This window comes from Melozone crissalis, unplaced genomic scaffold, assembly GCF_028551555.1.
Source record: "Melozone crissalis strain CALT ecotype California unplaced genomic scaffold, PUWL_Pcris_2 ptg000254l_1, whole genome shotgun sequence".
NCBI classification, from domain to species: domain Eukaryota; kingdom Metazoa; phylum Chordata; class Aves; order Passeriformes; family Passerellidae; genus Melozone; species Melozone crissalis.
Genome location: NW_026536012.1, coordinates 538,865 through 680,887, shown reverse-complemented (window position 1 = coordinate 680,887; position 142,023 = coordinate 538,865). Strand labels below are relative to the sequence as shown.

At 49.3% G+C, this 142,023-nt stretch overlaps 1 protein-coding gene across 8 annotated transcripts; it reads left to right on the top strand.

The window, feature by feature from the left end:
* The first annotated feature begins 37,704 nt into the window (after positions 1–37,704).
* Positions 37,705–136,446, top strand: LRRC7 (leucine rich repeat containing 7). Of its 8 annotated transcripts, XR_008484224.1 has the most exons (26): positions 37,705–37,759; positions 80,755–80,957; positions 84,546–84,663; positions 85,471–85,549; positions 86,388–86,477; positions 88,301–88,357; positions 95,967–96,030; positions 98,759–98,833; positions 99,296–99,440; positions 100,238–100,310; positions 101,848–101,977; positions 102,781–102,896; positions 108,129–108,198; positions 110,396–110,495; positions 111,734–111,858; positions 114,542–114,742; positions 120,272–120,383; positions 120,587–120,767; positions 121,646–123,326; positions 124,963–125,112; positions 128,397–128,516; positions 130,725–130,943; positions 132,778–132,870; positions 134,482–134,556; positions 135,380–136,191; positions 136,252–136,446. XR_008484224.1 is itself a non-coding variant. In XM_054294518.1 (25 exons), the coding sequence occupies exons 1-25, from the start codon at positions 37,735–37,737 to the stop codon at positions 135,485–135,487; spliced, it is 4,410 nt and encodes a 1,469-aa protein (XP_054150493.1). In that variant the 5' UTR covers positions 37,705–37,734; the 3' UTR covers positions 135,488–136,243. The 8 variants fall into 8 exon arrangements, 7 of the variants coding, with proteins under 7 accessions (XP_054150493.1, XP_054150495.1, XP_054150494.1 ...); XM_054294518.1 differs by lacking the exon at positions 136,252–136,446 and having other exon boundaries at positions 135,380–136,243; XM_054294520.1 differs by lacking the exon at positions 136,252–136,446 and having other exon boundaries at positions 134,499–134,556; positions 135,380–135,468.
* The last annotated feature ends 5,577 nt before the right edge of the window (positions 136,447–142,023 follow it).

Genomic DNA, 142,023 nt, shown 5'->3' with positions numbered 1-142,023 from the left:
GTACCACAAGGTTTAAGGAATGGCAGAGTCAGGAGATTCCATGACTGCACTTCCCTGGTTGAGGTCCCAGCTCCTCTTCACCCAAACCAGCCCAAATGTGCTTTGTTTCTGCTGCAAAAACATTATTTATCCTGCTGCCACACTTCGTTTTGCCGACTTTTTTAAAAATCAAGGACTAAAAAAATCCTCCCAGCCAGCACGGGTAGGGGAGGAGGGAGAGCTTAAAGATTCTGCTCGTTTGGAGTAATTTTTAATCCGTCCCTCTAATTATTCAATCACTGCGGGAGCGCTGAGGCTGTGGCATCAGTGGCGCTGGGTTTCCGTGCTGGCTGAGCCCCGGCTCCTTCATCTTTTATTCGGATTGATCTGCACTGCCCTTCCCCAGGAGCACCAGAGGAGCCTGGCCAGGAGCCCAAAGGCGCCTTTTGATTTTCACTCGTGCTGCCAAGAGCTGTTCCAGGCACGGGGCTCTCACCTGGCTGCCCCCACACCCTGCAGGAGCACCAGAGGGGCGATCCCTGCAGCATTCCGGGTGGAAATCGGGGATTTGGGGCTGGAATCCCAGGAGATGCGGCAGGGTTACGCCAGGGTGTAAGGTCTGAGGTGGGAATGTGTGAATGGCACGGAGGGGAAGCTGCTCCCTCATCGCACTTTGGGGCTGCCCTGCTTCTCCCCAGTGGCCCTGGAAAAGGGATGAGCCCCGGTGGTGCCAGCCCCAGGTGCGGCTGGAGAGGGAAAGGTGGAAATGGGCAGGGCTGGAGGGGCAACCCGGCCTGGCACTGCCCGATTCCCGCTGGGATCGCTGCGGGGCTTCATCCGGAGATCCCAAACCCCCCCGGGCTGCTCCCGGCTGAGGCTCGGCATGCCCGACCCGGCAGGGATGGGATCGGCTGCTCCCAAGGGAATTCTGTGAGGGGCTGAGCCCGGGGCTGTCACAGGCATTCCCAATCCCGCAGGGATGGGATCTGACTGCCCCCAGTGCATCCCAGGGAATTCTGTGAGGGGCTGAGCCCGGGGATGTCACAGCCATCAGGGATGGGATCCAGCTGCTCCCAGTACATCCCAGTTCATCCCAGTGCATCCCAGAGGATTCTGTGAGGGGCTGAGCCCAGGGCTGTCACAGCAATTAGGGATGGGATCTGGCTGCTCCCAGTGCATCCCAGTGCATCCCAGAGGATTCTGTGAGGGGCTGAGCCCGGGGGTGTCACAGCCATCAGGGATGGGATCCAGCTGCTCCCAGTACATCCCAGTTCATCCCAGTGCATCCCAGAGGATTCTGTGAGGGGCTGAGCCTGGGGATGTCACAGCATTCCCAGCCTGGCAGGGATGGGATCTGACTGCTCCCAGTGCATCCCAGTTCATCCCAGTTCATCCCAGTGCATCCCAGCTGATTCTGTGAGGGGCTGAGCCCAGGGCTGTCACAGCAATTAGGGATAGGATCCAGCTGCTCCCAGTGCATCCCAGTGCATCCCAGTGCATCCCAGAGGATTCTGTGAGGGGCTGAGCCCAGGGCTGTCACAGCAATTAGGGATGGGATCTGGCTGCTCCCAGTGCATCCCAGTGCATCCCAGAGGATTCTGTGAGGGGCTGAGCCCAGGGCTGTCACAGCAATTAGGGATGGGATCCAGCTGCTCCCAGTACATCCCAGTTCATCCCAGTGCATCCCAGAGGATTCTGTGAGGGGCTGAGCCTGGGGATGTCACAGCATTCCCAGCCTGGCAGGGATGGGATCTGACTGCTCCCAGTGCATCCCAGTTCATCCCAGTTCATCCCAGTGCATCCCAGCTGATTCTGTGAGGGGCTGAGCCCAGGGCTGTCACAGCAATTAGGGATAGGATCCAGCTGCTCCCAGTGCATCCCAGTTCATCCCAGTGCATCCCAGAGGATTCTGTGAGGGGCTGAGCCCAGGGCTGTCACAGCAATTAGGGATGGGATCTGGCTGCTCCCAGTGCATCCCAGTGCATCCCAGAGGATTCTGTGAGGGGCTGAGCCTGGGGGTGTCACAGCATTCCCAGCCTGGCAGGGATGGGATCCAGCTGCTCCAGGGGATTCTGTGAGGGGCTGAGCCTGGCCCCGTGCCTGGAGCAGGTCTGGAAGCAGCTGAGCCCCCGTTTGGGAGTTGCTCAGGGCCCGAGGGAGCAAACACCCAGGGGAAGCCCAGCAGGGCCCTGGGAGCTGCGGGGATGCTCGGGTGGGACCCGGGGGAGCCCGTGCTGTCCCATTGCTCTCACCCCAGGGCATTTCTGTGGATCACCCAGTCTGGATCTGCCTGCTGAGCCCACAGCGGCGTGATGAGAATTCCCTGAGTGGCTCCAGAGGCACTTTTGGCACACGAGGCCTGGGTTTGTCCCTGTCACACTCTGCAGGGCTGGCACGAGGCAGGCACAGAGAGCCCTGGGCAGAGATGGAGCACGTGCAGCTCCGCTGCCGGGAATTCATTCAGGAATTAATTCTTCTTGGAGCTGTTCAGGAGTGCTTTAAATCTTGCGTGAAGGGCTCAGGCACCAGTGGAATCTTCATCCAAATTTTTTCTTTGCATTCCTATGTAAGATGATGCTGAAATGGAGGTTAAAGTTTAGTATCAAATGTCATAGCTTGGAGGGGGAAAAAAAATAAAAACCTGGAGCTCTGGGGAGCACTGTCCAACATCTTGGTGAAGGATCTAGGCAAAATATTGGGATTTTGACATTGTTTTGGTTTCTGTGCAGCAGAGCTAGCTGGAAAGGGCATCCCTGAGATGCCCAGGGGTGCATGGCCCTCTCCAAGGGCAGGGTGCAGGGATGGCAGGGATGGCAGGGATGGCAGGGTGCAGGGATGGCAGAGATGACAGAGTTCAGGGTTGGCAGGATGCAGGGATGGGCAGGATGCAGGGATGGGCAGGGATGGCAGGGATGGCAGGGATGGCAGAGTTCAGGGATGTCAGGGTGCAGGGATGGGCAGGATGCAGGGATGGGCAGGGATGGCAGGGATGGCAGGGATGGCAGAGTTCAGGGTTGGCAGGATGCAGGGATGGCAGGGATGGCAGGGTGCAGGGATGGGCAGGGATGGGGAGGGATGGCAGGGATGGCAGAGTTCAGGGTTGGCAGGATGCAGGGATGGGCAGGGATGGCAGGGATGGCAGAGTTCAGGGATGTCAGGGTGCAGGGATGGCAGGATGCAGGGATGGCAGGATGCAGGGATGGGCAGGGATGGCAGGGATGGCAGAGTTCAGGGTTGGCAGGATGCAGGGATGGCAGGGATGGCAGGGTGCAGGGATGGGCAGGGATGGCAGGGATGGCAGAATTCAGGGATGTCAGGGTGCAGGGATGGGCAAGGTGCAGGGATGGCAGGGATGGGCAGGGATGGCAGAGTTCAGGGATGTCAGGGTGCAGGGATGGCAGGATGCAGGGATGGCAGGATGCAGGGATGGGCAGGGATGGCAGGGATGACAGAGTTCAGGGTTGGCAGGATGCAGGGATGGCAGGGATGGCAGGGTGCAGGGATGGGCAGGGATGGCAGGGATGGCAGGGATGGCAGAGATGACAGAGTTCAGGGATGTCAGGGTGCAGGGATGGGCAGGGATGGCAGAGATGACAGAGTTCAGGGATGTCAGGGTGCAGGGATGGGCAGGGATGGCAGGGATGACAGAGTTCAGGGTTGGCAGGATGCAGGGATGGCAGGGATGGCAGGGTGCAGGGATGGGCAGGGATGGCAGGGATGGCAGAATTCAGGGATGTCAGGGTGCAGGGATGGGCAAGGTGCAGGGATGGCAGGGATGGGCAGGGATGGCAGGGATGGCAGGGATGGCAGAGTTCAGGGATGGCAGGGATGGCAGGATGCAGGGATGGGCAGGGATGGGCAGGGATGGCAGGGATGGCAGAATTCAGGGATGTCAGGGTGCAGGGATGGGCAAGGTGCAGGGATGGCAGGGATGGGCAGGGATGGCAGGGATGGCAGGGATGGCAGAGTTCAGGGATGGCAGGGATGGCAGGATGCAGGGATGTCAGGGGTGGCAGGGTGAGGGTGCGGCTTTCCCTCCATGCCTGGCTGGCTCCAGGCTCAGGGAGGAAGCAGAGCACAATCATTTCTCTCTGGGCTGCTCTGACACCCAGGGCTCTGCTTTCCAGGAACGCAATTTAATCCACGGCAAGGCGAGTGTGATGGATGAATGGGAGAGTGCAGGGCTGGGATCCAATCTCTTTTATATCAGCCATAATTCCCCTCTCAGTGCTGCAGCCATCCCGGGTGCAGGGTTGCCATCCTGTTATCCCAGGTGCTGCTGGGCTGGGAGTTATGGCCCAGCCTGGATCTGCCTGCAGAGTCCAGGCATTCCCAGGGGAAAAGGAAGAGGCTGCTGCGAGAGGTGGGACTCTGTTGTTCTTTATTAATCATTCCTTCCTGGAAATCAATTAGCTGGCACAGGCAGCCCAGCAATCTCCTGGTAGCCATGGAGACGGCCCGGGGAGCCGGGGGAGAAAAGTACAGTTTAGTCAGGAAAAGTCCAAATTTTGTGCTCCAGCATTTTTAACCTTTCGGAGACAATTATAAACTATTTTAATTAGCAATGTTTATCACCTGCTGCAGAACAGGAGGAGCTGCACAGGCCCCCACAGACCTCACTCATCCCGCTTTGGTGCAAAACAGGCTGGGATTTATGTTTGGAATGCGCTGAGCACCTCCAGTTCCCATTAAAACAACAATTCCTCTGGAAGCCAAATGAGCAAAGCTGATGATTTAAGCATGGAGGATGATAATTAGTGCCGGGCTGGTGCTGGGCTCTCTGCATTCCCAAAGTCTGGAACCAGCCCTGGGGATCTGTGGGGCTTGCAGGAGGCTCTGCTTTTATTTCAGGCTAAAGGATCCTTCCCATTTTCCATCTGCTGGGCTGGGAATAAAATCTGCTCTGTGCCAGTGCCTCAGCCCAGGGTCAGTGGGGCTGGTTTGGTCAGGTTATCCATGAGAAAAGTGGATGTGGCATTCCTCAGGGAGGTGCTGGGACAATTCTGGAGTGGGGGCAAAGCCCCAGCTGTACCCCAAATGTGCCCCTGCTGTGGGCACAGGCCTGGGAATATTAGAGAGAGACCTGAATTTGCTTCCTGAGGTGGGACACTGGAGGGAAAACGTGGTTCCTTCCCTGGATCCAGCACTGAGGATCCACATCTGCTCTCCTGGGGGTTCTCCTGGAGCATCCTGGCCAGAAGAGACCCCACCTCTTCAGCCAGGATCTGCCCTGAACGTGGCCATTTTTTCTAGGGCTTCCCAAAAGGAAACTGGCCTAAAATCTGGGGCAGAATTTGTTCGGATGGCAAAAAAAAAAAAAAAAAAAAAAAAAAAAAAAAAAAAAATCATTGCAAAATTTTCCACACAAAAGGAATTTGAAGGGAAGAGGCTTCACTTTGAAAACTCCCCTGTGGAGAACCTCAGAATTTTGCCTTTAAAGGCCTGGATTTTATTCTCTTTGATAATTTCATTGGAGCACATCCCATGGGAGCAGGGTTTGGCAGAGCTGTGAACCTCCTCCTCAGCATCCATGAGGACAGGGGTGTGTGGGAGGCCAGGAAAAGGAGGGAAGGGGTGGTGGCCCTGGCCAAGGGGCTCAGGAGGTGGCATTTTAAGGGAGGTATCAGTTTTATCAAGAAATTTGTCTCTTGTGGGATCCTCCAAGGTTCTGGCATTGCTGGTGTTTCTAAGCTGTATTTTTTAAATGATGGGGACTATTAATGTACAAATTAAGGAATGGCAGAGCCAGGGGATCTGGGTGCACATGAGAAGGCCCTCATGGGATGAGCTGGTGCTGGAAGGTGTGTTTGGATTGCAGGGTGTGAATCCACAGGGAGGCCCTGGGAGGTTGTCCTGGCCTGTCCCCAGGCTCAGAGCCCCGCCTGCACGTCCCAAACCAGCAGCAGATCCTCAAATGAAGGTTCTGGAACGTTCCCTGTGCAATCCAGGCCCTCCGTGCTGGGGAGGGATGAAGGAGTGGGATGTCCTCCATGGCTGGGGGACACAGCAGGTGCCACAGATGCAGCTCAGGTCCGTGAATAGCAGGAAATTCCAGCTGCAGCCAGACACAGAGGTGGCATCCCAAGGTGCTGTGATTACCCCTCAGTGATTCCACACCCCATCCCAGCGCTGTGGGAGCACAGCCTGTTTTCCTGGCAGCTCCCTCTGCGTCTGAGCCCGGCGCTGAACACCCAGCATTTCTCTTCTCACTTCCACCCCTTCAGCAGCAGCAGTGGCATGGTGACAGCTTTGCTGGAAGCGCAGGAAAGCCCCGGCAGGGAGCTCAGGCTGGTCCTGCAGCTATTCCTGGCTCAGGAGCGTGTCACCCCGCAATAACAGCCAGCAGGAATAGCAGCCCCAGGCTCTGGAGCACAGCAAGCAGGGTCAGAGCCCAAACCCACATTTGTTTCTGCCAGGCTCAGAGTGGCAGGTTTGCATTGGGGAAAGAAGCAATCTGGATTGCTGGGAAGCAGGAGCACGTGTGTGTCCAAGAGAACAGGCAGAGCTGGGGTTTTATTGGGGAATTGTCCCAGTTTCCTCCTGGAAGCATTCATTGGGCTGCAATGTGTCGCCATGGGGGAAACTTCTCACTTTAATCAGAAGGAAATAAAAAAGGGGCAAAGATCCACTTGCCCCAGGGGGACTTTGGGCTGTTTGTAGGGAAATCTGTTGGGTGGCTCAGCTCCAGACATCTCCCATGGACAGGTGTTCAGAGGAAATTCTGATTTTGTTTATTTTTGAACAGATTCCTTTGCTCTTTCTGCAGTGACTGGTGCCAAACTTTGGACAAGGGCTGGAGGGACAGGACACAGGGAATGGCTCCCACTGCCAGAGGGCAGGGATGGATGGGATATTGGGAATTGGGAATTGGGAATTGTTCCCTGGCAGGGTGGGGAGGGGCTGGGATGGAATTCCCAGATTTGCTGTGGCTGCCCCTGGATCCCTGGCAGTGCCCAAGGCCAGGCTGGACACTGGGGCTGGAGCACCCTGGGGTCATGGAAGGTGTCCCTGCCATGGAACAGTGGAACAGGATGAACTCTAAGCTTCCAACCCAAAGCAATCTGTTATTCTGGGACTCCATGGTTAGGGTTAGGTGGTCCAGAAACTGATCATTCTCTTTGGGCTCTCAGAGCTGCCTGCATGGTGAAATCCCTGCAAACACCAGCCCTGGGGTGGAGAGTTTCGATTGTAGCTTTAGACCAAAGGGAAGCCTCACCTGGATTTTAGATCCCTTCCAGCTCTACCAAGGCTCTCATTTTCCCCCCAGGTTTATATAAATAAAAGTCTGTGGGCTTCTGGCTGGCTGGCTGGGATTATCCATGGCTTTTCTCACGGGAAGCATCCCTTTCCCTTCCAGGGGATTGTGCTGAGGGACGCAGAGCACGTTTGGCTGCTTTCACTTGGATGCGCAAATTCCATCACCTCTGTTTGCTGCTCAGGCTGTGAGGGGGGATAATTACCCACACAAAGGCAGGATCAGGCTCTGCTCTCCTGGAAAATGTGGCTCTTGGAGGAGCCTGAGCTGCTGTGTTTGCTGAATTCCAGGTGATCCTGCTGTCCAGCAGAGGAGTTTTGTGAGGTATGTGTGAGGTCTGTCTGTGCTGAGGGGCAGCAGAAGGCAGGGTGAGCATCCCTGACTCCATCCAGGGCTTTCCTGGGACACCACTCCCGGACTCCCAGCCCCATCCAGGCCCGGTGCTGTGCTCCCCTCTCCTCCCAGGGTATTGAGAAGCACCCTGACCCAGCAGGGTTCATCCACTCTGGTTTGGGAGCAGGGACAGGTCAGGCATCCTCCTCCAGCCTTCCAGCTGACCTGCTTTGGAATCCCATCCCATCACACATTTATAAGCAAACTGGATTTTATTCTCAGAAACTCCAAGTAGGGAGGATCTGACAGCATCACAGGAAATATCTTCCCAAATCCATGTAGTCCTGCAAAATTAATGTGGTAGGAACAGCGAGGAGAGCTCGTTGTCAGATCATGGGCAGCACTGGGAGTCACAGCCCTGTGGAACTCCTCATATGGGTTTTGCTGGCGAATTTGGGAATTTAGGGACATTTCCTTGCCTGAGCAGCCCCTGTACCATTCCCCATGCAGCAGCTGGCTGCAGAGCCACGTGTGGTCAAGTGCCACTGACAGGGACAGCATTGGGACCAGATTTTTGTCCCATGAGGTCGAGGTCTCTCCCTTCCAGCTCCTGGTTCTGCAGCTTGGTATCAGCCCTGGCCTCTCTCCTGCTTGGATTCTCCCAGCTCTAAAAAGGTGTGAGAAATGCCACTCACTTCTAAAAAAATTAAAAGGTTTATTAAAACCCTACCAAAAATAGAACAGAAGACTGAATAGAGAAAATATTATGGCACCAGGAGCAGAGGATTTTACCCACCATGTGCTCACCCACACAATGGAGGTTTCACCTTTTAACCTTTTAGCTCCTCTCAAAGTTCTGTCCATCCACTCCTTCTTTGCTGTCCAGTGATGGAGGTCACTTCCTTAAATATAAAACTTCTCTTAACATATAGACATGATATTTGCCCTTTAATTGTGAGAGTCAACCATTCCATTAGTCGTCTGTCACAAAGGCTTTCTTTGTGCAGGTTGGGGAGTGTTTTTATTCGCACTCTGTGGCTGTGGTGCTCTTTCCTTGTCCCCTTTCCCCATCCCCTTGTTCTAAGGATGGTGCTGGGCTGTCGCCCTGATTTTTTAAGATTTTCTAAGCTTTCTGATGTTCACATTCTTGTAGCAAACTTTCTCACACACTTTCTGTAAATAACTCATCGTTCTGCATTTTGTTATGGAGGAGGAGAAATCCGATGGACTGTTGGTTTGTCCAGTGTCACTGGAGAGGTGGCACTGTCACCCTCCAATCCACTGTCACTTTTGGAAATCTATAAATGTTGGAGTCAGGAAATAAGCTTCCCTTTTCTTCACCTTGAGAACATTAAGTTCTCAAGGTGAAGTTCTCAAGAGTGGTGTATGCACTCATGTTGTTTCATGTCCTACAGTGACACTGGGCTGCTCCCAGACTCGTGCAGAGCAGCTGGAGCTGGGAATGCTGCCCAGCTGGGTTTGGCCTTGGCCTGGGCTCCCAAATTCCTGGGTAGTGAATGTGGGATGGATCCCTGTGTTCCCCTGGAGCACGGCAGGACAGGAATTCCCCCAGCCCCTGTTCCCCTGACCCCAGGGCTGACACAGGGATCTGTGCAGGAGCATCCTTGCAGTTCCATGCTGGAAATCCAGTGGAAGAGTAGGGTGTTGTCTGTATCCAGGGGGTCTGTCCTTTATCCAGATGCCAATCTGCCCTTCATGGAGCCCCCAGATTTGCAGGGGGCTGCGTCTCCTTGTGCCTTAAGCCGGGCCTTTTGTGGCCTCCTCCTCCATCCCCAACAAAGAGGCCCTGAGCTACTCAGGGAGATTAAAAGGATGATTAAAAACCAAGAGCAAAGCCAGATCCCTCAGTCTTTTAAAAGGGGATTTATTTGTAATCAGGGAAAGCGGAAAATGAGGTCCCGGCCTGCCAAGCGGGAGCGAGGCCCAGTCAGGCCTCAGGCCGGGCCTGCCTCGCTCCTGCTCCTGCCCTTCTGTAATTAAATAAAAACTATGTGGGCAGCAGGGATCTGCACCCTTCCACACTGCCATGTGCTCCTGTGCTTTGTACTCCCAGTGTTTGTGGCATTCCCAACTGTGTGAGTGTCCCGGGGTCTCCAGGCACACCAGGAGCAGGCACTGAGCTCCCTGGATGAGGTCAAGCTTTGGGATAAACCTTACACAACAGCTCTAACATGAAAGACTTGTTTTTTCTTTAAAAAACAAGGTAATTCCCCATTAAAATTTTGACCTGTTTTAATAAGAAAGTTGAAAAGAACAGAAAACTTGCATTAGGAACATGGAAATGTCTTTTTCTATCTGTACCAGGCTGACTCAGGTTTGTCCTTCTTGCCGTTGTACAAGAGAAACATTTTAAAATCTATTTTTGATGTTTTGGCTGGAAAATTACTTTTAAAGGGAATAACCACGTAACACATCTCTTGTTTTCCTCACAAATCTTTGAAGCAAATGAAGGCAGAATATTTTTTTCTTCTGAATGTGGTCTGGCCCTAATTGAAGCCTGAACCTATCCCCTGTCCCTGAGGGGGGACCTTCACTTGTAATTAATTTTATATTGAATATTTATGTTAAACAGGTGGAATTACAGCACCCAACTCCATACTTTGGGCTGGAGTGCCTGAATTGTGAACAGGTTGTTGCAGGCCTTCCTGAGCCCAGATGTTTGTCCCAAATTTAAGAGGTGCTGTCAGTGGGAAGGGCCTGGGCTGGGATTTACTGGGATGCAGCCTCCGTGCATGGCTTTATCCTCAGCAGGTCACGCTCATAAATTCTGCTCAGTCTATTAAATAATTTCTCATTAGGAATAATTTATTGGTGGGTATTGGAAAACCCATCAGGCTAGAGGCAGGGACAGGGAGTTTGTGTGTGCAGGGACAGGGGATTTTAGTCCCCTCTGCAGGGACAGGGGGATTTGTGTCACCTCTGCAGGGCCATGGCTCCCTCCCTCTTGGTGCTCCCTCCCCAGCACCTCTGCTAATGCAGAGCTGGAAGAGCGGCCAAGGATGTAATTCTTAATTATTACAAATGCCAAGAATCAAATTCAGTGCATTTTCAAGGCAGTTGTAGTCTCTAATTGAAGTTTTTTGGGAAAACCACTTGGAATATTCAAGTTCAATGCCTCTGTTTGATGACGTGGCACATTCTCTTCTCTTTCTTGCTCACATTTCTGCACAAAGATGTTCAAGGGTTTTGCACAGATGGAGTTACTTTTGGGTTTGTTTGTTTTGTGTTGGGGGTGCTGGAGTTGGACTCTGGTGATCCTTGAGGATCCCTTCCCAATGTGAATATTCTGTGATTGTGTGCTGTGGAGATGGAGGGAGCAGCCTTTTCCCTGGAAAACAGCTCATTGATCCTTGAGTATCCCTTCCCAATGGGAATTTTCTGTGACTCCCCATGCTGTGGGGATGGAGGGAGCAGCCTTTTCCCTGGAAACAGCTCGCTGGGGCTGCAGGACTGAGCTGTGAGCAGCAGGCTGGATGAGAGTAAATCACTTAAGAGAGCCTTGCTAATATCCATAAATCATGTGGAGAGTCCCGGAATTTCACTGATCTCATCCATTGTAGCTTGTCACAGATGCTGTAATACATCCCTGAATAGCAGGAAAGAACTCCAGGAACCAGAGGCAGGACACATCTGGCATGTCTAGACTCAAAAATAGGTTAGGCTGGGAGATGTCAGCTCTTCCCCAGAGTCACTCACCAGCAGTTAACAGATTTCTGAAAGGATTTGATTTCATTTGCACCAGGAGCAAGGTCATGTTTAAATTGCTCTTAACTAAGCGTGGCCTATTTTCGCTCCTCCAGAAGTGGCTGCTCTGAGCTGAGCCGTCACCAGCAGGAGAGGGCACGTGGGACACGTGGAGAGGAAGGAAAAGTTAAAGGAGGATTTCTTTTCCTTATCCCCAGGATTTGGATGGGGCTTGTTTCAACTTCAGGTTCCCATAACTCATTTTTCTGAAAGCTTCCAAATCCTCTGCGTGGTGTCAGGGGTGGCCAAGGACCATCCCCTGTTAGGGAAGGGTTCCAGTACTGCTGGGAGCCCTGAGGAAGGAATTTAAGGGTGTGTTTACTGATCCCTGGTTAAACAGAGGGGTGGCTGGGGCTGCAGCAGTTTTTGGCTGGGCTGAGGAGTGAGTGAGCAGTGACAGCACCTTCTGCAGCCCTGGGACACAGCCAGTGACAGGGACAGCCCCTGGTGCTCTCAGCTCCCTGCTCCTACAGCCCCAGCTGTGCTGGGGGACATTCCACCCCCAGCAGCTGTTGGAACCCTGGTTACTGAGAATTTCAGGCTTTCTGTGCTGGCAGGCACTGACCCCCAAGAGACCACTGCATTTAACTTGAGGCCATAAAGATTTCCAAATTTAAATGATAGAATTGATGAGTGTATAGTTTAAATAGAAGTGTGTAATATCACATAGTAGAAAACTTGGAGTAATAAAATATTATATATTTATAAAATATAATATTATAAATTTATATTAATTTTAATTCTAAATATTAAATTTTTAATTTTAATTTAAATTATATATTTATATAATTTAATAAAATAAATAAAAATAATAAATATAAAATAAAAATATAATAAATATTAAAATTAATATAATTTATAATGAATATTATATGTTATGATAAAATAAATTAAAATATAATAAATTTATAATAAATAATATTTTTACAATAAAATAAATAAAGATTAAATAAATAAATAAATAAAAATATAGTAATATAGCTAAAACAAATTAGAAATTTTAGAACAAAACCTAATCCTTCTTCTTCACCTTCTCCTTCATGAATTTAAGTAGTATTGTGTAATTAGATAAAAAAAAGTCCGCACTACAAACACGAGTGGTTAGTCATTAAGTTAAAAATAAAAATAATTTAAGTATCGTTTCTTAATTAGGCAGTTTATCCTTAAAAACCCTTATAAAGAGAGAAATAAAACTCCATTCTCTAGTTTGTTAGTGTGAAGGGCTGTAAAAGTCACTGTTTGTAAGACTGTAATATAAATAAAAACTAATAAACATTTAAGGTCAGGCAAAAAATACCATCTCACACATTTAATCCCAACCTTAAAAAATTTAAAAAGAAAAAAAATCCACAAGCAGGGATCTTCTGTCCAGCCCTGCTCCACAGCCAGGGCTGACGATTGGGATCTGCTGAGTGCGCAGGGCACAGCTGCTGGCAACACCAGGGGAAGCCTTTGCTCTGGGTTTTGACACCAACATCAGCAAACCCAGCTGGAATCGATGGTCTGGGAGCCCTTTTCCGACCCCAGTGACCCTGTGGTTCCCTGGGATGTGCACCTGGAATGCTGCAGCCCCCTGGGCAGGCAGGGCACAGCCTGTGGGGATGCACCCAGTGCTCCCCAGTCTCACCTTACCTGGCTCTGCTTCTCCAGGGAAAGCAGCAAAAACACCTCTGCATGTCCAGAGTGGCGACCTTCAAGCCTTCAGAGCCCAATACTTATGGATTCCCCCCTCCTCCCTGAAATGCCACTTTCCCAGGTCCCAGGCAGTTGATTAGCTTAATTGGATTTGATTCTCTTTGCTATCGATTTGATTCCTTCAGATCAATAGGCCGAGAAGGCAAATAAATATTTTTGCAACGTGAATATGAACTCGTGAGGCAAAATGCCAGTGAAGTCATCCCCAGCTCCTTTTTTAGCTCCTTTATTCCCTGTTCCATGTTGTGACAGCGCCGTTCCTTCCTGGGCTAAGAATAGCCCCAAGTCTCCCAGGAGCAGCCTCAGCTGAGGGCTGCACGGGCACAGCCAGCTCTGCAGAGTGTGGGGAGGGAAAAGCACCTCCAGCTCCTTGGCTTTGTCCCTGAGCTGGCCAGGAGGGGGTTTTGTCCGCTGCCCTCCTTGCTGGAATAAAATTCAGCTGCAGTGAGGGGAGGAATTGAGGGTAAACCCAAAGTTTTCTGTGCCTGCTGCAGAGATGCTTCATGTCAGTCTGGATGGCTTTAATGCAGGAACAAGAGCTGTGCCCAGGGGAGCTTTCCTGGTGTTCCCTTCTCCCTGCACGCTCCTGGGAGCAGAGGGGCAGGTGGAGGGGTCCCTGTTGCTGTCCCTGGCTCAGGGGCAGGGCTGCCTGCAGGATGGAGCCCGTTTTTCCAAGGAAAAATCATGGATTTACAGCACAACCCATAGCTGGTGGCAGGGGAAGCAGTGGCATGGATGGGGACATCTGTACAGCATCCCAGTCACAGAATCCCAGGTCGCTGAGGTTGAAAAAGTCTCCAGGATCAGTGAGGCCAAGCTGTGCCTGATCCCCAGCCCAGAGCACTGAGTGCCACCTCCAGGCCTTGCTTGGACACCTCCAGGGATGGGAGCTCCATCCCCTCCTCCCTTTCCAACACCTGAGCACCCTTTCCATGGAGCAATTCTCCCTGAGACATGTCCCAGATGGAGACTGAGCCACACCTGGCCCCAGGTGGGAGCTGAGTCCCTGGTGAGGTGTCTCACCAACCAAACCATGCCAGTTCCCCCCCTCTGTGTTGGATCCCCGAGCTCATCCCAGAATTTGGGACCCACAGAGCTTCTCCTGTCCCCTTGACCCCAGATAACCCCAGGCCAGATCAGAAAACTCCTCTTTTTCTTTTATCTGCATCCAGCCCTCCCTGGGCTCCCCCTCACAGCCCCTCCTGAGGGCTTGGCCACCATCAGCAGCATCTGCACCCCAGACATTCCAGAGAGCTTGGGAAAGCAGCCGTTCCTTCCCAGGGCATCCAAGCCCTCCTTGGCACAGCCATTCTCCTGATGAGCTGCAGGAGTGTGGCGGCAGCAAACGGCACCTCACTCCAGAGAGGTTAAAATAATGGAATGGGCTCATTCCCAGCGCTTCATTTTGGATGGGATTTGCAAAGGTGCCACCCTGTGCTCACACCAGCCCTGCATTTCACCACGGAGCTCTCCAGTCGGGAATTAATTAACCCTGAGTGCCCAGCCATGGGAAACAATGGATAGCAGCAGGTCCAAACCCAGTTTTATGCCTTTGTGAGTATTTGTGAACCAAAGTGCAGAAAAGTCCCTCATACCAATTTTCTGGCAGCTTTTAGAGCTTAGAATTATCTCATTAAGCACTGAAGGAGAGATGAACTCACAGTGAGAAACCTCAGCTCTAAACTTGCAAATAATTGCTCAGAGCAAGGTGAATATGCCTGATGTTTTCCAAGGGCTTAATGTGCCCAACTTGGTTCCAAAGGCATTTTCCCCCTGAGCTGTTTTTATTGTAACTTGTCCTGGCTCAGGTTTTTGTTCTTTTCTTTTTCTTTTTCTTTTTTTTTTTTTTTTAGAATGTCAGTTTTTCTTTCAAGCCTTTACATTTTAATAATTGCTTTTGTGCCTTTGAATGCCTTTTGCTCCTGGCCGCACTCGCTGCCAGTGCTGCTCCAGCTGCCTGGCTGCACGCTGGGATGCATCCAGCTGTTCCCCACATCCCTGTGCTAACGGGCAGGAGGAACTGCAGTCCTTCCCGTTCCCCAAGTCATTCCATCAGGAGCTGGAGCTCTCCCATGAGGAGCTCGTTCTGCTGCTGCCACACTCCATGATCCCTCGTTAAATCCGGGAACACTTGACATAATTGGATCCCAGTCCAGAGCTGGAGCTTGGAGTGCCACAGCAGCACAAATAAACATCTTCACCGCAGCTGTGGGGATAGAAATGCGCTCAGCTCCTGAGAAAAGCACAAAGTCACGGAATCATGGGTTTGGAAAAGCCCTCGAAGGCCATCCAGCCATTCCCACAGCACTGCCAGCTCCTCCTGGTGGTCAGCAAGGGTTGGAGTCGGTGGTGTGGAAGATTTCCAACCTTCCATGGGTCTCTGGAATTAAAATGTCCACAGTGGGAAGGAAAACTGGGACATGCTAATGAGCTCTGGAAAGCTCAGGTTTTGGAAATGCCGCTCCCCACATTAACCCTGACACAGCTGCCTGAAGGTTATCGGGAGCAGGACATCTGTGATTTCCCTGAAATCAGGTTTTGTGGTTCATCGTTCCTTCAGTGTATTAGTGCAATTTCCATTTACCTAATGAACTCCTCCATTAAATTAGCATAAGTGGGGCCGACTTTGTGCCTTAGCATCCACCCTGCTGCAAGGAACGTTCCTCTGGAATTCACCCATCCCTGCAGAGGCCTGGGCTGGCAAGTCCTCCTGGGAATGCTCCCCAGAGCCAGGGCATGCTGCTGCACTGGCTTCTCCCTTCCCATCTCCCGTGGTTTGCTGGGACAGCAGTCCAGGCCTTGGGGTGCTCCAGCCAGTCCAGACACGGGTCCAGCCCAGCCAAGTCCAGCCCAGCCAGGTCCAGGTCTAAGCATGGTGTTGGTGTGGTCAGTGGCACTGCAGATATGGGTGAGAACAGGCCGGGAGCAGAAATATCCGTGTGGAGAGAGGCCTGGATCAGCCAAGAGCTCACACCCATCCCTGTGTGACAGGTGGGAAAGGGGCAGGATCTGATCCTGCTCGGAGTCAGTCTGGAATGCAAAAACTCTTCTTTCCATCCCTGTCCTGCCCACAGGATCCTTCCTCCATTTGGCCACTGGGGGAATTTACAAGTCATTTAGGATTTAAGCCCTTCCCAAAAGACACAGATTCATTAAGATTGGAAAATTTCTCCAAGATAATCGAGTGCAACCTTCAACCAACCCCCCTATACCCACTAAAATATATCCCAAAGTGGCCACTTACAGCTGGTTTATGGACAATTCCAGGGATGCTGACTCCAGCAGCTCCCTTCCAAGGCTGAATCACTCAGGGAAGAAATTTATCCCAATATCCCACTGATATCCACTCATAAAAATCTGGAGGGTCTGGCAAACATCCAGAGGGAGAAAGTTGCTGTGTGACAAACATCCTTTACATCTGGCGCAGGACAGCTGACAAGGATTTCCAGCTGGATTGGACAGAAAGGATGGAAGAGCTGCTGGGTGAGGGGCTGCTCAGCAGGAGCAGTGGAGGAGCAAGGTCGGGTTTTGGAGAATCCCAAGATCCCCAACTGGTTTGGGTTGGGAAGGGCTTTAAAGGCCATCTTGTTCCATGGGCAGGGATATCTTCCAGAGACCAGATCTTTTCCAGCAGGAACTTTGGATGCAAAGCTGCCTCCTTGGAGTCCTCCCAGGCACCAGAATGGATTTTTCCATGTTTTCTGCCCCCAGGTGTTTCCCCCAGCAGTACCCAGAGCTGGGGCAGCTCTGCTGGAGCAGATTCCTGGCCACAGCAATCCCATTTTAGTGGGAAAAGCTGCTCCACAGCCCAATCCTCAGGACAAAGCGCCAGTATTCCTGATTATTCCTCCTAAATGAACCTGACTTTGTTAATTCCCAGATACAGGGAATGCAGAGGAGCATATGTTCTGCCAAACAAGCTCTGTCCCCCAGGGCTCCCGTCGCTCCACGCTGCACCACGGCGCAGGAGCCCTTCTCCTTGGATAAATCCTGGCTGGGATTTGCTCCAGCAGCCACAGTTGTGCTGAGGAAACCCTTGGTTCCACGGCACTGGGTAGGGCCTGGCTGTGGAACCTGGGGGAGGTGTGGGAGAGTCAGGCCATGGTTTATTCCATGTGGGAATTGTGATGATCCATTAGCTGGGTCTGTTTGTCCGCTCCCTTCCCAGCTGAAGTGATGGCTGGAGGCTGGTTTAAAAGTGGAATTGAATTTAAAACTGGGGTTTATTGGCTGTAGCTCCACATCTTCTGTTGTTCCAGTGGGCCCTCCTGAGCTGCTTGGCCTCCCCTCAGCTCTCTGCACGAGGGGTTTGATTTATGTGAAGCAAAGCAGGGAAATGGGAGATGGCAGACTGGTCCCAGTCCTGTTCATCCAGCAGGAGGGCTGGCACCCTCACACTGCTCCACGAACAGCTGGGAATTCATCAGCCTCGTCCCTTGGGAGCCAGCACTGCAGAATTGCCTTTCCTGAAGGATTGGATGCCCAAGGGCTCGTTCTGGAATGGTTTCACTGTTCCCCCCTATCTCATTCTCACCCCGGCAGTGACAGGCTCCTGTGGGATCCATCCCCTCTCCTTGGTGACCACAGCAGCCTGGTTTTCCAGGGAAAAGAGCTCCTTCCTGCTGATCCATGTGGATTCCCCAGATTCTCCAGCATCCTGGGATGCTGCAGCTCCCGCATGGCTCAAGGCAGGAGGGAAAGCAGCTGGGAATGTCCTTGGAGCTGCAGATCTTGGTCTGCCCAGCCCCAGCCCAGGAGCTGCTGCTGCTGCTCAGCTTCCTGGGATTGAGATGTGTGGAAATAATCATGGAAGCCAGAAGAGCTGGAGTGTTGAATGTGCAGGGAGCGAGCTGCTGACAGAGCTGCAGCCCACAGGTAGCAGCCTTTGTTAGCCCAGAGCTGCTTAATCGCACAGGAAGAACATTCCAGACTTTTTTTCCAGGGTAGGTAATGTTGGATTTGCCCCCTTCACCTCCCTGGCGAGGTTTTATTTGTGTTTATGGGTATCAGAGGTGAGGGGAGGCTGCTCTGGGCGCAGCAGCAGCTCCGAGGTCGTGCCTGTGCTGGGAGAATCCCACCTCCAGTGCCTCCAGTTTCTGTGGAAACAGCACGTCTCCACGGCTCCCACTTCCACAGAAGTTATTAATAACCCTGGAATTGCTTCCCTGGGAGCTCTCACTCCAGGGATGCCAGGCTGGAGCCCGTGCCCGGGTGTGTGGCCTGCCCTGCATCCCAGCTGGATGAGGTTGGATGAGGTTGGGAGTGGGAAGCTCCTGGAGCAGCTCCCAGGCTCTGCAGCCAGGCCCTTCCCTCGCTCTGATTCCCAGTGTTGGGAATTGCAGCCATGGATCAGTGTCTCGGGCTGCCCAGCGGGTGTTTCATGGGAAGGTTGGGGAGTTTGGGGGCTCTCCTGGATTTCTGTCTCTGCCTGCAGAACCCCAGCTGTCTGTGCCAACCTCCGATCCCGCTCTCCACATCCCAACCTGGAAAGAAAAGCAATAAAATTATCCATCCCTCCCAATATCCTTAATTGTGTGGCCCGGATACAGCCAGAAAAGCGGAATTTTCCTTCTGTGATCTGATTTTTCCATGGTTGATTTTATTTCTGCCGGTCTGAATTGGTCAATGAGCAGCTTTGCTTTGCCCAGCACGTGTGGATGGAGAGTTCTGGGGGGCATTCGCTGCTCCACTCGCTCCATTTATCCCAAGTTAAGGGGAAAATCCCTCCCTTGAGCAGGGAATTCCCAAGGGCTGGGAAGGGAACAGAGCAGTCACGCTCCAGCTCCTGGTCTGGAGCATCCCCAGCTCTGCTCAGCCACCCGTTCCATGGAGATGCTTCACTGGGCTGGCAGGGAAACCCTGAGAGGCTCCACTGCCCAAGCAGGTGACGGGGATGGAATGTTGGGGACAGCAGCCTGGGAAGGAGGGGATGGAGCTGGAGCCCAGCAGGAGCTGCCACTGCTCAGGAAATGGGGTTCTCCGAGCTTAGGGGAAAGGGAAGGGGAACTTTCCCTGGAGCAATAATTCCTTCAAGATTCCTTTAGTATTTCTGGGGTGCCTGTGTCCCACGAGCAGCTGGCTCACATTCCTGGCTTTTTGTGGGTTTGCTCCTGATCTCAGGGGTGCAAACACCCTGAGCTCACCCTGAACATTCCATGTCCATCATGTGGCTTCAGGCTGGACCTGGATCCAGGCTGTCTTCTCCATGGGATGCTCAGCTTCCAGCAGGAATTTCAGATTTTCGGGATTCTGCTGGCTTTTCCCATGGGACAGCACAAGGCAGCGGGATGAGGCGTTCAGTTTAGGTCATCCTTGAGTTTGGAGAGATCCCAATACAATTTTTAGGAATGCAGACCTTTCTAGGATGGATCCATAAAAGTTTTTGCTGCAACCTCCAGTCTGTTCCAATTGATTACAAGTGAAACTCACATAATTCGGTTTATGCTTAATAAAGTTATGAAGCCTTGTTGCAAATTAGTTAAAAAACATATTTATTCTGCTTTGGAGTCTGCCAGGAAAAAGCAGCTGCAGTGGAAGGGGCAGCAGGACTGAGGGACCAAGCAGAATTTCCAGGGCATCCCAGGGAAAACACAAGAATTCTTTTGAAAGTGAAAATAACTTAGAATTTCCATTGTTGCAGCCTTGTAGCTTGGAAGACCTCCTTTAAAATGCAAGGGTTTTAGGAAATGAAATTTCCTTCTTCTTTTACTTTTTTTTTTCTTTATTTAATAAGGAAAATATGGTTAGCTCAAAGTTTGTGTTTTCTGCTGTTCAAAAATGTGTTAAAAATAAGGAGTAAACCTGCAAGTGGCCTTTAGAAGGTGCTAAATTTGCTCATGAGAGAAAGCCAGGAGTGTTTCCCACCTCCAGAGGCTTTTTGGGATACTTCCATATCCCGATTATGGGAGAGAGGCCAAAGTCTGTCTCTATAAATGTCATCCAAAGGCTGCCTAATGGAATTAGCAGGAACGAGGCAGTGGAACTCCACTGGAGTCAATTGAGTTGCTCCCACTTAATTGGTGAATTTGTCATCAAATTCTTCATTTGCTCTCGGAGGGATGGAAAGATGCCATACATTCTGGATGCTAAAACAGTCCCCACGTTGGGCTTGGTGAATAAAACCCAAACAAGGAATTGTGTGTGGCAGGAAAGAGCCAGGAGAGTTAATGAGCGTTAATTGGTGACGAAGTTTGGTTCTGAGGCAGGCTGGGGACCTGGGTGGCTCCAGGGAAACCAGGGGTCCCTCATTCCCTCTGCCTGGAGAGTTTCCTCCTTTATTTCTTTGGATTTGTGGTTTTACTCTTGGGAACAAACTGGGGCCAGTTTGACGCTGAGGTTTTATTTCCATTTCGCAGATTCCAAAGACTGGAGGGATCAGGAATGTTGAGGATGTTGAGCTGCGGGGTCAAGGTGATGTGGGCACCTTGGAGAGACCTGATTGTTGTGTGAGGAGCTCCTCCTGTTCCCACATCCAGAGAAAAGGCTGGAGGCTGAGGAGAGGGCAACATCCAAAGGAGGAGCTGGGAGATCCTGAAAGCAGAGCTGACCCCTGGACCCCCAACTCTACTGAAGCCACCCAGACACTCCCAGCAAGGAGGAAATCAGGGCACAAAACCTGAGGCATAATTAAAAATTAGGAGCTGGCCCTCCGCAAAGCAGATTAAGGAATTAGTGAGGCCAAAGCCCCAGGGACTGCAGGCCAGGCTTAATTTCCCCCCTGGGGCTGGCTGAACTCCTGGCTGGTGGCTGTTGTGGTTTGATGGCTTTGGGGAGGTTGGGTTTGCTACAAAGCTCTGCTCCCATATCCTGCCCAGCCTGGGAGCACCCCACCGTGTCCCCAGCAGACACAGTAAAGACGTGGGTTTTTTACAAACGTTGATATTTCCATGGGTTAAACTGGCAGCTCCCTTCTCCTGGAGGAAGAATGTCAATGTTTCCAAGCCTGACTCATCCCCCTTCCCCCTGAATGGGTAACAATGGAGTTTTTGATCATTCCTGAGAAAAACGGAGTGAAGGAACTGTGTCTTTCCTTTCCTTGGAAAGCTGGAATTTGAGCTGATGGGTTGTGAGGAGAAGGCTCCACTTGGGTAATGAACTTAAGGCATCCAAGGGAAGGGCTGAGTCTGTGGCTGAGGGACACAGAGCTCTCTGGGCTGGATGCTGAGGGCTCCCATCATCCATCCATCCATCCATCCATCCATCCATCATCCATCCATCATCCATCCATCCATCCATCCATCCATCCATCATCCATCCATCTATCCATCCATCATCCATCCATCCATCCATCTATCCATCCATCATCCATCCATCCGTCCATCCATCCATCCATCCATCCATCCATCCATCATCCATCCATCATCCATCCATCCATCTATCCATCCATCATCCATCCATCCATCCATCCATCCGTCCATCTATCCATCCATCATCCATCCATCCATCCATCCATCCATCCGTCCATCCATCCATCCATCCATCCATCCATTCATCATCCATCCATCCATCCATCCATCCATCCATCATCCATCCATCCATCCATCCATCCGTCCATCTATCCATCCATCATCCATCCATCCATCCATCCATCCATCCATCCATCCATCCATCCACAGCAGGTTTGCCCAGCCCCGTGTCCTCCAGCCCCAGCTGGGATGGTGGGGTTGGACGTTGGCTGATGGTGGGACCTGATGATCTTAAAGATCTTTCCCAGCCTTCACAATTCTGTGACACTCCAACCCATGAGTTCAAAGCTGTCACTTGGGCATTGGTTTTTGGTTGGTGCTGTAAAATCCCAAAGTTATAGTCAGGAATGGTGACAGCATCCAGGGGAGTGGATGTTCCTGTCCTTGGGGGAGACGAGGAGCCCTCAGAGCTCTCAGTGACCCCAAAACTTGTGGAAGTGCCAGCAGCTTGTGCTGCTTCTTCCTCTTCTTCCTGTCCCTGCTACCAACACAAAATACTTGGAGATTTTGTCTGTTGATCATGCCCTCTGTCCCGTATCCCCAGGTCCTCTGCTCAGGGGCTGTTTTCAACGTTGTTTGGAGGTTTTAGAGCCAGATCTGGTGAGCTGGGCAGGGGCTGCAGAATCCCTGAGGAGCTGGGCAGGGGCTGCAGAATCCCTGAGGAGCTGGGCAGGGGCTGCAGAATCCCTGAGGGAGCTGGGCAGGGGCTGCAGAATCCCTGAGGAGCTGGGCAGGGGCTGCAGAATCCCTGAGGAGCTGGGCAGGGGCTGCAGAATCCCTGAGGAGCTGGGCAGGGGCTCAGCCTGGAGCAAAGGAGGCTCAGGGGCCCTTGTGGCTCTGCACAGCTCCTGACAGGAGGGGACAGCCGGGGGACAGTCAGGGAACAGGGACAGGAGGAGAGGGAATGGCCCCAGGGTTTATATTTTGGAATATTCCTTTGTGGAAAGGTTCTCCAGCCCTGGCACAGCTGAGTCCCCATGCCAGGAGGGATTTCAAAGCCCTGTGGATGTGGCACTTGGGGACACGGTCATGGGCACTGCTGGGGATGGCTGCACCCTCTCCTTGAGGTGTTTCCCTCAACCCCAGCTGGTTTCTGCCAGCAGGGTTGGTCACCAAAGCTGCTAAAGGGCGCTGACAATTTGGGCTTGCAGCATCTGCTGTTTCTCACTTGCTCCAACCTCTGCTTTTCCCAAATTGGCTGTGAAGATTTCCTGACACATCTCCAGCCTGTGTGAATTGCTGCAGATCCCCTGAAGCCTGGTGAGGTTTCTGACCCGGTGGCAGCCAATAATTGGGCCCCTGGTTGTCAAAAAATACTCAAGGCTCGTGTCCACGACGGGGGAAAGTTATTAGGGAGTGAAAATTGCTTCCTTGACTTTTCCTGCTTCTCATAGTGACAGTAAACAGCGCAGGAGCCCTCTGGTAAAAGCACAGAAAGAGGCTCCAGCTGACATCAGTGTGATGAGATGGAACCCCTGGAAAGGAGCCCCGGGAATGCCTGGAAGGGCAGGGAATGTTTCCCAGCCAGGAATTTATGCAGGAATTGGGGAAATGGGGCTTCTTTCCCTGCACCAGGGAAATGGAAACGATGACTCGAGCTGGGTTCTTGCTTGGATTGGCTCAATTAAGCTGAGTGAGGCTTTGAAGCTCAGGTTTATTTGATGGAGTTATTGCGTGGAATTTGTGAATGTGATACTTTAACCCCCAGAGAGGCTCTCCTGCCCGGGTGAGGGCTGCAGGAGCTGAACCGTGCCCTGTTCCCCGGGCTCTGATGGAATGAGTGTAATTCCTGCAGGCCTTGACCCAAATCTCTTTTTCATCCCTTGCTCCTGGATTAAGCCCCTGATCGAGGAAAGGCTTGGAGAAATTCTTGTCAGAGATGCTTAAGTAGCTCAAGAACAGGATGAGACACCACGAGCTGGGAGGTTTTAGTAAACACTGAATGGTTTTTGCATCAGTTCAGAGGCACATGAGAACCCCAGAGGTAAAACAGAAATGGGGTCTGGGAGGGAGAGGAGCTTCAGGGGGTGTCCAGCCCCTCCTGGGCTCCAACATCCTTTAATTAAAGAGAGAAAAACCAGTGAGAGACAAACCTCCACAATCTGAGGGCAGCCTTGCACCTGTAGTAAAGTCTTACTAATTTTGGGTAGGCAGTGAGTAAAGGGTCTGGGTCTGCTGGGACAGCTCAGCATCCTCAAAGCAGGGCACGGGACACCCTGAGGAATGGGAGTTAGTTAAAGCAGGCCAGGAGTAATTAGAGATGGGAGACTGCAATAATTAGAGACGGGAGGCTTGAAACCACTCTGAAGAAATTATAATTATTCTTGATACATTTTAATAAATGAGTTATTTAAAAATAAAAGAGAGAAAACTCGCTTGGAGTAATAAAAAATCGCTAATTTAGGGATCAGCCTTGATGCTCAAGGGGAGGGAAGGAGCTGGGAGTGCCCGTGGTGGCGGGCAGGGGACAATTACTGCTCCAACCAGAGTGGGAAACAGCAGTTGGGATCCTCTTATCTCCAGGGAATTTCTCCCTTTGTTTGGTGTTTCAGGAGCGTGGCAGATGGAAAAAACTCCCCCTGGCACCATCTGTGTGTCCCTGAGAAGGGATTCCTGGGAAAGGGAGGGTTTCTTTGGGACATTCCCATTTTTATCCCATTTTGGCCCATCCAGGAGGGAATGAGGAGCTGATGTTTGGGGCAGCGCTGGTGCTGATCCACCCCGAATTCCTCCCAAATTCGGGAGTGCCAAATTCCAGTTGGGAACAAGGCTCAGGACACCCCGGGACTGGAACAGGAATAACTCCAATGACAAAGTGGCTCCCCGTTGTTATTTTTCCAATCCGTGTTTCTGTCTGTAAATTCAGGAGCACTTTCCAACTGGAGAAAAAAATAAATAAATAAAAGAAGGAAATATTCCTAAAGATTCCTATCAAAGGGTGTTCCCCGGTAGTTTTTTAAATGGAAATGTTTGCAGAGGGTTCAGTATTTCACAGAAATTAAAGAAAATCCGTCTTGTTCCCGGAATGCTCCGTAGCATCCTAAGGAGGGAGGCAGGGGGAAATACAGCCTGGGAAGTGCTAATATATCAAGGTTTCCGCGCTCATTATCAGCAGAAGAGACATCATATACATAAAATGTAGGTCAGAGCATCGCATTTACCGCCGGATTTATCCCTGGCGGGAGGCACCGCCGCGCTCCTGCAGAACAGCACAGGCTCCGATAAGGAATTCCGGCGGCACGGGGGCCTCCTTATTGCACAGATAAGCGAATGCGCTGGCTGTCCCCAGGGATGCTCTCACAGCTTGTCAGCTCCTCCCTGCTGCCGGCCGGGGCTGTCCCGGGGCAGAGATGTCCCGGGTGGAGATGTCCCAAGGCGGTGATGTCCCTTAGTGATGTCCCTTAGTGGTGTCCCTTAGTGATGTCCCTTAGCGATGTCCCTTAGCGATGTCCCTTAGCGATGTCCCTTAGTGGTGTCCCTTAGCGATGTCCCTTAGTGGTGTCCCTTAGCGATGTCCCTTAGTGATGTCCGTTAGCGATGTCCTTTAGCGATGTCCCTTAGTGATGTCCCTTAGCGATGTCCCAGAGCAGGGATGTCCCATTCCCTGTGTCCTGTCCCTCCATCCCTGTCCCCAGTCCCTCTCAGCTCTCCTGGAGCCCCTCCAGGCCCTGCCAGGGGCTCTGAGCTCTCCCTGGATCCTTCTCCTCTCCAGGGGAGCACCCCCAGGTGTCCCAGCCTGGCTCCAGCCCTTGGAACAACTCCGTGGATTCCTCTGGATCTCTCCTGCAGCTCCAGGTCCCTCCTGGGTTGGGATCCTGGGGCAGCTCTGCAGGTGAGGTCTCACCTGAGGGGGCACAGGGACACAATTCCCTCCCCAGCTGCCCCAGGATGCCTCCCTGCCCTCCAGGAATGGGAATCATTAACAGGACACAAATCCAAGGAAAGGCATCCCTTTACCAGCCAGCTCCAGCTCAGAGAGGCAAAAAGAGCCCAAAATACCAATTATTGAGAGGAGAGCAGCTTGGAGCTGCATTCAAACCAGGACACAAATGTGTCTATGTAGCGAATTCCCAGACAAACTCACGAAATTCCCGATCCCTGCATGGATCACATGCAGCCCGTGCAGGAAATGTTCCTGCAGAAACTCTCTGGACTGCTCACGAAATTTGAAATATCTGCTGAGTTTTACACCAGCAAAACCTCAGCCTCGTGTTTGCGCCACTCATGGCTGAATAAATATAGAAGCTGCTCTCCTCCAAATGTTTTTCCAGCTTAATTTTAAGTTTCCTTGGATGGAGTAAGGAACCAGGTTCATTCCCTGTCTGGGGGATGTGGTTCATGGAATGAGTTCAAGGGGGGCTTTCCAGATGGAAAGGGGGAAAAAAAATATATGTATATACAAAGAAACCTGTCTATAAATACATATTTATATAATCATATATAAATATAGAATTATATATTATATACCTTTATATATATATATATATAAAGAAATTTACATATGTAACAACATATATATATAGAGATATAAATATATAGGTATAGATATAAATATATAGGTATAGATATAAATATCTATATTTGTATATATAGATCTAGATATAGATCTAGATATAGATATACATATAGATATAGATATAGATATATATAAAAATTATTTTTAAATTGAGGTTGTGTGGGTTCCACAGGTTTAAAAATAAAGCCTGGCAAATCATTTAGTGTAAAAAAATAAAGGAGGGCGAAGTCAGAATGTGTCAATGAAGATGATCTCCAGGAGGAGGGACTCGAGGGTGGGATGCATTTTTGCAGTGGCTGCACCCAAGGTGCTGGGGAAGCCTGGCTGTTTCCTTGCAGCTGCTTCAGGGAAGGTTTGGCTTCTGCTCCTTTCCCAGCAGCCTGGGCTGGGCCGTGGCTCCCTCCTGCCCACCTGGGCAAGGCTTTATTTCATGTCTTGCCCTATTTTCAGAACTTCCACACATCTGAAGTTCAGCCAAAGCCCCTGAAACTTCCACGATCCCTCCTTCCCTCCCTCGCTTTGCTCTTGGAACACCCTGAACCCATCCCAGGGGGTTTGGTGACACGGTGGCCTTTGCTCTCTTCTACTCTCCTTTTGCTCTCCTTTACTCACTCCCAGTTTTTGTACTTCCCGTGCTCTATAAAGTTATTTTTTCCCTCTAAATCCTTTCCCTGCTTCTGTCCTTAACCTCACGTTTTGATCCAGGTCCCTGTTCTCATTTTACACCATTCACAGATTTTTTTTTTTAATAACTTTTCTCCTGACCTCTGCCACCACTGCTGCTCTTCCCAGGGAAGGCTTTAATTCCCTGGCTCCTCGTGCCCATGGGGCAGAAATGCAGATTTATTGGAGTGCTTGGCTTTGAGTCCCTTTTGGGATCCAGGCAATTTGATGGAGCCCAAGGGGAAGGACAGCAGTGCTTTCCCAATTTCCAGAGGGCTCAGGGGGAGGGATGGAGGCACTGGAGCAGGATGCCAGGGAAGCTGGACACTGGGAAGGTGTCCCTGCCCTCTGTGGGGCAGAGAGGAGCTGGAAGGGCCCTTCCAACCAAAGCATTCCAGGATTCCCCAGCCGTGGCCACCAGGCCCTGACTGCAGCTGCCCTGCTCTGGAGCTCCCTGTGGATGGCTTTTGGCATGGGGAGGTTGTTCCAGGATCCATTCCTCCTGCTGAAACAGCCAGGATTTTGGGCTGTTCCCATTTTCTGAGTTACATCCATCCTCATCCCCCCTGTGCCCTCCTCGTGGCGTGTCTGTCTCACTCCTGGGTGACTCAGACACACTCCAGCCTCTCCTGACCCACGGCTGCATCCCTGACATCCATCCCACAGCTCCCAATCCCGCGGGGCAGGGGAGGGCAAGCAGCACCTTCCCTCCCTGATTATTTCATCCTTCCAATGGTTTTCCCTCCTCCTCCTCCTCCTCCTCCTCCTCGCGTTCCCCAGTTTGTCATTTCTGCTGATGCTTCACCTGCAGCAATTCCCCGGGCTGGATCAGCAGCTCCTGCCCATTGCTGTGCTGCTCCTCACCCTGAGTTACTGTGGGCATCCCTGCTGCTGGCAGGGATCTCTTGTCTCTGGTTTTCCCATTGTTCTGCAGAATTCCCGAGCCGGCTCATCCCAGAAACGGGGCTGGGCACGGATTCCTCTTTGTGCTCCTGCTTGCCCTGGTTTCCATTGCCGGTCCCCATCCCCAAAATGTCCCAAAGCAGGGCTGCTCCCACAGCCGGCTGGGGATGGATTCCCAGGCTCTCATTCCAATGGGCTGGCAGGAGAGTGAACAGGGCAGGCGTGCTCACATGAGCAACCCAGTTTCGTTTTAATGCAATGTTTATTCACAGCCGGTTTAATATTAATGGTAAATTGATCTTTGGAATTTTTCCCCATCAAAAATGAATGTGGTGCACTCTTTGCTTTTGTGCATGGAAAGCATCTCCCAATTAATTGGGAGATAACCACTGGAAATCCAACACTGCCACTCAGCCAGTCCCAGGCCATTCATTTCCTTAAGTGCACAAGCACTCCATGAATAATTAATAATGATTAATAGTGGTTTTAAACTATTACTGGTGGATCAGGAGAGTGGAGCAGGTACCAAATTGTGGTTTACAGCCAGGAAGCAGTGAGGAATTTGGGAAGGGGTGGATCCCTGTGTGAGCTGGGTGCTGCTCACCCTGTGGGTGGGTGCATCACAAATGTGACTTCACACCCACGTGGCCTCACAGGTGCCACCTCTGGGGCCTGGAGCACTCCCAGACTTCTCCAGGGATTTGAACAAACTCTTCCCAACTCGGCCTCAGGTGGGAGCTGGATGCTCTGTGTCACTACAGGACACGAAATAACACGATGTGCACGCACTGCTGCTCTCAGGGTAAAAAGGGAAGTTTAATTTCTGACCCCAACATTTATAGATTCCCAAAAGTGACAGTGGATTGCAGGGTGACAGTGCCACCTCTCCAGTGACGCTGGACAAACCAACAGTCCATCAAATTTCTCTACTTTTATAAAAGAATGCAAAACAATGAGTTATTTACAGAGAGTGTGTGAGAAAGTTTGCTACAAGAATGCAAACATCAGAAGGCTTAGAAAATCTTAGAAAATCTTCAAAAAATCTTCAAAAATCAGGGCGGCACTCTGGATTCTCTGCCATGAGGGAGGGAGGAGAAGTGTCCCAGTCCTGTGTGACACAATCACTGTGGGGCAGAGCCAAGGAAGGGGAAAGGAGTTTTTCCCATGGCAGTGGGGCCGGGAGCAGCCCCACATTCTCCACCCAGGCAGGATCCACCCTTCCCTGGAGAGCAGCTCCGTGCTGGGCTGCTCTGCACCAGGCAGAACGTGCCTGGGCTGACAACATTAATATTGATTAAAGGGTTTATGACTAAGTGTGAGGAGGAAGCAGAAGCCTGTGCAGAGCTCGGAATAATTTGGAGTGGTTATTTTTGGGCCAGGATGAGATAATGGATTTACACCGAGCCAAGGGCCGGGTGCTTCATCCCATTCCCAGCCTTTATGGCTTTGGGTTCCAGAGCGTCCCTGGGCACACCACCCTGGGCCATCCTCCTTCCTCCAGGAGAAAACATCATCTTGTGCAAATTCCTGCTCCTTCCCCAGTGCTTTCTGCCTCATCAGCACCTCTTGAATCCGTAAGGAAACCAGAGAGGCTGGAAAGAAAGCAATAAATTTATTTAACCAGGAAAAACTTGTCCAAACCCTTATTTCCATATGTTTGTTTGTTAAGCCATGGGTTTTCCTTGGATGTTCTCACACAACCAGCCCACTGAGATTAAAGAATTGTTCAGCATGGAAAGCGTGAAACACCCCAGCCTTCACAATGATGGTCTTGGGAAGCACTGCTGGGATCCCAGAATGGGAAGGACTGGGAAGGACCTTAAAGCTGATCTTGTCCCAGCCCTGCCATGGCAGGGACACCTCCACTGTCCCAGGCGGCTCCAAGGTGGCCTTGGGCATTCCAGGGATGTGGAGCTGGAGCAGAGCCACACCTTTATCCCTGTGCATCCCATCCTCCCCACCATGGACCATCGCATCCATGGTCTCCTGGAGGGAATTGCTGCTCCGACTCCTTCTGTGGAGTTTGGAGCCAAACCCCTGCCCTTGGCCTGTCCCAGCAGGGATGGGAGGAATCCCATGCAGCCACTGCCTTGGTGGGGCTGGGGAGGGAAAGGGCAGGAACCCACACCTTCCCCTGCTGTGACTGTCCCTGTCCCTGCCCTGCGGCCCCAGGGGAAGGAAGGAGGGAGTCTCTCCTGCAGGAGAGCCGGGTGATTCAGCAGCGTGGAGCCCTCCCAGCCTCCCCTGGCTGCCTCGGTTGTCAGGGAGGATGGGCTGAGCTGAATTTTAACAAACCCATTCCCTGCAGCTCCTCCAGCACCAGCAGCGAGAAACAAGCAGAGGCATCCTGGGCATGGATCACATCCCACTGCAGGAGCTGTGGCCTGGGCAGATCCTGCTGGGAATCTCCTGCTCCTCAGCCCACAGGGATCCTCTGCTCTGGGCAGCTCCATGCTAAAGAAAAGGGATATGAAAGGCATTTTATGCACGTTCATGTGTTGGGAAACAAATCCTCCTCCTCCGAATGTGCCCTGGATCACTTTGCCTTGGAGTTTTTGAGATTCAGCCCCTAAAGGGGCTCCAGGAGAGCTGGGGAGGGGCTGGGGACAGGGATGGAGGGACAGGACACAGGGAATGGCTCCCACTGCCAGAGGGCAGGGATGGATGGGACATTGGGAATTGGGAATTGTTCCTGGCAGGGTTGGAATTCCCAGATTTGCTGTGGCTGCCCCTGGATCCCTGGCAGTGCCCAAGGCCAGGCTGGACACTGGGACATCCTGGGACAGTGGGAGGTGTCCCTGCCATGGCAGGGGTGGGATGGGATGTCCCACCAGAAATCCATCCAGGATTCTAGGATTCTGCCACGTGGAGGTGGAATTTTGGGACATTCCCCGCGGGAAGGCTGTGCCCTGCCCACACAGGATCCCCCTCATTCCCAGCAGGATGGAACGGGGGAGCCTCACTGGAGCCCCACGGGATTCACCCCCTAACTGAGGGATTCCCTCCCTGAGAGAGGCTGGAATGCTGTGCAAGGGCTGGATGAGCAGAACAGGAGATGGAAGTGGAGGCTCCCACTCCTGGTGCTCCCCTGCCTTGGCTCGGAGCATCCCCCGTGCCAGCTGATGAACAGGGAGCAGCTGATGCAGGCACAGCTCCTTCCACAGACACTTGCTATTTTTTCCTGCAGAAAATAAATTTTTCAGGGTTTTTTTTTTTTGCGGTGTCTGTCCTAGAGCATGGACAGGAAAGGCTGGCTATAAATTATGGAGGGCTGAGTGGAGGGGGAAAGGAAAATGCAGGGAGCGTGAGGAAGGGGAGCACAGCAGCAGCCTGGATGGAGCCCAGGGAGATGGGGGTCCCACCAAACCTTCTCCTGGCTGTGGGAAGGGCTCCTGGGGCTCTCTGGCCGGGCAGGGAGCAGCCACATTCCACAATCCAACCCCAACCCTGCCAGCAGCTCCGGAGCCCTGCCAGGGCAATGAAAAATTCAGCAAAGGCAGTCGGAGAGAAACCAGGATCAGGGAGTTCTTTGGGGTGGAAAAGACCTCCAGGATCATGGAGTTCAAGCCTTGAAGTGCAGCCTCTGAGCACAGGAACTTTAACTGGGGAGGAGGAGGAGGAGGCAGGGTGCTCCTCCCAGCTCCTCCATCAGCTCCACTGCTGGATTTGGGATGTGGAAGAAGCCTGGAGCATTGATGGAGGAAAATGTGTTTTAGTCACTTTGTGGGGGAATCAAACAGGTTTTGCTTTGGCCAAACTGGGAAAGTGTCACTACAGGACACGAAATACCATGATGGGCACACTGCTATTCTCAAGGTGAAAAAAGGGGGAAGTTTATTTTCTGACCCCAACGTTTATAGATTTCCAAAAGTTCAGAAGATTTCCAAATGGTTCAGAAGGCTGATTTATTATTTTATTATATATATTATATTAAGACTATACTAAAAGAATAGAAGAAAGGATTTCATCAGAAGGTTAGCTAAGAATAGAATAGGAAAGAACGATAACAAAAGCTTCTGTCTTGGACAGAGAGTCCGAGCCAGCTGACTGTGATTGTCCATTAATCAGAAACACCCACATGAGCCCAATCCCAGATGCACCTGTTGCATTCCACAGCAGCAGATAACCATTGCTTGCATTTTGTTCCTGAGGCCTCCCAGCTTCTCAGGAAGAAAATTCCTAAGGAAAATATTTTCCATAAAAGATGTCTGCCACAGTCCTCCTGCCATTCCCTATTCCCAAATTCTGGAGCCCTCTGGAGCAAACGGAAGGGTGAAGAACATTCACCCTCCCCTCTAAGTTGCAGCCTCCAAGTTGAACCCAGGAAAAAAGCCCTAAGCCCTGTCCCTGTGTGGCTGGCAAAAAGGAGATGGAGGAATTGGACCGGGGAATGGTTTGCTCATCCCAGTCTTCCTCACCTTTTTCCATTTAGTAATTCCAGGAGCCAGCCCAAGGCGAGCTGCTCCTGGAGCACACAAAGCCATCACTCCTCACTGGCTTCCAGTGGCTCCTCAGATTCCCTAATTCCAGCCTCAAATCCCAAATCCTCCATGTAAAGGAGGGCCAGGGATCCTGAAATCCTGCTGCTAAAAGCAAGAGGAGCCCTGGGTTCCCAAAGAACTGCTGGGATGGGCTGAGGCTCCCCATCCCACATGTGGGGAAAGCCGAGCTCTGCCTCCCCTCTGCTGCATTCCTGCTTATTTTGACACAAAAGAGCCTGGGGTAGGGACAGATCCATCATTCCTCTGGATCATTTCAATGTATGAGTGGGGTTTTTAATACCCAGGCTTCTCCAGCTGCATCTGCCCATTTTTTATGACGTTTTCCCCATTTTCTGGAGCAGGCCTATCAATTCTCCGCTGCTTTCTTCCTCTTGCTTAATTGAAAATGTCAATTCTTGTATTTAATGAGAATTTCAGCTCTATTCTAACCCTGTCAGAAGAGACTTTATTCCAAATCCACTCCTAAAAACCCACTGCAAAAATTCCTGCTGCCACAAATCCATGAGGGATTCGGGACAGCTACTGGAGCTAACAAGGATTTGAACCCCATGTAGGAAAATTACAGCTATCTTTCCAATTTCTGTCCATCTTTTTATTAATTCCATAAATTCCCCTCGTCTGCCAGTGCTGCTCTTGGCTCTGTCCAGGGATGTCGATCCTGCAGCTCTTGCCCCCATGGTTCCCCCACCCCATGAGAATATCATCCCACTTATTTTGCTTTTTTTTGGAAAGATGTGTGGAAAATCTGGAAAACTTGACCTGCAAACCAAGGCAGAGGGAAAACAAACCTCTCCTGATGTTGTTGCTGGTTTTGGGGGTGATGGGAGAGCAGCAGTGGGCATGGGAGGCAGGGAAGGCTCTGATTCACAATTCCTCATCCCACAGTGTTTACAGCGCTTGGGTGGGAAAAATACCTGTTCCCAGGAATGCTCCTCGGTAGGCTTGGCTTTCTCCCCGCTGCCATCGCTTAGTAACAGCTCTATTTTTAAATGCTAAGAGGGTAATAGCCCAAAAAACGGGAGTTTGCTCAGTTTCTGATCCTGCAGGCTCCAAACCCAGCGGGATGGGGCCCTTGGGATGGGCTGGGAGCTGTGGGATCGGGGCCAGGAGCTGCCCACACCAACCTCCAACGCTCCAGCTGGGCCAGGAAAACCCCAAATGGGAAATCTCAGCCCGTGGGGATCTCCTGGAGAGGGAAGTTTGTTCCTGGGCCCTGGAGCTGTCCTTGGTGCCGTTCCTGTGCCAGCGGCTCCTCCCCGCACACCAGAGGAGCCCCGGAGCGGTGGGGAGGGACCTTAAAGGGGTTCCGGACCCTCAAACACCCACGGAGCTGCGTCCATGGGCAGGCGCAAACCCCAGCAGAGCCAGGCACCGTCCCTGACACGGCCACAGCAGCCCACGTCTGGCACAGGGGGTTGTTCATCCCTGCTTTCCCTTTCCTGTTGGGATTCTCCATCCCTGCTTTCCCTTTGGGATTGGCAGCACTGGGAGCTGCCCAGGATCGTCCATCCCTTTTTTCCCTTTGGGACTGGCAGTGCTGTGGGGCGGGGAGCTGCCCGGGATCGTCCATCCCTGTTTTCCCTTTGGGATTGTCCATCCCCGATTTCCCTGTTTTCCCTTTGGGATTGGCAGTGCTGGGAGCTGCTGGGATTGTCCATCCCTGTTTTCCCTTTCCCTTTGGGATTGTCCATCTCTGTTTTCCCTTTCCCATTGGAATTGTCCATCCCAGTTTTCCCTTTCCCTTTGGGACTGGCAGTGCTGCCCGGGGCTGCTCCCCTCTCTCCCAGCTCACCCCCAGGGCCCAGGTTTCCCTTGGAGAGGCAGAGAAAGTTCCCGTGGTCCCTCCCAGGTGGAAGGCAGTGGGACAGGGGATGGACAGAGCCGTTCCAGCGCAGCCCAGCCAGGCTGCGCTCCTGCTGCAGCGCCTGCAGCGCGCTGTGCCACACGCTGCTGCGGAGTGCAGCCACTGCAGCGGGGAGGGAAGGGAATTGCCATGCCTGGGCTGCGAGCTGGGAGCTGGGAGCTGCGGGCAGAGGCTGTGAGAGCCCCGGCTCTGCCAGCCCGGCAGCAGCAGGAACCTCTGCAGCAGAGCAGCCCCGCCGGCAGTGACCTTCAGCTGCTCTTCACATCCCAGCCCCGGCTGCCAGAGCCCTGCCCGGCCTGGGGGAGCTGCCAGGGAGCCCTGGGGCTGGAAACTGGGATTTGGACGCTTCTTGTAGGCATGGAGAGCTCAACTGCTCCAGGAACTGGAATAGGAGGGGAGGGCTCTGTGCGCCGCCTGATCGCCAGGAACTTGAAAATAGAAATTGGATCAGGGATTCTCCTGATAACATTCCTGACCCCTGTGGCCAGCACTGGACAGCCCAGTGGCTCCCAGGACACTCATGGAATCACGGAATCCCAGGCTGGTTTGGCCAGAAGGACCCTAAAGCTCGTCCCATTCCAGCAGGGATCCCTGCCTCTGTCCCAGGGCACATCCCAGAGCAGGAGACCAGGATCATCCCAGCTCCTCTCCTGGATTCCTTTGTCCTTCTGATGAGACAGGGAACAGGCAGCAGCCTCATCTCCCTGGCTGCTGTATTTTATATCAGGTTTTTAAAGTGCTTCCAGAAGATAGAAACGGAATAATTTCAGTGTTAAAAGAAGAAATTAGTTGTTCCAGTTTTAAGAGTTACCGTTTTTGCAGGTCCAGCCTGATGATGTCATCGCTCCAGAAAAAATGAACTTTCTCCCAAATTGCCTTCAGCGCAGGGATGTAAATATCCCAAGTTATGCCAGTGTCATGCTGATGGAACAGCTCCAGCAGCTCCTCATGGACAGTGACAATTATCCATCGGTTGCACACTGGGGATGAGGGGGGAGGCAGCACCCAGCTGCTTTTTGGGTTTCCATGAAGATTTTCCTTCCTTTCCCACCCTCGTTTTTCATCTCCTGAATTCTGCCTCAATGAAAATTCCCAAACTTGTGGAGCTTCTTGGGCAGAGCCTCCAGGTCCCTCCTGCCCAGCACTGTCCCCCTCTCCCAGCTCCCATCTGGACTCTGTCACCACCCACAGAGGGTGACCTGAATGTCCCCTGTGTCTGTGGCACCAGGGCCTTGTCCCCTCCTCTCAGCCCCACAGTGAGAGGCTCCAGAAAGGGAGATCAGCCTTGTCTGGAAATACTTCAAGTAGTGAAACCAGAGGGGAAAATATATATTGGGAATTCTAAAGGGAAAATGTTCAAGGCTGTGCAGCTCCACCATTTATTGAAGAGAAAGAACTCAGTCCTTAAAACTGTTCCTTCTCGCTGTAGTCCAGACTTTTAAAAAATAAGGAATGAAAATATCTTTATTTCAGGGTTATCTATGTGCTGCTTTGATTTACCCCCCATCTTCCCAGCTGGATTTGACCAGACCCTTCTGAGCCCAAACCTGCACAAGGCTGCTAGGGAACACATCCAGCTTTCCTGGGAAATTTGCTGAAATGTTCTAAATCAATATTCTAAATCTTGCCTTAGCCAGGCCCACAGCAGGAAAGGGATTTTTTAATAGGAGCTTAGCAGGGGAAATGCATGGAAGAGCAGTGGCAAAGCCCAGCCTATGGACGTGTTCCACTGACCAGCTGGAGCTGTGCCCCAGCTGAGCTCAGGGATGTGCTGGCATCCACATTTCTCACTATTCTGGCCTGCTCTTTGCTGGCCTTGCTTTTCCTGCCTCTGCTGGAGCCGGTGGAACACTGTGGAACTGCTGTGAACTGATGGGAACTGAGGATTTCAGTTCCACAGCTCCAGCCTTGGGGGGTTTGGTTCCCACCTCCCCCTGGCACATCCCTGTGCTCCTCCCTCTCCACACTTTCCTTTTCAGGGAAGAAAAGTCTCTATTTTCTCATTAAGGACTCAGCCCTTCCAGGGGTTTTCCAGCTCCTTCGTGCCCTTCAGGACCTTGTTGCTTTTCAGGAACATCAGGAAAGGAAAGAACTCTCAGCTGTAAGAAAAGATCCCTATCTTGTGCTACTGTGGATCTCCTGGAGACAAATTTCCATCACCTGTCACAAACTGTCCCTGTCCCAGCTGACAATGGACACCCCCCATGTCACCCCTGAGATCAGAATCACTGGGTTGGGTGGGAAGGGACCTTAAATCCCACCCAGTGCCACCCCTGCCATGGCAGGGACACCTCCCACTGTCCCAGGCTGCTCCAGCCCCAATGTCCAGCCTGGCCTCGGGCACTGCCAGGGATCCAGGGGCAGCCACAGCTGCTCTGGGCAGCATCAAACCAGGGTATGTGAGCTTTGAGCACTGCAAAACATGCTGGTGGAAATTTTCCAGGCCTAATTTGACTTCCCACTCAGAGATGGAGAGAGTGGGAGAAACTGGGAGCATCCCCAGAGCAGGAATTCCTCCACCAGCAAAACAGGCAGAGGAGAGGCCATCAGTGCCAGGGCTGGGGCGTTCACTGCTCGATAAACCCTCCTGTGACCCTCCTCCAGCTCCCTGCTGCCAGGCAGATTGCACGGAGCAGGAAGAGCGAGGTGCTGACCTCCCTCAGCACAGAGCTGCGGAGCCACAGTGTCACCATGGCCATCCCTTGTCACTGCCAGGCCTGCCAGCGCCCCTGGGTGGCAGTGGCTGCCCCAGAGCCCCAGAATGGGACACGGCAGGAGCAGGGCTGGCTTCGCTGCCTTTGGGAACCGGCTGAGCAGCTCCACGAGTTGCTGCTGCCACAGCCGCTCTGGGGAGCACCGGAGCGGCTGCAGGAGCCCAGCCCGGGGCGGTGATGTGGCCAGAGGTGTCCCTGCCCTGGCAGGGGTGGAACGAGCTGAGCTTTAGGGTCCCTCCCAACCCAAGGCGTTCTGTGTTTCCATGAGCCCCGGAGGGATCCCGGGATCGCTCCAGGTCACACGCAGGGACAGGGTGGGACAGGCCCGGCTGTGTCCTGCTCCGTGCTGTGGCGGGTGATGCTCCTGGGGATGGAGGGCACCCAGGGCAGCCTCACCCCGGGCACGATGCCCCCGCCGGGTGTTCCCCGTGACTCCCGCGGTTGTAGCCCGTGGCCTGCGACACCGCAGCCCGCAGGGGACACCGAGCTGTCCCCAGCACTGCCCGCGCAGCGCCCGGGAGGCTGCGAGCCCCTTCCCGCACCTCGGCCCGGGCGCGGAAAGGCTCCTGCGGGGCAAAGGGGCCATGCGGCGGCCGGGGGCTGTCCGGGGCCGTGCCTGGGGCTGGGGGATGCCCCGGGGCCGTGCCTGGGGCTTGGGGATGCTCCTCTCGCGGGACGCCCCGTCGGGACGGGGACGGGCGGCACCGCCTGCGCGCACCGCACCGCACCGCACCGCTCCGCGCCGCACCTGCCCGCAGCGCATCCCCCGCGCATCCCACACGGCATCCCCCGCCCCGCATCCTCCGCGCCGCTCCGCACCGCCCCGGGGGGGGGCGCGGCCGCGTCCCGCCCCCCCGCACCGCCCCTGCGCCGCCGCGGAGCGCAGCGCGGGCGCGCAGCGGGACCGGACCCGCCCCGCCGCCGCCGCCACCGCCGCCGCCGCTTTGTGTCTGGGCGCCGCCCGCGGAGGCGGAGCGGGCCCGGCCCTGGGCTCCGCGGCGCGGCGGGGCGGGCGGCGGGACAGCCGCGGGCAGCCCCCGGCGGCGCCCGCGCAGCCCCCGCACCGCGGCTCGGCCGCGCATGGACGCGCGCTCCCGCCTGCACCGTGAGTACGCGGGAACGGGGCCGGGCGGGCGCGCAGCCCCGGGGATGCCCGGGCCGCCCCCGCCCCCGGGCGCGGGAGGGAGCGCGGGGCGGCTCCGCCGAGGACAAAGGAGCGCGGGGCGCGCTCGGTGCGCGCAGCCGGGCCCGCTCCGCGCCGCCGCCCCCGCGCAGCCCCCGCGGCGCCGTGACGGCCCGGGCTGTGCCAGCACCTGCCTGCGCGGGGGTCGGGCTCGGCGCGGCTCCTGGAAAATTCTGCGCCCTTCGCAGCGCCGGTGGAGGCGCGGGGAGGTGCGGAGGAGGCTCCTTCCCTCCCTCCTTCCCTCCCTCCCTCCTTCCCTCCCTGCGCGCAGGGACATCGCCGCCTCCCGCGGTCCCGCGTGGCGCTGCCGCTGCATCCCCGGCCGGCACCGGCCCCGCTTTGTGTCCGGCCCGGTTGGTGTCCAGCCCGTTTGCCCGGCCCGTTTGCCCTGCTGCACCAGCTGCGGGCCCGGGCTCTGAGGGCACCGGCTCACCCCGCGCTGGGGTCTGGGGAAGGCTGGGCAGGGGCAGGGCCCGTGGTGCCCCGAGCCCGCATCCCCCGTGCCCGTGCCCGTGTCGCTGCCGAGGGACAGCGAGTACCCAGGGCACCGAGCTGCCATTGCTCGCGTTCTCTGGGCCAGGGAGGGTCACGGACAGGAGAGCCCCGCTGGAAGTTCCTTGGGGTTTGGGAAATAGAAACGGTCCGATGGGTGTTTGTGCCGTGCCCCTCACTCCATCTACATCCCTTCCCTTCGCTCCTGTCCATCCGTGATTCCCGGCTAAAAACGCCGGCCACGTGCCGTAGGCCGGTGCCTCTAACCTCAGGTGCTCGAGCGGCAATAATCCTTAGGAACAGCCGAAATCCAGAGCGGTTCCCCCAGCGCTCCACGAGCAGAGCAGTGACTTAATCCGGTGGGTTCTGCTGTTCCGCATCTGCTCGCTCAGCTCCTGGCGGAGGAGGAGGAGGGAGGAAGGAGGGAAGGAGGGATGCTCGCCATGGCAACCTCGCGGCGCAGATCGCGGCCGCTCCGGGGAAGCAGCGGGACTCGGGGAAGGAGCGGGAGCAGCCGGGCTCGGAACCGGCGCTCCCGGGCCGAGCGGTGCCTCTCGGAAAGCCTGGGCTGTGTGTGGGAGCGCTGCCGGCGCCAAGGTGCGGGTGTGCAGGGGGAAGGGGCCCTCGGGGAGGTCACGGAGCATCCTCTGCTGCAGCCGCAGTGAGAGGAGGGCTCCTCATCCTCCCAACGCCGTTCATTGCTGTGGTTATCCCGAAATTCCGGGATTTTGTCATCCAGCGCCTTGCTGTGCCGCGCAACCTTGGTGTCCCTGTGAACTTTAACCTTGGCCTGTGCTCCACCTGTAAAACTTTTCCTTGGGTAAAGCAGCAGCAGTTTTTATTTTTTTAATTACCTCACGGAGGAGGAGCTTTGCTCCGTGCTTCTGTTACAGAGCTGATGTGAAATCCCTAAAAAGGGGGGGTTAGATTGCACTGATTTTAGCAGTTGCTGGAGTAACAAAACCATTCCTGGGTGCCTGGTGGATGTGAGGAGCTGCAGCTCGGGAGCCAACGCTGCAGAGAGCTGGGCTGGAATGCCTGGGAAGGTGCTGCCTGCCCAGCAGCAAATTCCCCTCTCCCTGCACCTGCAGGGATTCCTCAGTGCTTCCCACAATGCATTAAAAATGGTTAAAGTTTAAAATCCCACAAAAAGCATTTTAAAAGGAAGCTTGGCCGCTGTCCCTGGAATATTTCGAGGCGGCAGCAGCGCCACTAGAGCCCCCAAAATTCAGATGAATCACCTCTGAGGGGTTTGCGTCTGGACGAGGCTTTGCTGGGAGCGCTGATCCTAGAGCAGAGACTCCAGGGATCCCAAACGCAGCAGGACATGGCAATGCATGGCTGGGGCTGGGTGGTGGTGGCCTCAGAATCCCCCCAGAGCCCCGTGGCCACTGAGCCACCCCCAGCTCTGTGCTGTCCCCAGGGCCTGGGCAAACCTGGGAGAGGCCTGGCATCAGGGATGGGAGACTGAGGGGCAGCAGGGCTAAAAAATGGTGAATTTTATCCTCCTGGGCATTCAGGGAATGTTATCCTCCTGGAATCCAGCTGACACCCCTTCCCCTGCCCATGGTGGGGAACAGAGACTCCATCCCTGGGGCTGCTCCATCCCTGGGCTGCTCCATCCCCAGGGCTGCTCCATCCCTGGGGCTGCTCCATCCCCAGGGCTGCTCCATCCCCTGGGCTGCTCCATCCCTGGGAATGCTCCATCCCTGGGGCTGCTCCATCCCTGTGCTGCTCCATCCCCGGGGCTGCTCCATCCCTGGGAATGCTCCATCCCCGGGGCTGCTCCATCCCCTGGGCTGCTCCATCCCCAAGGCTGCTCCATCCATCCCCAGCCGTGCTCCAGGGCTGCCCATCCCGGCTGTCCCCGCCTGGGAAGGGGCTGGGGACGCTCTGTGAGCAGGTACAGCGGGAGCTGCTCCCCTGCAGGGTGTGAATCCACCGGGCTGATCACCAGCACGGGAAGACCCGCTGGGACACGGCTGGGTGCGGGAACGCAGCCCCGGCCCCCGAGAGGTGTCCCAGGAACATCCGGGGCCACTCGAGAATCCCACTTAGGGATTTCGGTGGATGCGAGCCCAGCGCAGCCCGAGCTCCTCGAGGTGGTACCAAGCCCTATTTAAAGATTTCCAAGAGCCACGATGTGTCCTTGGTTTTCATCTCAGCTCCCTCTAATTTTAGCGTGGTTTCCGTAGGCTCTCATTTGCAGATTGCATCAAATCCTAGGACGAGGCTTGCAGAACTCGGGGCTGGGTGGGTTTTTTTTGGTTGGGATTTTTTTTTTTTTTCCCTGGGAATGCAGCAATTTGTCGAGAGCAGAGAAATCCTCCGTGTTTGGCTGGGCAGAGCCGCCCCTCCTGGTGCGAGCTGCGGAGAAGTTGGGGAAGGGAGGAAGGTGGAGGGATGAGCAGGGATGGTGGAGGCAGCTGGGGATGAGCCTGGAGAGCCCCGGGGAGAGGCTGCTGCCGGCAGGGCTGGAGCCAAGCGCAAAATTAGGGGAGGAAAGGAGCCCTAAATCCCCGCGCTCTGCGAAGGGGGAGCGAATGCCGTGTTAATGGATCAGGTTCTGGTGAATAAAGAAGAAAAGAAGCTGTAAGCTCAGGAAGGCTCTTTTTCATCAGAAGGAGGAGAACATTGCTCATCCTTTAGTTCCCTTGGATCCGGAGTGAATGACTTTAGAGCCACAGGAGTTTAAGCTCATCGGAGGAAAACGGTGCTTCTTTTTCATTTTTTTTCTTTTTTTTTTTTTTTTTTTTTTCCTTCCCGAATATTTTTCTGGGAGAAAGATTTGGAAATGAGACTTGGAGCCAAGAGAACCTGCGGAGAGCGAATGTAGCCTTCTCTAGGCTAGGAAGCAGTCAGAAACAGCCCGAATTTGGCTGAGGCGGGCGAAGGGGAGCGCGGAGCGGATCCGGCCGGGATGTAGGGAGCGGCGGTGGGACTGGGAGTGCCGAGCACATTCCCATGGCCGGGAATCCAGCGCTGGGCTCCGCATCGCCAGGCATCGCATCGCATCACGCTCCCGCCGCGTGAAGACGTCCTTGGCGGATCTCGGATTGAAATAAAGCGCTCGGCCGAGGGACCCGCCGGCGGTCACACCCGGCACCGAGGAGCCCTCGGACAGCGGCGGCGGCTCGGGCATCGTGCGGCGGGGCGGCGAGAGCGTCCCTCGGTGCTGCCGGCGCCCGGAGCTGCCCCGGCGCTGGATCCGGCGGGACTCCGACCCCGGCTCCCCGCGACCGCCTCGGCCCTGGATTGTGGGGCAGCCCCGCTGCGGCAGGGCCCGGGCAGCGATGGCATGGCACGGGCACGGGCACGGGCACGGCGGCGTGCCCGAGTTCCCCCCGCGGGGAACGCGCCGGGGCAGCGGCTTCAGCCCCAACGCGAGCCACGGCCGGAGCCGCGAGCGGGGCCGGCGCCGGCGCTGGGCGTCCCTGCTGCAGAACCCAGCCCTGCTCTGCAGAGGTGCCGGGGCCGCGCGGGGGCACGGCGGGGGCACGGCTGGGGGTTCGGGGGGCACAGATGGGGGATTCGGGGGGCACAGATGGGGGATTCGAGGAGGAAAACCTGCGGGATTCGGGGGGACAGATCCTGGTGGCCTTATGGAGACAGACCCTGGTGGTTTTATGGGGACACACCTGGGGGGCTTTATGGGGACAGACCCTGGTGGCTTTACGGGGACAGACCTGGGGCGTTTTGGGGAGACAGACCCTGGTGGCTTTACGGGGACACATCCTGGTGGCTTTATGGGAACAGACCCTGCAGGGCTCGGAGCTGCTGTCATGAGGAGACACAGCTGGGGACACCTGGGGGGGCTTTATGGGGACGGATTCTGGTGGCTTTATGGGGACGGATTCTGGTGGCTTTGGGGGGACAGACCCTGCAGGACTCAGAGCTGCTGCCATGAGGGGACACGGCTCGGGGAGGGGGACAGACCTTGGTGGCTTTAGGGGGACAGACCCTGCGCTGCTGCCACGAGGGGACACGGCTCTGTGGGGACAGACCTTGGTGGCTTTAGGAGTGACAACAATGGCTTTGGTGAGGGACAAACCCCACTGGGGGTTGAGGAGATGCTGGCAGGAGGTGATACAGCTCTGTGGGGACACAGCTTGGTGGCTTTGGGAGGGACAAACCCCACTGGGGGTTGAGGAGATGGTGCCAGAAGGGGACAGAGCTCTGGGCAGAGGGACTTTGGTGGCATTGAGGGCCAAGGAGCTGAGCTGTGGCTGCCAGGAGCTCTGGCTCCAGCTCTTCCCAGGTCAAACCCCAGCAATCTCTGCTTCTCCTGCTTTTTTTCCAAATGTATAAAAAATCAGCTCTATCCAGACACCCCCACAAGTTCTGTTTCCAGCACCACCTTCCATCTTCCCTTCGCTGCTGCCCTTCCCCAGTGTCTTTGGGGCAGGGGTTCCTCAGCCCTGGGATGTGTTTGGGAGGTGGTTTTGGCCCTGCCAGAAGGGCACTTGGACAGAGGGACAGGTTGGGATGGTGCTGAAACCAGGCTGGGAATGGAGGGCTGAGCCTGGGAAGGGGGCACTCCCTTCATAACCAGCCCTGAAACCAGGAGCTGGGCTTTGATGGCCCTCCCAGCTGGGGAGATCCTGCTTCCCTCCCCTGGAATCTCGCTGCACTTTGATTTCTCCCCAGGTATTTGCTGTGTGTGCGGCGTGGAGGCAGCTCTGCCTGTTGTTCCAAGAAATATTCCTACATTTTCCAGCCTGAGCCCTAAATTGGTGGCTTTCAGCAGTTCCCTAATTATGTGAGACATTTTTTGTACTTAACAAATGGCTCTGATTCCTGCCAGCACTTCAGCCTGGTGTTCCAGGCCCGTGGGTGTCGGGGAACAGAACATATTTCTGTGTCTGTGAATATGATCCCACACGTTGTCTTAAGTGGGAAAATGTTCACAGCCCTTATATGGAGAGGGAATTTTTTCCCCCCCCCCTCTAAATCCATCAGTGCCTTCTCCTGCAGTACTAATGCAGTTTGATCTCGCTGGTGCTCTCCAGGCTGGATTGGGAAGCTGAAATGTGCAATGGGCTTTCTGCTTTTGCTGGCAGGAGCCTGGTGTGCCCTGCTCTGCCCTGAGAGTGTTCAGGAATTGGGGATGGAAGTGGGGGATGCTTTCCCCACCTGCAGAGCTGCCAGGTGAAGGTACCTGGGAGCAGCAGGGGCTGTTCCTGCTGGAACTGTGCCCCTGGCTGGGAGCTCCCTCCCTCAGCCCTGTCAATGGCATTGCTGCAGCCAGGAATGGTGGAAAAAGATGGGAATTGAGGAAAAATAAGCTGGGAATTGAGGAAAAAGAAGCTGGGAATTTTGGGAAAAGCTGGGAATTTTTGGAAAAGCTGGGAATTTTGGGAAAAGCTGGGATGTGTCCCAGCACAGTGACAGGGCCCTGCTCCCCACTGCTGTGCCAGGGGGATCGTGCCATGTCACTCAGGGAGCACTTGGTGCTGGCCTGAGGGAATGCTCAGGGTGCAGATTCATGGGACAGAGCCCTGGGAGCAGCTCCTTGGGCTGATGGAGGGGCGGAATTGCCTCCCAATGGATTTTGTACAGGAATATCCATGGCTGCAGGAGGTGTTCCTGCTCGGTGGCATCACTCCCAAATCCTCTGGGGGTTTGTGATGCCCATGGAGGAGCAGCACTGGGGTGAGGCCACCCTGTTCCTGGGAAGGCTGAGGGGAACAAGGGCAGCATGGCCAGGCTGGAGGGGCCAGGGTCACCCAGGGCATGGATGGGGCCGTGGTCACTCAGAGCTGAGCACAGGGGCAGGATCACCCTGATCTGCTGGGAATGCTCTTCCCAAAGCACCCCAGGATCCCACTGGGCTCTGCTGGCCAGGCACAGCTCAGTGTCCCCAGCTCCTTCTCCAGGGATCCTGCGGGATGTTCTGCATAAGGTTCTGCACGAGCCTCGAGCACCAGCTCAGGGAATGGGCCTGCATTTGTAGGAATTTTCCTTGGGATCACAGATCAGGGTTTTCTGTATTTGTTGAGCCATGGCTGCAGATGCTGCAGTGTTCTTCTCAGGATTTTTTTTTTTTTTTTTTCCCAGCAAAGCCACTTGTCAGGATTCCTGCAGAAATACCTGGGAAAGAGGCCACACTGGAAATTGGGAGCACCATCAGCTCTCCAGCCCGGGCACAGAAAACCCTGCAAACAAGGAATTCTGTGCATTTTCCAGGGCTGTCCTTGTCCCCCCTGCCAGGAAAAGGCACTCCTTTAACAGGATGTCATTCTCACTCTGCTGGATGAACATTTCCAGTTGTGATGACAGCCATGTGGGAACCTGGGCAAGTGGCAGAGGGAGCTCCAGGAGCTGCCAGGCACAGGCCTTCCTTCCATCAGAGCTGCTGTTTTGGGGGGACAGATCCAGCATCAGTAGGTGTGAGGCAAGGTGTCAGCCTGGATTTAATCCCTGCCCAAGACATCTTGGCTTTGCAGTGGTGACTTTGGATAAATCTCATCCCCAAGGTCACTCTGTACCCATGGGGAGGGCTGGGAAAATCCACCCACAGAGCAGCTGCCTGATTTGTTCCCTTCTTCAGTTTTCCTTTGATCCAGCTGGTTTTGGGGCAGGCACAAGCCAGGGTGAGCAAGGAGGCAGGAGAGTGGCATTGCAGGGAATTTTGGAGTCCCCTTCCCTGGAGGTGACACTCAGTGCTCTGGGCTGGGGACAGGGTGGGGATTGGGACTTGGTGACCTTGGAGGGCTTTTCCTCAGGAATTCTGGGATTCTGTTTCTCAGGATTTGCTGAAGCCTCATCCATAGGGCTGGTGAAGGCAGGAGAACCTCATTGGTGAGGCCTCAGATTAACCTGGGGTTGGGTAAATGTGAATTCCCTTGGATTTGATCCTGCCTGGCCACCTGAACTCACCATCCCAGAGAGGGGCCAACATCTGCTGGCTCCAGCCAGGCACAAAAAGTGCCTGAATTGTGGGGTGGGAAAAGCTCTTAGTGCTGGGGCACTTGTTTTCAGCTGTGAACTGTGATTTCCAGTGGTGATTTGCTTCCCAGGAAATCCTGGGCAGCTCGTCCCCCCCATCCAAACACATCTGCTTTTTACTCAGCCCAATTTAATTCCTCTCTGCCCAGGGTTTCTGAGCTGTCCCACAGCTTTCTCTTGCTCTCTGGAATACCCACAAGGTCAAATCCCATCCTCTGTGTCCTCATAATTTGACTGGAGCCAGGAGAGCTCCACAGAGGGCATTCCCTGAGTCCCAGGGCAGGGCAGGACCTGTGGGAGCTCCTGAGTGAATCAGCTCCTCTGTTGGGAGTCTCATCCATGTTTATCCTAAAAAAGCTTCCCAGATTTCCTCTGGAGCTGCCACAACCCAGCTAATTGCAGCAGGGATCAAAACGGGAGTTTGAAATGGAAGCGGAAATGAAATTAAAGAGAAAATAAAGCAAATAAATATTGAAATAGAAATAAACCACAGAGTGGAGGCTGCTGCCACCATTTAACTGCAGATACAACACGAACACTTCTTCTTAATTAAGGAGTGGAAAAAGCTAATTAGCAAACTGCATCATGGCATTGTTGTGGAGATGAGGGCTTTGTGATTAAAGTTGCTTTGAGGAAGCAGGCCAGGAAAGAAATCCAGGTTTCCTGGAAGATCTGTAATGATTTCGTAATTGATTTCCTGGAGCAGGATTCTTAATTTTATCGGATTTCAGCTGCTTGTGCGTTTGTGATTTATTTGTCAACAAGAGGAGCAAAAGCCAGGTTTGTCTGGAGCAGCTCTGAGAGCCCTGGGACAAGGTTTAGTGGGTGAAGGGCAGTGGATAGAAAGGAACTTGAGCTGTGGTTTATTCTGCAACTTGAGCTATGGTTTATTCTGCACAGGTGAATTGGGAATTTGGGGTGGAATTAGAGGAGCTTTGGGGGGTGAAATTAAATGTTCTTTCACAGAAACCCAGGACATGCTGGGACCCTCAGCATCATTGAGCCCAACTCCTGTTTCCCACAAAACCCAAGTGGGAACCCCAAAAAGGGGGAAAACACCCCAAAAATCTGTGGAACCACACCCAGACCATTCCACAATCCTGTGATTCAGAACAAACATCCTGCAACTCACATAGAAGTTTAAAAAACCTTAATTTTAAACAGGTTCAGGCAATTCCAGGGTACATAGAGAAGCTGAAAAGGGCAGTGGAAAGAAAGGAGCTTGAGCTGTGGTTTATTCTGCACAGGTGAATCGGGAATTCAGGATGGAATTAGAGGAGCTTTGGAGGTTGGCATTAAATGTTCTTTCACAGAATCCCAGAATATGCTGAGTTGGAAGGGACCCTCAGCATTATTGAGCCCATCTCATGTTTCCCACAAAACCCAAGTGGGAACCCCAAAAAGGGGGAAAACACCCCAAAAATCTCTGGAACCCAATCCAGACCATCCCACAGTCCTTTGATTCAGAACAAATAAGTCTTGCAACTTACGCAAAAGTTAAACAACCTTAATTTTAAACAGGTTCAGGCAATTCCAGGGCTTGTGGAGAAGCTGAAAAGGGCAGTGGATAGAAAGGAGCTTGAGCTGTGATTTATCCTGCACAGGTGAATTGGGAATTTGGGATGGAATTAGAGGAGCTTTGGGGGTTGGCGTTAAACGATCTTTCACAGAACCCCAGAATATGCTGAGTTGGGAGGGACCCTCAGCATTATTGAGCCCAACTCCTGTTTCCCACAATACCCAAGTGGGAACCCCAAATATCTCTGGAACCCAACCCAAACCACCCCACAGTCTGGTGACTCAGAACAAAAGTCCTGCAACTGATGGAAAAGTTTTAAAAACCTCAATTTTAAACAGGTTCAGGCAATTCCAGGGCGTGTGGAGAAGCTGAAAAGGAAAAGCATCCTTTCATCCTTTTCCACAGGAGCCCTTGGAGCAGGCAGGGTCCATAGGAACCAGGAGCGAGCTGGATCTGCCCTGGTTTGGAGCAGCCCCTGGCAGGAGCCCACCCCTCAGAGTGACCCTGCTGGTCCCTGGGGCGAGGTGGGCGATGCTTGGTGGCCTCGGGGCTGGCGTGTCCCTGTGCCCAGTGCCTGGCCAGCAGATTGTTCCCTGTGCCCCGAGCCAGGCTCCCGCTGCTCGCATTTGCAGCCTCATTTCACCTGGGACAGTGCCTGGAGCAGCCCCGTGGGATGCTGGAGCAGCAGAGCTTTATGGATGAGATAATCAGCAGCTCCTGAAAGTGATTAAATAAAGGTGGCATCTCCAGCCAGCGTCCTGGCGTGGTTTTGCCAGGTTTTGATGGATCGTTTGAGTGTTTTCAGAAGGCTTTCCATACTGGGAGCAGCAGGCAGAGCATTAAATCCAGGAATCCCAGGGCCTGCTGAAGGTCAGCATTCCCCGTGGCAGGTACAGGGCTGTGCATCCAGCATAAATGTTGCAGTTTTCACATCCAGGGGTGATTTTTGTGCCTTTTCCTCCTGTTTCCTCAGTTTGATTGATGCAGTGTTGTATGAAATAAATGGGGGAGAAGTTATGGGAGAGACAAATGTTGGGGTTTCTCTGCCTTGTGTTCCCTGAATCCTGTGGAGCCAAGGCCTCACAGGTGCATTGCTTCCTTTGGTAGAGCAGCTTTTCATGGAATCCCAGAGTGGTTTGGGTTGGAAGGGACCTTAAAGCCCATCCCATGCCATGGCAGGGACACCTCCCAAATCCCAGGGTGTCCCAGCCTGGCCTGGGATGTGCCAGTGGGACATCTTAAAATCCAGATTTTAGACTTAACATCATCAGCAAAGATATCCAAAGGCTCCTCTGAACATTTGCCCTCAGCTTGGTGGTTCCTGGGAGGACAAAAATTTGACATTCTTTAGAAACGCTGAGCTCTTAAAAATCCCATTCCTTTAGATGGTAATTAGGAGGGTTAATTAACCAGGGTTTCCTGGTGGGCTGGGGTAGCACAGGAAGGTGAACCAGGTCCCAGCCTGATCTGAGCTGCATGGAAGGACCCTCAGCAGAGCTGAGGCAGCGTCGCTGTCCCTGCCACGGGTGGGGTGGCCGGAGGTGACAGTGCCACCCTGCCCACGGTGACAGTGCAGCTCCTGTCCCCTCCCTGAGCTCCTCCTGCAGCACCAGCAGCCTGGCATCTGTGGAGTCCAAATCCTGGAGGGTCTGCCAGGGAGCGGTTCGGGGTTTAAAGGCTGTGGTGGAGCAGCAGCTCAGTAGCTCTGTAGGCTTGATCCAGCTCAGTTCCACACCAGCCTGGGCTGGAATTCCCACCCATCCCATCCCTGATCCAGCTCAATCCCACACCAGCCTGGGCTGGAATTCCTGCCCATCCCATCCCTGATCCAGCTCAATCCCACACCAGCCTGGACTGGAATTCCTGCCCATCCCATCCCTGATCCCAGCTCAGTTCCACACCAGCCTGGGCTGGAATTCCTGCCCATCCCATCCCTGATCCCAGCTCAGTTCCACACCAGCCTAGGCAGGAATTTCTGCCTTTCTCATCCTTGATCCCAGCTCAGTTCCACACCAGCCTGGGCTGGAATTCCCACCCATCCCATCCCTGATCCAGCTCAATCCCACACCAGCCTAGGCTGGAATTTTTGCCCATCCTATCCTTGATCCCAGCTCAGTTCCACACCAGCCTGGACTGCCATTCCTGCCCATCCCAGCCTTGATCCCAGCTCAGTTCCACACCAGCCTAGGCAGGAATTTCTGCCTTTCTCATCCTTGATCCCAGCTCAGTTCCACACCAGCCTAGGCAGGAATTTCTGCCTTTCTCATCCTTGATCCCAGCTCAGTTCCACACCAGCCTAAGCAGGAATTTCTGCCTTTCTCATCCTTGATCCCAGCTCAATCCCACACCAGCCTGGACTGCCATTCCTGCCCATCCCAGCCTTGATCCCAGCTCAATCCCACACCAGCCTGGACTGCCATTCCTGCCCATCCCAGCCTTGATCCCAGCTCAATCCCACACCAGCCTGGACTGCCATTCCTGCCCATCCCATCCCTGATCCCAGCTCAATCCCACACCAGCCTGGACTGCCATTCCTGCCCATCCCAGCCTTGATCCCAGCTCAATTCCACACCAGCCCGGGCTGCCATTCCTGCTGGCCCCAGGCTGTGTGGGGATAGAATGTAAGAAAATAAAGATAGTGCAGAAGGTAATCTCACCCCTGAAGGGTTTCAGCTGCACTAATTACCAAAGATCAGGAACAGGCCTGCCCTTAACAGGCCACAGCTGTGCCCTGTGAGGTTGAGTGCTATAAAAGAGTGGGTTAGCTGGGTGAGAGGGGAGTTGGAGTTTGTTGGCTGCGCTGTGAGGAGGAAGGAGACAGTGCTGTAAGGAGCTGCCTATGAGAAATCGCTGAGAAGGTACGGGAGCTTTGCAATAAGATAACAATAGCCTTGATCCCAGCTCAATTCCACACCAGCTTAAGTTGGCATTCCTGCCAGCCCAGCCTCAGCAGCAGCACTCACCACCATTCCAAGGCTCATCTGAAGCCCTCCTGTAAATCAGAGCTTATTTCAAATCTGGGAGTGCCAGCACGGAATATTTTAGATGTTTTAGGAATTGGTGGCTGTGTGCTTTGGCAGCTTGGGTTTGGGTTTGGAGTTTGGTGGGGATTGGTTTGGGGATTTTTTATTTTTTTGGCATGTCCATTAGCATGGCCAGGTGCTTTCTTTTCAGTTTTTTGGGGTTTTTTGCGTTTTCAGTTTGGTCAGAATGACCTTTGTTTGTTGGGAGCTGAACAAGTGTCTGTTCAGCTCGATGGTTGGGTGAGGGTTTTGTTACCCTGTGAAGGGGATGATGCTGCAGGGGGAGGATTAAGTCTAAGCCTTATTTTACATATTTTAATATTTTACATATTTTAATGTACCAAGGTTTAATTTACGTATTATATGAGCGTTATTTTACGTTTCCTGAGACTTTTCACCCTAAAATGGAGGTTGTACTTCCCACTTTTAGCCTGGAGAAAAGGAGGAATTTCTCCATGGAAAAGGTGGTCAGGCCTTGGGGAAGTGGTGGAGTCCCCATTGCTGGGGGGATTTCACAGCACCAATGGAATAAATGCCCCTGTCCATTCTCCACGCTGGATTTGGGGCGCACTCCAACATTCGGTGATGTAAGAATGCCAACAATTGCAGAAGGAGCTCTCAGGCACTCTGACTGTCCCTGAAAGGCTTTGTTCCTTGTGATGGTTTCCAGCACTGCTTCCAGTTTCACAGGTTTTAAAAATATCCCTCCCGGTTTTGGTAGGAGGAAGTTTTCCCGCAGGAAAAGCGAAATCGCCATAAAAGGCTTGTTATTAAATCTTACGAGCTCAGTGTTTTTAATTTAACTTGTTACATCACAGGAGTGTGAATTCATTAAACTTCCTATTCTTATATGTGGGATCTATTTTAGCTGATGAATCTCTAAGAAAAAGGTTGGAGATGCGTCAGCAGCTCCTGTGGCTCTCTGGGAGGAAAATGTATGGAATTAAAAAGGGATGGATGGAAGGCAAGGGAGCAGAGCCTGTGCCCTTCTTCCTGCCTGAGGAAGAGGAGGGACAGACCCTGATCATAGCCTGGGGGACAGCTTGGAGTGTTCTCATTCCCTTTTTCCACTCTCTGTCCCCGATTTTAAATCACTTTTCAGTCACTTTGGGGAGGAGCTGGAGTGCCCAAAGGCTCGGAGCCGATCCCACTCTGGCTGTGGAGATTCCCTCTCACAATTTGGCTTCTCCCCTGACCCTTTCCCGTGTGAATGCCAGGCTCTCCTGGGCAGCTGGAAATGCATTTCTGGGGTCCCTGCTGCCCCTATCCCAGCAGCAGGGACGCTCTGAGGCTGCCCTGGCGCTGCAGGGTGAGAGGCACACGTGGACTGGCATTAATTTCATTAAGCTGCTGTAATTCTCCCTAAATAATGCTGTGTGCTGCTGATTCCATTGCTCTGTGCAGGATCAGTGTCAGGCTGCCAGGCCTGTGACTATTCCCCTTATCCCATTTTCTCCAGTAATTCCGTGCAGCAGCTGCCTGCTCCCTCCTAATTCCCTTTGCCAAGGAAGTGCAGTTTGTCACAAAAAAAGGTGTTATTTTAGTTATAGCTTAGTCCTTGTCTCAGGACACAAAGGCTCCAGAGAGTTACAGACACAATCCCAAAGATTTTCGGAAAAGAAGCACCATGAAAAGCAGGGTTCTGCAGGGAACATTGGCCTGGACTAATTGTTGCTGAAAAAATCCCCGGAAATTCCTATAAATTCTCATTAATTCTGTGTTAGAGCCATCACAGAGGCATCAATATATTCGCTGCTCCAATAAGCAATCAGTGAATTTTATTTGTAGATTTTCTTCCCAAAATCCTGGCAGTGATCAACTTTGGCCTGAGCTCTCCCAGATCCTGTTTGGGAAGCAGGGAAATTCCTGCAAAACGTGGAAACTGCTCTGACCTGCTGTGTAATCCCAGCCAGAGTGGCTTTTGTGGGCTGGAAACCACACCAAGCCCTCCCACCCTGCTTTTCCAGGGATGATTTAACACCCCATAAATCAGGGCACACACCTGAGCAGTGAAAAGGGACAATATCTCAAGGAACCACAGAGAAAAGTGACATTAGTTACAAATTTAGGCAGTCAGTGTCACCCTGTTTGCTTATTTACAAGGGCAATAATTCACCCAAACTCAGCAGTGAGGGGAAGGGAGCTGCCACCTGAGGCTGGGGAATTTTGGCAATTTAGTTGTCAGGAAAACACTGCTGGGAAATACAATTTTCCTGGCTCCCAATAAGTGTGGAATAAAGTGATTTTGGGGGCTGGTGGTGCACCTTGCTCTGGGGGAGCTCGCACTTGTGCCTCTTCCTCATCTCCCCAGCCAGATCTGCAGAATAAGGAAATTTAAGAGAGGCAGAGGAATCCCCAGCGCTGCTCAGGGACTCTGGAAGAGTCTCCCTGTGGACGTGGACTGTGCTGAGGTGCCCCTGAGACACCAGGGCAGGATTTGCTGCCTTTCCTCAGATGCCTGGAGGAAACCTGAAGGAAAGCAATGTAAAGCTGCTGCTCTAGGTTAATTTAATTTAATTTGATTTCTCTCTCACCCCTAGGCAGGAAAGCTCTCGAGCAGTTGGAGGGACAGGGCAGAAAGCCCTGGGAATTCCAGGTTGTGCTTTCCTCGTCCTTTGGAGGAGCAGGGCTTAGGAGTTTGTTGAACTCCATGGCCAGGGGTGGTTCTGGGGGCATTTTGGTGCCTTGAGAGCCTCGTGGTGCTGAGGGCAGCAGGTCATGGCTCAAAGCACAGAACAATTTGCTAATTAAGGGCTGTGCTCGGAGTGGAAGCTCCAGGGAAAGGGGAAATGTGTTCATTTTACCTCTGCATTTGTAACTGCACAGCTGAGAGCAAGGGAGGGAGGAGAGGCTGCAGCTCAGCTGCACAGGAGAGCAGCGAGCCCCTTCCACTGAAATCAGGCTGATTGCTGGGGTTTCTTGGGTAAAGGACAGGGGAGATTCCTCCAGGAGGCAAAGCAAGACAGAAAATGAAGGATTATTCATTTATTCCTTTGCCCAAAGAGGAGCCAATCTGGAATAAGCACTGGACCCCTTATTTCCAAATCCTCAGCGGAGATAATTGGATAACTAAAGATAAATATTGTGGTCAAATTCAATGCAAATTTCTCTGGTTTATTTTAGTCCTTTTAGGCTTGGGTTCAAGCTTTGCTGTTCAGCTGTGCTTTAACAAGCATCATTCCAGCTGACCGTGCAACCTGAGCTTGGGGTGGGATCCTGAGGGATCAGCCTGGCCTGGGATCCTCAGGTGCTGCATTTGTGCTGGGCACTGAGCTGTGACGGGAGCTGAGAGCTGGGAAATCCCTCCTGGATGGCCTCTGGCACGAGGCCCAGCTGGGCAGGGCTGCAAAAGGCAAACCTGTGGACGTCTCTGTTTTTAACCATCAAACTCCAGGCTTCCCAGGGCTTCTGAACCTCACCTTTATTTGCTGTCATTTCTGCTGTGGTGTTACCAATTTTGAAATACTCAGGGAGTCACAATCCTTTGGATTTCTTGATAAAGTTCTGGGGGTTGTTTGTTGGACAGGGGTTTGAGAGGGATGGAGCTGTGGTGGCAGCAGGAGGAAAGGGAATTGCACGGGAGGGAAGCAGGAAGGCACTGAAGAGCAGGAGTTGTGTGACCAGGCAGCCCCAGCCTGGTCACCCATCCCTTCCTCCATCTCCATGTGATTCCCTGTGCTCCTTTCCAAGCCAGGAACATCCCTCAGACACCCCCTGAGCGCTCTGTGCTGCTGGGGAGGTAAAGGACACTCCAAGCTCTGCAAAGCAATTCCCCTCTTGGACCTGACCCAAAAATTCCGGTCAGTGCCTTGTGCTGTGCGTAAGGAGAACGTTGGGAAGTGGGAGTGAAATCCCCTGTGACAGGAGCACATCCCAGCCTTGGGATGTTCCCAGTTCCAGGGGCCCTGAACCAGTCCTGCAATGGAAACAAACCGGGATTTGAACATTTAACCAAGAGCTTCGCTTTTTCTTTCCTGGCTGGATAAGTGAGAGTTGTGCTGGGTTCTCTTTGTTGGAGAAAGCTGGTCAGTGACAAAGAAATCAGGATTTGCTGTGCCTTGGTTTTGTTTGGGATGGAGGGAGAAGCGAGAAGGCCAGGAAGGAATTCCGTTATTCCGAGGAAGGAATTCCACTATTCCATGTGAAGGAGCTGAGTGGAGCAGCAGGCAGGAGTAGCCCTGGGCACTGAGAGATATTTTGCATCACTGAGTAGAACTGGGCTTGGCAGGGCTGATGTAATTCCAGTCATCCCCTCCGAAATCTGGAGTCCCCCTGGAATTCTGTGCTGGGGATGGACGCGGCCCTCAGAGACAGGGATTGCTGGATTCCCTGATCCTTGTGGGTCCCTTCCCACCACCCTGTGCTCCTCTGACTTGTTCCCACGTGGAATTGACCCCTCTGGAATACCACTCCTGAAAACGATCCCTGGGAGGATCCAGCCTGGATGAGGGGCAGCTGGGCCTGACAGGGAGCTGGGACTGCCACATCCCTAAAATGAAATCTCTCCTGGTATTCCTCAAATCAAATCTCTCCTGGTATCCCTAAAATCAAATATCTTCAGGTATCCCTAATATCCAGCCTCTCCTGGTATCCCTAATATCCAACCCCTCCTGGTATCCCTCAGATCCAGCTCTCCCTGTGCTTGTAGGCCCTGCCGCCCATTTTTAATGGAATTTAGACGGGTGACAGGGAAAGTGCATCTGGAATTTGCCTCGTGTTTCTCACATGGAAATATCCCTGGGTGCTGTAACCACCACAGGGTGGTGATTTTATATCCCAGGAAATTCCCAGCATTTCTGTCGGTGCAAATCAGTAACGTGGAAGGAGATGGGGGGAAAAATCCATCAGTTTTTGGGACAAATTTCTTTCCCTGCGTTTTAGGATATAAATCTTTGTGACAAAGGAGAGCCGTTATCACCAGGGGCTAAAAGCCACCAAATAAAGCAGTTAAAAGGTTCATTCTGCCCCTAAAAAAGAGCTCCTATCATTCCCATTACTGTCACTCCGAGTTAAGTATGGAGGATGCACAGGAAAAAAAATTCAGACTTTTAAAATAACATTTTTACTGCAAAAATGAATATAAAATTACCAAATTTTAAAATATATTTAAAATATATTTCCCTTTTAATTCTGAGGAGACTCAGTTATACAAAACATTTTCCCAATGTTTCTTTAGCTAAAAGGTGAATTTAAAAAAATATTTCTAAATTAATAACTCTAATTATGTAATGTGCATTTATATAAACAGACATTTATAAATGCCTCATGTACAAGTAGATAAATACATACATTTATTAATACAAATATGGACATATAAATACATAAATACCCAAACCACACAGAAATTTAAATATGTAAACAAGCAAATATAGCTTAATTTACCAAATCCAGGGCTATTTCCATATGCAAGCACACAGGCATAAATAAATGTAGAAAATATAAATAGAGATATTTCAATATGGAAAAAAAAACAATTAGAAATGTAGGTATTTGGCTTAGATTTTGTAGTTTGCTTTGTTTTTAAGCACTTCCCAGTTTCTGGGCAGGAGCATCCCAGGGTCTGGGTCATCGATGGAATTCCAGAAGGGATTTGTTCTGTGGGATTTCTCTGGGGCTCTTGGGGTGAGGAAGGTGAGAAGTCCTTCAGTGGAAGGAGTGGAACTGGGGGGTATTTAAGGTCCTTCCCAATCCAAACCAGTCTGGGATCCTGGGATCCCTCTTTTCAGGGAATTTGGAGACAGGAGGGAGGCACTGGGAGGGGAATGAGGAATGTTGGAGGTGTCAGACTTGAAGGGAGCATCCACGAGGAAAATGTTCAACCTGAACAGAAATCATCACAGAATCCTGGAATGGTTTGGGTTGGGAGGGACCTCAGAGCCACTCGGTGCCACCCCTGCCATGGCAGGGACACCTTCCACTGTCCCAGGCTGCTCCAGCCCCAGTGTCCAGCCTGGCCTTGGGCACTGCCAGGGATCCAGGGGCAGCCACAGCTGCTCTGGCATTCCCATCCCAGTCCCTGATCACCCTCCCAGGTGATGTGAGGTGATGTGCTGTGCTATTCCTTCCCAGTATCCCATCCATCCCTGCCCTCTGGCAGTGGGGGCCGTTCCCTGCGTCCCGTGGGTGCTGGGAATGGCTCCAGCCCTGGAGTGTGGGCAATGCACGAGTCCTTTCCTGTGGCAATCATGGAATCAGGCAGGAAAGCAGGCTGGCTCCAAATGCCACATACATACACAAAGCAGGAATGAATATGCATGGTTCATGTGGGCTCCAGCAGCAGGAGGGAGCTGGGCACTGTGGCTGTCCTGGATGGTGGATGAAGTGTTTCTCGTGGTGTTAGCAGCTGCAGCTGGGCCATGAGGGGTTTAGGGTGGATTTTGGGACAGGTTCTTTACCCAGAGGGTGCTGGCACTGCCTAGATCCCCAGGGAATGGGCACAGCCCTGAGGCAGCTCCAGGAGGGTTTGGGCAGCGCTGCCAGGGATGCCCAGGGTGGGATTTTGGGATTGTCCTGTGCAGGGACAGAATCTGGACTCCATGATCCCTGTGGGTCCCTGCCAGCCCAGGATATTCCATGAGTCTGTGATCTGTGCATGCCAGGAATGGACTCGGCATCCTGGGAGCCCCAGGTGCAGCTCCAGAGCCCAATCCCCATCTCCAGGTGCTCTCCTGGGTGGCTTCATTAGGCAAGGGAAGGGTCTGGGGGCAGGAATTGCTGGACTGGGAGTGGTGATCCCATGATGGATCACCTGTGCCAGTGGGAGCATCTGTGCTCTGGACAGGGGAATGGAATGGAATGAGCGGGTTGCAGGGGGAACCACATCCACGTCTACAGGAAGGAATTGGGGGAGCAGGGATTCCTCATCCCTGCTGGACTGCAGGATGGGAGCAGCACTGGGATAATGAAAGGAGCTGGAGCAGGGAGGACTCTTTCTTGCTTTCTAAGAAAAAATTAAAAACAAAAAAATTTAACAAGAGAGGAGAAAAAAAGACCAAAGGCATTTCCAGGAATGGCTCCAGGTCTGTACTCCCTCTCTCCTTCAGGGAGATAGGGTTTCCCACAGACAAGTGAAGTTCCAGGTTTTTAACGAGGTCACTGAACACAGAGTAACCCCTGAGAGGGTCTGGGGGTGAAACCAGAGAGAAGCCTCGTGTGCTGCTCCACCGGTGTGAAATATCCTGTGAAACAGCTGGGATGTGATGTACAGTGATTTGGGATTCCTTCCCAAAGCACTGAGCACTGCTGAGTTCATTCTTGGCTTTCTAAGGAGCACAAAAGGCAAAACCAGGGCTCAAGTCTTGTCAGAACTACAGGATTCTCAGAGGATTTCTCTCTGCTGCAGCCAGCCCAGCAGCAGGCAGAATTCCTGACCCATCCCTGGGTCCTTCCAACCCAACCATTCCATGATTCCAGCATCCTCTGACAGAAAACTCCGAACCAACAGGAAAATCCTTTCTTAAAATTCCTTTTAGGAGAGACACCACGATGTAATTAAACCAGTCAGAGTATAATTGCATTTACACATTTAAAATGTGGCATTGCAGGGATTTTAATTGGGATGTAGCCAGTGCCTCTCCCAGGAGCAGAGATGGTGGTTTTCCCTGGTGCAGGCAGGGGAATTCTGCCTTCCTTTCTGTGAGCAGAGGCCTGATGCACCTCAATGAGCATCCAGAGGGAGCCCCTGGTGGTTTTTAAGGGTGCCTGTGCACTTTCCCCTGTTTTAGCAGCTTGGTAGCTCCTGAATGGACACCCAGGGACTGATTTCCAAACTGGGCTTTAACCTTCATCCATAAAAAGCACGTTTAGTTCTCCTGAAAGGCATTTTTACGTGCAAGTTGGGTAATTAGGAATTTAATCACCCTGCCTCCAGTGAGGAGAAGGTTTTTTTGCACGGGGAAAAAAGCAAAGGTTTAAAGGTTTTATTCCAGAGAGCAATTTGCAAGATTGATAGCCTGAAATGACTTGTTTGCCTTAGGAATAACTGGATGGGAAATGCATTGGAAATCATTGGGGTATCCAGGAGGGAAGGCAGGAAATGCAGGAATAACGTGGTTTCACCCCAAAACACAAACCTCTGTCTGACATTTCATAGGCCCAGCTCATCCAGTGCTGGTTTTAAACCTCCAGAATCAGAATTGTTCCAACTGTTGGAACCAGCACTGAGATTCCAGTGCCTTGCTGGGGTTAAGAGCATGGAATAGTTTAGGTTGGAAAAGCCCTCTAGGATCATTGAGTTCCCCATTCCTCCAGCACTGCCCATGGCCCCAGCTGCCCTAAATTCTGCACGTTCCCCCCAGGTTCTGAGAGTTCCTGAGGGAAGTGAAGTGGGATTTTGCTTTTCCAGTAGGTTGTGTTTGATTCAGTAGGAAATCCGTGATATTACAGAGAGTTTGGTGTCCTTTATTCCAGAGGGAATCTGTCCCAAAGTTGGTTTTCCAGAATGGGACGAAGGCAAAGTGGGGAAAAGGAAAAGGGCACTGCTGGGAGCAAAATAGTGCAGGAAGAAGGAATGGGAATATTCCAAAAGGGATGTGTGCAGTCAGATCCTCACCTGGGACTGGGGAGCTGCAGTTCCTGGGGCATACATGCAAATCCAGGAATGTTTGGGCAGTTTTATGGATAGTTATGGATAATCAGGATAACATGGAGTGGCCATTTGCTGTGTAGGTGTGAGCTCCTGGCAGATCCTGAGGGCTCATGATGGGAATTTAGTCAGAAATATCCCTTTCCTTGATGCTATTTGTTCCCAGAAGGTGATTTTATCCTGAGGTTTTTGGGTCAGGCTGTTCCGTGCTGGATCCATCCATGGGCACCAGGCTGTCCTTGGATTTCTCCCTGCACGCCAGCTCTGGCAGAGAAAGGATTTGCAGAGTGTGAGTAAGACATCCAAAGAGTGGGGGGGAAAAGAGATTCCCTATTATTAGTGATGAGTTATGTAAGGAATGCTTGGTTATGAAAGAACGGGACCCTGCCACGTTTGGAGATGTGCTGCAATTCCTGGTGCTCTCCAGCAAATCCCATCTGTGCTGCTCACTCCATCCCTGCTTCTGCAGCAGGAAACCCTCCCTGAGTGCTTTGGGAATCACCAGGTTAGGAATTAAAAAGTTCTGGAAATGAAATGTTTTGCCTTTGGCCCTTTGGAATATCTTTTCCAACAAAATCCATGTTGCATGTAAGGCCTGGAGGGTGGCATTCCACCTGGATGTGCCTGCAGGTGTTTGGTGTTCTGAGGAGGAGAAAAGCTGTGCTTAGGATGCCATTGGAATGGTGCTCTCCAAACAGGAATTTGGGATACCCAGAGGATGGATTTCACCTCTAATTGTGGCCTTAAGAAGTTTTTAAGTGGAAATCAGTGAAGTCCTCACAGGTTAACAAGGTTGCTGACTGAAGGTGCTGGGTAAGAGGGATAAAAATAGAGAATAAATATTCCTTAGGCCATGTTCAGGGGTATTTATAGCCAAGAATGGCCAGAACTCGTGATTATATGTTTAAATACAGCTGCTAGCTGCAGCAAGAGCCCCTCAATCATTCATCCCACCTTTAGTGGACAAATTTATTGTGCTGTTTGCTTGGTTTATCCCTTTCCTCATAAAAACTTCAGGAAAAGCAGGAACTGCCCTGCTGTTCCCCCAGAACTGGGGGTCACAGTGTGAGGCTGAATTCCTGCTGCTGCATCTGTTCCCCTCTGCTTTACAGACACAGCAGCAGCAACACCCAGAATTAAGCAGGCTGAGTAATTTCCAGGATATCAACACATTTTTAATTGTGTATAAATTGGCTGCATGAAGCATTTGATTGAATTTTTTTTCCCTAGGCTTGGTTCTGAATAATTTGTTTTGTTGTTGATTTGTGTTGGGGTTTTTTATGAAGTTTGGAGTTCTTGCAGCTGAAGACCGAGGGAAAAATCACTTTTTGTTTTTAGGTGTTGTCAGAGGGGTTTTGAACATTCTGGGACCTGGTGCAGAACAGGGAGATGTGGCAGTGAATAGCTCTGAAGTTAAGTTGTTCCTCTTTCCACATTTATGAGGGAGAATTCTGGTCTGTGTCAGGCACAGATCTTTTGTGTCCTTGGTGGACTTTATTTCTTGTTCAATTCGATTTTCAGAGTGCTCTGGGCTCACTCCAAGCTGATCATTAAAGCCTGGGTCACATTGTGCTCATAAAAATGAGTAAAACTGGGGTTGGGAGGGCAGCTTATTTTGGGCACTTCTTACCTGTGAATTGCTGATTTCCCAGCGATTTCCCAGCTCCTCTGGAAGCCGTTTTTGGGACACTGAGGAGCACAACGTGTGCGCTCACCGCTCACAATGCGCGCAGGGCCCAGCCCCGAGCTCCCGGGCTGGTTTTCAAATGCTTTCAGATATTATTGTCCCCAGCCCTATAAATATTATTTAAAAGCCTTTCTGAGAGCGCTTTTGCCCCGGGGCTGCTGCACAAAGCCGCAGTGTTCTGGGGGATAATGCAGACAGGGCTTTCAGATAGCGCTGCTTTCCCTGCTGGCTTTCTTCTCCCGTGCTGAATGAAACCATTGCTGCCATGTGCTTTTTGTGTGCCCCCTCTGAGACGCGGCCTTGTCCTGGGCCCTGTCTGCCCGTGCCTCTGGGTGACTGGTGCTGCCTGCCTCGGGCAGCTGCCAAGAGCTGGGGCTCGGCCCTGCAAGACAACAAGCGAACGGGAGCCGTTGTTGGGCGAGCTCAGCCTGAGGAGATTTCTGCTTTTTTTCCTCCCAGACCCATCTGCATTTTCAGGGTGGCACTGTCTGGTTCCCACATCCCTGCTTTTCCTCTTGTGCTCGTGGCTACCCCTGGCAGAATCCTCTGCCTTTCTCTGGGGAAGGAGCAGGAGCCACAGCCTGAGCATCCTCCTTGGAGGAGAGATTTGGTTGCTTGGAAACTACAGCTGAGCCAACTGGAATTTCAGCTCCAAAGGAAATTCTGGGGGTTCTTTCTTATTCTCCTTCTTTTGGGTTGGAACAAAGGCTGCAGAATTCCTTCCAAACTGCCCTAGAAGTGCTCAGTGCAGGCATTTCAGTGCCCTCTGATGCAGATGCTGGATGGAGGATACAGAACATTTGCATGAGGCAGGGTTTTGGTGTTCTGTCCTAGAAAGGTTAAAATGGATTTTCTGGAGCTGATTGAAAACTTTGACACCTCCCACTTGGGAACCAAAACTCTCAGAGGAAAATATTTGTATGGCAAGTTGTATTTTTGGCAAAATATCGTCCTCGCTTCAGAACTCCATGGCTGGGAAATTTGGGGGGGGTCAGAGTTGTTTCTCCAAGCCCAGCTTTGGTTTTGCTGTTCATCCTGAAGCCAGCCCAGTGATTTTTTTTTTTTTAAATCCTGGCCTGTTTTATTTCCAGCTGAGGAGTACTGCCTGTTTCTCCCCTTGGTTTTAACGTGTAAAATTTGGGACATCCCCTGTCAGCAGCCGCAGAGAACAGGAGGAAAAGTGTTGGAGCAGCAGTGGCCAGGAGGGCTGCTCCTCTCCTCTCCCTCCCTTGCCGTGGCTGCTGGGGGATCTCAGGGGGGATCTGGGGACACTGGAGGTGCAGAGGTGGCAGCAGCTGCCAGGGCTGTCACCTCCTGGGGACGCTGTGATGTGCTGTGGCACTGTGCAGATTTCCTGGCTGGCTCCAGGGATGGCAACTGGGTCAGGGCACCAGGAACCAGCCCTGCTCCCACAGCATGGACCTGAGGCTAAGGAAATCTGATTTTCTGTCCTGAGCCCCCCGAGCTGCTTCTCCTACCTGCTCCCAGTCAGAGGGAAGGGATGGAGGCTGGAGCTTGGCATTTCTTTGACATTGCTCTGGAGCTAATACTAATTTGTGGTGAAGAGTAGAGAGAGAGTTCCTAAAAATAATTTACTGGAGGACTTCTCCTAAGACGCACACTGACTCCTTCCCCCTCTCCCTCTGGCATTTTGTTCCACCCTAATTCGTGGCATTGACAAATTTCGGGGTGGCAGGGTTTTATTGCTGTGCTTCTGTATCAGCACTAAAAGGAAATCAATGGCATTTATCTTTGGTCTCAGATGAACAAGGGGCAATGGCTTCCCACTGCCAGAGGTGGGATGTTGGGAGGGAATTCCTGACTGTGAGGGTGGGCAGGGGCTGGAATAGAATTCCCAGAGAAGCTGTGGCTGCCCCTGGATCCCATGGCAGGGGTGGCACTGGATGGGCCTTAAGGTCCCTTCCAGCCCAAACCAGTCTGGGATTCTGGGGTGGGATTCTATGAAATCTTTGCTGTAAGAGTTCCTTGTTGTGTTCATGGTGTTGAGACAGCAGAACTCACCTGCTGTCAAGTAAATTCTTATTTATTATTATCAACCTTTCCTAAAAGGCATGGCTGGGTCGGCTCAGGGAACAGCACAAAGCTCCCATTTTTGACGACACAGTGTAGCCCTTCTTTTTTGTCAATTTTAGGTTCTTTTCCTTTGCTTCCTGCATTTTCAAGGGAACTGCTCAGGCTGGGCCTGCGCTCAGGGTAGAAAGTGCAAATGAAAAGCTCCCAGCTCCAGCACTGCTGCAGTGACTTCATTCAGAGCAGCCTTTTCAAAGCAGGTGCTGACCTACTTGCTTTAAATTGGGCCCTTTTTAACTGTACTTAATTAAAATTTATTCCTTTTTTAACGCGCTCCATGAAAGCCCTTTGTGCATCCCAAGGGTCACTACCTAGAAATGGGAGCTCTGGGAATGGTGTCCCGGGGGCCACTCCACTTTTCCCCTAATAAATTGTCCTGTCCCGGCATTCAGGGCTGTTCAGTCGGCGCACATGGAAGCCTTTGTGATCCTGGAGGGTGCTCAGCAGCACTCCCTGGGTTTGCACTGCCAACAAAGAGGAGGAAAGGCGTGGGGAATGGTGGGGATGAATTCCCTGACAGCGCAGCCCTGGGAGCTGAGAGCAGTGCCTGAATTCCGAGTGCTTTCAGGGCTTCCCCATTCACTGGGGAACAAATGTCACTCTGGGCTGTGTCACAGCAGATCTGCCGCAGCAAATTATTGCAGGTTTGCACTTGACAGCGGGGTCTGACCACCCAACAATTATCATTTAATAGCTCATTTATCCCGAGGCAGCTCTGGCCATGAGAGGGAAATCCCAGGGTCTCCAAGGTCACACGTGGCCTGGATCAGCTTGGAATTTTTAATGAAACCTTGCCCTTCATTGAAGGGTTCCCATCTCCAAAAGGAAGCTCTTGCCTTGTTTATTGGGCTGTAAATCTGCTGGAAAAGGTTGGATTGCAGTTAATTAAAATGCAAGCAAACAATGAGCAGGATCTGCATCTGTCACGGGGTTTGTTTTGGGGCTGTTATTGTGGCATTTGGGAAGGGAGCAGATGAGTTTGTTTGTTCCAAAGACAATTAAGAAGGGACAAAATGATCACTCAGCAGCAGGTACCGGTGTGGGAACAACCTTTCCAGAGCCCCTGGTGCTGGGAAGGAACCTTTTCCTTGGAGATAAAATCTGTTTGCAGGGAATGGTTGTCTCAGTCAAAACCTGAGGGGTTTTTGGAGCTTTTTTAAACTTTGTTTTGCAAGGTTTTCTGTTTTCTTAGCCACTGAATGGGTTGGGAGGGACCTTAAAGCCCATCCAGTTCCTGTCCCTTACACCTCCCACTGTCCCTGGCTGCTCCAAACCCATCCAGCCTGGCCTTGGGCACTGCCAGGGATCCAGGGGCAGCCACAGCAAATCTGGGAAATCCATTCCAGGGCTTCAAACCCTCTCAAGGAGGAATTCCTTCCCAAAATCCCACCCATCCCTGCCCTCTGGCAGCGGGAGAAGCAGAGAACCTCACCCCCTGCTCTGCTCCATTCCACAGCTCCACCTCAGGGAAGATCCTGCCTTGGCTTCCAACTCCTTTATTCTTTGATATTGTGGAGACACAAAAGAAAATCCCCCTGGAACAAGGAGGATTTGTCACCCCAGAAATTCACGTGCAGGTGATGAGGATGATCAAAGCAGCCAGGGCTGCTTAGAAGTGCTCATCCCTGTTTCTGGGAGTGCTCCACGATTTCAGCTCCTTCCCTTTGGATCAACAGGCACAAAATCCAGGAATAAAAGCATTTCCAGCATAGGGAAGTGACCTAATGAACCCCATCTTTACTGTCTCAGAATGTTCAGGGCTTGGGACTTCCTGAGCAGCACCTCCCAGTCTGTTTGAAAGGGAGTAGAACTGCACAAACAGTACTTTAAAATTCCTAAACTTGTCAAAATTTGAGGTTGGACAGCAAATTCCTAAATTAAGATCTCTCATTGGGAAATGTCAGAATTGAGTTTAATTTCTTTTTCTGTGAAATAGATTGATTTTTGCTCTAATTAGCCCATTACTTGTCACTAGAAGGTCTCAATAACATCTGAAATTATTTGACACGACATATGGATGGCATTGATCTCAAAATCAAAATATTGTCTTTATTTCATTTCCTTTCTAAGCAGCACAAATTGCTACATCTTTTTCTGGTCTGAATTCCTCCTATTTTGTTCTAATGAAACATCTTGACAGTTTGAATCAGAAAATATGGGATACCTTAGGAGTAAAAGGGAGGAAGAGCTGTTTTCATTAGTGTAAAAATGTTATCGCAGTCTCACACATGGGTGTTAAAAACATCTGCTCCTCTAATTAGTTCACTGAGTATTTCATTTTTCTACATGGCTTGGAAGGCTCAGACACGTCGTGCTGGGCTCCCTTACAACTGAAACAACAGAAAATCAACTGAACCCAGGCCTAGACAAAGGCATTGTTCTGACACTGCTCTCAAAACATTGAAATTCTGCTTGGAAACAGCAGTTCTGGGGTTCACAGCCTCAACCAAAGCCTTGAAAGCGTTAAAGCAAAAAGGGTTTGAGCAGGGATGACTGGAATGTTCTGTGTGGTGACTTTCACAACACTTAATGGCATCTGAGGGACTAATTAGTGCTTAATTTGGGCTTGTTTTTGTGTGCAGTGTTTGGGGAACACGGATACATCCACATCACTGTTTAATGTACAAGTACAGCAGGTTTCACTGCTGGGATATTGGCTCAGAGTTGATTATGGGAAGTTTTAGCTTCCATTTTTCCTTCCTGAGGAATGCCCAGTTGCCTGTGACCCAAACTGGAGCCTTGCTGGGATGGGGGGCTTTGGGACTGATCCTTCTCTCCTTTCCCTCTGACTTTGTGTGACTTCTGTGCCTTTAGGGATGGCAGGGAGTCTGCATCCCTTGAGGCTGGAAACTCACGTGGAACCTGTGGGAAATTCGCATAAAACATTGGAAATTCACATGGAGCATGTGGGAAATTATTCTCATGAATCATGTGGGAAATTCACATGGAATGTGTGGGATATTCACATAAAACATTGGAAATTCACATTCCATATTTTCTGATTCACGCGGAATGTAGCAAATTATTCACATGGAGCATGTGAGAAACTCACGTAAAATATTGGAAATTCAAATGGAATATATAGCAAATTATTCATATGGAACATGTGGGAAATTCACATAAAACAGTGGAAATTCACACGGAACATGTGGGAAATTATTCACATGGATTATGCAGGAAATTATTCACATGGAACATGTGGGAAATTCACATAAAATGTTGGAAATTCACACGGAACATGTAGGAAATGATTCACTTGGAACCTGTGGGAAATTCGCATAAAACATTGGAAATTCACATGGAGCATGTGAGAAATTCACATGGAACATGTGGGAAATTATTTGCATGGAACATGTGTTGGAAAGTCACATAGAACATGTGGAAAATTCACCTACAACAGGTTTTAAAGACAATGACAGTGTAGAACTTCCAAGCAGTTGGAGCTGGTCCCTGCGATCACCAGGGGTCACCTGGAGCAGGATGGCCAGGCCCGTGTCCAGCAGGGTGTGGGTTTCTCCATGGCTGGAGGCCCCATGGGATAACCCATGCCAGGGATTTGTTAGAGCTACTCCAAAGGAGTGTTTTCCTGGATTCAGGTGGAATTCCATCTGTGCTGTGCCAGTGCTGGCCCTCGCTGGGCTCCTCCCAGGCCTGTGTCCTGCTGGGAGCCTGGAACTGGGCCCAGCCCTCCAAGGCCTAGGTGAGCACATGGAAAAGCTGGGAGCTACCAATTGTACAAATTAGGACAGCAAATCAATTAAACCCAGCTAAATCTGAACGGGGGATGATTTAGAATGCTGGTGCTTGGCTGCACCATGTTAATATGGACGTGAACTTTTAGGAGGATGTGTTTGTGTACTGCTGCAAGGAGATGTTTCCATGCCAGACTCCAGCCCCGATTTCACTGGAGTGCTCAGAGCTGGGATTTTGGGGGTGACTCATCTTTAGTCACAGCAGAGCCTGACATTCCCATTTGGAAAGGGCAAAATCTGCACTCCAAAGGGGAGTTGGGCTGGTTTGGATTTTGTACTGGAATATTTCAGCGCTGGAGGAGAAGGAGGGAATATTCTGTTTGCCTCTCCCCTGATCTCTGATAAAATCCCAGTCTCATGAATCCTGGGTTGTGCCAGGCTGCCACGGTGTTTCTAGGATTAAAAGCCAGGCCTGGCTATTTTATAGGTGCATCAACATCCCTTGAAAAGCATTGGAGTAACTTGGTGTGCCAAGGCAAGGAATCTGTGGGATAAAGTTGGGCTGCTGCCCATGGGCATAAACCAGGAAAAATACTTGGTGGCCTTTGTGACAACACAAGGGGAATTGTGGAATCTTGTGATGGAAGGGATTTTAGAGCCCATCCAGCTCCACCCCTGCTGTGGGCAGGGAAACCTTCCACTCCAAACCCTGCCCAAGCTGCCCTTAAGGACATTTTTGTGCCTCACTGCAGCCCTTGCAGAGCTCCCAGGTTTTGGCTTCGTCTCTAAACTGATGGCTCCTCTTAAGAAAAAAAATCCCTAAAAGCAAAGAATTAACTCAGGAAAATGTCATGAGAAAAAAACTTGTTCTAAACCAGGAGGAACTTCTTTCTCTGGTAGACTGACATCTCCTATAATCATCTTCTAAATCCAGAAGACAGGTTCTTTGTCATCTAAATAATCGCTTTTTTGCCCTCATGGGAAGTGACAAAGTGAAATCCTCCCCTCACAATTCCGTCTGTTCCAAGTGGATGCTCACACACCTCGCAGCCCTGCCTCAGCAGCTCCCATCTCATCTCAGGCATTGCCAGACTTCAGCTCCTCTCTCTCTCACTGAGTGTTTATTTGTATTTTTGACTCAGTGCAACTCCCCAGAAATTAAAATTTAATAGTCCTGGGTCAGCACTGGCAGCTCTAATTCCAGCACCAAGAGCTTCCATGGATTGAATTCCATCCCAGCTCTGCTCTGTGGAGCTGAGGGGTGCTGAAGGCCGGGCTGGATGGAGTTTGGAACACCCTGGGATGGTGGAAGGTGTCTCTGCCCTGACAGGGATGAGCTGAGGATCCTTTCCATCCCAAAGCATTCCCTGATTCCAGAGGAGCTGTTGGGTTCCTTTGGCAGGCACAGGGATTCCTTCCATGGGGATAAACGCAGCTTGAATCGCTGTGGGTAAGGAATTGGGCTGGGATTCCATCCCCACTCTGCCCCATTCCCCCTGGAACATTTCCCCCCATCCTCACAGACACACAGCTGGCACAGGTAAATTCCTGCAGTGGCTGTGCCATGGCTCTCCTGTTGTCTCTTCCCAAAGCCTTTCCTCTCCTCTGTATTCCCAGCAAGCTGCCAGCTTGTCCAGTAGATAATTCAGGAGGTTCTGTTCACACCTCCCAAAGAGCTGAGGGGTCAGGAGGGAGCTGCTGAATGTTCTTCCTGCTGGGAATAAACCCAGCAGGGTGTGCCTGGGATAGCTCATCCCTACCAGCCCCTTGGGCTGTGCTGTGCCAGGAGATGATCGAGGGAAAGGACCTGTGGAATTTTATTGTTGGTCTCTGCCTGAATATGGCACTAATCCACAATTGGAGAGTATTAAACCAGGAGAAATGTGTGCTGGAAATTATTTGGATCAAAAATAATTTAAGTGAAACATTCTGCCTTATTTTGAATTTTATTTGAATTTTATTGAATTAATTTTTTCTGACTGTGTGAGATCAGCGTTCCAACAAACACATTCCCCCTTTTCAGAAGATTTATCCGGTTTAAAAATTTTTCAAGCAAAAGCACTTCCAGCCTGGTTCTGGCAGCTGTCAATAGCCAACAGTTGGAATCCCAAAGTATTTCCTTAAAATAACTCACCTGCTGTTTGAGCAGGATGAAACCTGTGAGCCTCTGAACCACCAATTTAGTGAGTAATGGGATTAAATTTCATAACAACAGCACTAACTTTCACAGCTAGGAAGGCAGCAAATGTAAAATGTGCGCAGAGCTGTAATTTATTTTTTCCTTTCTTTGTTTCAAACTTGAACTTGGAGAGTGAGAGCTCCAGAATGTGCTGTAAATAAATATTAAAAATGGGGTTTAAACCAAGCAGGCATTCAAGGCTGGAAGTTGTCAGGTTTCTGAGCAGGGAACAAGCTGGTTAAAATACAGTTTTTATCTCTTTTTATAGATACAGTATTCTAAAAGACTCTGTAACTATGGTTGCTGCTGTCTTTCTGTTCCATTTGTGCTGAGCAGAAGAATGGGGATATTTTTTGCACCTTTTGGGAAAGGGGAATGTTTTTACTCCAGGGAAACTTTCTGTGATGAAAGGATGGAGAGGAGAGCTCAACGTGAACCCTGCCCTGCCTTAAATCTATTTCCAGTGGGCAGAACCTGGAGATGGAAAGCTGTGGCTGGCCCAGATCCTTGGGGAAGGTGAGGAGCAGCAAGGGCTGGGCTCCAGCTCGGGTTTGAAGCCAGCCTTTGGTGCTCATCCTGCACAGGGTCTCAGCTTCCTCACACTGCCATCAGCCACTGGAAAATGAGGGGTTTTTTCCTGATGTTTAGTCAGAATTCCCAGTGCTTCCTAGTCCTCCTGCAGCCCTCTGTGGAAATTCTTGTGCTTCCCTTTAGGTTCCCTTGGCTTTTTCCTGTGCCCTCCTGACCGAGATCTGTCCTCTCTGCCACCCTCTCAAATGGGGTGACAGCACTTTGCTGACAGAGAAGCCATTTCCTGCCTCTCTTTATTGCTGTTTTCCCCTTTTCCTTAGGGTTCAACCCCCATAATTATCACTAAAATAACGAGATTTTAGAGCACTTGCTTTGCCCATACCTTACACAGCCTGAGAGGAAAAACCTGCAAGGTTGAGGAAAGATCCTACAAGGTTCTGGTTGTGGTGACTTTGTGAGAGCTTTTAGTGCTCCCTCTGAATTCCCACATTTTGCTGGACTTGTCTCCATTCCATGCAGCCCACCCCTATAACTGAGCCCGCTGGCAGAGGAAAAGGAGGCAGAAATAAAAATCCTCCAGATGAATCCGGGGCAGTTGCTGATAGTGTGGGGCTCCAAAGAGGTGGAGGCCCCCAAGAACATTGCAGGAGGAGCAGGAGGCCTGGAGCTGGGCTGGGAGAGCTCAGGTGAGGGGTGAGGGAGCCGTGTTGGGGTCCCAGAGCAGCCCCTTTGCGTGCCCTGCTGCTCCCTGGTTCATTCCCTGCGAGCAGCCGCGCTCCGAGCGTTGGGCTGTTGTTCATCTTCCTGATGCCATCTGTTTGCCTGGGTGGGAGGGAGGGTTGGGATCCGCTCCAAGCTGTTCCAAATGTTTTTCCCTGGTTGGGGCTGAGGTTCAGATGTTCGTGTGCAGCTCCTGACGCCGTTCAGGGGCAGTCCTGGTCCAGAGGGATCCAAGGGATCTTGGGTCACCTCTGGCTGGGGATGGGAAGCTGTGGGGTCACTGCTGCATGCAGAGGCAGAGGAGCTGTCCCTGAATCCCTGTGCTGCATTCCCAGTGTGTTCTGGCTGTGTGCACTGAATGCGCCCTCCTCAGCTGTTTGCCCAGCCCTACCCCACCTCTCTCTGCTCCCACATCTTCTCTGTGATCATCTTGACTGCTGCTGATTTTCCATTCCTTTTTGGATTCTCTCATGTCCCACCCCAAATTCTCTTTACTTTCACTCCACTCAAACAGCGGCCACAGCCCTGATTTTATTCTCCCTCTTTTTCTGATCCCTGTATTTTTTTCCGTATGCAGCTGACACTGAGCACAGTGAGATTCCTTTTTGATTTTCTTTCCCAGTTTGCAGTTTCCTGCCTTTAAATCAGTGAATCTCACCACCAAGCTGAGCCTGGGAAGCTGAGAGGAGCTTCTGGATACTTTTTCCTGGCTTTTTTTGCAGTGGTTCCTGCAGGAGAGTTTTTTTGCAAGTGCCTCCCCTTGAGTGACAACACTGGAAAACTGTCAAAGGCTGGGAGGTAGGAACTGTGGGGATTGAAATCCCTGCAGCACTTACAGCTCAATCCTAAAATCCTGCAGTGCTTTGAGACCTTCAATCCCATCCCATTCCATGGCAGGGGCACCTCCCACTGTCCCAGGCTGCTCCAAGCCCCAGTGTCCAGCCTGGTCTGGGATGGAGCAGCCACGTTCCTCTCATGGATCCTGACTCCCCACTCAATGCATGGCTGTAAAACAATTCTATTTTTAGGAAAATCCTTTTCTTTCTCCTAAATTAAGTCCTGATAGCTTGTCTCTTTAAGGCCCTGGAGGGCTTGAATTTTTATTTTGCCACTGGAGAACTCAGAGAAAGGATGTGTTTAATTAAATATTAACAGAATCCTCTCTGAGTTGTAAGAGCTCAGTACCTGTAGTAAATCAGTAAATTCAGGGTTGTCTGGGAGTCACCCGGCTCTGAGGACTTTAATGTATATAATTCAGTGTATTTTGGGTTGGTTTTATTGGTTTTTGGAGGGGACATCCTCATCCCCACAGGAGCTCTTTCCACTGCCTCCTCCAGGTCTCCCAAAGAATATCCACATGGACTGAAAAGTGAGAGTGTCTCAAAACTGAGAAACTACCAATCTTTTAGAAATATTTAAATAGAAATGAGCATAAAATAGAATAAAAATATTGATAATATAATCTAAAAATAAATAACGTGTTTTGGCAATAGCCAGAGAAAATTGTAAGATGCTGGAGGAGGAACTGGGGACCTTGTGCTGCTGTGGGGACATTGATCCACATTTTTGTTTTCCATCATTATCAGCAGAAAGGTGGCTGGGATAATTTAAATGGAAATAAACTGATGGAATCTTTGGCTGTCCAATGAATTTAGAAAAGCTTCAGGAAAAGCCTCAGTTCCTCTGCTTGCACTGTGGGAATGACAAACAGGGATTGCTCACTTTGGTTCTGGGGAAAGATCTGGGAAATATTCCATTGGTGCAGTTCAAAAAACTGAGTTAAATCTTAATGAAAGGCACCTGTTGGAGGGCTTTGCTCTGGAACAGGTGAAATTCTAATATTGGCAATTCCTGTCAGAATTAACTTGAGTTTTGCAAACTGGGATTTGGAGGATAATGTAACAACATTCCAAGTGTTGCTGGGAGTGCTGTGGCTGTAATTCCAGGTAGAATCCTCCAGATTTATTTGGATGATTGGTGGCTTTGTTTTGGTTTGTAGTTGTCCAAACAATTTAATATTTGGTACCTGCTGCAGAAAATGTCCATAAAATCCTCATTCAGATCAGGATGGGAAATTCCCTATTTCCCTTCCCTCTGGATTACAGCTCCATGCCTTTGGGCCAGGCTTGAACTCCTTCTCTGGAGTCACCAGAGCGGGTTGTAAATGGAAATTTGGTGGTTATTTATAAGCTGCTGCCAGAAAGCAAAAGCCCAGAGGCTCTCAGTGCCTGCACCCAGCTAAGGCTGAATCCAGCAGGTGGGTGGATGGTAAATTTATCCAAGGGTTTTGTCCATGTTTTTTTAATCTGCCTCCAGGCTGTGGCTCTGGACATCCAGCACTTGTCGGGATTGCTCTGGGGAGGAATCTCAGCCTAAGCTAAATCAGCTGAGACAAGGAAAATCCTCCTGTTTAGTCGGAGTGCTTAGGAAAAACAGGGAAATAGTGAAAAAAACCCCAAAGCATATCACTGTGGCTGAATGGAAAGGATGTGCCAAAGCCCTCCAGAGCTGTTCTGCCCACAGCTGCAGTTCCCAAAGCCCTGCTGTTCCCTTCCCTTAGGAGTGCAGCCCTCCTGTTCCCAGAGTGGAACAATTTGGTGCGGTTCTGGTGGCTGAGCCCGGTTTACAGCGCGAGCGATAAAATTCTCTTGAGAAAGTCATTGCTAAGATTGCATAATTGGGCATTAAAGTTCTGATTATACTTTCCAAACTCTGGGACTTTGTTAAAAACCTGACATTCCAAAGCACTGAATTTCAGTGTTTGACAGCTCAGCTGTGAGAGTTTTTTACAGAACATTTGTACCAGAAGAACAGCATGTTAATTGCCTAAAAAAAAAACTGGGACAGATTAATCATGGAGCAGGATACTTGGGAGAATGTAGTTCTAGAGCCCTCTGCTGATGGATTTCCTCATGGAAAGGCTTTGGAAGGGGCTGTAGTGGCCAGCTCTGGAGGTGGCACTTGGTGACAAGCTGGGGATCGGGCACAGCTTGGACTCAATGATCCTGGAGGGCTTTCCCAACCTCACTGAGATTCTGCTGGCATTCTCCAACCATCCAAGCAGATGTCCTTGTTTTCCATGATGTCCTTGAACATTCCTGCTCCTTAAACCCCTGACTCTGGAGGTGCTCCAGCTGAAATATTGGAAATATTTCGCACATCACACAAATCTGTGTGCGGGCGTTTGCAGAGCGACCGGCCCGAGCTGGTAGCTGGATTTGGAGAAGGAGTTTGCAGCCACAAACTGCTCATTATTTTATTCTTTATTTTTGCTCTGTGGGTTTGTGTCGCACAATAAATCATGGAATCAACCTCCCGAGTGGGAAGGGACCCACAAGGATCATCCAAGTCCAACTCCTGGCACAGGTCTCATTTATTGTTCCTGAGGAGATTTGAAGCAGAGAGTGCTCTGATAGGGCTATAGGGCTTTGTTTTCTCAGATCTATGAAACCAAAGCTTTCTGGTACAATCATTTCCTTGGAAAAGGGAAGAATTGTCCTGGAGCTGCCCTGGATCTCCCATTCTCCTGTACAAGGGCAGCTGCTCTGGGGGTGACTCTGACACACCATGGCAAGGGTTGGGAGCCTCCCATTCCCATAGCCAGGCAAGGAGGGGATTTAACTTCAGCCAGAGAGGCTGTGCTGAGGAGCTCTGAATTCTGAGCTCTGAAATCCAAATTCATCATCCTTTGATGGGGAACCTGGCCCTGACAAAACTTGTTTAAACCCCAAAAGGGCAGGAGGCAAAACCTGGGGTATGGGAAGGAAGTGAGAATGTGCCAGGCACAGGTTTCCTCAGGGAAGGGAAATCCAGTTTCAAGGAACCATGTGCCAGTGAGGTATTTTATGAGGGAACATTCTCTGGGCAACCTGTGGCTTTGTGGACACGTTGGCAGTGCCCAGGCCAGGCTGGATGAGGCTTGGAGCACCCTGGGACAGGGGGAGGTGTCCCTGCCATGGCAGGGGTGGCACTGGGTGGGATTTAGGGTCCCTGCACTGAAATATAGAGGAGACAGGCTCAGGAGTTCCTGGATAATGAGGTGTTTATGGAGGCAAATGTCAGGTTTAATGTAAAATCATTTTCTCGTATTTGAGCAACCAATTTTCATGACTGCTTGTGGGAATTGTGCCTTTGAGGTTTCCCTGGTGCTGACATTCCCTGTACAGGCTTTGGCATTCCCAGAATCCCATTTATGAGCAGCCATGGAAGCATTTTCCAGCACTGCATCCACAGACAGGAAAGGGATGGACAGAGGACAAAGACAAAAGGTGGACAGCAAAAAGTTTTGTGCTTTTTGCCAGAATACAAAGAGCAGAGTGAGCAGGGGAAAGTTTTTAGCTGGGAATGAATGAGGGGAAGAACTAGATCTGTGTTTGTGCAGGTCAGTGGAATGTTTCTGTAGGAACTCCTAGAAGAGAGGGTAATTCTATAGCAAAGAAAGGATAATTCCATAGAACAGAAAGGCAGGAAATAATGCTGGAGGTGCAGAACATTAAACCCAGCTGCAGAGAGTTTGGGGAGCTCAGGGAAGAGAGTGTGAGCCAGAGGAGGGCTCTGGGAATGGGGCCTGTGCTTGGAATGGGAAGGGGATGAGTGGAGGGAGGGAATCCAGGAGAACTGGGATGGGGTAGGAAGGAGAGGATGGCCCAGGTGAGAAGTTATGGCTGGGGAATAACAAAGAGCAGAGAAGGTTAAAGAAGGTAAATGAAAACTGGGAAATAATGGGAATATCCATGAGAATGGGCACCTTGTGGGATAGAAACTCTCAAGGTGCAGTTGGAGTGGTGGGGGTTGGCAGAAAAGCGGGCATGGGATCAGAACTGGAATTTTCAATGGTTCAAAACTCCCTGTTTTGTTCAGGAAGGAAAAGGTTCTGTGACTGGATGGGAACATTTCCCATGCTGAGGGAGCCACGCGTTTTCCAGGCAGTTTGCTGTGTGCCTCCCAGAGGTTTGGGAAGCACAGAAATGAGCTCAATCTCCAGTCTGGAGCTTCAGTAACACCTGCTCCAGTGGGAATGTCCCATCCCACGGGAGAGAGGCAGGGAAAGGTCCCGCATCCCTCAGGACAAGAGGGACCCAAGGGGCTGGAGCGTGTCCAGGGTAGGGAACGGAGCTGGGGAAGGGTCTGGAGCAGCTGAGGGAGCTGGGCAGGGGCTGCAGAATCCCTGAGGGAGCTGGGAAAGGGGCTCAGCCTGGAGGAAAGGATGAAAAATTGCAGTATTCTGTGATTCCTCATCAGTGCCAGAGGGTCAGTGTGACCGTGTTCACAGGGGTCCCAGGATGAGGGAAAAGACGAGGATCTGACTCCATGGTTCAGAAGGCTGATTGATTATTTTATGATATGTATTACATTAAAACTATGCTAAAAGAATAGAAGAAAAGGTTTCATCTCAGAAGGCTGGCTAAGAATAGAATAGGAAGGAATGATAACAAAGGTTTGTGTCTCGGCTCTGTGTCCAAGCCAGCTGACTGTGATTGGCCATGAATTAGAAACAACCACATGAGACCAATCCCAGATGCACCTGTTGCATTCCACAGCAGCAGATAACCATTGTTTGCATTTTGTTCCTGAGGCCTCCCAGCTTCTCAGGAGGAAAAATCCCAAGGAAAGGATTTTCCATAAAAGATGTCTGCGACAGGTCAGCTCTCACTGGGAGCCAGGGCTGCCACTTTTAGCTCAAAGTGCCTGTCCTGGCTGCAGTTTGTGGTTCTCACTCCCCTCCCTGGCACTGCCAGCTCAGCACAATGCTCCCCCTTTCCTGCTGCAGTCCTGCCAAGCTGATTCCTGTGCCAGGAATAATGCAGCTGGATTTTGATGGAAACCACTGGGAAGTGATTGGGGATTCTGCAGGAGCCTGTGAGGAAGAAAGCAGAAGTTTTGTTGTTCCTACTTAAATCCCAATTTGTTTCCGTGCTGCCTTCAGCAGGTAAACGATGTTCTCTCTGCTGTTCCTTTGGAGAGCACTTCCAGCCATTGCTCCATAAAGCAGCAAATAAAGCCCATTTCATCCCAAATTTCACAGCACATCATCTCTTAAACGGAAGGATTACTTCACATAAAAGCTGTGACACATCAAAGATGCAAGCAGAAATGTAAATTCCCTGATTTCCAGACAGCACACTTCCCCAAGAAATGTCTCCTGTTTATTGGGATTCTCTCCTGCTGAAATGTCTGCAGGGTGAGCTGTCAGAGTGATTGGAATTTCTAGCAATTAACGGCATAATGATTAATTTTCAACATGTGCCACTAATGTGCAACAAATTACTGGAATTCTGTCACTCCTATAAAAAGAATCTGGGGTTTTCCTTGAGGTTGTGCAAGAATTGTGTGTAGGGAGAACAGGACACAAATTATTGATAATCAAACCAACCCCAACAAGTGACTTTGCTGTCACTAAACTGCCTTTGCAATTGGACTCATCATCATCTAGGATTATCCAAAACCATTTACTCAGAAAAGCTCCTTCAGGAAGGAATTTCAAGGAAGGAAAATGGGAATTTTAAGTCAAGGCCAATAGTAACCTTTGGAACCAATTAATATCTTATCCGAAAAGATGAAGGTTTGCCTTTATATCCCAGAGGTGTAAGGTCCGGTCATTCAAAACTGATACTTGGTAGAAATAATTGTTCAGTTTTCCTTCACCCTTTTTCTGCACCGTTCCCAGACCTCAAGGTGCTCAGGTCTCCAGGGACCTCCCAGGACTTGCAGCAAAGCCAGGGACACTTCCCCTCATTAATATTCCCCAGAGACAAAACCTCAAATCTGATTTTTCATGCTTGGTTATTTTATTTTAGGATTAGCCAAATCTGAATGTGAACCTGAATGCAGACCATTGTAATGGGGGCATAATGAAGAGAATTCAATTACCAGCATTAAATGGCATTTCTGGGGGAGATATGCTGCTTATCTGGGAATTTCTGTGCAGGAAAACAATTCAGATAGTATTGCACACCCCTCTCTTTGATAAGACCAATTCCCCTTTGGAAGCTCCCTAATAATTCTGTTATTGTGACTTTAGAGCCAGAGCTCCTTAATCTTTCAGGAAGGTTAATGAAGATTATTACCAATGGCTTCTACAGCCAGAATAAATCCCTAATTTTGCATTTCCAATTAGGAGCAGAACAGGGACAATCCTGCCTCCCTCACCTGGCTCAGGGGGGAGGTTTGGGACAAAATGCTTCTTGTTTCTAAAAAGGGTGTGGAAAAGTGGAATTTGGATGAAATGGAGAGACTTCCCATGGAGAATCCCAGGATTCCTGAGGCTGGGAAAGCTTTCCAAGGTCCCTGAGCCCAACCTGGGACTGATCCCCTCTGATGTTTTTTTGGGACATCAAAGATTCCATCCCCCTGCTATGGGCAGGGACACTTCCCACCATCCCAGGCTGCTCTGAGCCTTATCCAGCCTGGCCTTGGGCACTGCCAGGGATCCAGGGGCAGCCACAGCTGCTCTGGATCCTCCCAGCCAGGAATTCCTTCCCAAAACCCCATCCATCCCTGCCCTCTGCCAGTGGAAAGCCTTTCCCTGGGTTCTGTCCCCCTTGCTCCATCCCTCTGCTCACCCTGGGCTCTTTGCAGCAGCTCCAGGGACAGGGCTGGGGGCAACTAGAGTAAATCATAGTAAACAGGCTTTGTTATTGTGGCAGAGTTTATATCAAAATTCCATACCTGCATGAGCACACGCGTTTTAATCAAGGCATCAATTCATAAATAGCAGGTGTCAAATACTGGGGGCAGCTGGCTTTGCTAAAGGTAGATTGATGGGATCATATATGTGAAAATGCATGTTTATTTATATGTGTTATGTCTGTGATAACTGAGGTTTTACTCACTGCCTAACTTCTGAGCCTCTGAGCACAAATTTTATTTCAGAATATGAAGTTTAAATATTTTAATATAAAGAGGGGCAGCATCCAGGCTGGGAATGCTCCTTCCCCTTGGAAGGAATCAAGCAGATTTTTCAGCAAGAGCAACGCTGTTTTTCAGGCAGAGAATAAGCAGCTTCCACCTCGTCAGAGGCCTTTTCTGAATGGGAAAATGGGGGGGGGAATGCAAAACAGCATCAAGGACTGATGTCAGAGCTTACATAAGCACAATTCCCATGTCACAAGCACGGGATTACAGCTGCAGACAAAAGTTTGGAATGAGGAATACAAGGTAGGGGTAGTGAGAGTTACACAACTGCCAGAGCAAGGAAACCAAGCGCTGAAAGCTCCCAGCGTTCGTGCAAAGCTGGTGCCCACAAAGCTGCAGCTCACAGAAAGGTGAGCAGCGAATTTAAAATCCAAAATGTGGGTGAGGAGGTGGCAGAGCTGTGGAGAGGTTCCACGTGGTTGTAAATGCGGAGAGAACCTTCCTCCGTTCCTGCAGGGCTCTGAATTATGAGCAGGGCTGTGCTTCTAATTGAGATGTGATGCTGGAAATGAAGAGGGCTCCGGGAGCTTTGAAGTTCCCTAATTATTGCAGTGACCCAGACTGCAACTGGACACTGTGGAAATCAGCCAGGCAGCCCACAGAATTCATTAAAGGGAAGAAAGGAAACACAAGTGGATGTCTGGCCAGTGCCAGGAGAATATCCATGGGGAAAAGGCTTTGGGCTTTTGGAAATTTGAGGGTTGCTTTCTTTTTTAATTCCAACCTGTAGCTCAGCTTTGTTGCATTTCTCATGTGTAGTCCCTGTTATCAAATCTCTTTTGGCAGAGAAAATGTAAATTCTGGGGTATTGGGACAAACTGGGAAATTGCCAGTGCCTTCCTTGGGTCAGAGGAGGGAGAAGCTGCCCTGGAAACCCTCAGGAGTCCTGGTGAATGCTCCACAAAGGGCTCCTGCTTTCCAAACAAGTCCTTTATGGGATTTGGAGAAAATACGAATGTGCTTTAGAGAACAGGAGGTTCAGATTGGATTCTTTGTTGGAGTTTTAGATGGAACGCTGGGAAGTAATTCCATATTAATGGTGTGGATTGTGCTGCTAAAAGAGAAGGAAAACAGGAGCAGGGAAACCATCCCTGTGTGAGATGTGTGACAAAGGAGGCACTGAGGAGAATTCCCTGCTGCTCTGGAAATAATCCCTATTTTCTGAACCCTCTGACAGATGTTTTACTGCTCATTCCAGCCCTGCCACGCTCCCATCCCCACTCCCAAGTTCTCTGTTTTCAGCATTTCTCTTTAGTAACTTTCTAGCTCTGCCAGGTCCCTGCAGGTGGGATTTCTTGGAGATTTCTGAATGGAATTGGAAGGGCAGGAGGGGTTTGATGTTTGGTCAAGACAGCTCAGGCTGGTCCCTGAGAGCCCAGAACCTGCTGCCTTTGGCTCTGGTTATTCAGGGTATTTATTGAATTTTGGCACTGCAACAACTCCCTGAGACGCCAGCCCTTCCGTGAAGTGTTCTGTGGAAAACCTGTTTGGGAGAAAAATTAAATCCATCATTGGTGCATCCTGCAAACCAGCAAATTAGAAATTGATTTCTCCTGCCAATCACTCAGAGGCCGCTTCTGGAGGTTTCTGTAGCAGCATTTTCACCACCCCTGTCCTGCACCCACTGCTGGACTCTTCAGGAGAGCCCAGAATTCCAGAATTGGGGCTGGAAGGGATCTTTAATCCCATCCCATCCCACCTTCCACTGCCCCAGGCTGCTCCTGGGACAATTTAGGGATCCAGGGGCACCCACAGCTGCTCTGGGAATCCCATCCCAGCCAGGAATCCCATTCAAGGCATTTGGAGTGTTGGAATCTGTTGAGCTGTTTCATCCCATCTTTAAATCAGCTGGGTGAGCCTGCAGCAGTTTTCTCTGTCTTTCCAGCAGGTGAGGGAAATGTCTTCTCCTGTGGCTCCTGATAAACAGGGATTAGTGTTTTCCTGCACAAAAGGTCCATGAATTGAGGAGGGATTGTAACTTATTGTAATTGATTTCCATAAAGCTCCTGTTTTCCTCAGCTGAAGGAGTTTCTTTATAAGACAATAAACTGCAGGAGCTGATAATGAGCTGCTTGCTGGAGCTGAAAAGGAGCAGGTTATTTTATGCTGCTTTCCTCATTTGTCTGTCTTTATTCAAGAAATAATCTGATTTTTGAGCTCTTTTGGAGGCTCTGATTTTCCTGTGTAATCTGTGACGTGGGGCAGTGACCTCAGGACCCGGCTGTGGGGAATTTCAGTTCTGAAATGGGGAGAAGCACCAAGCTCTGGTGCTCCCAGGGGAGTGGGAGAGGGATGAGGAATCCCCTGCAGGGATTAAGGGATGGATGAAGCTGCTGTGTCCCTGAGCCTTTTCCATCAGCAACCACCAGCACCAAGGAAAGGATCTCTGAACATCAGGAGAGAGCAAAATGCAGGGAAGGAAAGTGTAATTACCAGAGCTGGAATTAGTCCAGGGTAGGAATTAATAATGCTGAAATTAATAAAAAGTTTAATTACCACAAGCCCACAGGGCGTGAAATTCTTCTCCTTTCAATCATAGCCCAGGTCCTTCCATTCCATACTGGTGCTTGCTACAAAAACCTTATTTTGCTTTATTTGGATTAATTTAGTGCATTGTTTTCCTAAATCTAGCTTAGAACCTTGGGAGTGGTTTGGAAAATGGGAGTTGAAGGCTGAGCCCTCCTTGCCTTTGTGGTAAATGGGTTTCAGGACAGCCTGGTTTATCCAGAGTGTTTAAGTAACTCCTAAAGGTGTCCAGGATGGATTTAGGGACTGCTTGATGTGTTCCCAATCTGCTTTTGGAGCGTTCCCCCCATCCTGAAGTGGTTTTGTTCCACAAGGAATAGGGGGGCACTGTGTAAAGTTACTCCCTGAGTTAGGGGTGCTCACACACTCTGGGGGTGAGGAGGGGCTGCACCACTGGGACTGAGGGTGGGAGAAGTTTGGGAACAGTTCTGGATACCTATTTTAGTTCAGGAAAAGGAATGAGTTTTGCTAAATCGCCTCTTGGAGCTTCCAGCAGAGCCTGGTGGCACGGGTGGAGCAGGAGTGGTTTGGGATTGCTCTGTAGCCAAGGGTTCCATCCCTGCTTTCCTCACCTGCTGCAGGAACCTTTGGGAACAGCAGTGGGAGCTCTGCTGGTGTGGGGGATCCAGGGATAATTCCCATTTCCCATGGGAATCCCACCCAGGTGCCTCCACCTGCATCCCTGCCAGCTCTGGGCCAGGGACCGGCCTTGGCTCTGTGCTTCCATGGGTGGGTTTGGATTCCAATTTTCCCATTACAGCCAGGCTTGTGGCTGGGATTGGTGTGTTCCCTTCCATCCCAGGGCAGGGAACAGCTGCAGGGTTCAGGTTCTCTCCTTGCACTCCAAATCCCACCTTCCATTCCAGCAAGGTGCCACAGACACTACACAGTGTGCACTCTGGATATCCCCGGGCAAAACTGCTTTTCATGAGCTGCAATCCAGAGCATAACTCCCAAGAACATTCCCCCAAAAGGCTGCTGAAATCCCATTTTCCTCCCTGTTTGCCCCAGTATGCTGCTTGGAGATGACCAGCAAAAGGAAGCTGATCGGGCGCCTGGTGCCGTGCCGGTGTTTCCGCGGCGAGGAGGAGATCGTCTCCGTGCTGGACTATTCCCACTGCGGCCTGCAGCAGGTGCCAAAGGAGGTCTTCAACTTCGAGAGGACCCTGGAGGAGCTCTACCTCGATGCCAACCAGATTGAGGAGCTTCCCAAGGTAATCCACGTCCTGCTGGGCTGCCAGGGCAAAGCTGAGGCGTGGGCCCGGCTCTGGGGCTGCTGGAGCTGCTGGGGAGAGGTAGAGATGGGGGCTCCAGGGTTATTCCTTGGAATCGGGGCTGGGCTGGGAGGAGAAGGGGCTCCTGCTCCTTCTTCACAGCATGGGAATGGGGCAGCTTGGAGCCTGGAACTGGGAAAAACAAATTCTGCAAAATAAATGGTTCTGGCCCTGGAAATTCCTGTGGTACCCAGTACCTGGATCAGGAGTCACTGACGTCTGTAGATCCTTTCCAGCCCTGTGTTTCCTTCAGGATTAGGCCCTTATCCCTGTAAGATATTCCTGGGAATATCAAGGCTGTCCCCTGTGTCAGGATCAGCCCTTTATCCCTGTAGGATATTCCTGGGAATGCCAACTGTCCAAGAAGGAGTTTCATGACTCCTGAGAGGAGTTTTTTTCCTAACTCTTCTCATAAACCCTGAGATCATCCAAGCCATCCTTCCCCTGTAAAATTCCCCTTCTGGAACCTTCCAATCCACTCTCCTGCTGATCAATGTTTGCTATAAGGAATTAAAAGCTACAGTAACCAAAATGTTCTGGAAACAAAGGGGGGGGAAGGTGGAAAAACCAATTAGTGGCAGGTGCTGGCTCCATAATGAAGCGTGAAGGGACGGGATCCAGGCCTTAATGGAATTTTTTCTGCACAATAATGAAAGATGCTTGCAAATCTTTAATTAAACATTGCTCCATTCTCCATCATCTCACAGCAAATTTCCCGGTTTTGCTGCACAGAGACTTTGTAAAAAATTCATTTACAGAAGTACAAAATGGGCTTTTTCCATGCCATGGGGTTGCTTTGCTGGGACGGAATGGTTCATCGCTTGAGAGGTCTCACTCTGTGGAGGAATTCTGAACAGATGGTGGGGCAGGGCCACCAAAATCCCTTTATTTTCATGGAAAAATGCTGTGGAGAGCTGCCTGAGCTCTCCTGGAGACACAGCACAGAACCAGCTGGGCTCTATCCCCAAAAATCCCCAAAATCCTAAATGGATCCTGGGGAAAACCTGCTCAGGAAGCCCTGAGGTCCCATCTTCTCCTTATTCTCCTTCTTCTTGTTCTTTTTCTTCTTTCTCTTCTTCCTTTTATATTAATATTAATATTGATATTATTATTATTATTATTATTATTAATAATAATAACAATAATAATAATAATAATAATTCCCTTCTTTTCCTTCTGCTACTGAGGAATACTGGAAGTCTCTCATTTAGGGAGGGATTTTTGGGATATTTGGGTTGGGCCTCTTGGAATGATCAAAGTGTTTCCAAAAACAAATATATCAGAGCAAGATGCTGTATGGAAAAGATGAGGACCCAAGGGAAGAGGTCCAAAATGGTGAAGCTGGGATGAAGGTGATAATTTAAATTTAGAGTAAATCGAGTTTAACATAATCTTGGCCACGTGGAAGAGAAGATTAATGGCAGTGTTAATAGCACTCATCGGTTTTTGTCTTAAGCCTTTATTAATTGTAACCAGGAATTCAACAGCTGAAATAATTCCTTTATCAAATTTTCTGCTCGAGGTGTTTTTGCTGCAGAACTCAAGGCTTTTTTTTTTTTCATCTCTGAATTAATATTCCAGGAGAGAAAATGCCTTCTTTTTTCCCCCATGAAACTGGCACTGTAATACTTAACATGAACTTTTGTGTTTTACATTTAATTCTACCACTCTCTTCTCCCTCTGCAAATGTGTTTTCAAAGAATTTATTCCAGAGGAAATTTTTGGTCATTCTCTGTTCTTTGCCAAATATTCTGTGCCCCTCATATTACAAAATTCTTTTGAATCAAAACTCTTGATCATGTTTTATTATTTAATGAGAAAACAATTTAGTTAAGTCCAGGTCTACTTTAGTTTCACGTGATGCTCTAAAGTCCAGTAAATTATTTTACATTGAACTGATGCCTTAAACTCATTCTGCCTGATCTTATTTTTGCTTTCCATTGAAGTATCATACTGATGATTTTTTCCCTGCTGATTTTCAGTTCTTCATTTCTTGTATTTCTCTGTTTTTTTTAAGAATTTACAAGATGTTTTCATACTTCTAACTCTTTTTTTGGCTAAATTCAGCCAAGTCTTTTTATTCTCTTTGCCTTTGACTTCATTCTCCTGCTGCAAAAAATCCTTTGTGAGTCAAGTGAATTGATGACTAATAAAGGGAAAATTGATCTGGATGAGAGTGGAGTCATTGGAATCAGCATCCAGAGAAACATGAGTGGGCTGGAGTTCTCCCCAGAGGTGCAGAATAAAACCCTGATTTCATAACTCAGAGCACGGTAGCATCACTTGGATTTGGTCTGAGAGGAATTAAAGTTGTTTCATGGGCAGAGGGAATGGTGATTCCAACAAAATCCTGATGGCCAGGAAGCTCTGGAAACTGGGAAAAATATCTGTTAAGCATCCAGTGGTTGAAAAAAAAGCAATTTTGGGACTTCATTCCATGGCTCATGTTCCTTCTGATGCTTCATAAAATCATTCCAGAGGGAAGATTTTTAATTGGGCTTCTCCCTCCAGCACTTTCAAAGCCTTGGGTATGTCCAGATGTGGTCAGAACTGGAAGTTCCAAGCCTTCCTCTGCTCCCAAAGGAATTCCTGGTGAAAACTGGGAATCCACTTCTATAAAATTGGAATTCGATGGAAAAATTAGAATTGAGTCCTGAATTTTGGGCAGGGGTTTCAAGAAAGTATGTTTTGGATAATGCCAAAGCATTTTTGCATCTTGAGGATAATTATTTAATCTGAATGCAGTCATAGTATTTCAAAATCTGCCGTGAAATTTAATTATGAAATTGAATATTTTGATTTACCAGGAGGCACAAAAACTTAGGAATTTTTATGATAAATATGAAACGCAGCAATAAACTGAATTATATGCAATGATATCAGAATCACAAGATATTGGTTGCAGTGAATTTACAGGTTTTGAGTAGTTTTGAACATCCCTGCTGTCCCTAAGCTGTTTATCTTATCCCCTGTCATTTTCATGTTTTCTGAAAAATCCTTTCACCGGGATTTCTCTCCTGGGAAGCTGAGAAGGTTCAGAGCAAAAGGAAAGCAATATTACCTCATTTGCTTCTCCTGTGTTTTGCTGCTTTGGAATGTGGCTGGAGATTGTTTATCCAACATGTGAATTGTTTTGACTCAACGGCCAATCACGGTCAGGCTGTGTCAGACTCTGAGGAGTCAGTCATGAGTTTTTAATTAGCATCTTGTTAAGTTTTTATTAGTATCTTGTTAAGGATCCTTCTGTAAGGATCCTTTCTCTATTCTTTAGTATAGTTTTAGGATAGCATTCTTTTACATAAAATAGTAAATTAGCCTTCTAAGAGCATGGAGTCAGATCCATCGTTTCCTCCTTCATCCTGGGGACCCAGCAAATACCACAATCCCTGCCAGCCATGGGAATGCCTTCCCAAAAATCCCCCTGGGAGGGTGGGATTCTGCTGTGGCCGGGGGGTGTTTGTGCTGATTGTGTGTCAGTAAGGATCCCAAATGGATTTATTTCTTCTCCCTCATGGAACCCCGGAACAGCAACTGTTCAACTGCCAGGCCCTGCGCAAGCTGAGCATCCCCGACAACGACCTGTCCAGCCTCCCCACGTCCATCGCCAGCCTGGTCAACCTCCGTGAGCTCGACATCAGCAAGAATGGTGAGGGCTCCCCTTCCCCAGCATCCCCCAAAAAAACAGGAGCTGAGATGGAGTTTTGGCTCCTCGTGGCGCGGAAATTCGCGCTCCCTCTCAGGTTCCGCGCAGGGTGCTTTAGGGGAGGGTCTGTGCAAACCCAGCTCTGGTTTTTCCTTTAAAAAATTGGGTTTTCTTCAGTGTCCTGTGCTCTGGGGGCTTCTGCCCAGCTGGGAGTAAGAATGTGAGGCCAGTTTTCCATGCACTTAGGAGCATTCCACTCCCAAAAGGGTTCAGAGCTCGCTGGGCTCTTGTGTTTAAACAATTCCCAAGATTTATCTGGGCTGGTTTGCTGCTGTGCATTCCCAAATCTGGGAATTTTCATTCCATTTTCATATCAATGGGCCTAAAAACCTTTGCTGCCTGAGCTCGAGGGTCTTTGTTTTTAAAAAATGAGGCTTAGGAACTCCTGGAAACATTGGGAAATTTCCTGTCGGTGGAGGTCTGGAGGCTGTGAGAGAAAAGCAGTTTGGGAAAGGATGAAGGCACAAATCTCGGCACAAATTATGTCACTGTTAATTCTAGAACATTATATAAACCAAACACTATCAGAAAAGTTATAATTTTGTATTTTCATGTATTTATTTAGGGCTTGAGCATCACCTTTTGGATGATAATTCCAAACTGTGTTTCCTTCCTGCTCGAGTTGAAGTCTGAGCTGGAAATCCCAGCTGAGCACTTATGAACAGACCAGGCTGAACAGTTTTTGTGTAGGCAATGTCTGTGTCTAATAAATATTTTTGTGCATCTAATACTCTTTCCATGTTTTTTTAGGAATCCAAGATTTCCCAGAAAACATTAAGTGTTGTAAGTGTTTAACCATAATCGAAGCCAGCGTCAACCCCGTGTCCAAGTGAGTACCAGGAGCTCGTTTTGCTCATTCCAAGGACACAAAATGAGCTCACGCTTAATCTGAATGTCTTTCTAATTGTTTGAATTTAAACAATTTAAATTTGTTTCTAGTTTAAACCCAGAGTGGGTTTGTCTGAGATCTGAGTACTCTGGTAATGCCAGTCAGGCTGGGCAGTCTCCATGCACAGGGGTGAGGCTTCTCCTGGACACTTGGCCAGCCTTTATTCCTTATTCCTTCCAAAATCTTGCAAAAATAGCAACAAAAATTGAGTTGTAAATCCAGGATTTACAAAATGGAGTGAAGGGGAGAAAGGATGAAATGTTGATATTTCAGTTTAAAAAAATAGAGAGAAATAGAAGAGGGAGAGGGACAAAGAATGAGAGGAAAAGAGGAGAGAAGGAGAGAAAAGGAAAAAGTTTAAGAGAAAAGAGAGAAAGAGAAGGGAGGAAGGGAGAAGAGAAGAGAAGAGAAGAGAAGAGAAGAGAAGAGAAGAGAAGAGAAGAGAAGAGAAGAGAGGAAGGGAGAAGAGAAGAGAAGAGAAGAGAAGAGAAGAGAAGAGAAGAGAAGAGAAGAGCCTAGCCTTTAGTTTAAATCCCTCAAGCAGGAAGGGAGCAAAGGCTGCTGTCCCCTGAATGTGCCAGGCCTTTGCATTTGCTGCTTGTAGCAATGCAGAGAAGATGGGAATGGGCAAAAATGTCTGTTAAAAGTGAGTTCTTCAGGAGAATTTGGGTAGAAGAAGTAGGTGAGAGAGAAAGTCACCTTTCTGCTGCTAAATATACATTGTTATTATCTCCATGGCAACTCGGGGTGAGCATTAAGGTTTGCTCTGTTTTTTTAGGCTGCCAGATGGCTTCACACAACTTCTAAATTTGACCCAGCTCTATCTAAACGATGCCTTTTTGGAGTTTCTTCCAGCTAACTTTGGAAGGTAAGGATGAGTCACCACAGCACATTCCTGTCCCTGAACCCGGCTCAGGCTCCGAGCGACCGGCTCAAAGCTGGCTCCCCTTGAAAAACTGAGCACAAAACCCAGAGATTTTGGCTTTTCAGCCGTGCTCTTGTGAGTGTCGGCAGGATGGGGTGGGGAGGTGATGGAGGCTGGGGAGAGGTGAGGAGCAGCATCCCCGTGCAGTGACTCAGCTGTGGCAGGGCCAGGGGCAGCAGGCTCCTCTCAGGTCCCCTCCTGGTGACAAAGGGACAGGAGGGTGCAGAGCTGTGGCTCGGGAGGGCAGGGAGAGGTGGCTGAGGGGGCTGGAGCAGGCAAAGGTGGAGCGTGGGAGCAGAACCAGGCAGAGGAGCCCAGAGACGGCAGGGCAGGAGGGCGGGGAGAGAGGGCAAAAATAAACCCAGCAGCAGCAGAGCCAGGAATGTCAGGTGAGGACAGAGCAGAGGTGGTGGGAGCAGGGTGCACTGGGTTTGGCTCTCCGATTAGAGATTTCACCAGCTCTTTAGATGTCCCAGCCAAGGCACCGACTGGTGTGGTGGGTTCAGTGCTGCCAGCCGCCAGGGCACCACTCCACCTCCTGCTCGGGACAGGATTAGGAGAAAGGCAAAGCAGCTCAGAACGTTAAAAGGGCGTAAAGAACATTTTATTAACAGTAATAAAATGGGAAAAAACATAGTAAGAATCAAAGCAAACCCTTCAGAACACCTGTCCTGCCCCCGCAAGCTTCTCTTTTCCCAGTGGTCATGGAGTGAACCCAATTCCCTCAGGAGCTGGGGGTTCCCACCCTGCACAGCCCTGGCAGAAATGGGGAATTTATCCCACTGGGAACTGCTGGGAATTCTGCCCTGGACTGGCTCCTGGGCAAGGAGCTCAGGAGACAAAAGATAGCAGAGAAAAGCTCTGGTTTTATGACAGAATTCACCAAGCCCAGCTTTAGGCTGGTCCCTGCGGCCACCTGGGTGAAAGTTCTATTATTTATTTAAGTTATTTTTATTTTTTTATTTTATTTATTTTTATTTATTTCATTTATTGTTATTGACTTTATTTATTTTTATTTATTTCATTTATTATTTATTATTTATTTTTTTGTTTATTATCTAAGGGAACATTTGCTCATCTCTCCAAACCAAATGACAAAATGTGACCAACTCCTGCTGGGAGTGACACTGGGCTGCTCAGGCCTGGGGAGATAAAAATGTTGGGGTACTATTATTATTATTTTATTTTATTTTGTTTATTTTTTTTATTTTTTTAATTTTTATTTCTTCTATTATTATATTTTATTTTTATATTATTATGTATATATTATTACTTCTATTATTATTATTAATATTATTATTATTAATATTATTATTATTACTATTATTATTATTCTGCTGATTTTATATCAACTCAGTGACTCTAATTCCTTTGTTATTGTTGCTTTTTCCCTCCTGTCTCATCTATTTGGGACCTTACACTTACAAACCTTGCTCTTGTTTTTTTCTTGTTTGTTTTTTTTTTTTTTGTTTGTTTCTTCCAAACTTCCCAGCTTTTCCTGTGTTTGTCTTGTGGGAAGCACTAATAAAATCAATTTAAAATTGCTGGGAAAACCTGATAAATGCCAGAGCTTTTCAGGAGAATTCAGATCAGGGCAGACATTACGTGAAATTATTTGGCTCTGATTTTTCCCCCACAAGAACTGGATTTTGATTATTTTGCATAAAAACATAAAATCCCACTTCTTCTTAAAATAAGAAGAAATCATTTCAAACTATTCTGATGGACTCTTCAAATGCATTAATTATTTTCTCTCCTATTTCCAGACTTGTCAAATTGCGAATTTTGGAGTTAAGAGAAAACCACTTGAAAACTCTACCAAAGTAAGTGCTGGGGTATTTACATTGATTCACCTGGAATTTCCAAAAGTGCCAAATATCTGGATTCGTAGCAATGCAGTGGTGATGTTTCTGTTATGAGTTGGTTTTTGGTTTTCATTTATAAAATAAATTCTACTGAAGGTTTTTAGCAAAAAAAAAAACAATTAGCAATTCCATGATATAAGGGAAGATGGACATTGGTTGATCAGCTAAGTGTAACTCAAAAGCCAAAATTTGATATTTTAAGATAAATATCTGATATTTTAAGATAATTATCAGACATTTTAAGATAAATATCTGCTATTTTAAGATCAATAAACAAAATTGGGAAGCACCAGATGAGCTAACCCTGGTCAGCGAGGCTGTGGCAGTGTTTTCCTCACCAAGGACTCATCTGAAGTGTTGAAAACACCCTCAGGGAAATATTTTATCCTCATGGTCTGTCCAGAATTAAATGGTTTGGGCTTTTCTGTGCCAGCAGGATACCGAGTCCCTTCTGCTCAGGATTATTTAAGTTAAGTGGGGCTTAAGTGGACAAAAAGTTCTCAAAAGTAAATTCCAGCCCTGGGTTGATCCCTCACACGATGCACCATAAATTATTATTGTTGTTTTTAGTGGAGGGGTGGGATTATTTTTAAGTTAAAAATTATTTATTGTTTAGATAAACAGTAGTCTCAGAGATTGTGAGATTTTAAAGGAGTGAGTTGTTGGTTATAGCTGAGGAGTAGTTACAGGTTTCTTCATTATAATAGATATAATTTATATATCATATATCATATCATATCATATCAATCTAAAAATATATACTATTATTTTTATATTATTATATTAGCATCTATTTTTATTTATAATACATCTATTATTATTTATAATATAAAATATATATCTATATTATAATATAAATATATTCTATTATATTATAGATCTATTATAATAATATATATTATACAATATTATATAGTATATGATATTATATAATTATATATATTATAATATATAATATATATTACATGTTATAATTTCTATAATATATAATTTTTAAAACTAATCAGTTGTTCCAGGGTTTATTCTACTTTTCCAACTTATCACTTACTTACTTATGTTGTACTGTGGATACTTTTGTCTAATGGGTTTTTAACTTACATGCACATTCCTATTCTAACTTTTAAACTCTTAACTTTATAAAACTACACTTTTATATTATAAACTCTTCACTATTTTATTAATACAGTTTCTCACTTACTTAAGGCATATAACTATAGAAACATAATTTGATGGTTTCGTTATGTTTCTGTTTTATGTCTGTGTCTGCTTTATGTTTAATGTTTTATCTTGTATTTTTTCTTTATGTTTTATGTTTAATGTCTGTATCTTGTATTTTTGCTTTATGTTTAATGTCTGTGTCTTGTATTTTTGCATTAATCTAAGTTTACTCTAGGGCTGTACATCCAATCTTTTGGTGTCTGGGGAAGTTTTTGTTTTTCCAATTCCCACCCCTGGGCAGAGGAAAACCTTCCCGAGGTTCTGGGGGATTTGTTCCCAAATTCCTCTGGAAAATTGCGGGGTTGCAGGGACCTCCCTGGGGCCTGGTGACTCAGCACCAGGGGTCTGGAGGGTTGAGAAATTCCCTGGATTTGCTGTTCTCATCCTCTGACTCACGGCTCTCTGCAGATCTTTGGGGTTTTTTTGGCAGCAGGAATTGTTTTCCTGCAGGACCTGCTGGAAAAATGACATCCAATGGATCCTTTCCAAAGGAGCAAGTCCTGATGCAGGGAAAAAAAAACACCCAGAAAAATAGGATTTCTCCTGGACTTCAGGATTAATTTGCTTCTTGGGAAGGAGAAGTTGCAGTGCCCAGAAAATGGGCGGGATTGTGGCATTCTGGAAGGCAGCACAGTCAAAATTTGGGATTTAATGTGCAAAGTCACATCCTAAGGGACCAGTGGGAATCTGGGGATAAATCAGGAGCTCTCCAGCTGGGAATGAGGGATGGGAGAGTTTGAGGGACGTGAAATATTTGGGAGCCATGGATCCAAACGTATTTATCAGGGAATTCTCCCCAAGCCCAAGGGATTCTTGTGCCACGGGGCAGATTCCAGACTCCTCCAAAAGTAAAAGAAAAAAATCAGAATAAAATCAGAATATTCCTGATTGCTCTCAGGAGTCCAACAGGATCTTCAAACCCCCAAAAAAATCAGTTTAGGGGTGAAAAAAGGGGGAGAGCTCATCTGGGAAATGGGAAAGGCTGGAGCAGGTCCTGATAGGAAAAACAGGGATTGCACAGTGAATGGTATGGGAAGGCCTAAAAAAAATGATAATTATCTAAAAACCAGGACAGAGGGGAGATATTTCAGTGTTTGTGTGAGCTCCCAGGGAATGTGTTCGCTGGGGAAACTGGGGAAATGGGCTGAAAGCAGCCAGAAATGGGACACTCCATCCCCGGTGACAACGTGTGACTCCTCAGCGCTTTGATCTCCTCTGCTCTCCTTTGTTTGGGCTGCTCTGCTCCGTGGGGCTTTCAGGCTGAAATCCCTGAAATCATCAGATTTTCCAGCTCCCTCTTTGCAATCTTCCAAAATATTCCATCCTCGTCCTTCTCCTGCTGCCTGGAGTCAGGAATGGAAGGACTCCATGGACAAGAGGATGATGATGATGATGATGGGCTGGGGTTTATTTTCCTTTTTCCTTGATTTTCCTCTTGTTAAAATCACTCATTTTATCTCGCTCAGTTTTTCAGCCTTAAAATGTTGCTGTTTTCAGCCTTAAAACCGAAACCAGTTTTGGTTTTGAATTCTGGTTTTAATTCGTGATTCTTTCAGGCTCTGACTGTACCGAAACAGACCCCTGTGAAAATCGAGGGTTGGTTTCAGCCCCCCGGTTTTATTCATTCTTTTTGCTGTCAAAATTCAGATTTTTCCCTTGAAAAGTTGTTGTTTTGCTTTACCTGTTGTGGGCAATGGAATGTAGGAATTTTCTGCTTTGCCTTTTCCTCCAAATCCCTCAGGCTGGGCTGAATTTCTGGGGTTTTTAGCTGCCACAATTTAAGTTACAAAAGGATTTCTGTGCATTCAATTGTGTAAAAATTAAATTTTCCTATTTTGTATAATATTTTCCTATCAATGCTCCAATATTTTCCTTGATAAAGGGGAAATTGGATAAATTTTCTTTTCATAAATTAAAACCAAGGACAGCCTGGTTAAAATTTTCCATTAAAAGGAGAAACGGACACAGGAAGGATCTTCCTTAATTAAGATTTTCCTTCTGGGTAATGAATGAAGGGGTGAAAACAAGATTTTGGTGCAGTTATAATTGAAAATATCTGGTTTGGCTTCCCAATTAGATATTGGGGAAAAAACTTGGGAGAAAAACACATTTTTCACCCACAAGAACTTCCTCTTAGGAATTTCCCTAAAATGGAATTTTCTCAGTCTTTTGAATTCCAAGTGTAATTTGATTTTTTCTGTAAATACAGTATGAAAAAATCACATCTTTATCTGACATTCATTCAAATTTTTCCCCAGGCTTTCCTGGTTTTTTCCATATCTCTTTCTCCCCCCAGATTTAGAGATACTAGTTTTAATTTGAATTAATCCCACCAAATGAATGTGCCAGGAACCCACAACTCCCCAAAATGTGGGAAAATATCATTTGGGAACAAGGCAGAGTGGGGAAGTTTTCCTGTTCTTGCTGAAATTCAGATTTATTGGGATCATTTGTAACTCTTATTTATGGTTATTTCTTAAAGTGCTGGGACTGTGTATAAGGAGGATAAACGGTTTAAGGTTTTAAAGCAGCATCATAAAAACTGTGTGAAAAGCAGATTTTTGTCTTGTTTTTGAAACAAAATCAGGTGAATTAAACAAGAATCTTCCCATTATCAACAACAGAGGCTGTTAAATTTGAAAATTTGAAGTTTCTAACCCCGTGGAGTGACAATCTTTGTGCTTTCTGCACAGAGGGAGAAATGAATGAATAACCCAGAAATTCCAGAATGACATTGGGAGATTGCAGCTCTCCCAATCCTTTACCCCCCTTCAGGCAGGAATTTGCTGGATAAAAGTGATTTTTACTTCCAGGAACCTGAAAACAGAGTGGTCCAAAGCTTCCCTGTGCCGCACAAACATCCCTGCCACAAAATCCACATTCCTCCCATCCCCGGCACTTCCCAAACCCCACTTTTGGAAGCTGCTTGGCAAAAATCTCAGGTTTTTGGGGTTTTTTTTTTGAAGCCTGTTGAAGTCAGTGGAAGAGACAATTTAAATCAGCTGAGAATCTGTCCGGGGGGGGGGGATAAATTTAGGGAGAAGCTTCACTTTCTCCTGCTATTTTTTGAGACGCTGCTCCACTTTCTCCCCGGTTCCTGATAGGGATGGGAAGCGTTTGCCACGCTTTGGGTTTACAAATATTTGCAGCGTTCCTGGTGCCCTGTTTTCCTCAAATAGCAGCTCTGGCTGGCTTGGGGAGCCCACACCCCCCCAGCTTTGCTACCTTATCAAAATATTGGCAATATTTTAATCAGCAGCTGCTACTACGAGTTTTCCCTTGAGGATTCTCCAAGCTGGAGCCGTTTGCTGCTCAGGGAGGAGGATGGGAAATGCATCCCATTGCTTTGATTTGGGAAAAAAAAAAAAAAGGATTTTCCCATTGTTTTAATTTAGGAAAAAAAAAAGGCTTTTCCCATTGTTTTGCATTGGGATAAAAAGGCCTTTCCCATTGCTTTACTTTAGGAAAACAAAAGGCTTTTCCCATTGTTTCGCTTTGGGAAAAAAAAGGATTTTCCCATTGTTTTGATTTAAGGAAAAAAAGGCTTTTCCCATTGTTTTGCTTTAGGGGAAAAAAAAAAGGCTTTTCCCACTGTTTTTCTTTAGGAAAAAAGGCTTTTCCTATTTTTAAAGGGGGCAAAGATGTCTGGAAAATTGATTTTTAAATTTTATTTTGAAGTTATTTTATTTTATTAATTGATTTTATTTAAAAAATTATTTATAAAAATTATTATAAAATTATTTATTATAAAAGCTATAAAATTTATAAAATTAATATTTATAAAATTAATATTTATAACATTATATAATTTGTAAAATTATTATTTATAACATTATATTATTTATAAAATTAATTTATTAATTTTATTTATAAAAATAATTATTAATTTATTAATTAATATAATTTTGTTTTATTAATTGATTTTATTTTTTAAATAAAATGTTAATTTTTTTTTATCAGTTGGCAATTAATTATTATTAATTATTCTTGATAGAATCCCATAGATTTTCAATGCCGGTTTGGGTTGGGAGGGAGCTGAAATCCCATCCAGTTCCACGGACAGGGACACCTTCCATGGGCCATGTGAGCTTTAAGCTCTTTTCCATGGGATTCTGGGGTTCTTTTCCAGAGGAAAAGAGAAAATATTCTTTTCCATCTCATAAGGAATGCTGAATTCCAGGGAAAAACTTGCTGCCCCCAAATGGAGGGAGGGGAGAACCTGGAGAACCCCCCAGCCTCACCCTCCTGGTTTTATTTCTGTGCCTCTGTAGCCTTTTAAAAAGCACAAAATATTTTAAAAATCGCAAAATAATTTTAAAATAATTTTAAGGCACAAGCTAATTTTAAAATAAAATCATTTTATTCTGAACCTCATGGGAATTCCACCCTCATAGCCCCAAAGTCTCCTAAATTGAGTCACTCATGGAAGGAAAGCTCCAACTGGGATCCCCATAAGGATTTTGGGGAGATCTTTGGCACATTCATCCCCCCCATGACATCCTTTAAACACTGAATATTTACCTGAGCATTGCCCATAACTGCTCATTCCTGATCCGCCTCTGTAAATGACCCCACACAAAAACTGTAACGAAGCTTTCCATAAGAAAAATAAAAGTAATTATAGGAGAGAGATAAAAATAGCAGCAGCTAATGGGAAAATCTGATTTTTCCATTGGGAACATGAGCAGAGCTTCATTTTTTGATGGGGCCCCAACTCCCTGAAATTAATCTGCCCCCACATCAGTTTCAGTTTCTGGAGTTGTTTATTTGACTGTAGAAATGGCACAAATAATGGTTAAATTTTGCATTTGAAGCTGAATTTACAGTAGAAAACACAAAGCAGTTGAAGTTGTGTTCAAAAGAATTTGGGATGAAAGACAAAGCTTTTACCAATTTGAGTGAATTTAATCTCTGAAGACTTCCAGGATTTAATAATTGAAAAGATATAATAAGGATATATAAAATATTAAAATATATGTAATATAGATAATGTATAATGTGTGTAATAATTAAAATGTTAGTTATACTAATATATGGCGATACATTTCAGAGGAGTTTGTTTCCCTGGTTTTGTGGGGTTTATTTCCTGTTTTTATGGAGTTTATTTCCTATTTCTATGGTGTTTATTTCCCTATTTCTGTGGAGTATATTCCCTGTTTCTCTGGGGTTTATTTTCCTGGTTTTGTGGGGTTTATTTTCCTATTTCTGGAGGGTTTATTTTCCTGTTCCTGTGGAGTTTATTTCCTATTTCTGTGGAGTTTATTTTCATGTTCCTGTGGAGTTTATTTTCCTGGTTTTTGTGGGGTTTGTTTCCTGTTTCTGTGGAGTTTATTTCATATTTCCATGGACTTTATTTCCTATTTCTGTGCAGTTTATTTCCTATTTCTGAGGAGTTTATTTCCCTATTTCCATGGAGTTTATTCTTTATTTCTCTTGGATTTATTTCCTGTTCCTGTGGACTCTAATTCCTGTTTTTCTGGAGTTTATTTCCCTGTTTTAACAAAGGAAAAGTGACATTTTCTGGCAATAAAACACAACCCAGCCAGGCTGAAATGCTGAACCAGGGCTGTGCTTTTCAGCCTTTCAACAATAATCACTTTTACCTCTGGTACAAATTGCAGACATAAAATGGTTGATATTTCAGATCACAGCAATTAAGGCTATGCTAATTTTTTGATTAGGATCTGATTACCTCAGGAGGCCTCTGAACTGTTGTTGCAGTTCATGTTAAATGATTTAATTATTTTTATCCTCTTTTTTCACTGCATCCCCCCAAACCCAGCGTGGTGTTTGGTTCACTTTGGTCTGTCAGGGCTTAAGGAGAAATTCTGCCCTTGGGATAAAGCCCTGCTCCGGTTTTGTTCATGGGAACAAAGGCAAAAATTGATTTATTAACTTTGAACTTGATTAAATCTGAACCTCAGAGCAGGGGACCTGGCTCAAGAGTCCTAACACTTTCTAGTGGTTTGTAAAAAACCACTGCAAATGCATAAATCTCTCTCAAAAAGCCACGATTTCTGTTATATTTAATTTCAATCACTTATTGATATAACATGGAGCATTTTCCCTGGGCAAATACACAAAAATCTACCAAGATTTTGTTTATTTTTATATTAAAATAACTTGCTGGTTTTTGGGTTCCATGACCCCAGTCAATGTCTCAAGGATAAAATATATTGTTGGAATTTCCATCAGCATCAGACTGGTGCAATTCATTTTTTGCCATCAGAGTATCAACGCAGCTTTTATTTTCCCACTAAAATATTTTCCTTTGTTTTCACCCCCCCAAAACCTGACTGATGCTTTGCCAGTTAAAATCTCATTTTGAGTCTTTGCCCACCTGTTCCAGGTCAATGCACAAGCTGACCCAGCTGGAGAGGCTCGATCTGGGCAATAATGAGTTCTCTGAGCTGGTAAGAAATGCTCCAGTTTTTAAGGGGAAACCTCGGGGGTTTGGGTGCTCTGTCCATGGGGCATTAAACTTTTACTTTGTGGGATCATGGCCCTGGGCAAGGGACACATTTCCCTCCAACCCAAACCAGTCTGGCATTCTGCAATTCCAGCAGATGTCAGTTCTGAACCTCATGAGGAATTTCTGCCCCCAACTCATCCCCAGAATCAGAATTTATTTCCCTGAGATTGAAGTATTTTGGGAATTTTCCCTGTTGCCAGCACAGGGAGCGAGAGATGCTGTTCCTTGGGAGCCATGGAGGGGCAGGATCAGGGATTACAGGCCTACAAGGGAATAGTTCCTGTGGCTTTAGTTAAAACTGAGATAATCCCACTTCAAACAAAGCCTGAAATGTCACCTGGTGCTACAGAGCTGTAGCAAAGTCTCTACATCTGTTTTATGGAGCAGCTCCCACCCTGTTCCCGGCTGCTCATTTATTCCATGCAGGAGGAAAGAGAGGATTTAACTCCGATTTTTAATTAAAATCTTCAGCGTGGATAAACAGAGAGAAATTTTCGGAAGAGCTGTTTGGAATTTTAATTGTAGGAATTAAATCCTGCCCGAGTTCAGAGCCTCTCATCTGGGGGTGTTTGAAAGGAATTGGACAATATTCCACATATTTCCATGGCAGCCCAGTGATCCCACGAGTGACAGATCAGGAGAGGGGCGATCCCATCCTCCTGTTAGGGCCAGAATTCCCAAATTTACTCACTTTTCAGCCAAAATGTAGGAAGTGGAATCAAATTCCAGAAGGCAAATGGGCCAAGAGGCCAAGGCAGAGTGGGAATGTGCAGGAAAATAGAATAGAATAGAATAGAATAGAATAGAATAGAATGTGACTTTCTCCAAAAATTCCTATGAGTCTTCCATTCAGACTCGATCCCAGGAAGCTTTTCTCTGATCAGACCTTGGAACAGGCTCCTGGAAAGGGACATTTGGCCAATTCCCTGAATAATATCCTTTATGGTTTGGTCAGACTGAATTGGTCAGGGAGCTGGGCTGGGAGATCAATGTAAAACCCTTCCAGCTGGTTCCCTTCTGTTCCTATTCCTATTCCTATTCCTATTCCTATTCCTATTCTTATTCCTATTCCTATTCATTTTATTCCTGTTGCTATTCTATTCTATTCTATTCTATTCTATTCTATTCTATTCTATTCTATTCCTGATGCTATTCTATTCTATTCTATTCTGTTCTATTTCATTCTATTCCTATTCCCATTCCTTTTCTGTCCTCTTCCTATTCCTTTTCTGTCCTATTCCCATTCTGCTCTATTCCAATTGTAGCAACCTCTGAGGAAAATGAGAATATTCCCCACACAGCCCCAAACCAAAGCATTTCTAACAGTGACAAACAAGGTTGTAATGGCACTTTGATACCAACCCACCCATGTCTGGATCATGGTGTGCCATCATGTGGAATGTCCCATGGTGCTCCACAATAATGGGAAATTCCATCATCCTGGGAAACCACAATCCAAGGAATTCCCCCCATCAAAGTGTGCTCTGCACAGGCCAGGAGCAGGCCTTGAAGAAAGGTGTCTGCTAATGAGAGGGATTGAAAAGCAAATTAAAGTTGAGAGGGGAAATTATGATTATCCATAATGACCTCAGCTCGTGAACACTCCAGAGGGATAAAGAAGCATTAATCAGCCCAGGAACAAATAGTATCAAATGCCCATTAATCAATTCAGCCTGGAAATGAGAAGTGGTTTTAATCATCGAAGGACAGCAGAATTTCAATGGAATTAACAGAGGCAAAATAAATCATCTTTAAAATGCTCACCACTGGTTTTTAATAGGAGCTCATTAGGTGGAGATGTGGAAAACAAGGGGTGAGTTCTTCTGCTCATCAGCTTTGTTCTCATCTGCTGAGGCACCAGGAGCTTCTCCCACCATTCCCTGGGCACGTGGAAAATCAGATTTATTCTGGGAATGACAACATTCCAAACCAGACCATGCAGGGTAACTCCAGGTCTCTCTTGGGGTCTGGAGCTCCATTTGCTCCTGCCTGTGTTGGAATCATTCCAGGGCAATTGTTCTGCTTCCAAAGCCTGCTTTGGAATGGAATATTTCATGGAATATTTCACGGAACATTTAATACCAGGTTCTGACAGGCTTTGGAAAAAAATCTCTACAACCTGGGAGGGCAAAGGCAAATTCCAAGTGTTGGTTTGCTGTGGGAAATGTTTTATGGGAAAGGAAAACACTGCTGAGGAAACCTGGGAGTGTTTGTGGCCTGGATTTGTAATTCTGGGATTTCACAGCTGTGAGGAGTGATCTGGGGAATTGCCTTTTTTAGCTCCTCTCACTGATACCCTGAAAAGAACAAGACAGATGAAAGTTTGATTCTGCAATTCCAGGTTTTATCAGTGCCCATTTTCTCCTGTGCATTCTGGCTCCTGGCTGTGCCAGCTGCAGAAGTTAAATCTCCCCGGGACGTGTCCTTTGGGCTCATTTCTTTTGCAAAAGGCTCTTAAATTTTACAAGTTTTGATAAAGAGCAGCAGTGGTTAAATTACACCGAGGGAAGGTTTTCTTGTCCTTGAACACCTGGAAGGCTGAGGTGGGGTACGAAAACCAAAGGGAAGTGAAGGGGAAGCTTTATTTTCTTAAGAAAAAGTTGATTTTTATTTAACTAAAAACGCATTGCTTTACTTAGCTGCCCATAATTGTTTACTCTTTTCCTCAGCCTGAGGTTCTTGAACAAATCCAGAATCTGAAGGAGTTGTGGATGGACAATAATTCCTTGCAAGTGCTACCTGGGGTATGGACATTTATTTTAGGGAATTTTTGGGTGATTTGGTGATTCCCCTGTTTTCCTGGCAGGGAGCACCTGCCTGTGCATTTCCTTGGGTGGGTGCAGAGAGGCATTAATTAATTAATTCATTAATTATAAAAGTTTTGGGATGGTTCAACGCAGAAAACTCCACCTGCCTGGTGGAAGGTGGGAATTGGGAATATCCCTTGGATCTGTGTCCAGATGGAGAAGCACCTCAGCTGCATGCCCAGGAATGCCAAATCCCAGCAGATTTAATGAATTTGGAGCACATTAATTAGGCTGGGGGGGTTAATTTAGTTCCTTTGAGGCTAAGCCCACCCCGGCCCTGCCAGATCCGAAGGGTGCTGAGATAACTCCAGATCAGCTGGATTTTTGTGTTTGTCTCTAATTAACGCTCTAATTAACAGCTCTATCTGCTCAAGTAACTCTGTCTCACGTGCTATTAAGTCTATAGGGAAGTTAAAACAGCTCGTGTACCTGGATGTGTCCAAAAACAGGATCGAGACGGTCGACCTGGACATCTCGGGCTGTGAGGGGCTGGAGGATCTCCTCCTCTCCTCCAACATGCTGCAGCAGCTGCCAGATTCCATAGGTGAGGAAAGACCTGGCATTCCTCTCCATTTGATAGGTTTTTTAAATGTTTTTTAAATATTTTTTAAATTTTATTTTAATTTTGGAATCATGCGATTTTCTAATCATGGAGCAAGGCCTGCCATTAAATCCCAAAGGAGGCAGAAAATGGTGTCTGGACAGTCCCATGTTGTAAAGTCAGGAGCAGAATTCCCTGGTTGGAAGGGATTGGTCCACCTGGTTTGCTGTTTTGAGGAAAAGAAGCCAAGGAGGACAGAATTAATTTCATTTAAATGTGAAAATCTGTCTGAGGGCGATGATGGGATTGCTGCTCATTCACAGTGGGAAGAGGAAATAAAAAGGAAATAATTCAAACTATGAATTTTCTTTTTATTTTGACTGTTTTACATGCATGGAATTCCTGGATTATTTAGGATCACATCCCTCTGACCATTGGGATATTTCCTTTCAGTCCTGAGCCCCTTTCCCTTTGAACACAGAATTGTAAGATTCCTCAATTTTAAATCAATTTAGTCATGTTCCAACATGGATTGCTAATTAATGCTGCTTATAACTGACAGTCTTACTGGGTGTCTTCTCCTCCTGTTTTCCATCTTGTTCTTCTACGTCTCCCCGTCAATCCCAGGATTTTTGTTCCATGGCCCAGATTGGTTTTCAGAGGGCATTTAGCAGGAACAAACCCATTTGGAATGATACTCCCTAAAATCCAGAGCAGAGCTGCTCAGGGTTGCCAGCCATTGCTTATGGGATTCCAGGAGATCTCCATGGGAGCTCCTTATCCATCATTTCTTCCTGCAGGATTGTTGAAGAGACTGACAACCCTGAAAGTGGATGACAACCAGCTCACCATCCTGCCCAATGCCATTGGAAAGTGAGTCCAAGTTTCATCCTTTTTAATTAAAATGCCTTTTCCCTTTTGCTCAAGGAGTGTGGGCTTTCAAATAGAAAAGAAGACAAATACACTTTGAATTATGAAATAATTTCCAACCCCCAGGCTGTAACATTTCAATTTGGAGCATCACTTTTAATCCTGGGGATTTTTCAGTGCAAAGGGGAAGAAGGTGAAACATATCCAATTTTCCAAGAGGAAAACCAAAGGTTTGGGTGTGAATCAATCTGGACGAGCAGAGAAGTGAAAGCGGAAGAATTTGGGGGAAATGCATCAGTTGCCATGGCAACAGCCAGGAGCTCACCAGGATCTGGCTGTGGCCTCACAGGGATGGAGAGCTCCTGAAATACGACAGAAACTCTGTGGGAAAGCCAGGAGGATTCCAGGGGCTGGGATCATGGGAGGCTCTCTGCTGTGGGGTCTCACATGGCTCTGCCTCCTTCTGCTGAGGGTTGGTGGCTTCTGAGGATTCCCTGGGAGGAACAGCAGTCTCTGCTTTCATTTGGCATCAAACCTGAAGGCTGAAAGATCTTTTTAATTAATAAACTGAAATAAAGGTGAATTAGATACAGAGTGGAGACCCAATCCTGCAGCTGAGGCTCCTGGGAATCCTCCAGAACAAGGTCTGTGGAAGGGGTGGTCAGAACCAAACTTCTTAACAGATCCTCCAAAATATTTGGGGAAAAACCAGAGAATCCTCTGACAAGTCCCTAAGGCAGTGGACAGGGAGATGGGAGATTTTAGGAAGAAATAATTGGCTGTTATTTACCCTTACTCTGATTAAAGTACTTGAGAGCAAGAGGTGGAATGTGAGGAGCAAAGGGGGCAGAGGAGCTGGGTGGTGCTCACACAACTTTCACTGGAAGGATTTTAATTTGCAGTCTCGTTTTAGAAGAAGATCAGGAAATATTTCTTCAGAATATTTTAATGTACGTCCATAACCTGTATATTTAATGTGTATATTTGTAAATCTCACTCTGTCATGTGCAGCACATCCATATATTCCCACTGGAATAAATTCCCAGTCCCCCTCAGTGGTGTCTGGAGACCCAGATCCCAGACCTTCTACCTTAAACCTGTTACTTGGGTTAACAAACACTAAATTCTTGGTTCAATGGCCTTGGTTGCCCTGATCTCTGTCTGAAGTCCTTGGAATTCTTCAATATCCTCAATATCCCAGAAAATATGAATGGTAGCATGGGCAATCCCGGCGGCCTTAAAGTGGGTTCCAAAAATCCCCTTGTTACAGACTCCTGCCAGGGAAATGATGGGATGACTTGGGTTGGGATGGCCCTCAAAGCCCATCCAGTGCCACCAGGGACACCTTGCACTGCCACAGGCTGCTCCAGCCTGGCCTGGGACCCTTCCAGGGATCCAGGGCAGCCCCAGCAGATCTCCCCTGGCTGTTCCCTCTCGGGGCTGGTGGAGCCTGGAGCTGGTGAAGCCCCCAGAGGTTTGGGGTTGTTAATTTGGGGATGCAGTCCCTGCAGGGCCGCTAATGAGGGGTTTGCCATTCCAGCCTGTCCCTGCTGGAGGAATTTGACTGCAGCTGCAACGAGCTGGAGGCGCTGCCCTCCACCATCGGGTACCTGCACAACCTGCGCACCCTGGCCGTGGACGAGAACTTCCTGCCGGAGCTGCCCAGAGAGGTGAGAGCTGCTCCAGAACCCATCCCTGCCCTGGGGTGTCCCCTGGGAGCCACCATCCCTGCCCTGGGGTGTCCCATGGAGCCAGCATCCATCCCATTCCGCCCCTGGGATGTCCTGTGAGAAGCCAGCATCCCATCCCATTCTTGAGATGTCCCATGGGATCCAGCATCCCATACCTGGGATGTCCTATGGGATCCAGCATCCCATCCCTGGGATGTCCCACAGGATCCACCACTCCATCCCATCCCATCCCATACCTGGGATGTCCTATGGGATCCAGCATCCCATCCCATCCCATCCCTGGGATGTCCCACAGGATCCACCACTCCATCCCATCCCATCCCATCCCTGGGATGTCCTATGGGATCCAGCATCCCATCCCATCCCATCCCTGGGATGTCCCACAGGATCCACCACTCCATCCCATCCCATCCCATCCCATCCCATCCCATCCCATCCCATCCCATCCCATGCATCCCTAGGATGTCCCCTGGGATCCATCATCCCACCGCTGCGCCTCAGACAGATTCCAGCTGCTGGTGGAATTGTCTGGGTGTGCAAGAGGTGCTCGGTGCTCAGACTGAGCAGTAAATCCATGGAAAGTTGGGAATATCCCTGTGAGGAACCCCAGGCGCTCCCTGAGGTTCCTGCCAGCAGAAAACTATAATTTTCTCTTGAATTTTGGATTTCCTGCCTTTTGTGGGTTTCAGTAAAACCCATTTTAGGCGCCTCCTGACACAAAAAGTGATAATAAACATTCCCAGTTTTGGGGTTCCATCCTTTGGGCTTTTCCATTCCCGCAGATTGGGAGCTGTAAGAACGTGACTGTGATGTCCCTGCGCTCCAACAAACTGGAATTTCTGCCTGATGAGATTGGCCAGATGCAGAAGCTGAGGGTGTTAAATCTGAGTGATAACAGGTACAGTTCACAGCACTTTATTTTTAGCCAATTTAAGAATTTATTTTTTTTAATTTAAACTTTTCCTTTGAGGTCTTTATAAAGATGCGTTTCTCTAAAATATATTTTAAAATTAAAAAATAGAATTCTAGTTTAAAAATAGTATCATTAATTTATTTAAGCTATAAGGAAAGAATCTTGGTTGTGTTTTTTCAGTCTTTGTGGTTTGGTCTCAGCTCCTTTGACATCCAAGGGAAAACTTCAAGAAAATTGAATAAGACCAAAATCTGGATCTTGGTGTTTTTTAATAGCTTCAAACCCATTTCTTTCTTTTATTTTCTGCTGTTTCCATGCAAAAAAAAAAAAAAAAAAAAAAAAAGATATTGTCTATAGGTTTGTAATATTTAATGATTAAAAAGCTGATACCCAGGGAACCAGGAAACAAAAATTAGTTATCTTGCATCCACAGAAATCCGAGGAACATTTTTCATTTCCTCCAGCAGAGTTGGTTTTTTTTGTCAAGCCCCAGATGCATTTGTCCTTATGCACAGGACTGTTCTTAGATGAAAAACAAAATGCTTCAAATGAGCTGTTCTTGATCCCTGTCCTGTGCTGCCACAGGCACATGGAAAATCTGAATTTCCTTGGGATTTATCCGTGTGGGTGTGCCAGGAATGTGGGGATTTGCAGTGTCAGCATAGGAAGTGCAAGATGTGGGGGGTGAATTCCATTTTCTCTCCAGGGCTTGCCATCCACACTCAGCAAAAATTAGGGGAGGATTTCCCAGCCCAGTTTCATTGCTGAGATTCAGGCTGAACACAAAATTATGAATTACATAAAGCCATGGAGAACCTCTGGAATATTGTTTAAAATTCCTTCATTCATTTCCATTCTGTCCTGCATTGAAATTCCGGGGCACAAATTCCATCCTGTCCCAAATCCGGGTGGATTTCCAGGTGGATGTCCCCAGGGCCGGTGCCTCCTCTGCCCTGAGGGGACACGGGGCAGAGGACTGATCCAGGATTTCCTGGGAGCCAGGAATGCAGGGAACCTTCCCTGGCACGTTAAATCACCCTGAGCAGGGTCACTGCCCCCTTTTCCAACCTGGAATCCTGCTGGGAGTCTGAGCCCCCTGCCCAGCTGGGAGGGGACTGGGGTTTCCACTGGGGGGAAGAAAATTGTGGGACCAGCATCCCAGTGGTGTGGAGTGGGATGTGGTGATCCTTGGGGTGGGATGTGGTCTTTGTTCCATGGGGCGGAATGTGCTATTCCATGGGGTGGAATGTAATATTCCATGGGGTGGGATGTGATATTCCATGGGGCAGAACGTGGTGTTTGTTCCATGGGGTGGGATGTGGTGTTCCATGGGGTGGAATGTGATATTCCATGGGTTGGGATGTAGTGTTTGTTCCACGGGGCAGAATGGGGTGTTTGTTCCATGGGGTGGAATGCGATGTTCCATAGGGTGGGATGTAATATTCCATGGGGTGGGATGTGATATTCCATGGGGCAGAATGTGGTGTTTGTTCCATGGGGTGGAATGTGATATTCCATAGGGTGGGATGTGATGTTCCATAGGGTAGAATGTGGTATTTGTTCCATGGGCTGGGATGTGGCAGCCGTGCCCTTCCCACTCCCCCTCAGTGGTGTCTGGTGACCCAGATCCCAGACTTCTACCCTTAAACCTGACTGAATTGTGTTTAAACCTGGTGGAATCGTCTCCTCTACTTTTCTGGAGTGGTTTGGGAAGGGAATTTTTCCAAACCTTTCCTCCTCTGTGGCTCCCAGCTCCAGCTGAGTTTGAACATTGCCCTGCTGAGATGCTGGGGTAATTCTTTTGCCATGAAGCTTCCCACCCTAATGAAAAAAAAAAAAAAAGAAAAAAAAAAGTTCTGACATTCTGCACCAGAGAATTTGTGTTAAGTCCAGACACCTTCTTAATGCTGGATTTTTAGTGATTTTTTTACTTTCTGTGGTCCCAGCTTCACTTTCATCACCATTCCCAGCTTCACATTCATCACCGGCAATCCCTGAAGTTCCTTTGGATGAGCCCACAGGCTCAAACCAAAAGGAGCTGGGGCTCCCCATCCTGCTGGAGCATTCCTGTGTTCCCACAGCAGTTCTGGCCCTCTGCTCTTCCCTGGAGCTGGCAGAGGAGGGAGATCCCAGGAGCTCTTTCCCTGGAGCCCTTGGAAGAAGGGACACATTCTGCTTAGGGGAATCAGTGTCTGAGTCCCTCTCTAGTGAATTTTGGATAAGGACTGATGGGAATCTCAGACTCCATTCTGCTCAGGGGAATCAGTGTCTGAATCCCTCAGTGGTGAATTTTGGATCAGGGACAATGGGAATCCCAGATTCCATTCTGCTCGGGGGAATCAGTGTCTGAGTCCCTCTCTGGTGCATTTTGGATCTCTGCTCTTTGCCACTACAGACCCTCACTCTATTCCGTGTCTTCTCCTCATCCCTGGATGTTGGGACTTGCTGATCTTTGAATTTCAGGATTTCCTTCAAGCTCCCATGTTGGAATTCCACTCAACCCAAGGCAATGCCTCCAGCTTTCCTTCCCCACGCCCACCCTCTAAGTTCTGTCCAAACTTCTCATCTCCACACCTGGGAGTCCTCTGTCCTTTCTCTTCCCATCTCCAGACCTTTCCAAAGGGAACTTTTCCAGGATTCTCTTGGCTCTGCCCAGCAGAGCCAGCAGGGTTTGATCTGGATCCAGGAGGTGCCCGTGGTGAGGTGTTTGTGCAGGAGCAGCCCTGTGGAAGCTCTGGCAGCTCCAGCTCATCCTGAATTTCTCCCAGGGGTGGCTGCTCAGCCTCAGGCTCTCGTGGGAGTCTGGAAATCCCAAATTCCTTGCCAGTGACCGGTGTCCCTGCCCATGGGTAGCCACAAACACCTTGTCTCCCCTCTGCTTCTCCTCTCTCCTCAGAGTCCTTCCAGGTCTGAGCCCTGTGAGTGAGAGGTAGAATTGTTAGAAAAGTCCCTTTGGGCTACACTTCCCCCACAGAGCCTCGGTTACTGGTAAGTGACCTTTCTTTTAGTTCCAGATTGTTCTTAAAGAGCTGAGACAGCCCCCACTTCCTGCTCTTCAAAGGACTGAGAGAAAACCTCTCTTTCTGTTCCTAAAGGGGTGAGAGAAACCCCCCTTTCTATTCTTAAAGGACTGAGAGAATCCCCATTTCTGTTCCTAAAGGGGCTGACAGAACCCCCCATTTCTGTTCCTAAAGGGGCTAACAGAAAGCTCCATTTCTCTTCCTAAAAGGACTGAGAGAACCCCCCCATTTCTCTTCCTAAAAGGACTGAGAGAAATCCCTCTTTCTGTCCTAAAAGAGCTGAGAGAATCCCCCCTTTCTGATCTGAAAGGGCTGAGAGAATCCCCCCTTCCTGTTCTTAAAAAAACCTACAGAATCTTCCCATTCTGATCTTAAAGGGCTGAGAGAACCCTCCCTTCCAGTTCCTAAAACAGCTGAGTGAATTCCCCTTTTCTGTCCTAAAAGAGCTGAGAGAATTCCCCATTCCCGTTCTTACAGAGCTGAGTGAATTCCCCTTTTCTGTCCTAAAAGAGCTGAGAGAACCCCCCCTTTCTGTCTGTGTTTCTGGGGTCACTCCCACAGGAGCCAGAAGAGCTCCTCAGACCTCACCATCCATCCCCACAAACTCCATTCCCTGTGTGCCTCCCTCCCCCTGGTCAGGAATTAGGATCTAATCAGGGTGTTTGCACGTGTGTGGCTACATGATGAAGAATTTTTCCTGCGCTGCACAATTTAAAAGCAAAACCAAATTGTGTTAGAAGAAGAGGCTGGGGCTTGGCTTGGCTGGAAATGTTCAAAGCCCAGCAATGATTTTGGGTATTCCCCATCTTTGAGCTCGAATTTGAGGTTTTTCTTTCAAAGGCTTTAAAATCAGGCCTTGTTTGACGTTTAAAAGTTGTATCCAGGGGTCTTGGCAGAGCAAATGAAAAATGCAGGGTTCTGTGATTTGGTTGGGAATGGAACTGGAAAATCAGCACGGAATGGTCTTGTCCCACATGATCCCAAGCGCTGTGGCCAGATCTTCTCCCTCTGATTCCCAGCTCTTCACCTGGGATCCCTGGAGCATCCCAGTGCCCTCCCAGAGACACCTTTCAGTCCAGTCCTGACTTTTGTGTTCCCTTCTGAGGTGCCCAGAAACGTGAGAATCACTTCTGTGGATGATTAACTCAGGGTCTGAGTCTGGCACAAAAGGGCTTCTCCTCCTGATTTTTCCCAAATCTCATTTAGGATTTGGTTTTTCCAATGCTCTTTTAGTCACTCCCAGAAGCTGGGAGGGCTTCAGAGCATGGCTGGGCCAGGCTTTGTGCTGGGAAAGAGCAGGGTTGGGTGGGAAATGGGGAAGGAATTGTTGGATGTGAGGGTGGGGAGGCCCTGGAATGGAATTCCCAGATTTGCCGTGGCTGCTCCATCCCTGGGAGTGCCCAAGGCCAGCTTGGAGCAGCCTGGGATGGTGGAAGGTGTCATGGGATGGGATGGGATGCGATGGGATGCGATGCGATGGGATGGGATTTGAGGTCTCTCCCAACCCAAACCACCCTGCATTCCGTGATTCTATAAAAACAGCCTGTCCAGTAGGAGTCATGGGAAAAAAATTCAATGAAGATTCCACAAATATCCTGCCATCCATTCCCATTCCCACTCCCAGATCCCTTTTAGGAAACTGTGTTTAAATGTCTCGTTAAAATGCTGATTTATTTTTTTTCCCTGCTCCATTTAATTTTGTCATTTAGGTTCACTATGAATATTTATATTATTTTAATCTTTGGTCTGACATTCCAACAAAAATGAATTTTTCATCATCTTGGAATATTTCTGTTCCAAACCTCCAGTGTCCAATAAAGGGATCTCTGTGAGTGACTCTGAGGTTCCTCTAAAGCTCCTGGGAGCAAGATTTTTTCTTTTTTTCTGTCTTATATGTGTCATTTTATTACACTATAACCAAAGGAAAATATCAGTTTCTCCTCAATACCAAAGGATGTGGTGTCAGCAGTTCTACTTCCCAAACAGAACTCTTAATGTGGAATATTAATCAGATTAATAATAATAGTAGGAATAACAACAACAGGAACATTGATAAAATATTGCATTTTAGTAAAATTGATTTTAAAAGCAGTGAAGTTTTAGCTATTTCAGTGTGACAAACATGCTGCATGCAAATCTTTAAATAAATTACTTTGGAAATGAAGGATTCATCTTGTCCCAATATTCTTCTTTACAGACTGAAGAATTTGCCCTTCACTTTTACCAAACTCAAAGAACTGGCAGCCTTGTGGCTTTCTGACAACCAGGTAATGCCTTTCAATATTCCCATTTTCCTTAGGAAAGGGGCTGTCAATGAACCCTGTCACTCAATTCAAGATTTAGAAGAATTTTGGAAGGGTTTGCTCCCAGCCCAGCTGTAGATTTCCATATCCAGCCATAAATCCTGCTGGGTGTCACTTTTTACCATGGAAAAATCACTTTTGCAGGATTTATTTTACCAGGATCAGCTCCTGCCTCCTTACCAAAGTAGTAAATAAAGGGCAAAGTAGCACGGGAGTATTTTTGAAGCAGAAATTCAAGATGTTCATTCTCAAACTCGTTATTATCCTGTTCCCACCCTGTGCTCCATCTGCTCCTCTTCCCTTGGCTTCCTCTTCCCTTTTCCCACCCATTCTCCCATCCCTGCAGATTTTGAGCTCCACTGCAGTCAGGGAGAGTTCAAACAAGTCAAAGCTACACGAGGACTCTGGGTCCTGCTTTGGAGAAAACTCCTTTTTCTGTGCCTTTGAAATCTGAGGGGGCCCTGCTTTGTTCCAGGACTCTGGTTTATAGCAGATATTCTTTGGGATTCTATTTTAAACCGAATTATGCAACAGGAACCCTGAGAAATGCAACGGTTCCAGCAGCAGCTGAGCCCTAAAATAAGTCTGAAATGTACATTTGGTTTTAGAGCCGAGCCAAAAATGTGAAAGCTGAAAGGGTGGGGTAATGGAAAATTATGATTAAATTTTTATGTGTTAAATGAGGATTCTTGGGGGTTTTGCATTTAAAATTTTGCATTTTAAAAAATAACATTGCCTGGCTGTGCAGCCCAGGCACAGAACACCCCCAGCCCTTTAAATATACAACATTTTCCAGCATTTTGACTTCCCTGTGGCACAGCAAGGATTGATTTCCACACTCTGGGCTGTGACAGTCACTCCTGGGCCACAGTGACTTTGGGTAGAACAAAGCAGTGATCAAACATCCCCAGCTGCAGTCAAACCCAGCAGGAATTCCCAGGGAATGCTCCTTGGGAATTCTGCTGTGCCCTGCACCAGGTTTACTCCCAGGTGAACTGCCAGCCACCAGGAATTTACTCCTCATCGTTAATTAACTCTTCGTTAGGCCTGGCTTAAAACGCATCCCAAGGGGTGTTGCGGTGTGCAGTGCCAGGGGTGCTCCCTGATCCTTTTCCCCTGGAGCAGCAGGCAGGGTTCCCCATGCCCCCATGGCTGGGAATGCCAGGAATGGCAGGGCAGGCACAGGAGGCTCCGCTCTCCTCCTGCCCATGGGGAATTTGTGTTCCTGCAGAGCTGCAGCAGCCTGGGGCTCCCTGGGCAGGGGGAGCTGGGACTGCCCAGCTGCCAGCAGTTCATGGATGGGTGCCCATTCTGGTGTTGGTGTTTTTAATAATATTATTGTTGTTGTTGTTGTTGTTGTTGTTATATTGTTGATATTGTTATTGTTGTTGTTATTGTTGTTATTATCCCATTATTGTTGTTGTTGTTGTTGTTATTGTTGATGTTATTGTTATTTTTTATTATTGCTATCATCATTATCCCATTATTATTGTTGGTGGTTTATTATTGTTATTATTGTTGATATTATTGTTGTTGTTATTGTTGCTATTACTATCATCATTATCCCGTTATTATTGTTGTTGTTGTTATTTTCACGTCGTTATTATTATTAATAATAATAATAATTAATATAATGTTATATTATTAATATAATATTAATAACATTAATACATTGTTGTCGTTGTTATTAATAATAATAGATTATTGATATGATGTTATATTATTGATATAATATTTATTATTATTATTATTATTATTATTATTATTATTATTATTATTATTATTATTATTACGATTGTTCTGGTTGTTCTTGTTGTTGTTGTTATTATTGTTATTATTCTTATTATTGATTATATTGTTATTGTTGTTATTATTATTATTCCTATTATCAGTATCCCATTATTGTTGTTATTTTGTTGTTACCTCATTGTTGTTGTTGTTGTTGTTGTTATTACTACTACTACTACTACTATTATTCTGGTTGTTCTGGCTGTTCTTGTTATTATTATTATTGTTGTTGTTGTTCTGGCTCTTCTGGTTGTCCTTGTTATTATTGTTGTTATTGTTGCTATTATTGCTATTATTGTTATTATTGCTGCTATTGTTGTTGTTATTGTTATTATTATTGTTCTCCTCACTCTGTGCGCTCCCTCTCCCGCAGTCCAAGGCGCTGATCCCGCTGCAGACGGAGGCGCACCCCGAGACCAAGCAGCGCGTGCTCACCAACTACATGTTCCCGCAGCAGCCCCGCAGCGACGAAGGTAAAACCCCGAGCTCAGGGGGCCGGGGCTGAGCCCTGCCCCTCTGACACCCCAGGGCCACGGGGACACCCTGGGCTGGCCACCGGGATGGATCCGGGCTGCCACACTGACATTTCTGATTGACACTTTCAGACTGACATTTCTGATTGACACTCTCAGATGTACGCTTTCACACTGACATTTCTGATTGACACTCTCAGATTTACACTTTCACACTGACATTTCTGACTGACGCTCTCAGATTTACGCTTTCAGACTGACATTTCTGATTGACACTCTCAGATTTACACTTTCAGTCTGATATTTCTGATTGACACTTTCAGACTGACATTTCTGATTGACTCTCAGATTGACACTTTCACACTGACGTTTCTGATTGACACTCTCAGATTTACACTTTCACACTGATATTTTCTGATTGACACTTTCAGACTGATATTTTCTGATTTACAATTTCAGACTAACATTTTCATATGGACATTTTCTGATTTACAATTTCAGATTTACACTTTCAGACTGACATTTTCTGATTCACAGTTTCAGATTTATTGACATTTCACATTGACATTTTCTGATTCACAATTTCAGACTGACGTTTTCTGATTCACATTTCCACACTGACATTTTCTGATTTACATTTTCACATTGACATTTTCTGATTCACATTTTCAGACTGACATCTTCCAATTTACAATTTCACACTGACATTTTCTGATTTACACTTCCAGACTGACATTTTTTGATTTACATTTTCACATTGATGTTTTCCGATTTACATTTCCAGACTGACATTTTCTGATTTACATTTTCACATTGGCATTCTCTAATTTACATTTTCAGACTGACGTTTTCTGACCTACCCTTTCACCCTGACGTTTCCTGAACCCCTTTTATTTCCAGAGAGGCTTTGCAGGAGCCCAGCTCTGGGTGTGCACACCCCAGGAATTGCTGGCTCCAGGCAGGAGCTGGGAATGCCCATCTCCATGGGGTGGGGGCTCAGGGCTCCCAAACTGGGCTGGATTTGGGCTTTGCTCCACTAAATTCCCATTTTCACACTGCCCCTCTGCTCCAGGGCTGCCCCAAGCCCTGGTGCTGCTTCCCACCGCTCTGATCCCACTTTTATTCACAACCCCGGAGTGGCTTCTCAGTTCTCCCTCGAATTTCCAAACAATGACCCAGGTGACCAAGCAGGAAAACCCATTTGGCTCATTCCCAGCTCCCTCTCCCATTCCCTGCAGATTTCCAGTCCGACAGTGACAGCTTTAACCCCACTCTCTGGGAGGAGCAGAGGCAGCAGAGAATGACTGTGGCCTTTGAGTTCGAGGACAAGAAGGAAGAGGAGGAAAACCCAGGGAAAGTCAAGGTGAGTGCTGCTGGATTTATTCTGGGACTCACTTATTGTGAATGGGTGGGGTTCAATATGCAGGTCCTGAAATGAGCTGGGTTTGGGTTTTAATATCAGATTCCTGCTCTGTCCCAAAGGGAATTGAGACAGAATTACTGTCCAACTTTATTTACAGATTATATGTTATATATTCTATTCTATTCTATTCTATTAATTTTTACAGAATTACTGTCAACCACTGCTTTTTCAGGAATATTTGAATCCCACAGGGGATCCCATATTCCTCTCCAAGCAGAAGTCAACAAGGGCTTTGCAGCCTCACGGAAGGTGCAGTGGAAAGGGCATAACCTGTGAAAAATAAAGTTCAAAGCATGAATTTCCTCCCCCAGTTTTGTGAAATTAAAGTCACTGCAGAGCTCTCCATCAATCCCTCAATCAGCTGCATTGTCAGGAGGATATTTTCAAACCTGTCAGCCTTTACCTGCCATGGAAATCTCTCTTTCTTGAATAATATCAAGGAATTATCCCACACTTCAACCCTGCAGATTTCTAACTGTGCTAGAACACCCAAGGTAAAACGTAGGATTAGAGATAAAATCATCTGAAGAGTTTAAATTGGATTTTACTTCTCAAATTAACAGTTCTCTTGTCAATAGCATTTTAACACCCCATTGAAAACTTGGTGGAAATTCTTCATTTTTCTTTCCAATATTTTTCCCAGTTGGGAAGTTCTCTCCAGTTCCTGTGCCCAGAGCTAATGGACTCTTCTGCTTTAGTGAAACAGAAAATGAAGCCAAAAGCAGCCTTCACCTCACAATAAATAGATTAAAGTGGAATTTTACCCTGGATGAATTGCAGGTTTATGGGTCACGCATGGAAAACAGCATTTGGGAAAGTTTTCTGTTGTTCCACAACTTTTATCAGAATTTTCCCTGGGGGTGACATGGCTGGAGGTTTCAACATGAACATTTTTAGCAGTTCCACCAGAGCTTTTAGGGGTAAATTTAAATAATTATAAATTCTCAACAGGCAGTAACCACCAACACTGCAGCATTTCATAACAGCAGAAGAAGTTTTCACTTTTCATCAGGAAACTGAACTTTCAGCCAGACAGATGTTAAAATAGATTTGATAATTGGGATTGTTCAATAGCTTTTTATTCCACCAATGATTTTGAACTCTGAAAATTCTCTCTTGGTGTCAGGCTGCTTTTGATGTAGCCCTGGAAAGGGATTGGCAGGGAGTCCAGATTTCCTCTGGGACGGGGAATGTGGATCCGTCAGGGAAAGATCCGCATCCCACTGCTGGCGCTGTCCCCCAGCAGAGCTGCAGGAGTTTGGCTGTGTGCTATTAACACTCCCAGGGAGGGGAAACTCCTGCTGCAGTCCCCGTTTGGGGTTGTCTGTGTCATCCCAGCCTCCAGTCCCTCCTCCCTGCTGGAGTTCCTGAGGATTTGCTCTGTGCCTTGCCCTCGCACCATGGCCTGGGCTCTGGGAGACGCCAAGTGCCTCACTGGGCCACCCCTGAACACCATTGCATTCAGCCAGAATTGAAGCAGAGCTTTTAGTGCTGCTTCCCAGACCTATCTGTCCTTTTTCTGTTGGAATTCTTTATTAAAAGTGACATCCCACTCACAGATTTTAACATTTTCTGTTCTACCCCCTGACGTTTATTCTCTCCTGGTTCGGATCTGGATGCCAGCACTTGACACAGTTTTATTTACCCAATCAATCATGCCTTTGCCTCTGAAATATTCCTATGGACAGACCATTTCCAGCTAAACCCAAAACTGTGGTTTTCCTGCTCGTTGGGAATTTAAATCCTGCAGCTCTGGCAGGAGCTATTCAAACCAGCTCACCTACACCAGCAGGTAGAAGCTGCTGTGTGCTTGTCCTGGTTTAGGGCAAATTTGGGAGTGAACCCCTAAAGGGTTTCCTCTAGAAAAGCAGATTCAATTGGCCTCTCCTCCAACCAGTTCGGGAGAAAATACCTTTTTAAAGAAAAGTGGAAAAAAACTATTATTAAACAATAAAACAGTGGAACCTAAACAATGTTAAACTCCAGATCCTTTATCACCAGCAGGAATTTGAAGTTTCCCAGCCTCGTCACCCTGAGACGCTCTGGGAAAGCTGGGAAGTTCAGATTGGTGGGGTTTTCCAGGAAATCTGTGTGTCTGTCAGTCAGCCAGAGCTCAGTCAGGCCTTGGGCACTCCCTGGAGAGCTCTGGGTCTGTGCTCCCGTGCCAGAAAGAGCCCCAGACACCCGGCTGGGTGTGAGCATCATCCATCTCCAGGAGGCAATGGCTCCCAGAGGAGCAGCTCTGCTCTCAGCTGCCATCCATAATTCACATTAATTGAGTACAGGAGCGTGGCTGAATTAATTCTGCATTTACAGCAGGGCTGTTTGGGAGGGTGTGATGGGATGTGTCAGCAAAGTGCAGAGCTACCAACACCCTCCCAGGGGGGGAGATGGGCTTGCAGGGAACCATTCCTATCCTTATTTTATGGCACTGGGATTGCATTCGATGCTGCCAAAGAGGGAATGAGCAAATTTCAGTCCTGAGCCCCTCAAACTCCCCAGACAGATCACCCAAACCTCGAGGGAAGCGCCCTCAGCCCCGAACCCCAACCAGGCTTTCTGTCTCCATCCTGCATTCCTGCCTCCATCCTTAACCCTGCCTCCTCCTTCCCTGGCTGCTCAGGTGGAGATAAACCTCAAGCGCTACCCCACGCCCTACCCCGAGGACCTGAAGAACATGGTGAAGTCAGTGCAGAACCTGGTGAGCAAACCCAGCCTGGGCGTGCGGCCCGAGAGCGCGGCGCCCGCCGCCAGCGCCGACCCCACGGGCAAGGACAAGTACGAGCACAAGTGGCCCCTGACCCCCAAGGAGATCTCCGTGGAGGTACTGGCAAGCACCTTGCTCCTCTCCAGAATTCCAGATGGTTTTTTTTTATGGTTTTGGAGCCCCACAGGACGGTTTGATCCGCTGGGAACCTCAGGTCGTGTTCGGGGATGCTCAGCTTGCGCAGGGCCTGGCAGTTGAACAGTTGCTGTTCCAGGGGTTCCACGGGGGAGAAGAAATAAATCCATTTGGGATCCTTACTGACACACAATCAGCACAAACACCCCTTGGCCACAGCAGAATCCCACCCTCCCAGGGGGATTTTTGGGAAGGCATTCCCATGGCTGGCAGGGATTGTCGTATTTGCTGGGTCCCCAGGATGAAGGAGGAAATGATGGATCTGACTCCATGCTCTTAGAAGGCTTATTTACTATTTTATGTAAAAGAATGCTATCCTAAAACTATACTAAAGAATAGAGAAAGGATCCTTACAGAAGGATCCTTCACAAGATGCTAATTGAAAACTCGTGACTCTCTCCTCAGAGTCTGACACAGCCTGACCATGATTGGGCATTGAGTCAAAACAGTTCACATGTTGGATAAGCAATCTCCAACCACATTCCAAAGCAGCACAACACAGGAGAAGCAAATGGGATAATAGTGTTTTCCTTTTTCTCTGAGGCTTCTCAGCTTCCCAGGAGAAAATCCTGGGTGAAGGGATTTTTCAGAAAATATGATGGTGACATTCCACCTGTAAAGTTTTATGTTGAGCTGCTGGTTGCATTCAGGTTCAGATTGAGCTGCTGAGTTTTGCCCAGTTTTAGACTGAGTTGCTGTTTTTCCCAATGCTGCTGAACTTTTGGGTTGAGATCTCCCCAGCTGGGAATTTTGCTGTGGATTTCTCCCAGCACCCTGTTCAATTTCAACGATGTGAAGTTGGCACATGACAGGAGGATGGGCCCAGGTACCACTTCCATCCCATCCCATTTAATCTGTTAGAGACTCCTTGGGATTGCTGCCAGGAGCAGGAATCTGAAATCTACTAAATCTGAAATCTTCAATTAACCCTGCCCAGAGTTAATGAAGGCAGCAGGAGGGCTCTTTCCAGTGCAGGGAGCAGCCCTGGATGCTGTGAGCTGCAGAATCCAGCTCTCCCTGGAGTGTTCGCCAAGCACAGGGACAAATTCAACCCCAGGATTCGTCCCTAAAAGCTGAATTCCTAAATCCTGCAGCCCTGCTGGAGCTTGGTTCTCTCACCCCACCAACGGAGGGGAATCCCTTCCCATGGGAGCTGAAAAGCTTTTGGAGAGGTCTGCAGGAATGCCAGCATTCCTGAAAGCCTTTTCAAAGCTTTAATGCTGAAAAGAAATAAACGAGGACAAATATTTTCCTTCTTTTTCGCTCCTTTGTTATCTGAACATTGTGATAAACTCCTTGTCCTTGAAACATCCTTGTCCGTAGCCAGTCCTGAGGGCAGGAATTGTTCTCCCTCAGATTTCCATGGCTTTGGCACAAATATTACACATTCAGCTGGAGCTGCTCTCCCAGTGCTGTCTTTTATTTGCAGTCAAACATTTTCATTCCTTAAAAAAATAATCCCCCAAAGTTTTCGCTTCAAGCTGGATTCAGAAGACTTCAACTCTAGGCACGATTTCAATTAGGACTAAAATATTGAAGTTAAATATTTAATTTCAACTAAAATAGCTAAGTTAAATCACTCATGTTTCCATCTAAATCTGAAATCTTCAATTCCACCACCATTCCTTTTTACTCATTAAATTCTCACTGTGTAAATCTGGTCCTTGAACCAGCTGGTGACTCAGGCCACGAGTCTTGACATTCTGCTCTTGTTGCTGAATATATAGAATTTATTTTGTATAATCTGTCATTTGAACTTGAGTATTCTCAACAGCTTCCTGTGGGTTTTCATTATCCCTACGTGTTTCCACCTGGAATTTGATCCATGTGGCCTGGCAGAGGTTTTAGCTGTTTGGCCGTGGCTGGCGATGTAACCTCCAGAAATCAGTGGTTTGTTAATATTTGTTAAAATAATGTTAATTTTTTCAATGAGAGCACAAACATCCCAGAGAGCTGAGCCCCAGCAGGGTCCTGGGAGCTGGCAGAGCCAGGGAATGCATCCATCCCCAGGGAGGAGGAGACGGCAGTGGCACCACAAACGTGGGGTGCAGCTGGGGACACATCCCTGGGGCTGTGTGCGTACAGGGATCTCCCAGAACTCTGCAGAAGGAGCTGAGCTGCCACAGCCAGAGCCCAGGGTGGCTCCTGAAGTGCCACTGAAAAATGGGAGAGCAGTTCCCTCCCTGCAGAGCTGGCAGCTCCCCCTGTCCCCAGCAGAGATGAGATTTCAGCTCCTGAGCTGTGATGGGGGAATTTTCCAGATTTCAGTTTCCCTGGGATGGAGTCAAGAGTGGTAGCACAGCTATTCCAGCAGCTGAGGGAAAGAAAAGGGATGATCTTGTCCTTCCCAGACATTAGGGGGGTTTTCAGCTCCAATCAGGGTGGTGCAGACACATTTCCCTCTCCTTGGCTTCCTGCACCAGGATAAAGCACGCGGGAAGTGTAGGCAGAGTGTGAATGGATTTGTGAACAATATTGGCCTGATTTCAGTTGTAACCCATGAAATAAAACATAATTAAGCTCCATTTGCTTTGCAGATAATTAGCAGACAAACTCAAGCCTCGAGTTAAAGTGCACTTTGAAATTGCAGGTGTGTTGTGATGTAGCTAAAGGCTGAAGGCAGTTTTTGATCCCAGGTAATTGAATTTCAGGTGCACTGCTCACTTTTCATCCTCAGATAAGCTGGTTTCTGATCTCTTTTGGCTTTTCCTGCAATTAATTTGCACGTGTCTCTTCAGAAACTGTTTCTAAATAATGAAAGGGAGCATCTGGAATGAGGAGCTGCATGTCAAATCCACTGTACATCCTTCACCTCCATTCACAATAAGCAAACAATGTCTTGATTAACCATCAATTAAAACAAACCTCCTCATCATTCTAATTCTTTCTGGAAGATGTGAGTTTTGGCCAAAGAGGAGTCTGAGATTATTCAGGGAGTTGTGCTGCCTTTCCATGAGAAACAATGAGGAGTATCAAAATCAGCAAGTCAGGTCTTTACAGTTCCTGTTCCTGATGGGCTTGCATTGAGAATATCCCACATTTCCTCTGCCTCATCCCTTCCCAGAGCCCTGGGCTGCTCCAGGCAGATTCCAGGAGTCTGAGCATTCCAAACATTCTGTTCCTCTGGATTATAATTTAATTTAAGGTTTATATATAATATAATGTTTATATATAATATAAACATTATATATATAATTTTTATATATTATAAAAATATATTATATATATTTTATATATTATATTAATGTTTATGTATAATATAAATGTGTATATATATATATATATATATATATATATATAATTTAATGCTCTTACGTCCTCAGCCTCAATATTTGGTGATATTTCTCTTGCCAGTTGTTTTGATGGTTTGTACCAGGAATTTGCTCCTCACCACAGTTCTCTGCCCTCTTCCTGCATCCTTCCCCAGTTAATCCTGAGGAATAAATCCTGAGGAATAATCTCCAGGCACCTACTCAACAAAACTGCATTTATCTCTTCCCTTTCTCCTTGCAATTTTCTTCCTATTAGTGAGCTTTTTGTTCTTCAGCTTGTAAGAAAAAGGTCCTCTTAAAGAGACTGGAATTAAATGGAATGTGATTTGGGGTTTTTACAGCGTATTTCACACATTCATGGCAGATTCACAAATGCCAGAGTGGTTCTTTCAAAAGTGCATTGGTTTGTGTTGGATAGCTGGGCTGGGGGATGAAAAGAAAAGGAAAATCCTGTAAAGTAAAGGGAACTTCATGCAGCTGAAGTTCATAATCTTGTCAAAAATGGAACTGCTGGGTCTTCCTCTCTTCCAGCAAAGGGAGGGAAGTTTGAGCTTAAAACTCCTGAAAGTTTCATGGCACAATATTGGGATTCCAGGTCCAAGCTAAAGAAACCAAAGAACCCCCCAAGAGCCCCCAGCCTGACCCTGAGCTCAGCCCGAAATCACCTCTGGAGGCCCCGGGCAGGGAGGAGACAGCCCAAGGTTTAGAGGTACAGGCACAGGTGGAGAGATTCACCTTCTGCCCTGCTCTGCACTCACACAGAGCCCAAGGCTCAGAGGTACAGGCACAGGTGGAGAGATTCACCCTCTGCCCTGCTCTGCACTCACACAGAGCCCAAGGCTCAGAGGTACAGGCACAGGTGAGCACACCTGGGCTGCTCAGGTGGAGAGATTCACCATCTGCTCTGCACCCGCACTGCCCCCGGCACTGGGCTCCCACCAGCTGGTCCCACTGCACTGGGAAAGGGGACTGGGAGTCACTGGGCACCTGTGGAGCACCAGGGGAATCCTCTGCATGGGGAAGGGAGGGCTGGGTCACTCCATGTGGGAATCACCATGGAACTGCCTTAAATATCAGCCCTGAGGGCGTTGATTAAACTGAAGATGGCTCTTTCTGAGAAGGTCCTGCCTCCAGCAGAACGTCAGATACAGAGGGTTTGAAATGGCTCTGGTGCAAACAGAACTAAATTCTCCAAGGATAAATCACATGGCAAATGCTTCTACAAATCTCTGTCACTACAAAAGGTATTTAATGGCAGCAAACCCCTGAAAGTTTCCTCCTTGTAAGTGAAAACAAGAAAATGGTTTAAACCTTGTAGCATTAAACATTCTAGCAATGCAGATTTGGTTTGGGTACTCCAGTTTAAATTGTTTCTCTAATTATTACATCCCTCCCTCTGGCCTTCCCTCTCCAAACTCACTGGAGAACCTTCACAATCTGTACAGAGACCCTCCTGTGTCACCCAGCCGTGTCCCCCCACCCTCCTCATCTCTGAGCTTTCTGCAGGGATGAGAAAAGCCCCAAAATTCCCATTGGTGCCTTCATTCCCTCCCAGCCACCCTAAGGGCTTAACTGCCCTAATTTAAAATTTCTCTTTCTAAGAACGAGTCCCACTTTCCTCCCCCAGTTTAACTGGGGTTATTTTCAGCACACGTTCTGTTGTAGGGCCTGTGTGAAGGTCAGGTGTGCTGAACCCTCGGGCAGAAGTTTATTAAATCCAAATAATTTTAATTTAGCCACAAACTCCTCAGAGACAAAGCCATTTTAATTAAGTACAGCTCCAGGGACAGCTGGATCTCTGGAAGGGCTCACCAGAAATAACTGAGCGAGGAATCCTCCCTCTGAAATACCAATTGTTTACACTCAATTAGTGTTTGTTTCTTTCTGCTGGCAGCGTTTTTGGTGACCTTGACTTCCTCAAAAATGTTTACAGGGCCTTGATGTATCTTGCAAGTTCCATCTGGTTTGTCCACATCTCCATGACGAGCACATCACCCTAATTTTGAGGAGGATTAATCAGAACTCTCTGCTGACAAATTAGAACCTCCTGCACTGCACTGCCCGTGTGGTGGGTTTGGGGTGTTTGATGATCATGAGGAGAAGGCTGTGAGCAGTTTGTGTGCTGCAGGTTGAGGTGCTGCTGTTCCCTGTGCTCACTGTGCCTCGTTGTGTCCCTCAGGATGCCTTTGGACACCCTGCCAGCGAGATGAGGATAGGGGAGCTCCGTCCTTCCATGCCCGAGACGCCGCTCTACCCGCCCAAACTCGTCCTGCTGGGTAAAGACAAGAAAGGTACTGATGGATTTGCAGCCTTTGAGATGAAACCTTGTGATGGGGATGTGCCGCCTCTGCTTGTAAACCATAGCCTGTGGGCATTTGTGCACGTATCAGTACAGCCCAATGCAATGCAATAACAGATTTAAGTTAAAATGTGATTTTCTGGTGTTCCGTTCCCGAGTGCCGCCCCTGAAAGCGTTTGCTGTGTTTTGTTTCAGAGTCGACAGATGAGTCTGAAGCAGATAAGATCCATTGTCTGAATAACAGCGTTTCCTCAGGCACTTACTCAGACTATTCCCCTTCCCAGGCTTCCTCAGGGTCCTCCAACGCGCACGTAAAAATGGGCTCCCTGCAGACCACGGCTAAAGAAGCAGTGAATAACTCTTTGTGGGGGAACAGGTGTGACATCTTTCCTGACACAGCTTCTGCTTCCCCTTTGTCCTCTCTGGGCCCTCAGAGCGACCCCGTTAGGGCGTTTGGGTTTAAAAATCCACGTTTTTGTCCCTTGTTGGCTGTTCAGAGATGGCCACTCTCCATATTCCATAATCCCACAGCTGGTGGGTTCAGCTCTGTGCCATCTCCAGGCATTAAAGCTCCTGGAGATGGAGCTGCAGCTGTTGGTGTCCCATTATTTCTGTCCCAGCTCCCTCTGCCCTGGCCCTCCAAAAAGGTTCTTGGAGAGCCATAAGCTGCCCTGGAAACATTCCAGGACCAGCCTGTGCCTGCCCTAAACCCCCTCACATTGTTCCCTCCACAGTTCTGCCCCTTAAAGAGCTGGATGGGAACAGGCAAAAAAACTGCCTGTGGTGTCTGGTTAAAAAGTGGGGAAACCTTCTGCTACACTCATCCATTATTTTTACAGCAGGAAAGCCTGTTCAGCAGGATTTCTGGGAACACAGCATGGAGCCAGCCAGGCCTCTGAGTGACTTCTTAGCTTCTCCGTGTGTGTCCTGACAGAGCCTGTGCCCCGGGGCAGAAACCTGCTGCCACCGTTCCCGTGCCAGTGGCACAGCATCCACGGAGCTCCCAACAGCTTGAGAGTAGCTCAGGCGGTGCTAAAAACACCAAGGGGGCAGGTTTGATTCCCGGACTCAGTGATCCTTGTTGGGGCCCTTCCAGCGGGGAATATTCCGTGCTAAGCATCCCCGGAGTCTCCCGGCGCGATCCCAAAGCCAGAGCGCAGACGGGAGGAAGCCGAGCTGCTTTCCAAGGACGATGAGCGCTGGCGTGCCGGGACAGAGGACATTTGATCTTGTTCCCCTCTCTTGTCTTTGCAGGCTGGCCCAGTCGTTCCCACAGCCCCTGGAGACCAAGCCATTGCTGAGCCAGCGGGAAGCGGCTCCGGCCGGGACCGTCCCGGCGCGCCCGGAGCGGCGCCCGCTGAGCGACGCCTTCGCCGACAGCTGGAACGACGGCTCCCACTACGACAACACGGGATTCGTGGCCGAGGAGAGCGCGGCAGAGAACGCCGGCACCAACCCCCTGCTCAGCACCAAATCCAGGAGCTCCTCCGCCCACGGGCGCCGGCCGCTGATCCGGCAGGACAGGATCGTGGGCATCCCCCTGGAGCTGGAGCAGCCCGCGCTCAGAAACACACACGACTCTGAAGTGCCTCCTCCCAACCCTTGGCAAAATTGGACCAGAACCCCCAGTCCTTTTGAAGACAGGACAGCTTTTCCTTCCAAACTGGAAAGCACCCCCAACACCAGCCCTTTGCCCGAGCGGAAAGATCACGTCAAGGAGTCTCCCGAAATGACGAGCACTTTCACTCCAGGAATCCCGTGGGAATACCACGACCCCAACGCTAACAGGAGCCTCACAAACGTCTATTCCCACGTGCACTGTCGCCCGGACCCTTCCAAAAACGTCATCTCCATCAGCAAGAGCACGGAGCGGCTCTCCCCCATGATGAGGGATTTAAAAACAAACAAGTTTAAGAAGTCGCAGAGCATCGACGAGATCGACATCGGTGCGTACAAGGTGTACAACATCCCCCTGGAAAACTATGCATCCGGGAACGACACCGTGGGCCCCCACGAGAGGGTGGACAAGCTGCTGGGCCCGGAGCACGGCGTGCTGAGCATGTCCCGCAGCCAGTCCGTGCCCATGCTGGACGACGAGCTGCTGACCTACGGCAGCGTCAAGGTGCAGCCGCAGCACAAGGCGTCGGTCACCAAGAAGGTTTATCAGTTCGACCAAAGCTTCAACCCCCAGGGCGCCGTGGAGCTCCCGGCCGACAAGCGGCTCCTGCCGCCCTTCCAGCTCAACGCCGAGTACCTGCCCCAGCCGGCCAAGAGCCTGCCCCAGGAGCTGGTGAGCCCGCGGGGCTACCGCGGCTACGCGCCCGTGGAGCCCATGTTCTCCTTCTCGCAGCCCTCGGTGGGCGAGGAGCCGGCGGCCGCCCCGTTCCCCGGCCCGGCCGCGCGCCCCGGCTTCCTGCGCAGGGCGGATTCTCTGGTCAGCTCGGCGGAGATGTCGATGTTCCGCAGGGGGGGCGAGCCCCAGGAGCTGCCCCCCGGGGCGGACAGGTACGGCCGGGCCCCGTTCCGCGGCGCCCCGGAGCGCCAGGGCAGCATGGCCGTGCCCGAGGCCCAGTTCCTCAAGCGCAACGGGCGCTACGAAGACGAGCACCCTTCCTACCAGGAAGTGAAAGCCCAGACTGGGAGCTTCCCAGTTAAAAACCTCACGCAAAGGAGGCCCCTGTCGGCACGAAGCTACAGCACAGAGAGCTACGGCACGGCCCAAACGCGGCCGGTCTCAGCGAGGCCCACCATGGCAGCTCTGCTGGAAAAGATTCCGTCAGACTATAACTTGGGTAACTATGGCGACAAGCCTTCCGATAGCAGTGATATAAAGCCGAGGCCTCCCCCTGGGAAGGGAAATGAGAGCTGTGCTAAAATGCCCGCTGACTGGAGACAACAGCTACTTAGACATATAGAAGCTAGAAGGTTAGACAGGGTATGTTTGGCACTTCTCTGCAATTAATGCCTTTAGTTGTGTGTTTCGCTCTGTCAAACGATTTGCACGTGCAGTGGTGACCACCAGAATTCCCAGGGATGAAATTCCTGCCGTGGTGTCAGGGGGACCGGCCCGCCGAGGGCCCTGGGGGTGCTCGGCTGGAGTGAGGGACCCCCGAAAATCCAGAGGCTCCTCACTGACGGTGCCCCTCGGGACGGCCGCCGGGGCGGAGGCTCCGGGTGTGGGGGAACCCAGAGGCCTCACGCCGGTGCCGTTCCTTGGGGCAGTCACTGGGGAGGTGATTCTGAAACCTGGCTGAATCCAGGGGCTCTGTCACTGGGCTGGTGACTCCTGCAGCTCTGCCCAAAACCAGGAGGAACCCTGAGGTTCTCCCCTGCCCGTGGAAGCGCTGCTGGAGGCACCAGGTCAGTAAGGACCGAGAGCTTGGAGAGGTGCTGGGCACGTCTTGGCAGTAAAAGGGAATAAAGGAAAAAGAGAATAAGTAATAAAATGCATTTTAGCTCTGGTGTCACTGTTAGTGCAGGGGGCTTAAAAGTGTCTATAACTGAGAAATATCCCTGGGTATCCACTGCCACGGTTCTGATGGGAATGTGATCATTACTCCTTTTAGCTGTAGGAAGTTATGCTGATTTGCCTTCTATCCAAAGGGTACTTTAGTGCATGATTCAGTCATTACCTATTTAATGACCTAATCCATGAATCCTATTTACTCCGTGATCTGAAGTGGTTGTGACAAATTCCTGTGGTGAAATGCATAAGGGGTCATTGCCAAATGTGTCCATATATGCTTTATGCTAGAGGCTCCTGAGTTTGGTGTTAATATTCTCCTTACCTTCCAGTCGCTGGGATGTGACGATATTAAATTATCCTTAAGGATCAAATGGGGAAACTTCAAAAAGGGGGCTCCAAGGCTGAAGCGTTTTCCTCCCTCAGCTCTTTTCCTTGTGCTGTGTAAACCCAGTGGGAACTGCCTCCTACCCAGGGAAACCAGTGCACCCCGAGCAGGGCCCTTCCTGGCGCAAACAAACCCTTGCCAGGTGTTGCTGGCTTAAGGAACACCTTTACACTTGGTTTACAACGTGTAGCAAGGGTGCTTTCACCCTGGAAAGCTGGCTCTGGTGGCTGTCCCTAACTCCTGCGAGGTGGTTCCTGCTGGGTGCAGAGCTCCAAGGAGCTGAGCTGGGCTGGGCTGGACTGGTGGGAGCCCTGGAGAGCAGCCCCTGTCCCTGGGGTGGGCACAGCACCCGTGTCCCTGCCCTGCCCAGCCAGGTTTTTGGGGAGCAGGACTCGCTCCTCCCCGCCAGGCACAGCCCTGGCTGCACAGCCCGCCCCGAATTTGGCCATTTTTTTTGCAAAAGCGAGATTTGTACGAGGTGAAGTGCAGATCCCACCACCCCTTTGTGCTGTCAGCGTGGAAGTCCTCTCTGGTGCCCATTTTCTGTACGAGGAGCAATGTACTCGCTGTGTGTGACCAGTGCATGCCTGGAGGAGCTATCGAGACTCGGGACTGTTTGTTGGCTTAAACTAAAACTCTGTGAACTTAACCATGTATGTGTGAGACTTAATTCTGAGCATGTGTGTTCATATGTGTCCCGTGGTTGTTTCCTCTACTCAGAGCGCTGCTTACAAACACCACACAGTTAGCCTTGGCATGCTGCACTCTGGAGGGGTTTCAGCCATGCATGCCGGCCGAAGCATGACTTTAAACTTGCAGCCTAAATCTAAATTTGAAAACCAAATGCCTCAAGAGCTACCTCTACCGAAAGTAAGTATGGGCTAGCCAGCATTGCCGGCATTCCCGGTTAATTAATGATCCTTGCTTCCTCCTGGTTTAGCTTCTGCCTCTTCCTCCTGCTTTGAGGATGCCCACTCCACAAAGGAAGGCTGGCAGGGACGCAGCTCTGCCCCTTGCTGGCCTTGCTTTTTGGATTCTGGGCTCCCTGGCCGTCATTCCTGCTCTCCTGCTCTCCTCACACACGCCAGCGCTGCCATTTGCTCAGTGGGGAACGTGGTTTGCTCTGGGACTGTTTGATCCTAGAAAAACGGGTGTGGAAATGTTATACAGGCTCCAAGAGACAGGGATTTCAGTATCTGAGCAATAATTGGGTGTGCTGTAATTCCTGATGGGTTTTGAACACGTTACCACACCCAAGCCCATTTCAAACTTCGAGTAACACCTAAAAAAGAGAATATTTCCCTCATTTATTTACTGTTTATCTTATATTTATTATGTATATATTGTTGACTAGTACAGACATACAAAACCATGTATTCCTGAGGAATACCTGAAGGGAGAGGCACACAGGACAAGGCAGAGAGGGCCATTCCTGCAGGATTCTCAGTGCCAGGGAAGGATGCTGAGAGCTTTCCCTGCATCCTGAGGGCCCAGCTCAGCCTCTCCCTGCCCTGGCACAGGGGCTGAGAGGACAAATCAGAAGCAGCAGGCTGGGCCCTGTGGAACAGCCTGGCCAGCAATTCCCAAAACCTCCCAAGGGTTCAGAGCTCAGATCCAGGGGTTTGAGGAGAGCAGGACGATGCAGCAGCAGCAGGAGCTGGCCCAGAGCTCAGCCCTGCTCCCCTTGCCCACCTCCAGCTGGAATTCCCAGCAATCCAGGGCAGGGGGAGCAGTGCCAGGCCTTCCCCAGTGTCCCCCAGCCCTCCATCTCCTGTCACCTCCATCCATGTCCCCCGTGCTGCTCTGGGTCTGTGCTGCTCTGTGGTGGGCTGGGGGGCTCCCAGGGGATCCCCGTGGATGTGTGTGCTGGGCAGGGACGCCCCAGTGTTGTCTTTGCTTCCCAGACCTGTCTGTCTGCTCAGGTACGTGTCACCTGTCCCTGGAAAATCCATTGGGAAAAACCCATCAACCCCAGAGAGAGGTGCTGGTTCCCTCCACACGTTGGGAGTGAGGTGGTTTGGGCACTGCCAGGGTTTCAGGCTGTAGGTGAATGTGGATATTAATGATGGATGTCTGAGGAAACCCAGGAATCTGCTCTGTGACCTATTCTGGGGTGTGGTCTGACGTGGGTTATTCTGCTTTTCTCTCTCACCAGCATTCCATTGCTCCATGTCCATAGAAACTGTGATGCTGAACTGCACTGAGGGGTTGTTCTCTCACTGTACTGTTTGGGGAAATTATTGTTGGGAAAGGTCACTGCAGGGGGAAATGACTGTTGGAAAAATGCCATGTATATTTAGTGTTGTTTGATTTTATTGCTTCGCACCTTCCACAGAATTTGCATTTCCTAAAGAATCCAGGCCACAGCCGTTTAATCCTTGCCTCTTCTGCTCCCTCCTTCCCGTGGCCTGGATTCAAGAGAGTAATGAGTGAGCTCTGGCTGTCAGGAAACCAACCTTCACAATGAATTGCCTTGAAAATGTTCATGACATCCATCTGCCCCTGCAGAAAATGTGGGAAGTGCTGCATTTCCTCTTTTCCCCACATTTCCTGGAAGTGGAGCTGGGCTGCAGCCTGTCCCATCTCAGAAAACAACCACAGTTTTGGGGACAAATTCCTTTTGCTGCAGCAAATGAAATCCCGGGGTTTCCCTGTTTCTGGAGGAAGCTGAGAGCTCTCTCTGCATTTTCCCTTTCCCTCTGGAGTGCAAACTCCCCTCTGCAGGTCAGGCCCAGCTCTCTCCAGAGGGATCCTTTCCATGTCTGGCTGCCAGTGAAAGGTTTTAAAAGCTCATGGTTTGGTGCAGCCCATTCCCAGAATGGGAATTCCCACCTTGCTTGGGAATCTCAGAGGGAGGACACCCAGAGGGGCCCATAAATGGATCCCTCGGGGTGTGAGCAGATCCCAGGGCGGCTCTGGACAGAATTGCTCATTTTTCCATTTTTCTATTTTTAATGGGGATAAAGAAAGCTCTGCAAGGAGATCCTGGGCTTTAAACTGGGGAAATGTTTTTTTTTCTAGTGGTTTTTCATAGAAGGAAAATCACAAATTCCATTATTTTTCTAGAAGATTTCTTGAATGATGGAAGAATTATAATGGAAGTTTCTTTTCATTTTAAATAATCAGGGTTGGACTTTTTTCACTTCACCTCAGAGATGTGATTTAAATCACCATTTCCTTCTATTTACTTTTCAACTTCTGTCTAAAAACAGTATTTAATGGAAAAATTCCCACCTTTCACATTTTAAAGGAAATTTGATTAATCCTTCATCCATCTAGAGAAGTGTATCCTGATTTTATTTTTTTTTTTACTCAAAGCTGGAGAAGAAATGCCTGGAATGGCAGAGGAGAAGAACAGATATTTTTGCTCCCTTGCAGATTCCCATTAATCAATAAGCACTGAAGTGTGCCAGGTGCTGTCAGTGGCAGGACAGTGCTGGAATTTTGGGAAGTCTGACACCCAAAAGGTGTTAGGAAAACTCCCAGTAATGGTGGAGAAATAGAGGGACAGATAATGGAAACTCAGGGTGGGGCAGGAAAAGTCCAAACCCCCTCCAAAATCCTGAAAACAGGAATGAAACAACCAGGGGGAAAGTGACAAGGAAGAAACATGGAACAGGAGAGAAAAGGGAATTATTGGGGAAACTTTCCCAGTGTGTTGTGACCATTCATGATGAGGCAAACATTGAATTCCAGGTCAGTATTGTACAAAAAACGCCCCTGGCACAAGGCAGGAGGTTCTGGGAGCTGCGTACGGAGCCAGCCCAGCCTCGGCACTGCCAGCAGGGGATGTTTGCTGCAGAAAACACAAACAGCTCCTTTGCCTCGGTGGCAAATCCTTCCTGACAAAGTTCCTGCTGCTGGAATGAGCAGGGAGCCAGTCCTAACTCCAGAGTTAACGCCAGGCTCTTTAAACATTGGAATTTCACCAAAATCCGTTTCTCTGAAAGTCACGAGTCCCGTCCAATGAGTTTTCTCTTCTCTCTCACCATTCATTATTCTCATTGTTTCTGTCCTGAGCCCCTCAAGCCCTGCTGCTTGCCCCAGAGAGCCCCCGGTGCGGCCGTGTTGGGCAGGCCGGGCGCCTGGGCTGTTGTGGCTGAGTGTGGGAGGTTGGTGCTGGTGACTAAGGGCTGCCCTGCCTTTGTGAACAGACCCCGTCGCAGCAGAGCAGCCTCCTGGACAACGGGCAGGACGAGGTGGCCGTGGGCAGCCCCTGGAACCCCTACCCGCTGGGCCGGCGGGACGTGCCCCCCGACACCGTCACCAAGAAGGTAAGGGGGGACAGCAGGCATGGGACAGCCTGGGGACAGCCCTGGGGACAGCAGGACAGCCCTGGGGACAGCCCTAGGGACAGCAGGACAGCCCTGGGGACAGCCCTGGGGACAGCAGGACAGCTCTGGGGACAGCAGGACAGCCCTGGGGGCAGCCCTGGGGACAGCAGGACAGCCCTGGGGACAGCAGGACAGCCCTGGGGGCAGCCCTGGGGACAGCAGGACAGCCCTGGGGACAGCAGGACAGCCCTGGGGACAGCCCTGGGGACAGCAGGACAGCTCTGGGGACAGCAGGACAGCCCTGGGGACAACAGGACAGCCCTGGGGGCAGCCCTGGGGACAACAGGACAGCCCTGGGGACAGCCCTGGGGACAGCAGGACAGCTCTGGGGACAGCAGGACAGCCCTGGGGACAACAGGACAGCTCTGGGGACAGCAGGACAGCTCTGGGCAGCACCCAGGGCTGCTCCAACCCTGAAAGCAGGAATTGCTGCAGTTGAGGGCAGTGTTTTCATGGGGCACCTGATGCCTTGTGCAGGCTGCCGCAGAGCAGAGTTCCAGAATAAGGCAGGGATTTATTCCAAGCATCTCCTCCATGGATGCACCTTGGGCTGCACCCAAGATCAACCAAAATGGCCCCAAAATGCACGAGGGGCACGGGCTCTGTCCCTGGGACCAGTTCTGCTCCATTTGCACCTTGCAGTTCATTGTCCCATTCCAGCTTTAGCCCCTGCAGTCCCACCCTGCTTGTTTTTCTCTCTCCAGCCCACGGGGTTTGTGCTCCTGGGCTGAGATTGGGATCATTTGTCCTTGGTGCCCAGCTGGAGCAGGAATTGTTTTGTCTCCCTCCTCTGTGCACACAGCTCAGCATCCCTGAATGTGAACCCAGACCCACACACTAAAGCAGCACAGAATCTGGAATGGCTCTGGTGTGGGCAGTGGGCACAGAGAGCTGGGCAGGGCTGCTCCTGCAGGGTCTCATCCCGAGGTTTCACCCCAGGGATGATCCCAAGGTTTCTCCTGCCCTGCTCCTTCAGGGTCTCGTCCCAAGGTTTCACCCCAGGGATGATGCTCAGTCCACAAACAGCACGAGGGGTGGGATGGCTGCAGCCCAGCCCTGCACAGGCACAGACAGCCCTTTTGCTGATAAACTCCCTGGAAAAGGGTCTCTTTCTGGTGCTTCTGTGGTGGTGGGCATTGAATTCCAGTGCTTGGAGCTCCTGGCTGCCCCTCCCAGCCCCAGCTCTGCTCAGCAGTGCTCTGACCATAAAGCTGGAGACTGGAGAATCCTCACGGCCCTGTTGGAGGAGGAGCTGCAGGAATGGGCCAGGATAAGCACAGGGATCACTGTCAGGAGATCCCTCCTGAAGTGCCGGCAGTGAGTGACACCACCGTGCACAGAGGAGCGTCCCAAGGAGCTGCTGCTCCAAGCTTTATCCTTGGAGATGCGGCCAGGGATCCCTGAGTGCAGGAGGATTGCTGGGGGTGGAAACAAAAGCCATTGCTCCCAGAGATGCCTCCAGGCACAGGAGGAGGAGGGAAACTGATGGTGTGGGATGGAGCTGGCCCAACAGCCGAGTTTTTGTCCCCTGATCTGCGGGAAATGGGGATGAGCAGAGCCAGAACCCCGCATTTCCCGGCTGCAGGGGGAAATGCCGGGTCAGAGCAGGGTGCGGGGCTCCGGGGGCCGGGTCAGAGCAGGGAGCGGGGCTCGGGGGCCGGGGCAGGGCAGGGTGCGGGGCTCCGGGGCCCGGGGCCGGGGCAGGGAACGGGGCTCGGGGGCCGGGGCCGGGGCAGGGCAGGGAGCGGGGCTGGGGAGCCGGGGCAGGGCAGGGAGCGGGGCCCCGGGGGCCGGGGCAGAGCAGGGAGCGGGGCTCGGGGGCCGGGGCAGGGGCAGGGAACGGGGCTCGGGGGCCGGGGCAGAGCAGGGAGCGGGGCTCGGGGGCCGGGGCAGGGCAGGGAGCGGGGCTCGGGAGCCGGGGCCGGGGCAGGGCAGGGAGCGGGGCTCGGGGGCCGGGGCAGGGCAGGGAGCGGGGCTCCGGGGGCCGGGTCAGAGCAGGGAGCGGGGCTCGGGGGCCGGGTCAGAGCAGGGAGCGGGGCTCCGGGGCCCGGGGCCGGGGCAGGGAACGGGGCTCCGGGGCCCGGGGCCGGGTCAGAGCAGGGAGCGGGGCCCCGGGGCAGGCTGTCCCTGACGCGCTGCTCCCCACAGGCAGGTAGCCACATCCAGACGCTGATGGGCTCGCAGAGCCTGCAGCACCGGAGCCGGGAGCAGCAGTACGAGGGCGGCATGAACAAGGTGACCATCCAGCAGTACCAGCCCCCGCTGCCCATCCAGATCCCGTCCTCGCAGGGCTCCCGGGCCCCCCAGCCCCAGCGGTGCCTCATCCAGACCAAGGGCCAGCGCAGCACCGACGCCTACCAGGAGCAGGTGAGCCTCGGGGCCACGGGGCACAGCCCGGGCTGTGGTGTGGTGAGGCACCAGGACGAGGTGAGAGATGAGAAATTGGCTCCAGGTTCTCAGAGGGCTGATATTATATTATATTATATTATATTATATTATATTATATTATATTATATTATATTATATTATATTTCCTTTACTATATATTCATATTTATTATATCTTTTATATTATAAAATATAATTATATATTATAATATAAAATATATTATAAATATACATATATATAATAAATATATAATTTATTATATATAATAATAAATATAATTATATATATTGTATCTTTATAATGTATATTTATAATATTTATATTATATTATATTATACATTATATATCATATATTATATTTGTTATATTACATTATATTTATTAATATAAAAATATATATTTCTTAATATTTCATATATAATATATAGTAAATAGAATGCGTTAATAATTAAGATATTCATTAATAATATTCTAATTTATGTTATAATATTATTAATATTATAATATTAATCTTTATAAATATTATATATTTATTATAAGAATTTATATACTAAAACTATACTAAAGAAAGAGAAAAGATACATACAGAAGGCTAGCAAAGAATGAAGAATAAAATCCCGTGACTCACCAGGGTCCCGACACAGCTGGGACTGGGATTGGTCATTAGGTTAAAACAATTCACATGCTGGGTAAGCAATTGTCCAAATCACATTCCAGAGCAGCAAGACAGGGAGAAGCTGAAGCTTCCCCGGAGAAGAAATCCTGGTGAAGGGATTTTTCAGAAAATGTCACGGTGACACCGGGGGGCACGGGCCAGCTCCTGGGCGCCAGAAATCCCAGAGGGGCTCCTCCAAAGTGCCCATGGGAGAGAGAGTGCCCATGGGGGGAGCTGAACTGGGGAGTCCAGAGGAGCTGGGACTGGGAGAGCTCTGGTTGGACTGGGAGAGCTCTGGATGGACTGGAGGAGCTCTGGTTGTGCTGGGAGAGCTCTGGATGGACTGGGAGAGCTCTGGATGGACTGGAGGAGCTCTTGCTGGGCTGGAGGAGCTCTGGCTGGGCTGGAGGAGCTCTGGTTGTGCTGGGAGAGCTCTGGATGGACTGGAGGAGCTCTGGCTGGGCTGGAGGAGCTCTGGCTGGACTGGGGACAGGCTGGGTCCATCCCTTGCCCAGCACCAGCCACCAGTACCCATTTTCTCCCAGACTGACCCAGTGCCACCGTTTGGAATTGAGGTCCCTGGGCAGAGCTGGCATTCCTGGGTCAGACTGGGTTCACTTTCAGCCTCTGCCCTTTGCGCAGTGACCCCGTTCAGGGCCAGCAGGGCAGGGCTCCTGCTCTGCCCACACCTGCCCAGCACAGCCCAGCTGCTGCCCCAGTGCCCCAGCCTGGCACGGGCACTTGTCCCAGGGGTGCTGCACGTCTGGCTCCTCCTGGGAAAATAAAATTGCACCAGGCAAAGCCTCACTGATGGGTTTATCCCAACGTTTAAGTGAAAAACTTGGCCAGGGTGAACTTCTCTTTCACAAATCCAAGGGGTTTTTTCCTCCTTGAAAAGAGAACATTGAAATCCATGCAAAAATCTGTGAACCACAGGGAATGTTGTGGTATCAATGCAGTGTGGGAAAATGCTGCCAGCTCTTCCAGCTTATATATTTTATAATTTTGTAATATTTTTATATTTTAGCAATATTCCAGTGGCTTTTCCCATTTTGTGGAGTGCCGGGGCTCAGCTCCTCCAGGGAAATGGGGTGTGAGGGCAGGAGGTGCCTGCCTGGGGCAGGGTGCAGTGCTGACATCCCTGTTTTTCCTGCCTAGTTTTGTGTGAGGATAGAGAAGAATCCTGGCCTTGGCTTTAGTATCAGTGGTGGAATAAGCGGACAAGGAAATCCATTCAAACCTTCTGATAAGGTAAGTGTGAAATTCCTCTCTCCCTGCTCCTGGTTTGAGAGGTCACAGAGTGGAGGCAGAGAACAGGAGGGGATGTTTGTGCCTCTCTGTTGGCGTCATTGAATTATTTTCCCCCCATTCTTAGCTTTGTTCTTGGGTGGATTTTTTGTTTTTTGTTTATTTTAGCATAGTGTTGTTTACTTATTTTCCCAGTTAAAGGAGATGAGGGATTCAAGCATCAATCCCAGGAGTGTCTGGCCCATATTCCCTGGATAAGAAAATTTTTTGGGCTGTTTTCTGGAGAATTGTCTCTCTCATTTTTTAAGAGTTGCCTTAGACCCCAATTAAATTTTTAGTAAATTAATTAGAGTATATTATATTATATTATATTATATTATATTATATTATATTATATTATATTTACTATACTAAAGTACAGTATCATCCCTTGAGGCTGAAATTCCAGGGTTTGTAGCTGCTGTGTCAAATAAAAGCAGCCTGGAAATCCCTGGATCCTTACAGACCCCATGGCAGCAGATGTCTCCTGTGCTGGGAGTTAAAACTGACACCTGGTGCTGGCCAGGGACACTCAGGGCTCATTCTGGGAATTGCACATTTAAATAAATCGATTTGCAATAGAAGGAGGCCACGAAAACTCCGAGGTGTGCTGAGTCCCAGCTGCCGGGGCTGTAGGAGTGGGAAGTGGACTCTTGCCCCTGTGGGTTTGTGTTGGGTGCCATGGAACTGACTGGAGTTTGTTGGAAAAGGAGACCTTGAACACATTCCTGGAGCTGATGTTCTTGGATAATACTGGATTCACGTTGCAGGGACAGTGGGAACTCCCATAAATATTTCAGATAATGAAATTGAAGCTGTGCTTCCTAGAGGAAGCAAAGATTGCTGTACTGATTGTTATACACATCATTCCAATAATTAACACTTGCTCCATTTTGATTTCCCTCCTGACAAGCTGCCATTCCTGCCCTGTTCACACTGGACTTTCTTTGTGATGTGGATTTTAGTGTAAGGTTGTGGTGGTGTTCACAGGGGTCCCAGGACAAGGGAAGAGATGAGAATGTGACTCCATGTTTCTGAAGGCTGATTCATTATTTTATTATATATATTATATTAAAAGAAAATTATATATTAAAACTATACTAAAAGAATAGAAGAAAGGATTTCGTTAGAAGGCTTGAAAAGAATAGAAAGGAATGATAATAAAATCTTGTGACTGCTCAGAGTCCCAACACAGCTGGACCTGTGATTGGTCATCAAGTAGAAACAACTCACATGGACCAATCACAGATGCACCTTGAATTCCCCAGCAGCAGATAATTATTGTTTTTATTTTCCTCTGAGGCTTCTCAGGAGTAAAAATCCTAGCAAAGGATTTTTCAGAAAATACGTCTGTGACATAAAATGACCCACAATTATTGATAAGTGCTGAAGGTCCCAGGGAGCTGCTCCACTCCCAGACTGGAGTTTGACAGCGAACAGAATAAACCAGTTTGGTGTCGGCCCCTCTCCAGGGCGTGCAGAGCCCCCAGGCCCCAGCCAGGGAGGGAGCCCCGTGTTTTTTGGGATGTAGTTCTTGGAGAAAGCATCCTAACCTGTGTTACTTCTGACTTATAGGGTATCTTTGTTACTAGGGTTCAGCCTGACGGCCCCGCCTCCAGCCTGCTCCAGCCCGGAGACAAAATCCTGCAGGTAGGGGTCTGGGGGTGCTGGGCCCAGAGCTCAGCCTGGGAGCACACAGCGTGCTGTTCGCAGCAGGGCTGAGCTGCTGTGGCCTTTGGGGGACTTCAGTGTTGATTTACAGCTGGTGCCCAAAGCACTGCTGGCCCTGGTGGCCACCACCTCCCTGGGCAGCCATTCCAGAACTTTATCACCTTTCTGGAAAAACTTTTTACTGATATCCAACCTGTGTTTCCCTTGGTGCAGCTCGAGGCTGTGTCAGGACACCCTGATCAGCCCCAGCCATTCCCCTTTGTCCCCCCAGCACCTCATTCCAGGTTCTCCAGGCAGATCCTCCCTCTGGAGCCTGTCCCTGCCTGTGCCACCAGCTGGGGCTCGGATCCATCTCCCCCCAGCCTTGGCCCACTGTCCCCACACTCTGCCCCAGGATCTCCCTCCGGATCCCTCCCATCCCTCAGTGCAGAACTCTGGGATTCCATTAATGCCTCGTTTTGGCACAGCTGTCGGTGCATTTGGAATCCTCCCTGCCTGCAATTTGGATTCCTCTTTCCCAGAGGAAAGGTATTTTATTGTGTTGAGGCTTTCAGCATGGTCAGAGCCCAGAGCCGTCCCAGAGTCACAGCCTGATTTCAGTGGGGATGAAACCACTCCTTGGAGCCCCCAGCCCAGCCCCGAAGCCATCCCACACAGGACAAGAGCTACGTGTGCTCTGTGCTCATGAGAAACCCTCACGTGTTCATTATTTATTTCAGCCTTGCTTTTAATTGCCAAATAGCCCTTTTTACCCCCAAAACAAGGCACTAAAGCTTCTTCCCTTGTGTTTTCCCTGCTACAGGCAAACGGACACAGCTTTGTACACCTGGAACACGAGAAGGCTGTGCTCCTACTGAAGAGTTTCCAGAACACAGTAGACTTAGTTATCCAACGTGAGCTTACTGTCTAAATATTTTTTTATAAATAGTAAATATGTCTAGCCAGATCTAATGTTCAAAAGGATTTATACATAGGAAACCAATTTTTTGCCAATTGCTGGACCAATGGCAAACGGTAGTGCCAAATGTATAATACTCTATGTTAGTACCAATCATCGGGAGAAAATATAAGAATTAACTCTATAAATATATTGTTCATGTGGCTCCGTATTAGTTTTACTTGTCAGCCTCTGGCTGTGCATTGGTGCGTTTTTTTAACCAAGTTCCTTCTTAAAAGTCAATTTCATATGATTTCAAAACACAGAAGCACATACAAATCCTTTAGGAATTCTGCTGTCCATCAGAAACACTGCCTCAAAGTTGTATATGCCTTTATAAAGATGAAATATATTAACCTGTACTTCCCATGAAATATTTCTATCATGTCGCATACGAAAGTATAGAGAAGAAAATATTTTCATAAACACCTCAAAGAAAGTATATATTAAATTAAATTTAATAATGTTCATTTATTTTCAATGCAAAGATATTCTATGCCTTATGAAAATACCTGTACATATGCCGTGTGTATAGCTGGCTCCGTAGGGATCAGGAACAATTCGCTACACAGGGTGAGAGACTTCTCCAGCTGTAACTCTGGGACCTCGGGACAAGGAGCCCACGTGGGAATGGGACAGCTCCCTCTGGAATGGGTGAACAACTCCCTCTGGAATGGGTGATCTCCTTCTGGAATGGGATAAATCCCTCTGGAATGGGTGAACTCATTGTGGAATAGGATAACTCCTTCTGGAATGGGTGAACTCATTGTGGAATGGGATAGCTCCTTCTGGAATGGGGTAGATCCCTCTGGAATGGGATAGCTCATTCTGGAATGGGATAAATCCCCCTGGAATGGGATAGCTTGTTCTGGAATGGGACAGCTCCCTCTGGAATGGGTGAACTCATTCTGGGATGGGATATCTCCTTCTGCATTGGGTGAACTCATTCTGGGATGGGATAGCTCTCTCTGGAATGGGTTAGCTCATTCTGGAATAGGTGAACTCATTCTGGAATGGGATAACTCCCTCTGGAATGGGTGAACTCCTTCTGGAATGGGATAGCTCCTTTTGGAATGGGTGAACTCCTTCTGGAATGGGGTAACTCCCTTTGGAATGGGATATCTCCCTCTGGAGTGGGGTGACTCCCTTCAGGACAGGTTAACTCCCCTTGCTTTGGCTCTCCCCTCGATTCCATGTGCACACACTACAGGAGAACACCGAGGACAGGCAGGTTTGGCTCACGGATGGAGGAAGGTTGTGATGGTGGCAGTAAAACTCCTTTTGTTGCTGCTAATTTAACTCGTTAATTTTTCATTTCAGACTCCCCATTGACATTGTTGTGTATTTTCCCCCCTGCTCCAGGCCCTGCTCGGGATATTCCCATGGGTGAGGCTTTCTGGGATCCTGAGCTGGGTCCTGGGAAGGGACGGGCACAGACACATCCCAGGAGCAGCAGGTGACCCCAGACCAGCCCGGCAGGAGCATTCCCAGCACAGGGCCAGGGACAGCCCCTCCTGTCCAGGTCCTGGGGCTGTTCCCAAGGGAGAATCCCAAAGCCCAGACCGTGCCCAGCTGCTGCTGCTCAGGGACGCCGGGATCCAGCCTGGTTATCCCTGACAGCAAAATGGGAAAACACAGGGAAAGCCCTGCAGGGGATTTCAGGGGATCCCAGTGCCCTGGAGCAATGGCCAGGGGCTGAGGGACAGCTGGCTCTGGGATCACCTGCACCATTCCCACCCAAAATCCCACAGCCCAGGGTGCAGCCACAGCCCACGGGGATGTTCCCCTTCTCCAAGAATTCCCAAACCTTCTCTCTCTGGCTGTGGGACCTGGGCAGCTGCAGGCCCAGGGAAGCCCCCACCCCTGATAATTTCCCATTTTCCCAGTGCCAGCTCACGGTTCCTACCCAGGTGATGGCAAACCAGGAAAGTTCTCAGCCAGTTGTTCCCAACAGCGACCATTTAACATCCTCAAATCCGGTCTCATGTTTTCCAAGGTATTTTTTAACACACCCACGTCTGCGTCTGTGTTTGGTGGCAGTGCCAGCCCTGAGAGGGGACAGGGGGCTCCACACAGGGAGCAGGCAGGACAAGGCTGAGGGTGATGGGGCAGCTGAGAGCAGAGCCAAGGAAATCCAGGAAAAATCTGAGTAGGAAATGTCCAGGAGGTTGGTTTGCTGTTGGTAGTGAGCACTTGGAGTGTAAAGATGTTAAAGCTCTTGGTTAAAGCCCTTGCTAAAGAGGCTCCAGGAGAGCTGGGGAGAGACTGGGACAAGGATGGAGGGACAGGACACAGGGAATGGCTCCCACTGCCAGAGGGCAGGGCTGGATGGGACATTGGGAATTGGGAATTGTTCTCTGGGAAGGTGGGGAAGGGGCTGGGATGGAATTCCCAGATTTGCTGTGGCTGCCCCTGGATCCCTGGCAGTGGCCAAGGCCAGGCTGGACACTGGGACAGTGGGAGGTGTCCCTGCCATGGCAGGGGTGGAATGGGTGGGCCTTGAGATCCCTTCTCCTCCAGCCCATCCTGGGATGCTGGGACCCCTCTCTGCTGGAGTTCAGCACTGATTACCTGCTGCAATCAGAGATGCCTCTGCACAGACGTGTGCACAGAGCTCTGGGGGGATGCAAGCGCAGGGAATGCAAACCCAGGGAAATGAACCCCCACAATGGGATCAGCTGAGGGCAGGGCTCAGGGGAGGCCCCGCTCCCAGGGGATCAGGGTGTTTATTCCATTTATTCCCAGGAGCTGCCCTGGGTGAGGGATGTCCTGTGGGACCCCTGGCCTGGCAGAGCCCGTCCCACAGCAGCAGGGCTGGGGACAGGTCCCCAGATGGCTCAGGGGGTGACAGAGCTGCGGGGTCAGCACCCACCCCGGCAGGGTTTGGCCATTAACAAACACAGCAAGCCCCACCTCAGCTCGAGGAAGAACTTCTTTCCCTGGGGTGGCAGGGCCCTGAGCAGGGTCTGGGGCTTCCCTCTCTGGGGACATCCCAACCCCACCCGGACACGTGCCCGTGTCCCCTGCCCCAGGCTGGGCTGGATGGTGCCCAGAGGTCCCTCCTGTGATTCTGTGAACTGGTGGCATGTCACAGTTAGAACTCCCAAAGGAAACTGGGGATGCTGTGCCAGCTGGAGCTCCCTGCCCATGCCCGTCCCTCGCCATCCCTCTGGAGGTGCCCGGCTCCAGGGCTGTCCCTGGAGGCCCCTGTGCCCACACAGCTTCCTGGGCAGCAGCTTGGGCAGGACACGGACCCAGAGACCCACGGGGAGCTGGCCTGGCCCTGGAGCCACGGGTGGGCACAGCTGTGGTGCCACCGGGGCCAGGCCTGCAGGGCACCACCACCCAACCTAAAATGGCACCACTTGCAAATCACGGAATTTCAAACCAAAAAGAAATGAACCCCCCCACAAAAAAGCTTTTTGCCAATCCTCTCCCTGGCTGATTCCAGCTGATCTAGTGGAAGTGACTGACTGGCACCAGTCCGGGCACTCCTGGCACTGCCCTGTGTCCCTTGGGTGGCGGTGGCTGTGTCCCCTCCCTCCTCCTCCTCCTCCTCCCCGGGCAGGGCACTCGCTCATCACTTCGGTTTTCTACCTGTGAGTACTGTATCCAGTTCAGAACCAACAGCTTCCTTTAGTAAAGATTTTACCATTTTATAAAAGACATGTTTAATTATGATGGAGATGGCTGTATTGTAATTAATATTTTGAGATAATTGTGATTTTGAGCTTAAATTATATACAGAAATGGTCATTTTTGTATGTGTTCAAAGATTGCTATATTCCAGATGACTGTACTTTTCAGTTGAATTCCAGTATCCATGTAAATAAAGCTGAATGAGGAAATATTTACTACTTTATTAACATAGATTGTGAATGTACTTCATGTTTTTTGCAGTATAAAGACTTACTGAACTTGAAAGCTGCTTCATTTTATGTGCAAAAAGGTACTTCAAAAATTCTATTTTAAATCTATTGATTGAGTGCAATCAGCTCCTGTCCCCTGGCACATGCAGGTTGTCCCCTCCCCGTGCCCTGGAGGGCCTGGCCCGTGCTGTGGGGCTGCTGCATTTGGCAGCTGCTCTGCAAAGAGGGAGCCCAGGGACTGAACCGATGCTGTGCAGTGCAGCAGAGCCATTTTCGGCTTTGCTGTACCCACCTTTTTCAGTATTTCCAAAAAAAAAAGTGTTTTGAATAACATTAAAAAGTCTCTTTATTGTATAAATAATAAAAACGTCACCTTATTGTAAGGCTTTCGGGTGGTTTTTGTTTTTTCCTGGCAGAAAGGAGGTTTCAGAGGGTGGGGAAGGGAGGAATGAGCCTGGAAAATGGGCAGCAACCAACTGGGGCTCCCCTGGTCCAGCTGCAGCCAGGGGAGATATCAAATATAGAAAGGGAGCAATGGAAATGGGGAAGAAAACTCAGGTTTGGCAGCTTTGGGGGCAAATGTGTGGAAGGATAAATGCATGGAAGAAATGGATGAAAGGACAAAATGTATGGAAGGATAAATGCATGGAAGAAATGGATGAAAGGACAAAATGTATGGAAGGATAAATGCATGGAAGGATAAATGCATGGAAGAAATGGATGAAAGGACAAAAGGTGTGGAAGGATAAATGCATGGAGAATGAATGCATGAAGAAACGGATGAAAGGACAAAAGGTGTGGAAGGATAAATGCATGGAGAATGAATGCATGAAGAAACGGATGAAAGGACAAAAGGTGTGGAAGGATAAATGCATGGAGAATGAATGCATGAAGAAACGGATGAAAGGACAAATGCACGAAGGACAAAATGTATGGAAACAAAAGGGGGCAGGGGTGAGGGCAGCAGCAGCTCCATCACCCTAGGAGCTGCAGAAGTGGCCCTGGAGCTCCAGGTGTCCCCTGCTGTCACCACACACAGGCCCTGCCATCTGCTTCCCACAGGACAGATCCCGCCCTTCCCATCCCCACTCCCCCAGCCCTTTCCCAGCCCATTCCCTTTCCCATTTCCCTGCAGCCAGGACCAGGTTCTGCTCCCCTCCTTGGGGACAGAGGGAGGAGCAGCTGGGCCTGAGCCCCCTGAGCCACCCCTGCTCCAGCTGGAAGGCAATTCCCACACCTGGGGAGCTGAGGGTGTTTTATGTTCATTTGGACACATTCAAAACCTGGGGATTTTAGTGAGGAGCAGTAAAAAGTCCTGCAGTGCTACAGAACATCCAGGGCTGTGTCCATGAGAGACCCTGAGGGGCTGGAGAGTGTCCAGGGCAGGGAATGGAGCCCCAGGAGGGGCTGGAGAATGAAAGGGAAGGGGCTCAGCCTGGAACAAAGGAGGCTCAGGGGCCCTTGTGGCTCTGCACAGCTCCTGACAGGAGGGCACAGCCGGGGGGTCGGGATCTGTTCAGGGAACAGGGACAGGAGGAGAAGGAATGGCCTCAGGATGGGCACCATCAGGAATTTCCCCAGGGAAAGGGGGCTCAGGCCTTGGAGGGTGGTGGAGCCCACCCACAGCAGTTTTACCATTAAAGGTACTACCTGCAGGACATTTCGAAGTGTGAACAAGAGAAGTTCTCAATGTTCCCATCTACAGAGCTCAGTTACAGCTTGAAGGACCCAAGGCAGACATCCAAGGGGAACATTTATTGTCTCAGCACAGCAGCAGCCCCATCTTCACTCAGGTGAGCCCTGCACACACCTGGGGCACCTCTCAGCACCCCACAGCTCCAGCACTCCACCTCACTCACACCAGGGGACAGCAATGAAACAATAGAAAACAGGAATACAAACCCCACAGTGTTCCCTTCTGCCTTTGGCCCCAGTGCTTCGGTGGTGACAACTCTCTCCAGAGCCCAGCTCAGCTGCAGGAAGGATTGTGCCTTGCAGCAGGCAGCTTTCCTTGCTGCCCTTTATTACAAACAGTGTAAACAGAGAGGTGTGGGATCCTGAAATCCCTGCTGGAACATGCAGAGGGCAGGGAATGTTTCACAGCTGGGTCCTTAACACTGGGCAGACTCCCAGCCAGGAGCAGGAGAAGGATGGAAGCAGTGGAGCCCAGGGGTGCTGGTGGGACAGGGGCTACCTGGCTGCTCCTGTGCTGCTGGAATGTGAAACTCTGCAGGTATTACAGCAGTGCAGGCTTGGCCAGGCAGGCTCAGGAGGGAATGCCCAGGGCTCAGGGCAGTGCCCAGGGCTCAGGAGCAGTGCCCAGGGCTCAGGAGCAGTGCCCAGGCTCAGGAGCAGTGCCCAGGGCTCAGGGCAGTGCCCAGGGCTCAGGAGCAGTGCCCAGGCTCAGGAACAGTGCCCAGGGCTCAGGGCAGTGCCCAGGCTCAGGAACAGTGCCCAGGGCTCAGGAGCAGTGCCCAGGGCTCAGGAGCAGTTCCCAGGCTCAGGAGCAGTTCCCAGGCTCAGGAGCAGTGCCCAGGGCTCAGGGCAGTGCCCAGGCTCAGGAACAGTGCCCAGGGCTCAGGAGCAGTGCCCAGGCTCAGGAGCAGTTCCCAGGCTCAGGAACAGTGCCCAGGGCTCAGG

Excerpts from the sequence above, each read along its gene's own strand:
- LRRC7 (XM_054294518.1), top strand. The coding sequence starts at position 37,735 with ATGGACGCGCGCTCCCGCCTGCACC. Across the intron at positions 111,859-114,541 it reads AAAACCCAGGGAAAGTCAAG|GTGGAGATAAACCTCAAGCG; the intron begins GTGAGTGCTGCT and ends CTGGCTGCTCAG. Across the intron at positions 128,517-130,724 it reads CCGACACCGTCACCAAGAAG|GCAGGTAGCCACATCCAGAC; the intron begins GTAAGGGGGGAC and ends TGCTCCCCACAG.